The 144,179-nt window shown below is 41.8% G+C and overlaps 1 protein-coding gene across 4 annotated transcripts; it reads left to right on the top strand.

Annotated features, from left to right (window-relative positions):
• The first annotated feature begins 24,665 nt into the window (after positions 1-24,665).
• CYRIA (CYFIP related Rac1 interactor A) lies at positions 24,666-141,321 on the top strand. 4 transcript variants are annotated; one of them, XM_089671091.1, is made up of 12 exons: positions 24,666-24,800; positions 76,082-76,147; positions 109,384-109,463; positions 121,718-121,839; positions 124,064-124,169; positions 126,416-126,552; positions 126,627-126,704; positions 127,021-127,137; positions 127,217-127,296; positions 130,023-130,149; positions 130,747-130,817; positions 133,531-141,321. In XM_089671091.1, the coding sequence occupies exons 3-12, from the start codon at positions 109,391-109,393 to the stop codon at positions 133,592-133,594; spliced, it is 975 nt and encodes a 324-aa protein (XP_089527217.1). In that variant the 5' UTR covers positions 24,666-24,800; positions 76,082-76,147; positions 109,384-109,390; the 3' UTR covers positions 133,595-141,321. The 4 variants fall into 4 exon arrangements, with proteins under 4 accessions (XP_089527217.1, XP_089527219.1, XP_089527220.1 ...); XM_089671093.1 differs by lacking the exon at positions 109,384-109,463 and adding an exon at positions 109,112-109,191; XM_089671094.1 differs by lacking the exons at positions 24,666-24,800; positions 109,384-109,463 and adding exons at positions 73,926-74,118; positions 109,112-109,191.
• The last annotated feature ends 2,858 nt before the right edge of the window (positions 141,322-144,179 follow it).

Below are 144,179 nucleotides of genomic sequence, written 5' to 3'. Positions count from 1 at the left end.
CTAGTCATAAAATTCAGACCACAGTATGCAGCCTGCAGAATCCTACCATAACACACCGCAATAAGATCTCTGTGCTTGGTTCCTGGCTCTGTACGCCTGATGCAGCCATTATGAGGTGTTCTAATTATGTTTTTGTTTTTTTTCTATTTATTTTATTATAGAAATACAAAACAAGGTGCTGGAGCATGCCAGTATGAGAAGTTGAACTCAAACCTCCCACACAGACAAAAGTTAAAGCTGACCATGCACGTATGGTAACAACAACAATCTCAATATTGAGCTCACATATTCATTTAGCACTCTTGAAATCAACTTTCTTGACCTCACATTGATGAACATTAATGGTAGAATTCGGACAAAATCATATTTTAAAGACACAGACCGGAACAGCTATATCCCGGTGGACAGCTGCCACCATCCAACGTGGCTAGCTAACATATCAAAAGGTCAATTCATGAGAATTAGAAGGAACTGCACAGACATGGACACTCACCATACCCAAGCCAAGGTTTTGAAACAAAGATTCATGGAATAGGGCTATAATGAAGCCGCACTGACTAACTCTATGGAGGCAGTAGCAAGCATGAATAGAGAGAACATACTCAAACCCAACACTAAACAGGGACAGAATATGTTCTGTCCATTTATTACAACCTTTTCTATTCAACATAGAGCCATCAGCAACATCATAAGAAAAAATTGGAATGTTTTATAAGCTGACCCAGTCTTGGCACGGATTATACCGGACAGACCAGAGGTTATCTTTAGAAAAGCAAATACCTTGAGGAATCAGTTAGCCCCGAATGTGGCAGATCCACCTGTGTCCACATAATTTTTTACCTACTTAAAAGGTTTTTTTCCATGTAACAGGTGTGTTATCTGCTGTTGTAATAACATTAGAAAAAACAAAATTAACTCATTTGTATCACACACTACGGGTAAAACCTATAACATAAAAAACTTTATATCTTGCAACAGCCGGTTTGTGGTATACATGCTAGAGTGCCCCTGTCAGATGCAATATGTGGGTCGTACCACAAGGAGACTCCGAGATCACCTACGGGAGCACATATACAATATTAAAAAGGGTTTTAAGGAGCATTCTCTTCCCAGACATTATAGGCAACATCATAATAGAGACCCTACCTCTCTGAAATTCGTGGAAATCGATATTATTACATCCCACTGGCGAGGCACCTACAAAAAGAGAGCTGTCTCACAGGCTGAAACAAAATGGATTTTCGAAATAGACAGTCTTCACCCTAAAGGTCTTAACATAGATATCGACCTTAACTGTTTTATTGATAACAGTTGATGTTTTTATTGCCTTTTAGTCTCCTTTTTAGCCTTTTTTACATGTAATTTCATTTTAATGCATTTTATTTCATTGTTCAATTTTACTCTTTTATCTTTTTTAAACTCACCATTTTTATCATGTCCTCCTCCCCACCTTTTTACCTTTTTATGCATTACCTTTTATATTTTACACGTTTTTTACATTATGTGATTTTATTTTCCTTTCAACCTGGTGAATTTAATAACTGTATTAACATTTTTTAGCCTCTATTTTAGTGGAATTTAGCATTCCTTTTGTGATTACTTTAGGGCTTTTTTAGTGCATTCTATTCAATATTTGATGCTATTCTATTCAATAATTATTTTTCACTTGGACTTTTATTACCTTAAAAATGATTTATACTTTCAAGGATGTTTTATGTTATATGATCTTAATGACCTAGTTTAACGATGTGTATTAATTTAATTATGACCTTACTGGTGTCTCATTTTGCTGCACACCATTCACATGCGTTAGAATGGTTAATGTTTTTACAGACCTATGATTTTACAGGTCCTTTGCCATAGACCGTGGTTTCCATTTTCATTTTATATATATACAAGTTCACCCATGCATGAATACATTACTAATATGCATGATTATATTACCCATTTTTTCCCCATCGGGAATAATGACATACTGGCATTGAATATATATATACTTTGGAGGATACTCAGGCTTTTACCCTCTAAGTAATGTCCAGCTATTGCCCAGCAATCATGCCTGATAATGGTTTTACTCCTTTCCCACATCTATGTGGGTTTTTTCCAGTTTCCACGATTGTCACATTACACAGGACTTCAGCCTGTGTTTACTAGAGACGGACTATGACAAAATGGCACCCGCGCGGCCTTTTCCGAGCTTCAGCAAAATGGCATGGACGTAATGTGTATGCGCCGGCCATTACCTGCCGATATCCACGTAGCACGCATGCGAGTAGTGCGGCAAGATGGCCGACACGCACTGCGCATGCCCGGGCGTCCGATACACATGTTTTCATTACCCAATTACTCAGTCTATATATACACATGACGCACGGCACTGGCGTGATAGCCAGCCTTTCTGAGGAAATGCTTTAGCAGGAAACGTGTTAATGGGGCCATTACGCCGTGACGTCTTGCTGCTGGTACCTATCATAGGTCCGGCGGCCATCTTTTTTAACTTAAATGGTCAGTATACCATTTTTTTGTACACTTTTACTGTTTACTCTTTTAACCTTTACCATGTGGAATAATAAATTGAATTTTTTTAAAAATACTACACTATGGGCCATTTTTTGGTTGGCTCCCTGGTGAACTAACGTTCACTTCCAGAGCCCAGCATTTGATGATACAGGAGCTGAATTTTCTTGTGGCACCAACCCAGAGGAGGGAGCTGTTAGCTGACAAGCGTCCGCCCATCCATTAAGGAGGCCTCTGCCTGGATTCCCATCCGCACAGACCTAGGGAGACGTCTCTGTAGCTGCCTACCATCCAGAGGGAGGAGAGTCCGTTAAGACGGCCAAGCTCATCCATCCCATCCTGAGAGGGGGACCTCTAGTCATACTGATTACATGCGTACTTAAAGATATGCATATGGTGAGTGCGTATTTTTACTATTTACCGACACACCACTGGAATGTGAAGTCACCATCAACTCCTGTATCAAGCATCTTATCCTTATCACGAAATGTCACCAATTTTATACATAATTTTATTATTATATTACTTTTAGCGCTGCACTTTTATACACTTGGATTTTAGGAGGTTTTATTTGGTTACCTTTTATGTGCAATAGCTGCTATATAATAAAGCGCTCACTGACTTTATATTTATTGCATGACCATGCACGTATATTGTAGGTTCTAATAGATTACTCCATCCGTGCTGCACATCGTGATTGGGCGAATCGCTCACTGCGGTTATTGCATTTTGATAGCCCGCCCAGTCAGCTGTCAAAATACCCAAGCAGTGTCTGCATCTGATTAGGAGCATGCGTTGTTAGGCTGACAAATTTCTGCCGGGGAGGAAGGTCAACAGTGCCACCCACTGAGAACATTTCGGCCAGTTCCTGATGAACCATGTATGAGCAGATTGCCACCCACTGAGCAACTTTCGGCCAGTTCCTGATGAACCATGTATGACCAGTTTGCCACCCAATGAGCTAATTTCAGCCAGTTCCTGATGAACCATGTATGACCAGTTTACCACCCAATGAGCTAATTTTGGCCAGTTCCTGATGAACCATGTATGACCAGTTTGCCACCCAATAAGCTAATTTCTGACAGTTCCTGATGAACCATGTATGACCAGTTTGCCACCAAAGAGATAATTTCGGACAGTTCCTGATGAACCATGTATGACCAGTTTGCCACCCAATGAGCTAATTTCCGACAGTTCCTGATGAACAATGTATGACCAGTTTGCTACCCACTGAGCTCATTTCAGCCAGTTCTTGATGAACCATGTATGACCAGTTTGCCACCAATGAGCTCATTTCGGACAGTTCCTGATGAACCATGTATGACCAGTTGCCACCCACTGAGCAAATTTCGTCCATTTCCTGATGAACCATGTATGACCAGTTTGCCACCCAATGAGCTAATTTCGGACAGTTCCTGATGAACCATGTATGACCAGTTTGCTACCCACTGAGCATATTTCGGCCAGTTCCTGATGAACCATGTATGACCAGTTTGAGGAATAAAGCTGGGAGATCTCATTGATGGAATATCCAAAACATATAAGGAGCTGACTATAGATGGAGTCCACCAGACTCCACCTATAACTAATACACCACCTTTGTGTGGACTGCTGTTTTAAGAACACCTTGTATTATTTAATTTTCTGACAGTTATTACCTTGACTCGTATTCACCTTTAATATTTAATTATTGTATCTGCTTAGGAAATATTTACTGTGGGTCAGACTGTAACCTGTACAGTAGCTGTTGTGAATAACAGAAGTTTGTACTTGCACAGTGGATTATTGTTCTGCTTCAAGTACATTTACATGCTTGGCTTTTATCCATCACTTCTCTGCCGGAAAAGTCCTTCCTGACAGCTGTTCACCATTTTTCTATTCAGGGAAAACAACAATTATGTGTCTCATAAACTTTCCTAAATATTTGAGAACAGACTTTAATCATATGATGAATACATATCATAGTGAAAGTATCACATTAAAAGCAAAGGTATGATTATTCTTGATAAATGTTAGGCTTTCCTCTACCATGATGATGCACAGTGTGAATGATGCACACAAGTAATAAAGAGAATTCAGATAAGACATTACAGTGAAGAGCATATACAGTGGAATAGCCAAGATATGCACAAAAATTACAAGATGCCATAGGAGACATACACTGCAGTGGGGAGAGAAAGAACAATTAAAGTGTTACTAAACCCCAGACCCTGCATTCACTATATCTGGTTTCCCACAGTACACAGAACATGGAAATGCAATTATTTTAGTAAACTGCTAAATACCTTTTCTCATCCGCAGTTAGAGCAGTCTTGTGACTTCAGCAGGGCACTGGTTAAAGCTTGTAAGAGGAGTTTTCTTTTTGCTCTGGGAGAATGCAAAACCTCTGACCCTCTGTCTGGACAGTGCTGATTGGCCCTGTGCTGATCACATGCACCCCCCCCCCCCCAAAAAAAAAAAAAACCTCTCTAGCAATACACACCAAACTGAGCATGTGCATGGGGCTAAGGGTTCAATCTGCCTTATCAGGTGGACATTTAAACAAGAGGAGGGGCAGAGAAAAGAGGATCAAACAGCCTTTTTACACAATGCAGAGGATTAACCCCTTAGGTTCCACAGTGAGTATAACAAGCATGCTTTACTGCATAGACAGTCTGATTTTACTGTTGTGAGTTTAGTAACACTTTAAGGAAATTAGTAAGCTGTACGCCTAAGCGATCGGAAGTGGAAGTGTTCCTCTCTCCTTCCCTCCTCATAGTCTTCTGGGACACGTGACAGGTCCCAGAAGACTACAGGACCATTCACAGGACGCAGCGCTACGCGCGCATGCACAGTGGGCACCCGGTTGTAAAGCCGTAAGCTGCCACAGCCGGGTGCCCACACTTAGGATGCCAGGGAGCGAGGACGGCTGGTGAAACCGGCCACGGTGAATACACCACTGGATCGTGGGACAGGTGAGTGGCTGTTTTTTAAATGTCAGCAGCTACAGTTTTTGTAGCTGCGGTCTTTTATTTTTTTAGGTTTGACTGGAGCTCCGCTTTAAACTGTAAGCTCCATGAGAGCAGGGACTAATGAGTATGTACAGCACTGCGTAAATTATTACTGCTATATAAATGCCTAAATAAATAAATACATTTTGGGGTGCCGTGGAGTGCTACAGTTTATTGGTAGGAAAGGGTATTACTAGGTTATGTCTGAAGCTTGGTGAGCTTTTGGAGTCGAAGGATGTATATAGTAATGTATATAAGTATAATATAATATAAACCCCCCTCCCCAACCAATTTCTTTCTGAATAACCTTCTAAAAAACAGAAATCTCAATAATACTATATATAATGTAATACTAACCTGCATATATCCAACAACCCGCACATCTTTGCCATGAGACATTTTCACTGATCTGTTTATATGCTGTTGTAAAATGACTTGCATTTGTCAGCATTGTAGTTCATTTATCACAGGTCAGATGATCTGCAGAACAGACCCACATCCAGTTCTGTCCTATTGTTTTATATCATCAGCAGATTCAAGCAGCACATTTCAAAAGTGATGTTCTTTTCCAGGTCATTGGAAATATGTCATTAAAAAAATCAATGTGCATTAAACTGGGCTGACTCACCTGATTTGGCTGGGCCAAAGATGTGCAGAAGGCACACTTTTGCTTGCATTGAAGAAACAGAATGCAAAAAAAATAAAACGAAAAAAACTTAATGGGAGTTCTAACCTTTTCACAACATATCCAAAACTAAAAAAAGTGAGTATGTTGGTATGCAGTTCACATATTGTATGCAGTAGTAGTATATCTAAATCTAAAACTTTTTTTTAGTTTTGGATACGTTGTGAAAAGGTTAGAACTTCCGTTTTTTGTATTCTGTTTCTTTTCGGGGAGATTTTCTTCACATTCTGCTTCAAAACACTACAAGAAGCAAGAGGAGTCAGCAATGGAAAGGTAAATCCTACGTTGGAGAGCTGCCACTGGAACAAGTTGTCCTCATAGTGAGCAGCTTGCTATGGGGACACAAGAAGAAGACATCCCTTCTGTTTTTGTCCCAGTGCTAACCCCAAATTTTTGATATTCTCTCACTTTCATTCACAATAACAGTAGTCACCAGAACAAATTTAGAGGGCGAGTTACCCCAGTGGTAAGCCAGACAAGAATTGCCAGCAATTAAAACTTGGGATTGGGGTACCCCGCAATCTATACCAGGCCCTGCTTTTAGATGTTCCTGCTTAAGGCCGTGTTCACACTGGCATTAGAAACAGGCATGTTTTTGCCGCTGCCGAAATACCTAACAAAGCAGCCTACAATAGATAATATGGACAGTGGACAGAGCTGTTCACATTTGAAAAATATCGTGTTTGTGTTGCTGTGTGGCAAAAACGAACCTACATGTGGAGTCTCAGAGGAGTTGAAGCTTGTCGTCTCCTTCCATTGAAGTCTTTGGTAATGTGCCGTTAACACGCCCACAGCATTTACAGTGTGTCTAAGGTGCTTTTGACAATCGTTTATCAAATATCAGTGAGGTGGGAAAAAAGTACTTCCCCTTAAAGTAGAACTAAAGGCAAACATTTTTTTTATTGCTTTGGATAGTATAAGGGTGGGTTTAACCCCTGTCATTTTATTTTTGTTACCTGAATTACATTCCCTTCACTTCCTGTCCCATAACCAAAACAGGACGTGAGAAAAAATCCCTCTAAACTGAAGGAATCCTTGTGAACAAAAGCAAAACAGGGCGCACTCTCTTCGTGCATTAACGTAGTAAACCAAGAATGTACTATAAAGCATAAAAATACAGTATATACTCACAAACCAAAGGGGGATAAAAACAGGCAAGAAGAGTCCATAATAACAGTCCAAAATGACGATAAACCCTTAGTAAGGTAAGCTAATGCATTTCGGGAGACAAACTCCCTTTATGGAGCTAACAGCTCGTCTCCTGAAACACATTAGCTTACAATACTAAGGGTCTATGGTCACTTTGGACTGTTATTATGGACTCTTCTTGTCTGTTTTTATCCCCTTTTGGTTTATGAGTATGCATTTTTATGCTTTATAATACATTCTTGGTTTACTACGTTAATGCACGAAGAGAATGCGCCCTGTTTTGCTTTTGTTCACCAGTATCAAGATTTCCCGATCTTTAAGGGCTGCTCCTCTACGAATTTCAGTTTCAGTTATCTTAATCTGCATGAAGATTTGAGTGCTGGTTTCGTTTGTTCATGAGGGAATCCTTGGTTGTCACCAGAACTAGTGTCCCCATTGGAAAATTTTTCCTTTTATTCCTGTTCCAGTGACAACCAAACAGTGATAACAGTAAACAGAACAAATAAAGAGGGTGAATCTCTCTAACGGGCACAGACAGCAATAAAAACCTGACAGGTGTTCTAATCCCTCTCCACTCTACACAACAATAAAAAAACCTTTTGCCTTTAGTTATGCTTTAGCCGTGGTTCACACTGTGTGGACAGGTAGGGGATGTGGGAATCACAACTGTTCCCGAAACCACCCGCAGCCAAATCGCGCTGCTCTTGTGAGATCCACGGGACTATCATTCATTCAGAATGGCACCCCCACATATCTCAGTCCACAGTGTGTTTGCGGGTGTGGGAAAAAAGACCATGCGATTTCCCTGCGGCTGCATTTTTTAAAAGGTGCATGCACCTTATTTGTGCAGAAAAGCAGCCCATTCATGGCCCCCACAAGTGTGAACCAGGGCTTAATTAAAAACAAATCAATTGGAAGGCTTCTGAGGTGCTTTGGCTGAGTTGTGCTCACATGTTGTGTCGTTAGGTCGTGCACATTGTCACGTAGATACAATGGTGTGAGGTGGACACACAGAGATCAGTGGTGTGGGGTGGACACACAGAGATCAGTGGTGTGGGGTGGACACACAGAGATCAGTGGTGTGGGGTGAACACACAGAGATCAGTGGTGTGGGGTAGACACACAGAGATCAGTGGTGTGAGGTGGACACACAGAGATCAGTGGTGTGGGGTGGACACACAGAGATCAGTGGTGTGGGGTGGACACACAGAGATCAATGGTGTGAGGTGGACACACAGAGATCAGTGGTGTGGGGTGGACACACAGAGATCAGTGGTGTGGGGTGGACACACAGAGATCAGTGGTGTGGGGTGGACACACAGAGATCAATGGTGTGAGGTGGACACATAGAGATCAGTGGTGTGGGGTGGACACACAGAGATCAATGGTATGCTCCTCAGTCCTGTTGTGGATCCATAATGATACTGCTTGGACGACCCAAAGGTCAGCGAACCTCAGCATTCCAGCTGTGAGGCAACTACAAATCCCATCATCCCTCTGGGGTCATGGCTCTTAGTCCTGCAATGCCTCCTGGGACTTGTGGTTCTATAACAGCTGGTTGATAAAGCTCCTCCCCTGTGTGGGGGGATGGGCAGTTTCCTTCCACTGATAGATGACTCGTGGTGGATGTTCCTGTCACCCAGGGTGGACAGCTGAGCTTATAGCCTCAACCCCCTTATGTGACATCTGCTGAAAAATAATATTGATAATAATAATACCGGACATAAGAACCCTGCCATGTCCTCTGTCATCACCGGCAGTGTGGAGGACTACAAGTCCCAGCATTGGTGGTTCTGTGCTGTCTCTTTGGCTATGACAGGAGGAGAGGACTGGACTCTGGGACAGAGGTCCCCCTCCCCCCACTGATGTACAACAGCCAGTGTCACTGGGATCATCAGATCCAAGAAGGGGAGAGGACAATGGAGGATATCCAAGCACCTGACACCCTGCCTTCCTACCCCCGGCACATCTCACTGCAGGGTTTGCCACACAAAGGCTGCCCCTGTGCTGTGGATCTCCTACAGTGGCAGGATCCTTGGTGACACTATCCAGGGTCTCACCCTCCATCATCTTGCTGGGACCTGGGTAGCACGGGTCAGGGACATATGGTGGGTACAGCGGGGAATGGCAGAGTGAGGCTGGCACAGCACACTAGAGGGCGCTCCGGCAACATCCCACTACTGTACAGGGGTAGAGACTACACACAGACAGGTAAAAGACAAGGTGGTTGTAGTGGGGCAGGATCATAGGGGACACATGGCCAGTGCACCGTGCAAAGATTTTTGCCTACACAGTTGGCAGTGTATTTACCCCACCCTGGTGCCCTAAGCCAGCTGCCTTATGGTAGTTCCAGCCCTGGTTGAATCCACCAGTGTGCACATTAAAACTGAGTGTGATATGGACATCCAAGGAGGCGGCTGGTGGTGCAACTTCATTCTAGCCTAGGCGAGAACAAAGTAAGTACTGCACTACAGCACAGAATGGTCAGAAGTGTTGTTTTATTGGGTGAAGGTCCACTTTAAGAGACAAAGTATGGGGAAATATGCATGTATTGCAGAGATTGTTACATATTTAGATTGAAAGAAGTCCATCTAGTCCAACCAATAAATGTACTGAATTGTTTTTTTGTTTTGTTTGTTTTTTTTGCCCTGACACCATCCTCGGTACCATAAACTACCAGCCCAGTCCTAGGATCTAATGGGAAATAAATCAACTTTGGACTGTGTATAGATAACAGGTACCCAATGCATTAATGTGATAGTAAAGCTAAAAACTTTTTTATGCATTCCTTGCATTAAGGTAAAAAACAATTTCAGTGTTTCTGTCCCCTACCCCCACCCCTTCCCTGTGTGAAGGGGAAGAGAGGGGAGAATAGATCAGCACTTTGCATGGCTGTATCTCTTCTCCCCTCTTTCCTTTTTATACAGCACTTGAGCCGCAGCAGGAATCATAGATTGCTGCTATCAATCAAAAGCAGTGAGTAGAGGAAGTGGGAGCTGGTGATACATCCCGCTGTTTAAATCTATGGAATGTGACTCCATAGACACACAGCTCGGGAGCACACGGACACTGTGGGGTTTATTTACTAAAGCTGGAGAGTCCAAAATCAGACTCCCTTCTGCATAGAAACCAATCAGCTTCCAGGTTTCATTGCCAAAGCTTCATTGAACAAGCTGAGGTTAGAAGCTGATTGGTTTCTATGCAGAAGGGAGTCTGATTTTGGACTCTCCAGCTTTAGTAAATAAACCCCTGTGTGCCTGAATAGTGAGCAGATTGCTATGGGAACACAAGAAGCAGAGGAGGAGCCAGGAGCGCTGCTAGAGGACCCAAGAAGAGGAGGATGAGGCCACTCTTGCGCTCAGATTTTAAACAACAAAAATAAATAAATAAAAGCAGCTTGCACATATAAATGCAATATTATGATGTAAATGAAGAAAATGCAGTGCTAATTATATAATAATCTTATGTCATTTTAAATAAAGTCCATATAAGTTCCCAAATGAATGGAAGCAGGTGCATAAAGGGAAAAGTTTGATCCAAAAACCGTTACCATGCACCCGAAACAGATTGGCCTCTTACCAGACAATTTGGTCACATACTGTAAAGTCTGTCAACATGCTCAGTATGATATAACATCAATACAGCAATCGATCCTCAATAAAGATCCCCTCCAGAATGAAAAGTAACTTCCCCACCTTCAATGATCTCCAAATGGCAGAACCTCCCATCTGATGGTCAGGGAATAAATAAAGAGAAATGCAACTCATACTGTAGTATTTAAAATCTAATTTGGTAAATTTATTTAGGTTCCATGTACATCAGAATATAAGATAACCAGCATGGTGAAACAAGATGTTTCTAACCGACAAGATGGCCGCCATCCCTCCAGAGCGTGATGACGTCACACAGCAAGGCAATACCTCAGAGCAGGTGAGTATAACATTTTTGTTATTTTAATGAGAATTTTTTTTGTACTTTAGTAACACTGTAAGGTCTCATGTACCCCGGGTAAACACCACTTTTGCAGACGTTTTGTGTTTATTTTTTCAGCCTGTAAACACACTTGTATGTTCCTTACACATATAGGCGTTTACAGGCGTTTTAGAAGCAGAGTGATTACATGCTAAAAAAAAACCATCACCAGTACATTCAGGAGAGGAGCGTTTGGGTAGAAAAAAATGTGCAAAAGCGCAAAAATGCACATTAGTCCTAGACATGTTTAGGCATGTTCACATGTTTGCATGTTAGCGCATTATAATGGCCAGAATAAATGAACATTCTGGCTAATGGAATACATTAATGACAAATGCGCAAATATGCAAAAAGGCGTGTGGCTTGTTCCAGCTTTTTTTAAGCAGTTTTTTTCCTGCCAAGAGAAAAGGTGTTTAGAGGAGCTAAGGGGCCTCAATGTGTATGAGGCCTTAGTATTCTTCAGACTGATAGTCCAAGATAGTCTGGTACTTTCCTAGCCCTGTCTTTCAATGTCACCCAGTCTCCATTATATCACTTTCCTTTGCTGAAATCACTCAGGATGTCCTTATAATGACCCCCGTCATCAAGACATGCTGTTTGTTTCATTGGCCGGGATGGATGGATAGCATCCGATCTTTCAAATCTGCAATCTTTCTAATTCCCTCCAGCACATACAATGCGCATTGATCTCCGAGTTGTCACAATGAATATATGCAACACTAACCATGTGCTTGAGGCAATAAACTATGTAAAGTTTCCCGTTGTTACTGTCATGTGAACTTTTCAGATTTCTGAACTGCTTGCAAATGAATTGGGAAATATGACAGGTGATGCATTTTTAAACATATTTAGAAAATATTTTGGAATAAAAATAAGGAATTCCAGTTTTATAATCAAGTAAAATATAGTTTTCGATGAGAAGCTGTCAAATCCCACATGGAAGAAAAATATATTTCAAATATACTTTAAAAATATTCTTCCCAAATATATTGCCATATATTTGAAATGCTACAATTTTGGCCATATTCAATATATTTCAAAATATATTTCAATAAAAAAAAAAAAATATATATATATATATATATATATATATATATATATATACTGCATGTTGAAATGCGTTGTTATTACAAAATATCTGAAAAATATTTTTGAAAATACATTTCAAATTTACTGTGTGTCTTTAAAAGTACAAATCTACCTTTTTGGAATACATTTACAAATATATGTAAAAATATATGTTAAAATGACTTTTTTATGTTAAAAAAAATCTGAAGAATATATTTTAAAAAATATGTTTTTAAAAATATATATTTTTTAAATATATTCTTCAGATTTTATGTAACATATAGAAAAGTCATTTTAACATATATTTCTACATATATTTGTAAATGCATTCCAAAAATGTAGATTTGTATTTTTAAAGACATACAATATATTTGAAATGTATTTAAAAAAATATTTTTCAGATATTTTGTAATAACAACGCATTTCAACATGCAGTATATATATATATATATATATATATATATATATATATATATATATAAAAATAAATATATTGAATATGGCCAAAATTGTAGCATTTCAGATATATGGCAATATATTTGGGAAGAATATTTTTAAAATATATTTCAAATATATTTTTCTTCCATATGGGATGAATTGAACAAAAGGGTCTGTATGTTAGAATAATTTGTTTTTAACATGTTTAAAGTAAAGCAGTCTGCCTGATCAGGCCATTGTGATGCTCAGCTAGGAATAGCATGACCTGTGCACAGGGCCATGGATAAGGGGGTACCACTGGTCCTCCTGTACGGGACCCAGATCAGCAGATCAGAATCGGATGTGGGCAGGGAGGGTGATCGGCACAGCATAGGGGAGGGGGGCCATCACTGGAACTGATCCCCTGTATGGCTCTCTACAGCACCTCCTGGTGCACCATACATTTCCCACGTTGCCCAACCCCATCCCCTCCTCTCCTCTCCTTCCACACACTATAGGATCCTTAGGATGAAGAATGGGGGAAGGGTCCATAAATATGTGATATTTACCAGCCCCTTCCTTTTTATGAATAAACACAATGAGTGATTGGTACCGATCACTCACTGTGTTCATTCATAACTGAAGCCTAGCAAATTGTGTTTATTTGGGGGCCCTGTCACGTTTGCTGTATAGGGCCCCGTGGTTTCTGACAGCAACCCTGCCTGTGCATGTATCTTTTGTGGCAAGTAAAGCTGTTGCTTTGTCTGTGGAGTAATAGCAGCCTTACAATCTCTCGTAAATATAGCATTGGCAATAAATTCTATTTATTTCTAGCCAGGCTGGTAATACTGTATATTGGCAAGTTAACAACTGCAGTGATGTAGACGTTACTAGGCCCAAGAGAAATAATATCAATATTCCTGGAATGGGATTAAGGATAGTGGGTGCTGCAGCAACAGCACGTTGAAGAACGGAGACATCACAGATCAATGTACTTATAAGTCTGCACACCATGGATCTTCAAATAATGTCCAAAGGTTTTATTCAGTCACAGCAAAATAGTGCAACAATTCCAGGCTGCTTCAGGCCCCTTCGTCAGGTATCTGATCAAATGGCTCACGAAGGGGTCCTGCGTGGCTCCGAAATGTTGCAGTCTTTTTCTGTGTGGTGATCACTTTTAAATGAAACCTTTGGACATTATTTGAAGATACATGGTGTGCTGGTAAATATATACACTGAGTAGGCACATTCCACTAGGTGCCCTACTTGGTACCCCTACCTAGTGGCCAAGATCAGAAATGTCTGCACTTTATTGATATGCAGAATTTCCTGCATAGCCAATGGGGAAACAAGCTTTTCAGGAGCTCCTACATATCAGTAAAGTGCTAAAATACAGAGCAAAAATTAGCGTGGCACAGAGCAGAGGGAAGCTCTTTCAGGTTCTTCCTTGGCTCTGTCATGTCATATGACAGAGCTGAGAACTGGGAGGACTTCCTCCCACTAGGACCTGGGGATGCATCTCCATCTGATTAGGTGTGCTGGGAAATTTTTTTAAGAAGAAACTGGGATTAAAGTGTATCTACAACAAAAAAATTCTAGATAGAGTGGGAAAGGATTAGAACCCCTGTCAGGATTTACCTCTCTCTGAGCATCTGCTCTTACCCTGTCCAGAAAGCCCAGGTGCTGCGTACAGCCACCCATAGACATAACTACTATGTGATCCAGTTGCCGTGTGTTTAAAAAGTAGTGCATGCACTATTGTTGGTGCGGTGCAGTGCGATTTCAGCCTATTCAAAATAAATGGGGCTGAAGTCGCACTGCACAGAACTGCATGTAAATTGCACGTGAACGCACAGATTTTCTGTGTGATTCACATGTAGTTCCTAGTGCAATTGGGCCCTGAGTTCTATTTCTCGTAGAATGCAGGACACTTGGAACTTTGCAAATGCTGGGTAGGGGGTAATTCTTCCTCCCACGGACACTGATGGCAATGGTAATTCTTTCTCTTCTAACTCCAATGCTGGGAGATAGGGAAATTCTTCTATATAACAGGAAGTGGCTGAACAATGACCTTCATGGTAGGATCACCATTCTGTTAATAAAAGCTGCAGATTTAGGAATATAATTTACAAATAAATTAAATCTACTTTAGGCTTATGATAAAGCAATAAAAGAGAAGAGAGGGGCGCCAGACTAAGTGCAGCATAATTAATGGTTAGTTTATTGCAAGGTAAAACAATGGCAACTCAGTAGAAGTGAAATTATAACGAGCATTTCACCCTGGACGTCATCCTGGAGCAATCCCGGGAGCTGGTGGAGGATAAGTGGGAGTATGTGTGTTCAGAGTTGTCAGCTGGGACGGATCTCCTTAGTGCCTGGAGCAGCTGGCCGCTGAAGAGGAACCAGCCTGGAATGCAAATGGCACCGGGGCGGACGTGACGTCAGACGTAGAAGCGTGGTGACGTAAATGGGTGGTAACGCGTTTCAAAGTGGAGCTTCTTCCTCAGACAAAGTGGAGCTTCTTCCTCAGACCAGGCACTAAGGAGATCCGTCCCAACTGACAGCTCTGGGGCTAGGTTCACATATGTGCGGGTGGTGCCATTGCAGATCCACACAAAAATGCAATACCCGCACAGAAGAATACGGACCCACGGGCAGGTGCCATTAATTCTAATGGCACACCACCCGCACTGGAAATCACAACTGCTCTGGGAACCAAGGTTCCCATGCAGGCTGCGGTTTCCAAAGAAGTTCAGGGACTTCTTCCCTGTGTGTCACGGGGCATGAGAGTCCATTCAAATGAATGGGCTCTCGTGCCCACGCAAAACGCGGCCCGCACAGCCGCATATATGTGAACCAGGGCTGAACGCACATACTCCCGCTTGTCCTCCACCAGGATTGCCCCAGGACGATGTCCAGGGTGACATGCTCGATATACTTTAACTTCTACTGAGTTGCCATTGTTTTACCTTGCAATAAACTAACCATTAATTATGCTGCACTTAGTCTGGCGCCCCTCTCTTCTCTTTCTTAGCATACAGAGTCCAGCTTTACTCTGAGGTTGCTGCCACTGATGCTGCTGTCCGTTGTCCACTGCTTATTGGGAACTTTTACAGCCCATTCCCAACACTCTTTCCCCCTCCTCCTCCACTCACAAGTTGGACTTTATTTATGCACTCTGGATTTTTTCAGTAAATCCACCTACCCATCCAGCGCTAAATACTTACCTATGTTATGATAAAGCAAGAGTTATTCCCAGTTTTGGGCACTGCTCGCACTTATGGGGTCACTGGCAGAGCAGGCAGTGGAGGGGTTTTTGGCCTTCTTGGCTGCAGGTGGAAACCCTTTTACTAAATACAACAGAAACATGACTATAGTAACACATCTCCAGGAGAAGAATAGTTCTAGTTACTTTTGGGAACATCAGACCAAGTCATCCATGGCACATATTGTCTGCAGCACAGAGATCTCAGCAGGTGTCTAACATTCTTCAGGGCTCACAGCGGGTGGGTAGAGTCAGTTCTGCATACTGTAACTAAGCTTGAAAAAAAAAAATAATTCTTCAGAAAGGAAACGCACGCATTCTCAGGTTTGATCTAATTTAAAAAAATTGAGCAATAAATATTTCAGTCCAGCAGAAATGCTTTATCTAATGTAAACATAACAAAGGCTATGACTCCTTTTTATTAAGTGCGTGATCCATGTCATTGAAAATATTTTATACGCTAATGATTCAGAACAAAGTACCTAGTAAGTGTGTGTAGTATTGTGGTAGGAACAGGAATTCTATTTAAGGAAAAGAGATGTGCAAATATTTCTATGCAAACAAACATATTCACTAAAACATCCATTGTAAATTATTGCTAAAATACAGTAGCTGCCTACAATGTAGCTTTATTTTTATCTGCCCAAAATACCCTGCAAAACAGGTTCTAAGCTAAAGTTGGCCATAGACGCAACACAATTCAGACGGTTCAGGAACCAGACAAATTTCAATCAGTGTGTGGTTGTCCCTGCGCAACAGAAGTCAATCATTAGATCAACTTTCTGTCCAACAGAAAAGTTAGAAAACTTCTAGTTACATAGTCCAGTTGAAAAAAGACACAAGTCCATCCAGTTCAACCAATAAATAACAATTATATAAAATGGGTATCACTACAGAAATTCAAAATCCCAGTAAATCAGAGCTAGCCGGCACACAAACCAATTTCTGGTCAATTGCTATGAACCTATAGTGCAATGCTCCACATTTATAAATCAGAAAAGACTGATATATAAATTAGTGTTACTAAAAGACAGTGAATAACGCATAAACTGCGAATAATTGTACTCAAATTATAAATGCTTAAACATTAATTACACATAATTAAATAATTGTGCTCATGTAAAACAAGGAGTCTATACAATGTAAATAAAGCTGTGTATATTTTATACTGTGTTGTTATTTTTCTCTTTAACCCCTTGCCCTCCAGAGAATTTACCTCACTTCCTGACCAGGCCAATTTTTGCAAAACGGCGCTGCGTTACTTTAGCTGACAATTGAAATTTATGTCCTTTTTTTCCCCACAAATAAAGCTTTCTTTCGGTGGTATGTGATCACCTGTGTGTTTTTTATTTTTTGCACTATAAATAAAAAAAGACTGACAATTTTGAAAAAAAATATTTTTGCTATAAAAACATATCCAGTAAAACATTTAAAAAATCAAATTTCGTCATAAATTTAGGCCAAAATGTAATGAAAAAGAGAAGAAAAGTTTTGTGTCTTCTATCAGTGTTCAGCATACCATTGCTTAAAGCTTGTAGGACAAGGAAATTTAGTAAACCCAATGTGGGGTCACTTATATTTTAAAAGAATATAATAGGCTCATCTGTACATGGGAAAGCTGAGAAGCCCATCCAGATGCCATGTAGCGCTGATCGTGCCTCTGAAACGTGATGAGGGAGCCAACCAATCACTCCCTTGGTGAGAAGGGAGCACACATGCCTGCGTATAGTATTGTGCATGCTCCGAAACGCGTCAAATCGCATTGTGGATCTTAGTGACGTCACCATGGCTACACCGCGCTCCACGGTGTGCTCCATCTACACCAAGAGAGTGATTGGCCAGCTCTCTCCTCCTGTTCCAGAGTACGATCAGCTCTGGACGGTGTCTGGATGGACTCTTCGGCTTTCCCATATACAGATGAGCCTGTTATATTATTTTAACATGTGAGTTTAATAAATTTCCCTTGGATACCACACTTAGAGGCGCTTTTCTTCTCCTTTTCATGTACGCATTACATCCAGGGCACTTCCTAAGCAGCTAGGCGCTTCTGAGTGAAGACTTGTTCTGAAAAGATCTTGCAGCATTTTGGCCAATTTTGCTTTTAAACCTGGGTTCACAAATATGTGGTGCGGTATATCTCATGTGATTCGCACAGGAACCGCACCGCATTTCTGTGCAAATCACATGCGATTTGTGTGCGGTGTGATTGGAACCATACATTTTGCATGGCTCTAATCGCACCATACCTGCACCAAAAACGCGCAGGACCCTTTTTTTGGTCTGCACTAGAATCGCATTACATAGGTATTTACACCCATGCAATCTGATTCTGCGCATAGCACAGCGTTTTGCGTACCGCTTTCGGGGTGTTGTTCACTTAACATACACAACCGCAGTGGTTCGCATAAATGGGGTGCGATTCTCATACGGTGCGGAATTCGTATTGAAAACGCTGTGAATTCCACACCGCTTCAGTGTGAACCAGGGCTGAACCGCTTAGATAAAGCAATAACACTTTTGGTCCTGACAAAGCATAGATTTTCTTACAACCCCCACAATTTAGTTATGAAGGTTTGTTTAGCATCAAGGTGAAGGTTAAGGTTACACTTTGATTATATGCTTCACACTAGTTCATGTATTAATGCATGCTGCTTTAAAGTGTTACCAAACCCCGGACCCTGCATTCACTATATCTGCTCTCCCGCAGTACACACAACATGGAAGTGCAATTATTTAGTAAATATAATCCGCTAAATACCTTTTCTCATCAGTAGTTAGAGCAGTCTTGTGACTTCTATCAGTGTTCAGCATTCCACTGGTTAAAGCTTGTAAGAGAAGTTTTCTTTCTGCTCTATGAAGATGAAAAACCCCTGACCTCTGTCTGGACAGTGCTGATTGGCCCTGTGCTGATCACATGCAGTCTCCCAAGAAAAAAAAAAACCTCTCTTGCAATACACACTAAACTGAGCATGTGCAAAATGGCTACGGTTAAGTTTGTCTTATCAGGAGATAAGGCATAGACATTTGAACAAGAGGAGGAGCAGAGAAGTAAGGATCAAATGTCAGTTCTACACAATGCAGGGGATTAACCCCTTAGGTTCCACAGTGAGTGTAACAAGCATGCTTTACTGTATATACAGGATGATTTTACTGTTGTGGGTTTAGTAAGACTTTAAGGTAATCTATTAATTTTGAATAGGCTGGCAGAGCACCTCTACACATAAAAGACCACACCTGAGGCATCTTTGAAAGGGTAGTGCATCACAATAGTTTCATAAAGGAACCCATGGTTACTGGCAGGGTCACACGATATTTAGCACCCATAATGTGATTGTAAACTTTTACATTTTGTTATTAAAATAAAGAAGTTATACTGACCTGCTCTGTGCAATGGTATTGCACAGAGTGCCCCCTTACCTCCTCTTCTGGGGTCCTCTATGGGAGCAGTTTGCTGTGATACATCCATAGACACACACTGCGTTGGTTGCCGCCCCCGTCACACTTCCTCCTCACAGGATTTGACTGACAGCAGCAGTAGCCAATTGCTCCTACTGCTCTCAACAAAGCCTGTGAGAGTACAGAGAGAGGAAAGAGAAGACCAGCAGATGGGGACAATGCTGGATTGATGTAGGAGTCACTTAAGTGTTGACAAAGGAAGGTGAACGTTCAGACAGTGGAAGGTTTTTTGCCTTAATTCATAGATTGCATTAAGGTAAATAGAACTTTAGAATTTAGAACCATTTTAAGCAAAAATAAAAATAAATTAGAGTGCACATGTTCAACAACCTACAGTATATGAGTAATCCAACACATACAACAAATGTTAGTTTTTGGGTAACATATACTTTAAATAAATTAAATGTAAGACCCCCCCCCATCCAAAACCTAGTACTAAGGCTTGCTGTTCCCAAGTGCCTATAAATGTTATGCCAATGCTATTCTACTACACCTTCCCTGCCCGCTTGGCTTCTCCTGGTTGGTGCAGTGGTGGCCTGCTTCCAGATAAGGAATTCATCCTCCAAGCCTCACCACAAATATCTTCCAACACACATCCATAGCCATGTGCAGACCATTTGAAAACTCAGGCACTGCCCAAGGGCCCGGGGTCAGTAGGGGTCCCATGAGATGCCCCTGGTACCTTTTTCATAGGCTTTTTTGAGTTTGGGCAAGGACACAGGGGCCCCATGATCCCCTATTGCCCGAGGGCCACATGAATTGTCAGTCCGCCCCTGATCCAATGTAATAATAATATAATTCAATGTAAACACAACATACTGGATCTGATAAGCTTGCTTGCTTGTTGTTGCTTAGGTTAAAAAATTTTTATGAAAATGATCACCAAGGTAGATTGCATAGAAAGCATAAATCAGGTTAAAAAGCAATTGTTTGGTTAATACAAATATGGACATAACAGATAATTTGATATTTAGTAGCATAATGATGCACCATTGGATTGACTTTTGCTAGTGGTCATGATTAGTTAATGACTGTAATGTGAACTTGCATTGTAACTTCATTAATCATCTGTGGACATAAATATTCAGTAGGTATACAATTATAATCTAAGTCTAAATATAATTATTACAAAAATAAGAAACATTAGGTCTCCACACATAGATATCTACTTAACATGTTGGCTACACAATAGCTAATCAAGTCGGCAATGAAATGATCGCAGCAGCTATAATTTTCTAGATAATATGCGAATGGATTGCTTCCTTGTCCCTGTAAAGAGACCAAATGATGTGACTGCAAAAAAATCACGGCTCATAGTATGTTAGAATTTTTCGACAGAAATAGCTTTGACACTTGTCAGTAAATTCATGGATGGTCTATAAATAACATTTTCTGCAAAATTTCCAAGAAAAAAAAATCTCATATAGAAAAATATATTTCTTAAATTAGATGCAAACCCTAACTGGATGACATTTAGTATGCTAATGCGCCGTGCATCATAAATAATTGCTATTCAAAAAAAAATACTTGTTTCAGCCTTTGTTGTAACTCAATGCTGCTGATGTTCTGCAGCCTTTTCTTGCCAACGTGTGCTGCAGTGACCGCTGCATGGCAATTCTCAGGACAACGTTCTTTATTTCAGGTACTTATATAGCGCTGTCAATTTACACAGCGCTTTACATATATATATTGTACAGTCATATCAGTCCCTAACCCTTAAGGTGTGTACAATCTAAGGACCCTAACTCAGGGGCATCCCTAGGGTTGGTGTCACCCGGTGCGGTAACACATGGTGACACCCCCTCCAACAATCCCTGCAGAATTGATCAGATCTGCGGATTGAGCATAATGGATCAGACTCCGATCCATTATGCTCAATCCACAGATCCGATCCATCCTGCGGGGATCAACAGCTTTCTTTACAACCTACCTTTTCGTGGAGCAAGTCCGGTGTCACCCTGTATAGGTTGCATGCCGACGATCCCTGCAGGATGATTCGGATCTGCGGACTGAGCATAATGGATCAGAGTCCGATCCATTATGCTCCCCAATCTACAGATCCCATCCATCCTGCAGGGATCGTCGGCATGCAACCTATATATGGGGTGACACCAGACCCGCTCCACGAAAAGGTAAGTTGTAAAGAAAGCCGATGATCCCCGCAGGATGGATTGGATCCATCCTGCGGGGATCGTTGGCTTGCTTTACAGCTTACATTTTCGTGGAGCGGGTCTGGTGTCACCCCGTGAGGTTGGTGTCACTCAATGCGGGCAGTACCCCCTGCACCTGCCTCGGGACGCCCCTGCCATAACTTACGTTCATACATACACATACTAGGGACAATTTAGACAGGATCCAATTAACCTACCAGGGTGTCTTTGGAGTGTGGGAGGAAAGCCACGGAGGCACAGGGTGAACATGCAAACTCCAGGCAGGAGGTGCCGTGGTTGGGATTTGAACCAACGACCCTAGTACTGCCAGATGGACGTGCTAACCATTTGTGCTGTTCTTGATAGTGGTAACAGTGGACCATGCCTGTGTTATAAATGGTGGAATGGTCACTTGTCTCCATCAGAAACCCATGTGACTGGGTGACAATGCAGCAGCACAATTGAATACCTCCCACTCTTCTGAGCTGTTAAGGAGGACACTATTCAGAACATAGTATATAGGCAAAGCACACACTCCTGCCAGGCCCCTGGTCACATGGACCAAGAAGAATGAATAAGGCTTAAGCAGGGTATACATGGAGAGGTTTTTTTTGTGATTCAGAAGCATTTAAATCCTGTATATTAATATTAATAATTTATTACCGGGGACCATTAGGGTCTCTTCTGTTAAAAAAACCCTGTCTGTCAGCAGTTTTTAGATTTTCAAGTTACTGTAAATACCACTTTAAAAAAAATGTGTGAAAATTGTGTGAAACTTTGAAAACATTTAGTGCCCATTTAGAACTATGCATGTGTGTGGGTGTTTTTTTTTTATTTTTGTAGCTTTTACACATAACCTGCATATTGGCCAGTTCAGCGGGAACCTTCCAACTTTCAGACCATGCATACAGTTGTTCTTCCAACATTTGCTAAGGACCGGCTTTTGTCAAAGGGACATGCTGGAAAACCAGTAGCCAATCAGCGCTTGCAACCAATGAACGCCCCCCCGTCAGAACACAAAGGCACAGCAGGAGAGAATACGGTACTAACATTGCATAGTTAGTACAGTGAACTCTCAGGTTTTTTTTTTTTGTTCGGTCTGCTGGGTTAAACAAAAAAAAAAAACCCTCATTGTGTGTACCAGGATTTAGGTGGGTGCATTGTCATGGGCCAATGTGTTTGAGCCAATTTCTGTCTGCTGCAACTTTGCTCTGTTATCAGCATGAGTCACATCTTAGAAGTATTCCTAATATCAAGTTTTCCTGACACCAAGAGGTAGAAAGGTGACAGGGGAGGGATCTCCAGCACACATCATGTGATTGGCAGCCTCATCTTTGTTTCTCTGTGCTGTGTGAAGGGGGGATGTGTCTCTTCCCTCCAATCAGCAGCTCTGCAGAGTGTAACTTGAGCTCTCCTCCCCCAGTTTCCTGGAAGCTCAGAAAAGCTATATAAATTCTGGACTTTGAACAGATGTAGAGAAGTGAAGTCTGCAGATAAACAACCTATGTAGGAGAATTTGTTTTATCTCTGTGTATCACCTAAGGCTTATCACTTCGCTAGATATATGTGACAGCTACAGTGTGGTTGTCCAGTTCTAGGAGGGCTGTCACAGAGTGGGGAGAGGAGAGCTAGTAACTGGCAATTCACACAAAGGACATTTACACTGATAATCAGGGCACTGATCCTCAGTACCCTAATTATCAGTGCCACCCCATCAGTGCTGGCTAACAGTGCCCATCAGTTCTGCCTAGCAGTGCCTTCTCATAAGTTCCGCTTATCAGTGCTGCATATCAGTGCCCATCAATGCTGCCTCATAGTTCCCATCAGTGTAGCCTCATCAGTGCCCATCAATGCTGACTCATCAGTGCAGCCTCATCAGTGCCCATCAATGCTTCTTCATCAGTGTAGCCTCATCAGTGCCCATCAATACTGCCTCATCAGTGCCCATCAATGCTTCCTCATCAGCGCTCATCAATGCTGCATCATCAGTGCCCATCAGTGCAGCCTCATCAGCGCACATCAGCGAAGGAGAAAAATTACTTATTTGCAATATTTTATAAAAGAAACTAAGAAAAACTTTTTTTTTTCAAAATGTTCAGTCTTTTTTTGTTTAGTAAAAATAAAAAAAAACAGTGGTGATTAAATACCACCCATATAAAGCTCTATCTGTCTCAAAATGATAAAAATGTAATTTGGGTACAGTGTTGTATGACCCCACAATTATCATTCAAAGTGCGACAGCACTGAAAGCTGAAAATTGGCCTGGGCAGGAAGAGGGTGAAAGTGCCCGGTACTGAAGTGGTTAGAATGCAGGTTGGCTGCAGGACTACAGGTACCAAGATCCTCAGCTCTGTTACAGGAAGACCAGTGTCCCTCCTCTACAGGCAGGAAGTGATGTCTGGGTCTGGGGCGTTAGGAGGACACGAGTTAGTGTATGGTGCAGATTGATTTCATGTTGCAGTAGGGGGCACCTGGCTACATTGATAATCCGGTACTGCCGCCCCATTGTTGTCCATTGGCACACGCGTCTGCACAGACACTGCAGCTGTGTCCCCATATGACATCTGTGTGGATGTGATTGCGGGCCCCACATGAGGCTGAGTTCCCTCACACACATGGATGTCACATGTGCCAATAGACAACATTGTCACATCAGTTCATTTTTTTCATGTCTTTACTTTTATTGGGTATGGCAGAATAGGCAGGGAGGGAGTGGTGAGACCAGCACAGGTCCACTTTACGACATTGCCTAGTGAGCATGAGGCATTGCAGCACACCCACATGATAAATGTGCTGTTTACCTTCCCGCCATGACACCACTAGGTGTGTGTGTTATCTGACATCACTGCTGCTCCAACAGTCTCCAAAACAAGGCAGGGTGCCATTGGATTGACAGCACAGCTGCTTCCTGCAGCATCACATCCCCCTAGCAACCTGTGACGCAGCCTCCCCATAGCACAGCCCACCGCTCGCCACACCTCCGCCACTGCGCCTGCGCTCAGACTCGCACCACCTCCACACAGGACGGAGGAGGGGAGGACTCCGCGCCTGCGCAGCATTTGGCTAAGAGCAGCGGCAGAAGCAGCGAGCAGAGCGGTACCCGGAGACGGAGCAGCGCTGAGCCCCGAGCTGTAAGTACCGCTGTGCGTTGCGTGAGAGGCGGGTGGATCCCTCCGCATGGTGTGTCCCTCCGCCTGCCCGAGAAGCATGGAGCTGCACATCATGAATGCAGCAACTGCTCCACCCACGGTGGATGAGCAGAACTGGCATGGCATGGCACCGCTGTCCGTGTGTGTGGTCTGCTGGAGGGAGGTGACCCCCAGAGATGCTCATACAGGGTGCCTATGGACATTGGGGGGTGATGAGGGGGCCAATCCGTCATTGTGTGCTGGATGAGGGGCTTATCTATGTATTCAGCGCTGGTAAGCGCGCCTCGCCCATTCACACGTAAGCGCCGTGCGGTTTGGTGTCATTCATTGTTAATGGTCAATAATGCTCATGGTACAAAATCGTGTAACGAAATTTACCAAATCGCTCGTTGCAAAGCGTTCTGGGGAAACGCAATATGAAAAAAAGGCACACGTAATTTTTTGCGCTCCTATTGAAATGAAGGGGCTGAGTGGCAAAACTGCAGAGACAGAACAATGGGGCCTTAGGTGGTTTTTGAACATTGGTGACTACCCGAGGGTGGGGACATTGGAAGGTCACCCCGCGTTGTCGCTAATAGGCTGGACGCACACAGGAGCGCCACATTCTGATGCGTTTTCTGTACGGACTAACATCAGGCGCTGCAAGGACACCACTGTTTACTATGTTCCCTGTTCACACGGCGATGCTGGTGAAATGCGCAAATGCAGACATGATGGTTTTATCTGCAGCCCACTGCATGGCACCGCGTGTTACTGAACCGCACCGTTCCGCTGTGCAGAGACATGGAGGAAGTGTCACTTGGGGAACGACAGATCATTTCAAGGGGGTTCACACTACAATTTTGGTGTTCTGGATGATTTTTACCGTGTGCACTTTTGATGTGCTCCAGTGCGGTTTTTTTCTTTTCTTTTTTTTTTTTTTTATAATCTCCTTAGCATTTTTTCAGCTTTTTCTCACACCACATTCAAAAAACAGCCCTTGCTATCTGCAGCAGGTGTCAGTGCAACGCAAGCAACACCCAAAATGCCGGCCACAAATGCAGTGCATACCTTACAATCTGGTTGCAGTGCTTTTTTTTTTTCTATCATGTAGTGCATGTACTACGTTTTGGTTTGCTGCAGTGCGATTTCAGCCCTTTCAAATAAATGGGCTGAAAACACATTTCAGTCAAATCGCACCGTAACACAAGCACGTTCCTGTGCAGTCCTTGGTGTGAACTGACCCTCCAGATGCGTTCCAATCAGAAAAAATGCAGCAGGTTGTACTTTGGTTGACTGCACTAGAACGCACTGCACTGTTTTAAAAAGTGATTCTGAAGGTTTTGTTTTTTCTTGTTAATGAAAAAAACACAAACATGTCTATACTTACCTGCTGTGTGCAGTGGTTTTATACAGAGTAGCCTGGATCCTCCTCTTCTCGGGTCCCACGCAGGCTCTTCTGGCCCCTCCCTCCTGTCGGATGCCCCGACAGCAAGCAGCTTGCTATGGGGGCACCCGACGCTTTGTATGTCCATTCACACACGGCGCCGAGACTTGGCCCCCACCCCTTCTCTTTTGATTGACAGCAGTGGGAGCCAATGGATCCCACTTCTGTCTCAGCCAGTGAGAAAGGGAGACCTGGGATAGCCGAGACTCCAGAGCAGATCCCTGGATCAAGATGGGGCTTAGGTGAATGCATGATGGTAAAAAGCCTTGAGCCTTTAAAACCGCTTTAAGGGCTCGTTCACACTTGACTTTATTTTTATCCCTTGCCAAATGCCCCTATAGTGTTTTACAGGCGTTTGTGAAGTGTTTTTAATGCTCCCCAAATGCTCCATGCGCGCTTTTGAGGTGTTTGATAGGTGTTGGCCAAGCGTTAAATCTGCACCACAAACACCTATAATGAAGTTAAATGGCATTAACGCTCCACAAATGCCTGTCAGGTGTTTGCAGAGCGGCACCATAGACTTGAATGAGAGGCTTCAACTCCTCCTGACTCAACAGGAGGCATCAGTTTTGCTGCAACGCTGATGCTTCAGTGTGAACAGCAGTGTGTGCTGCCATGTGCAGAGTTTTCATAGGCATTTGAGAAGTGTTAAAAGCGCTTCCCAAATGCCTGTCTGACAAAGATAGTGTGAACTGAGCCTTAAGGATAAGTTGACATGGGCAGAAAGAACCTTTGCAGGGAAGGAGAGGTGGGGGCATTTTATTTTTGCCTCAAAGTTGCTGTAAAGAAATGAAGATTAGCATTTTAAGCCCAACTCTACCCAATGTATTTTCATATTAGAATAGGTGATCTTAAGATCTCAGTCATTTTTTATTTGCTTTGTCTTCTTGGTCTGGTGACACCCATTCCCCTACTTTCTAGTTTGGTTGTCAAAGGAAGTGAGGGAAAATGGTAATAAAAATCTGACATCTAACTTTGCCATCTGCTTTCCAAAACAGATGTTTTGACTGGATTTAACATTTAAATTTTGGTTTAAGGCTCTCTGCTCTTGAAACTGTTCTACTTCTGAACTACTGTTGTTCCTGTTTGAGTGGTAAAATGATGATTTGGTAAATCTGTCCTTTTTATTTTTAACTGTGATGTTTAGCCAGAAAAAAAAGAAATCTTCTTTGCAGCTTTAATGACCAGACTTACCCTGTAATGAAATGTGTCCCGCATTGTGGATCCTGTAGCAATCTTCTGTGCAGGGATGCCCTGTCCTCTTCCTGCTGCTGTACTTCCAGAATTGCATAGTTTAAAGTAGAACTATAGGCAAAACTTTTTTTTTTTTCATTTTGGATATGGAAAGGGAGGGTTATAACTCCTGTCATGTTTTTTTTTTACGACATCTATGTCCCATTGCGGAGATTTCCCTTCACTTCCTGTAGTTTAGCCAAACAGGAAGTGGGAGGAAATTTCTGCAAATTAACCCTTTCACTGCCAGATCTGTATGGACCTGACAGCGGGGGGGGGGGGGTTTATAAACAATCTGGTGGCTGGGATAGTGTATAAAACTGACAAGCAGACTCCTGTTCGGTGGAAGCAGTCAGGCAGCTCCGCTGCTGCTGATTCCACAGCCCCCGGTGATGGTACCCTCCTGTGGTTTAGATTGCAATACATCAAATGGATCGCAGAGGAGACATGCATGTCTCAATAAAGAGAAGCTGTCACCAAAAAAATCATCACTCGTTTAAAAAATAAAAGTTACACCCAAGCACATAACCCCCCCCCCCCCCCAAAACAAATATTTTGAGGGCCCCCCCCCCCACATATATATGCACGTACATACGAACGTAAACACACATCAGGGCGCCTATGCATGAAAACAATGACTGTGATACACATGTTGCATGTAGCTGCGCACGCTGGAGTGAGAGCAATAATTCTCGCACCAGACCTCCTCCATAATGCTAAACTGATAACCTATAGGGGCTTTTGAATCATTGTCTATAGAAAATGTAGGGTACTGAAGTTTGACGCAGAGGTGCAAACAAAGTTTTGGTATGTTGGGTATCTATTTACTCAGCACAACCTCGTCTTTTATATTCTACCACAAATTTCGGTAATTTATTGCATTTGTTTGCCCTTAAAAGTACAGTAGCAGGAAGAGGACAGGGCATCCCTGCACAGAAGATTGCTACAGGATCCAGCTGCCTACACAGTGTGGAACATACTTCATTACAGGTATGTTGGGTCGCTGAAGCTGTAGAGAATGTGTGTGCAAATGTTTTTGTTTTAGCTTTAGGCTTTACGTGTTTGGTTTAACTTCTAACATTTATATTTTTAATCTTTGAAACACATATGATTGTATCCCACTGTTGATGGTTGTGAATCAAATTCAGCCATTCTTAACCAGGATCTCTAGGGTTCCTCCAGAGGTTAAGGGTCCCTTGAGCTGTGTCTAAATGAACTCCTGTTTGTTGGTACCTGCATAGTTCCTCCAGTTCTTCCAACGCCACTTGGATGAGCCAGCAGCATGACACCATTGATCTTTTTTAGCCATCTGTAAGGATTCTGGCCACCATGGTAAGGGGGGATTTTTTTCCACTGACAATCAATGTAGGGGGCATTTTCCCAGTGACCCTTGTTGAAGTTATTTTAGCTGGGGTTACCTGAAAATTGTTTTAAGGGTTCCCCTAGGGTAAAAAGTTTGAAAACAGCAGATCAAGTGGCTGGGCTTATCCTTACTCCGATTAATCTAGTAAAACAACTGAATATGACATGGGGCATCTACGGAAATGTTGAAATCGTATAGGAAGAGCTTTGAAGAGAATTAAAGTAATTTGGGGTATTTATTTCATGGACTATCGTGACAACATTGCATATAACTAAACATCCTTTTCATCTTTTGAAGATCGTAATTTGCAGCAACATGTGAGTCACCTTGTGCTTGGATTTTGTAATTTGTATTCTGTATTTTATAGTGCCATACAGTAATAGTGACAATAATAAAATACTGCGAGTGAAGGAGAGCCCTTATCCAGAATTGCTTGGGAGATACTCAAGTCGTGTCATAGAGGGATTTCTAGGCCAGACCTTGTGGACTATGGATCATGTTCTCCAGATCCCGTCTCAGAATCGCTAATCATTTTTCTTCATTTAAACAGTTTCTCATGAGCACAGCTGTTAAAGGGGATGGATGTTAGAAAAACATGTTGGTAATCTTCGAGGACTGGATATGAGCAATACTGACACAGTAGATAGTTTTCTATAGGTTGCATCAAACATCTACTGAAGGTTACAATCCAGATCCTGGCTGCTGAGGAGGTTTAAAATCTTATTGTGCAGGCTGTAAGGACTCATGCAGGCATTTTACAAGCTGGAAGGATTAAATGCATCAAGGGGGTGAATAAGGTTCAGGAGGGCAGTATTTTCAACATGAAATAAAAAACATGGAGACATGGCCTTCAACTGGAGGATGGTTCAAAACTAATCTCAGAAAGTGCTATTTTACTGAAAGAGTAGTTGATGCTTGGAATGAACTTCCAGCAGAGGCAGTGAGCCAGTCAGCAGTTAATAGCTTCAAACATGTTTGAGACAAGCATAGATCTATACGCAGACAAAAAAGAACAAAAAACAAAACAAAAAAAAACCACACACTCGCACACAAAAAAAATGGGCAGACTAGATGGACCACTTGGTCTTTTTTCTACCATCACTTTTCTATACCATTGGCCACAGTTGTGTGCTTTAAAGGGAGCAGTGCTGATGTGTCATAAATGACTCATTGCACTGTATACTTTTTCAACTTTATTGAAATGTCACAAAGTGACATTTTCATTTGTCTATTTACTGCGGTGGGTTGTGATGCAGTGTACTTTGTTGCAACAAGCTGAGATGAAAAATGAACAGCATGGCCTACTTTTTTTTTTTTCAGCACACAATACTGCAAGTACAATAAGGCAAGTCCATCATTTGGGACTGAGTTGGACAAGGCTGTCCTATGCTTATGGTATGAAGGGGCCCTAACTGTTTTGTGAATATTGGCTAGTTGGCATGTGGTACCTGGAGGCAGAGGGTGTTGTTGGAAGGCCTTGCAGGTAAAAAAAAAAAAAAAGTGCATTTATTATTTTTTTGTTTCTGGAGCCTCTAAAGCATTGCACCAGTGACCAGCGGATCTCTGGTGCCATGCAGGTGTCCTGCAGATATACTGACAGGAAGAATCAATGAAGTACCACGGCACTCCACAGCGCCGTGGTAATTCATTGAGAACTACAAACTGACAGCTGCAAAGGCTGTTGGGACGTGTTGTTCATTCATTCAACACTGTGAATGGATGTTGCAGCCGGGCGGGCAGAGCCCTACTCGGCTGCTTTATTTTTTTAAAATTTTGCTAGCGGGGAGAAGATACCCCACTAGCTGTCACAATGGGGAGCGGGGGCTAGTGCGTTTGTAACATGTTACACCCTGAATATAGGTGTAACGTTACGAAAGGTAAACTTATCCTTTTAAAACAAAGGGAAGAGAATGCTTAATGGTGTATGTTTACTACATATTTGTTTAGTTGTTTCTGACATTTGGCGATTCTATGGGCCAGTTCTCTGTGTCTGAAACAATGAATACCCTTTTCCATAGAATTTACTTAGCAAAATATTTTAGAAGGTAGGTTGCCAAGTCTGTCCTCATCCCTTGCTCATTGCTCAGGCTTGGGGCTGTGTCAGTGGGATTTATTGACTTAAGGTGGGAATACACGGTGAAAGAATCGACTGATTGGTCATCCGACGGCTGAGAGGCGTTCGTTCATTGGTCAAAATTGTAGCCCACATTAACCAATCTAAAAAAATTGTTCAGGCAATACATAGTGTTGACATCTTCCTTACAAGTGGAAGTGACGCAGTGTGCGTGTGACCTTGTAGCCACGCTCTTCCGGCCAGATTGAGTGATATACACAACAATTACCAGCAATGAGTATAATATAGTTTATTACATTATCTATATACATAAATAGTGATACATAAAATATAATATGCAGAGTTCTGGTTTCATTATCTCATTAGGCCAATCTACTTTTAACATTTGGATTTTTGTTCGTGTTTATGAAGATTCCTTGGACATAAACATCCGGGTCATCTTCTGTTTCCGCTCATGCGTGATAGCACTTGATGGATTTTTTTTTTGTGCGACCGTCATACCACCGTATAGAAAATCGGCCGTTCGTATGCGAAATGACAACATTTTTCACTGTTGTTCAACGGGATTTTTTTGTTCACAATATCATTATCAGTTAAAACATCCTGCTCACCAACGAAGAGAAAATTGTTCAATCAGTGGTTCCGCAAAATTTTTCAAACTATTTTCTTATCGTGTTTATGGGGCATAAGACTGGAGAGTGCAAAATTAGGCTCACGTCTGTATAGAAGCCAATCAGCTTCTAACCTCAGCTTTTTCATTAAGGCTTTGGCAGTAAAACCTGGAAGCTGATTGGTTTCTACGCAGAAGTGAGCCTGGTTTTGCACTCTTCAGCTTTAGTAAATAAACTCCACTGTGTACTTGCTTGAATTCTCTGTTTGGTGTTTGTCTGTATTCACACTTTTTTTGCGGTAATGCACACACAATTGCTCGCTTTCTTGCAGTGCACAAAACCATGTTTTTGTTTTTTACAGATACCTGGCAGTGCTGTTAATTCTTAATGCCCCCCACAGCTTGTTAATGCACGTGTCTGTGCATGCCAAAGCGCATGTTATCGCAGGCACCTGTTTTTGAAAGTTTCTCACACATGGGGCATCACATTTAAATTATTGGGCTGTCTTAAATGAGACGCACGGGAACATGTGAAGAATTGCGCACAGTTGCATCTCTGATTTGCAAATAGTGCCTTACTGTCCTGTACCACATGGTTTTAATTGATTGTATCCTCATTAATATTCAATAACACCAATTGGATCTGATGAATTTGACTAAACTTTCTGACCCGAATTGTATTTGTATCCCCCCCCCCCCCTTCCCCATTCCTTACATTGCCATATAAGATCATCCTCATTCCATTATCTGTGGATCAGTGGTGGTGACTCTGAGCCTCTGCATGCGCTGTCCACCTTCATCTTCGCTCCCCTGTATACATGGTATATGCCAGAAGCGTGTGCATTTGTTCTCTTGCTACACGTGTGATATCTGTTGTTTCACTCATCTCTCCTCTGTGCTTTCCATCTGTCACTTCACTGGTGTGCTGCTTGAATGGCTCTTTGTATTGTGTTCATTCTTCCCCCAAGGCCTGTGCTTTGGATTTTTACATCCCATTAAAGTAGAAGGCTTCGGGACAACTACCAGTAGCTAGTTTTCCTTGCCCGAGCTTCTCCTCTCATCTGCTTGCCTGGGTTTGTTTTGGATTTCTTAATTCTCTGGGGAAGAACTGCAGGCTACACCATAATGATTTCTAGCTCCCTCCCGAAGCGGCAAACCCTGTAAAGCTCTGTGTGCTGGCTAGAAACGCTGTCTACAACTGGGACTGGGGTTCATTTAAAAGTGGCAGCACACAGGCATTCTTCAGTAATCCAAGTGATCCTGGCACTGTATTACTGTGGTTGGACTGAGTACAGTTTGCAGTTGATATCAGGACGCAGAAGGATTGTGAGAAGGATATCTGATTGAAATTTGTGGCTGATTTCCTGTTCTCCATTGTGTTTTTCAATGACAAAGGAGAATGCACAGCCTTAGAAGTCTGTGTATGTACATCTGACATGTAGTGTAGATGGGAAGGTGGGTCGGTTGCTACAGAATAACTGTAATCCAACACTTGGAAAGCTTAAAATGACTTAAGGATGGGTTCACACTGATGCGGTGCGGAATTTGTAGCGTTTTCTGTGCGAATTCTGCATCAGAATCACACCCTGTTCATGCAAACCGCTGCGGGTGAGCGTTAAGTTAACACCCTGAAATTGGTCCGCAAAACGCGTGCGATGTGCAGAATCGGATCGCATAGGTGTGAATACCCATGCGATCCGATTTTAGTGTGGACCCAAAAAAGGTTCCTGCACCTTTTTGGTGCTGTGCGATTTGAGCCATACATTTGCTAGAGTTTATATGGCAGAGTGAATGTCAGATTGCGAAATAGGAGCGTTGAGAGATAGGAGTGCTACGGGGTCAATTGGAGGTAGTGCAATATCGCCTAGGAAGGAGATGGCCTGTGATTGGTCAATGGGTTCAGGGCCATACAGTTTGGCATAGAAATTTTCCAATATGGAAATAATTTCCTCAGGGGAGTGTTTTAACGTGTCCTGCAAGTTTTTGAGGGAGGTGAAGTGTATGGGAACGAATGGTTTGCGGCACAGGCGAGCTATTAATTTACCAGGATTGTTGCCAAACTTATGGTACTGTAGGTCAAGATGGGACTGGTACACTGATTCTTGGGCTGCTGCCCATGTTTTGAAATGGTGTTTCGCCTCTAGCCAGGCTTTCCTGTGTTCATGTGTGTTGGATTCCGCAAATTTGTTTGTCAGTCGAAGTCGATTGCTAGCTTCTGTGTATTTAAGAGTGAGCTTTTTCTTGTAGGCAGATGTAAAAGCGATGATTTTACCGCGTAAGACCGCCTTGCCCATTTCCCAGAATAAATTTGGATTGGATAGATGAGCTGCGTTGGTAAGTTGGAAGTCCGCCCATGTGTCTTGGAGTAACAGCTCCTGATTATGGGCTAAAAAGGAGGGAAAGCGCCACGTTTTGTGGTGTTGTGTGTTATTAAGGTAATTGAGGGAAATGGAGATGGGAGAGTGGTCCGAGATAGCAATATGAGCCATACATAATGTATGGCTCCGATCGCACCGCACACAAATTGCATGTGATTTGCACAGGAATGCGGTGCGGTTCCTGTGTGAATCACATGCGACGTACCGAACCGCATTAGTGTGAACCTAGCATTAATATTGAAAAAGGAGCTATGAAGTGCAGGCACCTAGAGGTTCTGTACATATCTGCAGCAGCTTTCATTTGTCATTCCTGTAGCTGAATGCTGCCTGTTTTGGATAGGCAAAGCCTCTTGACTTGACTGCTCCTTCCTGCCTTGCCCACAGTCCTGTTGGTCAAAATGTAAGTGAAAAGGCCATAAAATTCAAACAAGGCTGGACCTGTTTATAGAGGACCTCCATGATCAAACTTGTGGGTGAAGCATGCCGGTGGATGTCCCAGGAGGAATAAGGTTACCCTCATTTGAATTTTTTTCAAAGCACAGCCGGCTTCTTCTATTGGGTCTGTGCAGTTGTAGGACATAGAGCTTGCACCTGCTGACGTTTAGCGACTGATCCTCCATGAGGGTGAATTATCTGATTTAGGGCTTGGGAGCCGTGTGCCCTATTCTTTGGTCAAAGAGACAGCCCATCGTTGTGATGATGCAATAGGAATGTGAGAGGGAGGAACACTCAAACTCTACCCATAAGTGCTTATAACTGGTATTGGGCCGCAGCTGAAGTAAGCAACGCCTGCCGCTAGTATGTGTGGGCACCTTCAGGAGCAGAGCTGCGGATAAATCAAAACTACAGGAACTAAGACACTCTGAACTTCCTTGAAGGCATGAGCTCTCAGCATATAGTCCTTGGTGCAGCATTCATGTAGGCCAGTGACGACTGAGGTCGATGAAGGTATCACAAAGGTGATTTCTATGAATGACAAATATGAATGATGATGCTAAGACAGAGGGATCATTTGGGCTGTTCCATATGTGTCGCCTGGTATAGGACACATCTGATTTAAAAGATAAGTTCACCTTTTGGGAAAAAAAAATAAATGTACATATTTTTGCAGGAAAACATGTATTATTATTATTATACACTATTTATATAGCGCCAACCGTTTGCTCAGCACTTTACAATATAACCGGAGATAATACAGCAACAATACAGTTCAATACAAGAGGGTTAGGAGGGCCCTGCTCCTTTGAGCTTACAATCGAAGAGGGAGGGGCTAGTGGTACACAAGGTAATAACTGTGGGGGATGGACTGGTAGGATGAATAGAAGATTCCATTATTAGCTGAGGGCAGGATATGCTTCCCTGAAGAGATAGGTTTTCAGAGATCGCCTAAAAGTGAGCAGAGTAGGCGATAGCCTGATAAATTGGGGTAGAGAGTTCCAGAGGATGGGGGAAGCTCTGGAGAAGGAGACGAGCATGAGAGGAGGAGACAAGGGAGCTAGAGAGTAGGAGGCCTTGAGAGGAGCGGAGAGTACGGTTTGGGTGATATTTGGAGAAAAGACTGGTGATGTAATTTGGGGCAGAGTTATAAATGGCTTTATATGTTATTGTTAGTGTTTTGAATTTTATTTGTTGGGCAATGGGAAGCCAGTGGAGGGATTGGCAGAGAGGGGTGGCAGATACAGAACGGTTAGTAAGGTAGATAAGTCTGGCAGCAGCATTCATGATAGACTGAAGAGGGGATAGCCTGCGATGAGGTAGGCCAATGAGGAGGGAGTTACAATAGTCAAGGCGAGATATAACAAGGGAGTGAATAGGCTGCTTAGTGGTTTCCGAGGTTAAGAACGGCCGTATCTTGGAGATGTTGCGGAGGTGAAGTCTACAAGATTTGGACAGTGATTGGATTTGGGGGTGAAAGGACAGATGGGAGTCTAGGATTACACCTAGTACCCTGGCATGAGGGGAGGGACTGATGATTGTGTTATTGATCTTGATCGAGAAGTCAGGGGAGGGGGAATGGGCTGGGGGGAATACTAAGAGTTCCGTTTTGGAAAGATTGAGTTTGAGGAAGTGGAGTGACATCCATGCCGATATGTCGCTTAGAAGGTTAGTAATATGAGAGGAGACTAAAGGGGTGAGGTGAGGGGTAGAAAGATAGATTTGTGTGTCATTAGTATAGAGTGTAATGTGCATTTATTATTTTTTCCCTAATGAGCCTGGAAAGCATGATCATGGGTGCAATGCCATGCTCCTGTAGACAAGCCTGCAGCGTTCACTCTGTACTTTCATACAGGCTGACCGTTTACAAGCTGCAGGTCTTGTGAATGAACTATGAGGTCGTTCAACAGAGCCCCTGCAATCCATTCAGAAATACAAGCTGTCAGCCATAAAGGCTGACGGTAATTGTAGTTTGTGCATTCGTGTGGGTGGAGCCCCTCATGGCTGCCTCCCCCCCCCATATAGTGACAGCGGTCACCGGGATCAGAGATATACATGTACCATGTTCCAAAAGGTGAGCTTATTCTTTCAACATGAATTCTACACTGGTGCAGTTGCTCATTGACAACATGGTATCACCTAATAATTTCCAACTGGGTCAAATGACTTTGAATATTCTGTCCATAGGTTGATACAATTATTCGTATCCTTTACCCTGCCATGCTTGCATCACTTGGTTGCTTTTTAATAATGCACATCTTGACTCTCTTTGCTGTTATTAAAGGGGAATTTAACTGTATCTGAGCACCACAACATGAAGATTCTGTTCAATTCATTTTTAATATTTGATGGAAATTCACCCATCCATCCATGTCTCCATGCTTTATTTTGTTGAGAAATCACTTTGAACACCCCTCCAGCATTTCTAGCCAAAGCCTTTTTGAGTAAGGACAGATGATTAATGTAGCATTTACCTCTTGGAATCCATCTGCTCTTAGCTCAGGCATGCTGGTAGGATGTTGTGCTTAGCTGAGAAATTCCCTCCTCACCCTCCAAGATAAAAGGAAAAAAATGCCCATGAGGACTCCTGGGGTATATGACATCATTTTGGCCTAGGCCAGTAATTGGGAAGTGATTGAAGAAATGTTAGAAAAAAGTTTAAAACAAGTAAATATAATATATATTTACTATTGCTAGCAGCTTAAAGTGTTACTAAACCCACAACAGTAAAATCAGTCTGTATATGCAGTAAAGCATGCTTGTTATACTCACTGTGGAACCTAAAGGGTTAGTCCTCTGTATTATGTAAAAAAAGATCCTGTCTTCTCTGATCCTCCCCTTCTTTTACTGTCCCCAATCCATCTGCTATAGTTAGAGCTGCAGTGCCAAGTCTGCACATGCTCTGTTTGGTGTGTATTGCTAGAGAATTTTTTTGGGGGAGGGTGCATGTAATCGGCACAGGGCCAATCTGTGTTGTCCAAACAGAGGGTCAGGGGTCATGCAGCCTCATAGGAGAGTCAGGGGGGAATGAAAAATCTTCCTAGAAGATTAACCAGTGTTTGGCTGGGCCCTGATAGAATTCACAAGACTGTTATATACTGCTGATGAGAGAGGTATTTAGCAGTTTATATTTACTAAAATTATTGCATTTCTATGTTGTGTACTGTGGGAGACCAGATATAGTGAATGCAGGGTCCTGGGTTTAGGAACACTTTAAAGCAGCACATCTCGGGGCATGCATTCATACATGCATCAAAATTTAACCTTAACTTTCACCTCACTTTAAAGTGTTCCTAAACCCAGGACCCTGCATTCACTATATCTGCTCTCCCACAGTACACACAACATGGAAATGCAATTATTTTAGTAAATATAAACTGCTAAATACCTTTTCTCATCAGCAGTCAGAGCAGTCTAGTGACTTCTATCAGTGTTCAGCAGAGTTCTGGTTAAAGCTTGTAGGAGGAGTTTTCTTTCTGCTCTAGGAAGATGCAAAACTCCTGACCTCTGTCTGGACAGTGCTGATTGGCCCTGTGCTGATCACATGCACTCCCAAGAAAAAAAAAAACTCTTGCGATAGACACTAAACTGAGCATGTGTAGAATGGCTACAGTTCAGTCTGTCTTATCAGGAGGTAAGATGTGGACATTTGAACAAGAGGAGGAACAGAGAAGTCGGGATCAAACGGCCTTTTTACACAATGCAGAGGATTAACCCCTTAGGTTCCACAGTGAGTATAACCAGCATTCTTTACTGCATATACAGACTGATTTTATTGTTGTGGGTTTAGTAACACTTTAATGATTAAAAAATAGTTAAAATAGAACTATAGGCAAAACTTTCTTTTATTTTAGCATAAGGAAGGTTTACAATCCCTGGCAGTTTTTCTTGCCATCTGTGTCTCACTGGGAAGATTTGCCCTCACATCCTGCCCCATGGCGAAAACAGGAAGTGAGAGGAAATTCCTGCAAATTAAGGGGGCTTGTTTCCAAAACTAGCGTCTCTATTGGAAGGTTTCCTCTCTATTACTATTCTGGGGACAGAACTTTTGGTGATGACACTTTCACACTGATTCATGCTTTTGCAGCACTTGCGGTGCATTTTTTTAAAGGACATGTGACTCAAAAACTGCACCAAAAATGCTTCTCAGGTACGTTTGAGGCCTTTTTGCTGTTTCCCATTGATTTCAATGGGAAGTGGAGTTTTTGGTGCGTTTTTGTAACCGAACAAACATGCTTCAAAAATGCTCCAAGTAGGATTTCATAGACCACAGTGGAAGCCCAACACCCCAGTGTGAAAACATACATAGAATTTAAAGGAAAGCATTTTTCTTGAGCTTTTCAGGCTTTTTTCTTTTTTTTTTTAAAGCAAAGGCGCTTCAAAAACTCCTCAGTGTGAAAGCAACTTGAACAGGACAAAGAGGGTGAATCTCCGTAATGGGGGCAGAGGTAACAATAAACACCTGACAGGTGTTTTAATCCATATCCACCCTGTCCAAAACTACTAAAATTTTGCCTTTGCTAGCAAAGCAAAAAAAAAAATCACTTTTACAGGTAAGCCTTTCATTATGTGCTAGTGTGTTATGCCATTACCTTGCAGGGGACCCTAAATTTTTTTTTTTTTTTTTTTTTTTTTTTTTGAGAACCTACTGCTGCTTTAAGAGCAGGTATCTGTATTTTTATATATGGGCTACCAAGGGGATGTGTATTAATAGGGGTTAATGGCCATTTTTGTTCTGTGGTGTTTTATGAAAGCTAAAGCAAACGGATAAATACATTTGAGAGTACCGCCTTGTTTTCTCTCCACGCCCAACCTAATTGGATAGTTAAGGAGCAGCAGCAGACTGATAAGATAATCCCTCTGGTCACTCTGATCTGTCCTCCTATCAGCATTTTCTTGTAAGCACATTTCCATGCAGCTGTCCCGTTGGCTGCCAGTTCTGCCCTTCCCTCTACCATTCTGAGTGTTGCTGTAGGAAGGATTACAAGAAACTAATACCAAGGCAAATTCAAGTTCAGACAGCAGGCTAAATGTAAAAAAAAAAATGAACTGATTCCCTTATATATACATTCGAGGTGGATGGAAGAATCCTCCCTGCTGCACTATTGTATTCTGATAGTGAGGAGACTCCCCCTGCTCTCAGAATGCACAGATCAGCGGCAGTCATTGGCTGCAGCTGCTGATTTGAATTTTTTTTTTTTTTTTTTTTTTAAACATGATTGTTGAACAGAAGTCGATGAGTAGAATATTATTATTATTATTATACAGTATTATACAGTATTTATATAGCGCCAAAGGTTATGCAGTTGCAAGGGGGACAGAACATGAGACAAGACAGTAACAATACAATACACGAGGGGTTCGAGGGCCCTGCTCTTTCGAGTTTACAATCTAGGATCAACTTTAGTGGCCACACATGGATTGACATTCCCTGCTGAACCAGCCAAATTTTGATCCATGCATGGCCAGCTTTGCACTAGTTGCAGATTAAACATGAGTGCAAATCTGCATTACTTTTATATCTTTTTATGTGTCTGGAGTATAGCTGTAAAGGCCGGAACATTCACAAATTCCTTTTTGCCATGAATGAAGTTATTACTGTTTGTGGTATGATGTGTGACTCTGACAAGCAGTTTTCATGCATGCACTCCTAGAATAACAAGTAAACTGACATGGTACCAGATTTGGCTCCTAAACAGAGACTGGCGCTGGATCTACTAATATGATCTGGTAATAGTAAAATGTAATGCCTCCTGGCATATGTGACATTGATTGCCCAGGAAACATTACTTTCCATGCAATGACATGTAAACAGACATGGCGCCAGATCTCTGTCTGCACATGTGCGAGATCTAACACTGTGCCATTGGGGAGCCAATTGCAGGAACTAAGAAGAGCCATCTGGCTCTTCCAGAAACGGGGAAAGCAGAAAGTATCACTGGTGGTAGGGTGACATTTGTCTTTAGTATTTTGTTCATCTTCAATGAATGCCCAGAAGAGCCCAAGGCATTGGAAAAAGTCCCGTCCATAACCTGTCCTATTGCTGAGTAGACTCGATGTTCTACTTTGTGGTCCTCAGTTGGCTTTAGTCAAGATGTCGTTCAGTGCGGTGAACATTCTGTGTTCTTTCATTGCAGTGTTGAGATTTTAGTGTGCAGTGTATGAATTGTTGGCCTGTCACATATTTGCAAGTCTGGATAATGCTTTCTCTACTGACAGCAGATGGTGGGAGGCTGGTAGAACTCCCTGTCCATTCATTCGTTTGCATTTCTGCATCTCTATGGCGTCTTTTGTGTCAAGGGTTATATGGGGGGCATCCCCTTTTTATTTGTGGATTAGTCAGTCTATGCCTGGATCCTCTGCTCATAATTTTATTAATAAACTGAATCTTCTCGTGCTCCTGCTTTGTTTCCATAGAAGGCTCAATAGCTTCATTGTGGTATATGACAAGGTGCTGACAACGTCTCAGAAAAAGCTTTATTTCCAAACCTGATTTCAGTGTGTTAATATCTCCTTGGGGTTCATCTATAGAATATCTTTGTCAGGAACCATTTTGAAATGGGCTCATTCTGTATGCAAAGTTGTGACAGATTGGAATACCATGGCTAATAACAGCTGTATCTGTACACTTCTTTTTTTTTTTTTTTTTTTTTTAAAGGGAATGTCATGCAGAACAGATTGTCAGCCCATCTTTAGTACAGCCATTTTGTATTGCTCAACAGCAAGCAATCGGGTTCAGACCGGTAAAGCCCATTGTACTAATTTTTATTGATAAAATACAAGGCTTCCTGTGAATGGCTGAAAGGTGCTCAGTCCAACTCCATTTTATTCCAGAAGCAGGTTGAACGTCAATGCAGTGATGCCGAAACACATAGCTGTATACTGAATGTAGCTGATGCTGCATATAGTTTACACAGCGCCTGCAGAAACTAGTAAGGGAAATAGTCTATCACAGTGGATAAATGGGTTGCACTTCCGCCTGGCAGTACTGGGGTCATTGGTTCAAATCCCAACCACGGCACCACCTGCCTGGAGTTTGCATGCTCTCCTTATGCCTCTGTGGGTTTCCTCCGGGTACTCCGGTTTCCTCCCACAATCCAAAGACATGCTGGTAGGTTAATAAGCTCCTGTCTAAATTGGCCCTATTATATGTATGTATGAATGTAAGTTAGGAACCTTAGATTGTATGCCCCCTGGAGGGTTAGGGACTGATGTGAATGTACAATATTCATATGTAAAGCGCTGCGTAAATTGACAGCGCTATATAAGTACCTATAAGTCCTCATGCACACTGGATGTTTTTACAGCGGCTGTTTTTGGCGTTTGGCTTTTTTTCTACAGCCAGTAAACTCCCCAGCATGTTATCCTATGTGTGCATGGACACATAGAAGGTAAACGCAGTAAAATAGCATCTCCTAGATTGTAAGCTCGAAAGAGCAGGGCCCTCGAACCCCTCGTGTATTGTTTTGTTACTGTATTGTCTCATGTACTGTCCCCCACTATAATGCGCAGCGCTGAGCAAACCTTTTGGCGCTAAATACTGTATAATAATTTTTGAGCAAAAGAAAAACGCTAAAAACCGTGGCTAAACGCTAATGCAAAAAACACTGAAAAACTCACGTTTTTTAATTTGACTTTACACAGCTAACATTACCAGCGTTATTAAAATGCCTGGTGTGTATGGAGCCTAATTAATAAATTTGGGCCAGCTTGGCCCAAAAGTATTTCAAGTGAGAAAACATGGAGTGAGGCTTCAGGCTCTGTATGTTTTGGTGGAAAAATGGGTAACTGGGTAAAGATCTTCTTCCCAGAGACTTTCAACATCTCTAGGAAAGATCAAATCCTGCCTGTTCCATCTAAATGTAAATGATCTCTTAGGGTGTGGAGTATTTTTCTGAAAATTGCCTGGCCACCGTGCCAGGAGACTCCGCTCATGGAATAATGTGTGATTTTGTGTGACATCCAGTGACACTGCTGGTGACATTTCATACTGGGATTATGTGCTGCAATGATCTGTAATGTTGTGATATCTGTATTAACCCCTTTCAACTCAAAGTTGGGCTTTCTAGTCCCATTTGAATAAAATATGTGTTCTTTGTTTCAGAAAACACTTGTCATGTAAATGTGTTCCATTTGTTTTCTTCTCTACATTGAAATCCTTGTACATCTGTCAGTATAGGAAAACATTATGTCAGCTGTCTGGATGCAGGGATCGGCTCCTCTACTGAATAATCAATTAGCTCTGGACTTCTAGTATTTTGTGTTCAGACAGTCAAAATCTCAACAGATCTGCTGTGAATGAAGGATCCCAGGTACTTCCTCATACTGCATAGGTCTCACGGTAAATGTCTCGCTGCATTCATCTGGAAATTATTATTATTATACAGTATTTATAAAGCGCCAATGGTTCGCTCAGCGCTGTACATTACAAAGGGGGAAATTCAACGCGTGTGTCTTTTGTCGTGCTGAGCATATTGGTTTAGGTAAATGGATATTTTATTTTTGTAGAATGGGCTACACAGGTGGTTTCCAGCCTGCGCCTTCTGTAAGGCTATGGAAACAATTTAGTAGCTGGAATTGGTGATGGAAAGTGTGCTTTACCAGAACACTTCTCCTCGCTGGCATTTTCTTGTCTTTTGTAAAATCACAAACCACTTTTTGACCACAGCACATGCAGTTTGACTACTGGAATGTGTATGTAATGTACTGCAGTTTGGATTTTGCTTTTTTTTTTAAATGCTGAAAATAAATGCTGTCTACAGGAGCCTGGAAAGCCTTGCACCAGTGATCAGTAGATCGCTGATGCCATGCAGGTCTCCTGCAGACCTGTCAGAATATCTGCTTGCCATACGGAATGTACAAGCAAGCAGATATTCTGATAGGAAGGTTTAGTGAACTACCACAGCGCTCCACAGCGGCATGGTAGTTCATTGAAAGCTACAAGCCCACAGGCGCTTAGGCTGCCAGGACATGTAGGCATTCATTCACAGAACTCTGAATGAGTGATGTGACCGTGTGGGCGGAGCCCCGCACTGTCATGCTGCTTTCAAATCAGTTCAGAGAAAAATCTCCTGGTCCTATCTGTCGGGGGAGGGGGACGCGATGGGTGCGGCTGCAGCTTTGGGAACATGTTACATGTCGCACTCTAAAAACAGGTGTAACATGTAACATATTTCCGAATGTGAATGTATCCTTTAAAATGTTACTAAACCCACAACAGTAAAATCAATCTGTATATGCAATAAAGCATGCTTGTTATCCTCACCTTGGAACATAAGGGGTTAAGCCTCTGCATTGTGTAAAAGTGCTTTTTGATCCTGACTTCTCTGATCCTCCCATTCTTCCAGTGTCCCCCTTTTATCTCCTGATAAGACACATTGGAGGTGCTCTGCACATGCTGAGTTTGGTGTGTGTTGCTAGAGAGGATTTTTTTCTTCTTGGGAGAGTGCATGTGATCAGCACAGGGCCAATCAGTACAGTCCAGACAGAGGTCAGGGGTTCTGCATCCTCCTAGAGCAGAAAACTCCTACATGCTTTCACCACTGCTCTGCTAAACACTGATAGAAGTCGAAAAAGTGCTCTAGCTGCTGCTGAGAAAAGGTATTTAGCAGTTTATATCTTTAAATACCACTTCCTTAAATACAACAAGTGACAAGTTCAAAAAATCAACTAAGACAAAATCTTAAATCCCCATAGCACAAATAACACCTTCACCCTTGAAGATGTGAAACAATAATATAAAAATGTGCCAACATTTATACAATCCACCCCATAAAACAAATACATATATTTCGTCATCGACTTAACCTTATGATGGACCCCTTATGATTAAGTCGATGACGAAACGTGTCAAGGGTTGTGACGTCAAGACGCATACAGGAACCGGAAGTCGACCGGCGGCCATTTTGGAAAAGGGAAAAAGACTGTGTGTTGGTCCCTGGATGTTTCCTGGATGGTAGCTTGGCGTTATGATGGTATTGAAAAGCGGTTTTAAATTATTAACAATGTGAGCAGCTACAATAAAGTGTCTTTGTGGATATTACTTTGGCAGTATTACACTATTTGTCCCTCATATGCTTTTACTTATATGGTGTCTATGATATAGAGACATGGAGTATCCTGCCCATATAGTGCCTTGAATGCAGTGAAATCTGGGGAAGCACTACAGGAGGGTCCCATCCATATGACATTATAAAATACTGAAAGCAGGTTTATTGAGGAGTGTTGGTAAGGGTATGCATTCCTTACTATAATAGAAGTGGCACGGTGTGGATTTGTTTTGGAGCACTGTAAAGTGATTCACAGTACACAGTGTTTTGCACGATTTTTGAATTTGCTTGTTCACTTGATTCACCTTCTACACTAATTACCAAAAGGAAAAATTATATTCCTATTTGGATAATCACTAGAGTGTTGTCACGAATATTTTGTTGTACTAAAAAGATAATACACTGTGATATTTTCTTTTTTTGAGGTTTTATCATTGTGAGAAAGGATTGGAAGGACTTTCATTTTCATTTTTATATTTTTTTCATAATTTTTGGATTTATATTTATTTCTTTTTGGACTTTTTTTTTATATATTTTGAACACTTATAGCAAATATATGTATTTGTTTTATGGGGTGGATTGTATACATTTTGGCACATTTTTATATTATTATTTAGCAGTTTATATTTACTAAAATAATTGTATTTCCGTCCAGTGTGTACTGTGGGAGACCATATGGAGAGAATGCAGGGTCCTGGGTTTAGTAACACTTTAAGCACTTCTCCCTCTGCAAAACAACCCACAAAGAATTGCTTTTCAGAGGGCAATTGGGAGGCAGTTTACCACCTCACTGCATGTTCTAACCCTGAAAAGCCTGCAACCACATACAGTAAGGGTCATGTTTGGCGGCGGTGTTACCCGCCAAGTGCAACATAAAGGAGTAATTTTGTCCTACTTTAAAAAACAAAAAAACAAAACCCTATTTTTAATTAATTTTTTAATATTTATAGCAAACTCCCCCAGCCAGCCATGCTCCATGCTTTATTTTGCAGAGAAATCACTTTGAACCCCCCCCCCCCCCCTCCAACATTTCTGACTGTGGCCATCTTGAGTAAGGGCAGACGATTCATGTAGCATTGACTTTCTGGAATCCATCTCCCCTTAGTTCAGGCATACAGGCAGGAGGGTGCACTCAGCTGAGAAAACCCCTCCTCCCTCCAGTAGACTCCTGGGATGTATGACATTATTTGCCTTGGCAAGTAACCAGGAAATAACTAAATAAACATAAAATAGTTTAAAACAAGTAAATATGATATACTTTCCTATCTATTTACTAATGCTAACAGCATATAAGGAATAACAGTCATTGTTGATGGAGAGTGAAGATCCACTTTAAAAAGCATTTTCCAGTAGTGGAAGTCCTTTTTGATTGGTTGTCCTATTTAAGACATCCTGCTTTTTGATTCATTTTCACCGTCCCCTTATTAGTATTGATGTGAGCTATGTTGGCTTAAATTGGCGGATTCCCAGTGAACAGGTGAAGCTCTGGAGCCTGTGGCATTCATTTGTGTTGGTAAACTGATAGTTACTACATTTTGATGAGTCAGAGACTCGGCTTTAAAATGTAATGAGCTTGGAGTAGTGTAGTTGGCATAAATACATGTGATGAAGAATTGTCCTTTATTAGCCGAGCACGGTATGTCAGTGCTGCAAAACCCCAGAAGTGTCTGCTGGCTCATGACTCCTGTTTTATTGTTTCTGTTTACCGTGGCTGTGTCGTCTCTAGAAACTGTTATCCAGCATGGACATGAAGCACACTTTGTGTTCTGTATTTTTAAATAGTATTTTAAAAGTGTTAATGTGAAACTTTAGGTGTGTGTATGCAAATATGGTGTGTATGTATGTATGTGTGTGTGTGTGTGTGTGTGTATATTATATCATTTTAATACAGTTATGTGTTCATTTTTTGTTTTTTAACTTAAGGTGGAAGAAAAACCTAAGGCTACATTCACACTTGCTCACTGTAGGAACACGTGCAGAATTGCATGCAGTTTACAATAACGTGCATCAGTGCTATTAATTTGCATCTTGCTAATGTTTTTTGGTGCAGCAAAATTTTTAAAAAGTGTTAGGCATTTCTTTTGCGCATTTTTCGTGCGTAGAGCAGCCGACTGAACGTAACCTATTCCTGATATGTGCCTGCTGTACCATGTACTTGTATGAAAAAGTATCCTCTACTCTTTTTATTGCTTCCTGTGTGTGAAATCCCCGGTGTTCCTGCCAGTCTCCTTTCTTTCCGATTAAAAACTGACCACACTAAGCATGAGATCACACTGTGGTCAATTATTTAGCTGCGCTGGGAATGATCCAATAATCAGACTTGTGCCCCCCTGCACAACTGTGTGTTGCTGTTTCTCTTCCCCCAGCTCTCTATACTTGGCTGCATAAGGAGCTTCTAAAGCAGAGAAAAAAAGGTACTTATAATGTGTGTTTTTTATTTTTTTTTATATATCTATACACAAATGTTTTAATTTCTGTTTTAAGCTGTATGGGTTGTTTTATAAGGTGAGGGATTACATATACACAGGCTGCCCTACAGGCTCCTTTTGCAAAGGTGTGAATGAACTGCAAGTCTTAATGCAGGCCATAGACGGTTCGTTTATTGGCCGAATAACGAAAAATCGGCCGTTCTGTTGCCACCAATGATTACGAAAATCGTCCGTTTTTTTGTAAATTTTCCAGCATGACCGATAAAAGAAATGCGGAGGAACCGCGAAAATCGGCCGCTGACATTGCCCCACTGACGGTGCGAATATTGGGCAATTATTCTTTTGGACGAAAATTCGGCCGATAAACGAACCGTCTATGGCCTGCATAACTCTTATTAAAAATGTCTCCCCCCCCCCCCCCCCCCCCCCCTCCACACACCACCACCATCTATTCTCACTATGCTGTTTAAGAAAAAAAAAATGTGCGCACTTACCTAATTAACCCAGATCATAGCGGACTGAAAATAGGTAAGTATACAGATCTTTTTAAGGAGGTGGGAAGGAACATTTTTAGCAGGGTATACAGGGACTGAAAATCAGCAGGAAGCGGGTGAATTCAAGTCCGTGTGTACTGCTGACTGTTCATTCAAACACTCATGCTGGAAAACCAGCATTCAATCAAGGCAGTCAGCCAGTGGCTGCAAGCGCTGATCATTGTATTCTGGCTTTGTCAGAATACAATAGTGCAGTGGGAGAGATCCCTGCCTGAACATAGTTTGTGTTGATGCAGGGATATGTGAGATTGTCTTTTCCTCTTTTTTTCTCTTTTTTTTTTTTTTTTAACAAAACGCTGGTTGAATGGCAAAAAAAAAAACCTCAGCATAGATACATAGCTTTACCCTAGGTTCACACCTAAGCATTTTCTGCATCATTTTGCAGAAACGCAGTACAGTCAATTTAACATTATTTCCTATGGGACATGTTCAAGATTGAATATTTAAAGTCAATACATCTTCACCTTATTGACTAACATACTCCTAGTTCTGCGCTAAAACCCCACCCGACTCCTACTCCACCATTTTTAGTAAAAAGAAACGTCCTCATAAGCCCTTTTTGACATCACATGATCCTAATGGGGACCAGTAATTCAGTACTGCCTCTTAAAAACTGAATATGTTGTGTTTGATATTTTCTATAAAAACCAGTGTCTTCCTACTTTTTGGTCCATTCCGGAGTCTCTTCCTATTTGGGTCACTTCTGATTGATGCTTTCATAGCATACCTAGAATACATCAGAGGTAGAGATGATGTGCACATCGCGTTCAGACAACTGCTCTAGTACATTCTATCTTAGGGGTATACACTCCCCCCCCCCCCCCCCCAAGTATATAATGCACATCCTGCTAACGCATGCTGGGAGATTAAGTTCAGTAACTTTAGAAGAGATGTCATATGTGGCTGATGACTGGACCTCCTCTTTTCTTCCTTTCAGAATTGCAGGACTCACATTTCACACTGCCCATCAAGGACTTCTTTCCTTTGTTTTTCTAGTCATGGCTTTTACAGTGGTATTGGTTCACAGTCAGGTGAGACCTTCTAGAGTCATCCATTATGACTTCCCTGCTTTGATCTGTCACTGTGCAGGTGTGTATGTGACATACCTGTGTGAATTGCGGCTGACCCCTGCGCTCTTCACAGATCATGCTGTCTGTAATGTTTTTGCATTTTCCACTCAGTCTGCTTTGATAAACGGCAGAATGAGCCTGAAATGATTCTGCCTATCAGTTCTACTTTGCTGTTGTATTTTGGGTTATTGCATTACTTACCTTGGGGCCCATTCATATCATGTGCACTGAGCTGCTCTGGCCAGTCCCAATGAGTGGACAATTTGCCTTGAGTCCTGTTCAGTTCACGCCACTGCGTGTGCAATGAACAGAAGTAGGATACGCTGTACTTTTTTCAGTGCAGGTTGTTGCGAAGCAATACTCCCAGATCACACCCCACTTCGGTGAATAAAGGTTAATAAAACCCAATTTCAATAAAGTTAAAAAAAAGAAAAGTTAAACGGTGTGATGCATCATTGGCATTGCTCCCTTCAGTGCCCACCATCAGCCTTTTGGTTTTTGATGTGACTTGTACATTCTTACTAGCTTACTCTCCCTTATTTTGTAATTTATTTTATTTATTTCAGGTACTTATATAGCATCGTCAATTTACGCAGCGCTTTTACATATATATTGTACATTTACATCAGTCCCTAACCCTCAAGGAGCGTACAATCTAAGGTCCCTAACTTACATTCATACATACACATATTAGGGCCAATTTAAAAAAGAACCAATTAACCTACCGGTATGTCTTTGGTGAGTGGGAGGAAACCGGAGTACCCGGAGGAAACCCACGCAGGCACAGGGAGAACATGCAAATTCCAGGCAGGTGGTGCCGTGGTCAGGATTTGAACCAGCGACCCTAGTACTGCCAGGCAGAAGTGCTAACCATTTAGCCACTGTGCTGCCCTGTTGTATTAAATGCTGAGATTTTTTTGGTTAGCTACTGACACTACTACCAAAACTTTACAAGTTGTTTAAAGTGAAATTAAACCGATCCATTTGTAAGTGCTTTCAGCAGCTGATTTAAAGCGGAATTCCACTCAAAAGTGGAAGCTCTGCTTATTTGCCGCCTCCTCCCTTCATTGCCATATTTGGCACCTTTTGGGGGGGTGGGGAGCAGGTACCTGGTTTTGACCGGTACCCGCTCCCTCTTCCGGCTCAGTTTGCCGCGCCAAAGTGAGTTGGAAGTTCAGCCCCCTCTTTGCTCCCGCAGTCTCTTGGGAACTTTCACAGGTCCCAGGAGACTGTCAGACTAATCAGGATGTGCAGCGCAACTCGCACATGCGCAGTGGGCACCAGGCTGTGAAGCCGCAGTCGAGATGTCGGCACCTTGGAGGACAGAAGGAGAGGAAGGGACTGTGCGGGTGAGTACAGCGCTGGACCCCGAGGCAGGTAAGTGTGTGTTTATTAAAAGTCAGCAGCTACAGTGTTTGACTTTTAATGAAATGCGGGAGCTGGAACTCCACTTTAATCACTTACCCTAGGTTCACACCTATGTGTTTTCCGCTGCGTTTTACAGAAACTCACTGCAGTCCATTAACATAATTTCCTATGGGACAGGTTTACATCTCTGCGTTTTCACCCGGTGTGGTTTTTGGAAAGAGTCAGTGACTTTTTAAAAGCAAAAATGCATTTTTGTTTCTATAGACTTCAATGGAAACACTACAGAAAAGCACGTTGTGCGTTTTTGTTGCTTTTTTAAATCTGCTTTACTGCTTTAACAACTGTAGAGATAAATCAACGCTCCTGGCCCCTCTCTCTTGCCAAGTGCTCCCAGAGCAAGCAGCTTGCTATGGGGGCACCCAAGCAGTTTTGCTTCCGAGCCGCCTCTCTGCATGTCCATTCACACACAGTACTTCGGCTCGGCTCCGTCCCCTCTCTCTCCTCAGCTGTAATTGACAGCAGCGGGAGCCATTGGCTCCCGTTGGTGTCTCAGCCAATGAGGAGAGAGAGTCCCCAGAGACCTAAGGCTCTCATGCACATCATTGGATCTTGATGGGGCTCAGGTAAGTATTGGGGAGGGGGATGGGGGGTTTGCTGCTTACAAAGGTTTCTTTCATGCATAAAATGCATGAAGGTAAAAGATGTTGAGCCTTTACAACCACTTTAATCAAAGGTTTCAACCACCTCCTGATACCCATTTACCATCTTGGATTCTTTGCAAAAGTAAGCATTTCAGCCGTTCTGCTTCTTTAAATCCTGGGTGGTGATTAAAATTGTATGTGTGTGTGTGTGGCCTTTATGGAATACTCAAAAAGCAATTTTAGGTAAATTTGTCCCTTTTTAACATTTGTATTGTAGTGGACATCTATTTGAGTAGGTCATGACCCATTACTGCAAATATTAGTCAAACTAATATTTCCCTGAATGCGACCAGACGATTTTCCTTTACAAAAATCTTCCTGTTCTTCCTAATCCCAAACCAATTATGTGCATTAGGGCTGGAGGTTTTACTGACCACTCGGATACAGCTGGTCATCTAATCTTCAGACAATGGCCTTTGTTTGACTAGTCCAGAAAACTGCAGTGGCCATATGGTCTGTCCTAGACATGCCTGATTTGGAGTTGTATATTTCGGGCCTTTTTTATAAAAATTGGAGGCAAAACAGTAGACTTGTTGCTTATGGTAACCATTGATATTTCTTGGTTTATTTGCCCAGGTAAAATAAAAGATCTGATCTGATTGGTCACTGTAGCTTATAACATCCTTTTTGTTTAGATTAAAAAAAGAAAAAAAAAAGTACTTTTAATATATGGACAATTTCACTTTTCACCAAGGGGGACTTAAAGAGGGACTTCAGTAGTTTGTTAAAAAATAATAATAAAAGTCAGTAGCTGCTAACCTTTAATAAACAAAACTAGTCCAGGAGTCCAGTACTGACTTCCTGGCTCAATGTAAATGTAGATGGTTATGAAGACCGCTATGACGAATCAAATGTAGAAGTTTGCAAATATGTATTTGTATGTTTCCTATTGCGTATTTTGTCTCTTCAGTGACCTGAATGTCAGTAGTATTTTAACACCTTTTAAATAAAAACACTCTTGCTCATATAGACCTGTGAGAAATCACCAGCTAGGCACACACCTCATCTAATACTGCTGGATGTGGTTGAGCATTTTGACCACGCACAAACAGCCTTGGTACCCTGGTGAATTTTCTTCTAAATGTATGACGAACACATGTGTGAAGGGACTTGTTAAAGCCTCGGTCGCAGAATGCTACTATAGTAAATATTTAAAGGCTTGTAGAATTTTCATATTTCATTAAGTGGTTCATTTATGTTGTGAAGCCTATTAATTAGTTTATCCACCCAGTTTGCAGCAGCAGGTCCATGTGGGAGTAGATCCTATTCAGAGCTATAATGCATTTTTATATGCTGTGTATTCATTCCATGGGCAGAACAAGCCAAAATGAGTTCATTAGGAGTTTATAGGGCAGATTGCAGTAGGATACTGAGCAGGAACAAGTATGCCAGTTGGGAGTGATGACTTTACTGTCTGTATGATTGTTTCAGGTTAGCTCATTTTATTGTTAAAGTGGAGCTCCAGCCAAAAGTTTTTATTGTGGTTTGAGGTACACCTTTAGTAGGTACACCTGCTCAATTGCTTGGTAACACAAATTGCTAGTCAGCCAATCAGATGGCAGCAACTAGGCATCTAGACGTGGTGAAGATGACTTGCTGAAGTTCAAACCGAACATCAGAATGGGAAAGGGGATTTAAGTGACTTTGAACGTGGCATGGTTGTTGGTGCCAGACGGGCTGGTCTGAGTATTTCAAGAACTGCTACTCTACTGGGATTTTCATGCCTAACCATCTCTAGAGTTTACAGAGAATGGTTCGAAAAAGAGAAGATATCCAGTGAGCGACAGCTGTGTGGAGGAAAATGCCTTGTTGATGTCAGAGGAGAATAGGCAGACCGGTTGCTGCAACATTCAGATGGTAGGGTCAGAATTTGGCATAAACCACATGAAAGCATGGATCCATCCTGCCTTGTATCAGCGGTTCAGGCTACTGGTGGTGTAATGGTGTGGGGGATATTTTCTTGGCACTAGCAAGGTGTACTTAATAAAGTGGCCGGTGAGTGTATGTTCAAAGCGCTGTGTAAATTGTTGTTGATGCTATATATGTACCTGTAAAAAATAAATAAAGGTTGGTGTGCCATAATTTGCAATCCGAACTGGCGCCAGCATAAGGTGGCTCAGGCAACCACCTGAGAGCGCCAGTATGGCAGTGTAAAATCCCAAGGGGGGGGGGGGGGATTGGGTCATGTCTGGACAGCGAGCCAATGGCTGCATAGTTTGGAGCTCTTCTCTTCCTAACCTGACTCAATGGCTAAGCAGCAGCTATGACGGTACCTCCATGGTCCATTGCCTCCACCCACTTATCACAGCCTTTCACCACACAGCTGACTGGCATGTCAAGCATCACAAGCAAGGGTAGAAGCTGCAGGAACTGATGGATATTCCGGTGGTCCATACAGCACCCAAAATGGCGCCAGTTCAACCCCAGCTGCAGCCCAGCACCAGCCGTCCTCTCTGACAGCCCTGAACAGCAGCTCCAACATCCTGGAGAGAACATTGGCTGGAGTAAGTCCTCTTCACTCCATCACAAGAAGCCCAGCTAAATCTCATTTCAGGAAAGCGGAGGTTCCCACAGAATCTGCATGCTGCCCCATAACTATTGATGCAGAGCAGCTTACAGATATGGTTCACCCTAAGTCACTGGTGAAACCACTGCGATTTGTGTGCAATTTCAGTTTGATTTCTGAAGACTTTATTGCTAAATTTTGAAGACTTTTTCTTTCAATTTTTAGTGCGATTTCTATTATATTCTATGTATGCGAAATCGCAACCAAATTGCAGAAAAAGTTATGCAAGAACTATTTTCGAAATCACGCTGCAGCAAATTGCAAATGTTAAGACACTGACATTCACATTCATTAGTAGCGTTTTCACATGCAATTTCAATTCCCAAATTGCATCGGTATGACCGTGCACTATGCCTAGGTACACACTGTGCAATGCAGCACACCGCATGTGATTTGTACAGGAATCGCACCACTCTCCTAGATTGTAAGCTCCAAGGGCCCTCCTATCCCTCTTGTATTGAACTGTATTGTTGCTGTTTTGTCTCCTTTTATATTGTGAAGCGCTGAGCAAACTGTTGGCGCTATATAAATCCTGTATAATAATAATAATAATTCCTGTGCAAATCACATGCGATGTCTGTGAAGTGTAATTTTCGCAGTCCTTTTTTTTTTTTTTTTTTCCTGCACCTCAATCACTTCGCATGGGTGTTCACACCAATGCAATCCAATTGTGGAAATCACACTGCGTTTTGCAAGCTGTTTCGGGGTGTTAACACCCGCAGCAGATCGCATGGACATATTGAATTTTAATGCGGTGTGGGAAGTGCACAGGATTCGCTGTGTTTTCCCATATCACATTAGTGTGAACCATGGCTAAAGGCTAGGTTTACACTATGGCAGGTGGTTGTGGGTACAGTAATCCTAGCCAATACGCTTGTTCTTTACAGATGTGCGGAGCTGCCATTCATTCATTAAAGGCACCCCACACATCTAAAAATGCAGTGTGCTTGTGGGTCTGGGAACCTCTGGGAAATTGCATGGTGCAAAAGTACCATGTGATTTTCTGGCCACTGTGGTTTAAAAATGGTGCAGGAACCTTTTTCCTTTGTGAAATGCAGGCACGACAGCCCATTCAAATGAACTGGTTGTTGTACCTGAGCAAACATGGAATAGTGTGAACCTAGCCTTGCCTAACTCTGAATCCCCAGTCACTGGGGATTCAGATTTTTAAAACGCCTGTCTTCTATTCCACTAGTTAAGCTTGAGGGGTCACAGGGGTCACAATGGCTACCCCACCTATGCTCCAGGGGGCTCGTGTGGCCTCCCTGTCACATTTAGGTTTTGCAAGGGCTTTTTCCAGCCAGAATGTGGTGGAACTCTGTTCTGGCAATGACCCTGTTCACTACCAGGCTTCTGTGTGACAGCGTGCTTCCCTGCCAGGGCACAGTGTGTTCATGGGCTGCGGGGTGGGCATCCCATGCTGAGAAGTAGCCTAGTGCTCAGATTACAATGGCCACCGCTGGATGATATTCCTGCCGCTGCTGTTTCTGGCCACTGGGGAAGAGGCAGGAAAGATGGTGCGGCTGCTGAAAGGTGAGCAGGTGAGGATAGTGGAGGAAGGGTTGTGCATGCAGAGAGGAGGGTAGTGCGGATGCAGGAGTCAGAGCGAAAGAAGCTGGCTGCAGAGCTTAGCTGTTGGGGGAGGAAGGGTTAGGAGGGTGTTGCAGAGATAGTCTGCAAGAGAGAAGTGAGCTTTGGATGGGGGTGCAGAGGCATACTCTCTGCATAACACACTCCTGAACAGTGCATTCTGTGCTCAATGCACTCCTAAACCCCGCAGTCTATACATTGTGCACTCTTGAACACTGCACTCCTGAACCCTGGGGGTGGCAGGGGGATGATGTGTGTATGGGGGGGGCGGGAGCAAAATGCACCTTTTGCCTGTGTAGACAAAAATCCATGCCCTCTTTGCAATATGCTGTGCATTCTTACACCGTGTAGAAAAGGCTCTCGGGTCCCACTTTATGCATGCTGGGGAAGTTTTGGTATTATAAAGATTAAAGTCTGTCTGACCCCACTGAGGAGAGTTCACTTTTTCTTATTTTTTTCAAAAAAGGTAAACTTACCCTTTAATAACCATTCAGGTCACTGTTCAGTTTCCATTTGCCCTATAAACGCTCACTAATCTTTTGCTTGAAAAATGCATCCCTTTAAATCCTGTGGAACTCTGCACACCGGTCAGTTGCACTTCAGTTGCATTGTGTAAAAGTCCTGCTTGCTGCATTTTTGGTGTAAGTTTATGCATGTTAACAGCTCCAAAAGTGCTCCTCCCTATTAAAATGAATGGAAACGCATCAGAATGCACCCACAGTTGTTTTTTTGGTGCGTTTTTTTTTTTCTTGGTCACATTGTCCATGTTTTATAGGTGCATGCTGGGTAATAGGCACCCCAAAAAAAAAACTCAAAACATTTACAAAATTCATATGTATATGCAGTGTGAAAGCAGCCTTATACATCCACAGCATATACCATTGTGCATTGTAGAGATGCATCCTATTTCAGATTTAAAGTGTTATTAAACCCAAGACCTTGCATTCACTATATTTGGTTTCCCACAGGACACAGAACATGGAAGTGACATTATTTTAGTAAATAGAAACTGCTAATTCCATTTTCTCATCAGCAGTTAGAGCATTCTCGTGACTTCTATCAGTGTTCAGACAAGCACTAGCTAAAGCTTGTAGGAGGAGTTTATTTTCTGCTCTAGAAGGATGGAAATCCCCTGACCTCTGTCTGGACAGTGCTGATTGGCCCTGTGCTGATCACATGCATTCTCCCAAGAAAAGAAAAAACCTCTCTAGCAATATACACCAAACTGAGCATGTGCATGCCTATGGTTCCGTCTGAAGATAAGTGGTGGTTGCTTGAAAAAGGGGAGGAACAGAGGAGAAAGGATCAAACAGCCTTTTTACACAATGCAGAGGATTAACCCCTTAGGTTCCACAGTGAGTATAACAAGCATGCTTTACTGCATATACAGACTGAGAATGGGTATAATTACTTGATGGTTGCAACATGGCAATCCATTCTAATGCTTGCAGATTCTTATTGCACGCAAATACACCTTATTCACAGCAGCAGCCTGACTTTGGTTGCAGAAATTGAGCTGTGTATTGTAAGCCATAGGCAATGTACCCGGCCATTGTAGAAATCAGGCGACTGTGGCAGATAACTTCTGAAATTACACTCTGCCCCCCCCCCCCCCCCCTTTTTTTTTTTTTTTTTTTTTTTTTTTTTTTCTTTTTTTTGTTATTACTTTTCCTTCTAAGCTTCTCACTCTGACAATAAAAAGGATATATGATAATTTCCTGTGTCTGCAAATCTCATGTATATCTGATTACAAAAACAATAGAAAGATTCTAGGTTGAATGCCAAGAAGCATCTCATTTATCATCTGCCTGGCTGCTCTATGCTGGGCTCAAGTGTCTAGTTAGATAAGTCACCCTGGACCCAAGCACTGGACTATTGGAGTTATTTAAAGAGGACCTTGTGTTGCGATCACTGAATGTTTTAGAAAAACTACTATATGTACACTGTTCCTTTTAATGTTAACATGGGGGGCTGGGAGGTAGTTTTAAGTGAGTGCAAAGGGAGTGAGCCTTGTCACCCTGGGACAGCAAATGTGTTTCTGGTAGGATCACCAGGTAACATTAAAGGGACAAAAGAAGCTGGATAAGCAGAAACGAATGCAGCTACCACATCTATGGACTGGTGAGTTGCAATTGATTACATGGATTCCTTTTTTTGTTTGTGTTTTTATATGCTTTAAAGAGATACAGCATGGCCAACTTGCCTTTGCAGGGGAATGTGACAGTGTACCTGGAAATGGCATGTCACATATACTTGCCATACAAACCATCCCTTGCTATTTTTCTCCTTTACGCTGTATTCAAAGCATCGTGTTCGTAACCAGGAGCTTGGTAGCATCACTCAGCCAGTCATGGGACAATGCTCAAACCTAGCGATTGCCTGCTAGATCCCATTGCTACAATTCCATATCTAGAATTTGTGAGTATTGTGTATGGTAAGGGGAGTATAAAGGGTGGGAGGATGACAAGGTGATCACTTCAGTGCTGCTGTTTTAAAATGGCATTTTGATGGCCACGGTGTTCTGGAGTGCCTTTTTAAATCATCGCTATGTTTTGTATTGTGTTACTGTGCAGTTCATAGGCAAAATAAGCAGAGCCAATCAGAGTGACTCTGTGCTTTGTGATCGCTGTGATTGGCCATCATAGCGAGCACAATGCAAAGAGCCACTCTGAACATTTACTGATTAGAGAGCCCTCCCCTTCCTCTTACAATAGAGAAAAGGCAAGGAAGATCAAGGGGCATGTCGGACCTCTGCAGAGAGAACACTGCTGTGGCTGCTTTTCAAAGAAAAGAAAGCGTTATGATTTTGCACACCAGTTGATATGATGCCCCGGGAATATATTTATCTAGTTTAGTTTAAAATGAAAGTTCAGTTGAGTTTTCATCAACTTTCTTTTTTAAAGGAAGCATGTGCTATAAAATTGTCTTGCTAAATCTCTGGCTTCAATATTTTCTGCTGCTACTCCTGTAAAACTGGTTGGTGAAGGTGGAACAGCTAATATTCATGTTGCCTTTAGAAAGGAATTGAATGGCTACCTGTATGTCTGTGCGACTGAAATGCAGCACCCGGGGCTCTTGTGCAACACAGTTATATTGTGGAATTTCTCAGGTCTCTCCTTTCTATTATTCTCTGCAGTGTCACTAATATTCAGTATCTGCGTGGCAGGGTTCAGACTAGTCTTATGTAAGTCTGCTTCCACATGTTTGCTGTTATCTAGTAATTAGCTGCTACACGTTTTTCCAGCAGCTTACAATATTAATTTGTGGTGAGTTATGGCATTTTGCTTTTAAGTACATTCCAGCATAGTATTTACAATGCCAAGTGGTAGGAAGCTGTGCAGCATAATACTCTCCAAGTAGGACTAGCTGCCAAGATGGCTGTATTTAACGAAAAACTCTATGGTAAAAAGTCACCTGTAAATTCACAGAAACATTTTCACATTAACTGTAGAAAACGGTTTAAATAATGTTATAACTAATTTAGTAATTAACGGATTGGTCATCACAGTGATTGCAAGGTACAGAACCGCTTAGATCGGCTCTGTACATTGTTTCTGTGACCTGAGCTGTAGAAATAAACGTCCACCACCCTGTTGTTCCTAAACATACGGTGGCAGTTAAGTGGTTGCTGAAAAGCTGAAATACAGAAAAATACTTGTTCATCTGGATAGAAATTCAGTGGTTTTCTAACTTCCTACAGCAAGTTGAAAACACTGCCTATGCTGCACTAAAATTCCAAACAGTGTTATCAGCCCTGCCTCTTTCTCTCCTGATGAACTACAGAACCTTCCTCCTTGTTTTGAGAAGATGGGGTGATGTTCTGTCTAGGAGAACTTGGGCAGCTGAAAAGGATCAGCAGGTATTTTTTGCACTTTGTACACTTTTTTAAGTTCTTGTTAAGAGAGGTTTCAATTAGCTGTCCAGTTCTTATTGCTGTGGCATTGCTGGAGAGATTCACTGTATCTGTCCTGGCGACCAATGTCGGAAGGAGATAAAGTGATTTAAAATTCCAATGTTTACAGCTGTGACCTGAACAAAAAGTGTAAATTTTCTAATTGGGGCATATGTCCAGTGACAACTGTGCAAGTGGGAAATTTCCCTTGCTTTTGTTGATTTCTCCAGGTCAGGGTGTGAATGCAAATATTTCCGCTGGGACAAAGACCAACTTTAATTAGGACAGGGCTAAAAAAATTGACTTTACAATTTTTTAGGCTTATTAGAAGAGGAGTGTTGGCTGGAATAACAAAAAGTTGTTCAGGAGAGGACCTGCCGAGCAAAAAACAAATGCTGAACATGCCTAAACACTAGATTCATCTAGCATTTGGGCGTTAGGGCCCCTTTCACACGAAAGGTTTGATCAGGTCTGCCGGTCAGCTTTTCAGATAGACATGATTGGACTCTCCATTCACGCCTATGGACTGATGAGTATAAACGTACTTTTTACACCCGCCTACCTTTGACCCAATTGGGTCTGCTAAAAAAAAAAAAAAGGAACAGAAGGAGGTCCATCCCCTTCTGTCTAGGCGTAACGAAACAGAAGGCAGTTGGAAGTAAATGGACAGTGGAGTCTGTTTATACGCTCTGGTCCATGGAGCAGAGTGGGCTCGTGTCCACACTCCATAAACTGAGCAGACATAAACCGTTGATCAGTGGATGGATCCCCTGCTGAGTTAATGAAGTCCACTTCATGTTAAAGGGTCCTAATGCATTGCTTTGGCCAGAATAATCTGGCCAATGGAATCAATTAACACTCATATGCCTGATGCGCCTAAACCCGTGTGCAATACATGGCTCTGGGTGCGTTTTTTCAGCAGTTTGCTCCTGTCAAGGAGTTCAGAGAAGCATTTCGTGTGCATGAGCCCTTAAAAAGTAAAAACAAATGTTTTTTCCACTTTCTTTTGTTTTGTAATAGCACAGTGCTGTCCGTTTTCATATTCCTGCTTCCATGCAGTTTTCATCTGCAGCCCCTAGGCCAGGCTGATGTCACGATCCTTCGGTGAGATCCTGCAATGAAAATCTCAAATGCCTCAGTGTAGGAGCTTCTTTTCTGCATTCCCAGGATCCCACTGAAAGGATTCTGATGTCGCCCTCTGTGCTGAAGCCATTGGAAGGTGCATATATTTTCTAACTTTTTTATTTCTTTATATATTTTTTCGACTTAGAACTATCATGTGGCATAGTGGAATGGGAATGGATGATTTGATGCAATGTGGTGCAAGGTCTGCTTTAAAGGAAAATGTGTGGCATTTTATAGAGGTTTAATCTGATTTAATGCTATGCAGATACAGAGGAGGTGTTTTGTTCTTCTACTCCGCTAAGCACATTTTTTGCAGTTAAACTGACCGGAGTGTCACTTCTAAAAAGTGCTGTCCCAATATCTTCACAGCTAATGTATTTGGTGAAGTATAAATAGAGGCTGGGGTCATTCCTTATCGTTGTTAAAAGTGATAAGATCTGGTACAGGGGAAACAATCTTCAACCATGATGCCAGTGGAGCCAGTCTCATTCATTTGTGAGCAGTGTATGATGTGCGCACAGTGTTTCAGGATGCAAAGCTCTGGGCCGGATGTTGGAGTGGAACAGTAAAGCATGATCCCTGCACAGAAACAAGATGAAATTGATAATTGGTTGTTGGCCTTTTCATCGGGTGCTATAGCATATCATTTTACAACAATATACCACTCTTGCATAAGAGTGGAGTTTTCATATTTGTTATTACAGTGTATATGACACGTGCTGCCCTTCATTCATGGGATGCAGAAAGTGAGAGCCAAGGAATTTCACGTACAGTTATGCAGCTGGGATTTTCCTGTGGAAGTGGATTTCCTGTGTTTATATGTTTTGGGTACATCTGTGTGTTTGTGCCCTTGTAGAAACATCACCACTTCAGCACTCTTAGCAGTCTATTTGCCCCTTATATACAGCAGGTAAAATACGTATTGAATACGTCTTTTTTCTAACTAAATATATTTCTAAAGGTGCTATTGACATGAAATTCTCACCACATGTTGGTAACAACCCATGTAATCCATACCTACAAAGAAACCAAAACAAATAAGTTCAGAAATTAAGGTATGTGTAAAAAAAAAAAATGGAATGACATCGGGAAAAAGTATTGAAAATCTTGATGGTTCTTTGGCCTCTTCTATGAACTCTAATCTTTACTTCTTTCCATAGATTTTCTGTTGGATTCAAGTCTGGTGAATGGCTGGGCCATTCTAGCAGCTTTAATTTCTTTGTTTAGAACCAATTGAGAGTTTCCTTGGCTTTGTGTTTGTGATCATTATCTTGCTGAAATGTCCACCCTCGTTTCATCTTCATCACCCTTGTGATGGCTACAGATTTTTATCAAGAATGTCTTGGTACATTTTTCCATTTATCCTTCTTTGAATCATATGAAATTTGCTAGTACCGTATGCTGAAAATTAGCCTCACACCATGATATTCCCACCTCCAAACTTCACTGTTGGGATGGTGTTTTGGGGTGATGTGCAGTGCCATTTGACCTCCAAACATGGTGTGTATTATGGCATCCAAAGAATTCAATTTTGGGCTCATCTGACCAGACTATATTCTCCTAGTATTACACAGGCTTGTTTGAATGTTGTGCAGCAAACTTTAAATGAGCTTTGGCATGCTTTTTTTTTTCAGCAACGGAGTCTTGCGGGGTGAACGTGCATACAGGCCATGGCGTTCGAGTGCATTGCTTATTCCTTTCTTTGAAACCATTGTACCTGCTAATTCTAGGTCTTTCTGAAGCGGTCCACAAGTGGTCCTTGGCTCTTGGACAACTCGGATAACTCTTTTCACTCAAAAAATAAAAAAATCTTGTGAGGAACACCTGGTCGTGGCTGGTTTATAGTGAAATGTTTTCTCCACTTCCGGATTATGGCCCCAACAGTGCTCTCTGGAACATTCAGAAGTTTAGAAATCCTTATGTAACCAATGCCATCACTATGTTTTGCAACAGTAAGGTTGTGAAGGTCTTGAGAGAGCTCTTTCCTTTCACCCATCATGAGATGTTTCTTGTGTGACACCTTGGTAATAAGACACCTTTTTATAGGCCATCAGTTAAGACTTAAACAGCTGATATTTGCACCGACAAGGGGCAGGATTGCTTTCTAATTGATAGATTTCAGCTGGTGTCTTGGCATTCCGTGCCTTTTTGCACCTCCTCTTCATGTATTCAGCATTTTTTCCCTTTGTCATTACATTTTATTACACATAACTTAATTTCTGAATGTATTTGTCTTCTTTTTTTTGTATGTATGGATTGCATGGGTTGTTACCGAGGTGGTGAAAATATCTTGCCAATAGCACCTTCAGAAATATATTTACTGAAAAAATTGGTGACGTGTTCAATACTCTTATCCGCTGTATATTGTGATAACATATCTGTATTTCTGTGTGTGTCTCCCCCTTTCTCGCCCCCCCCCCGGCTCTCAAACTTCCATACCTCCTGCATTGGGCATACTTGGGGGTACAAAATGTAAAATTTTTTTCAGGGTAATGTTTAGGCACAATATGACTTCTTGATCATCCCTGTAACATAGCAATTTTTAACTTTTTAAATTTGCCTGCTTTAAGAATAGGCCTTCTAGATGTTCCGCAAATGTTTTTGTCTACTTTCTTCAGTGTTACACGTCTTTGTTACACCCTAATGTACAACGTCTTAATTTAAAATATTAATCTATTTTTATATATATATATATATATATATATATATATATATATATATATTAACCTGTTTAATGTTCAAAGTTCTGTAGAAGTTTTATAATTATGTGTTGGTTAGTAATTCCAAAGTGCAGCCCTCATAAGAACTAATGTGGCTCCTGAACTACACTGCTTAATTCAGGACTTCTCTATTTTTGAGTCTGATATACCTGGCCCAAGGATGCATTCACACTTTAATGTTTTGTGATCCGTTGCAAAGGTGAGTGGTGGAGGAGGGCCGTAGGGTTGAGTGGTGGAGGAGGGCCGCAGGGTTGAGTGGTGGAGGAGGGCCGCAGGGTTGAGTGGTGGAGGAGGGCCGCAGGGTTGAGTGGTGGAGGAGGGCCGCAGGGTTGAGTGGTGGAGGAGGGCCGCAGGGTTGAGTGGTGGAGGAGGGCCGCAGGGTTGAGTGGTGGAGGAGGGCCGCAGGGTTGAGTGGTGGAGGAGGGCCGCAGGGGTGAGTGGTGGAGGAGGGCCGCAGGGGTGAGTGGTGGAGGAGGGCCGCAGGGTTGAGTGGTGGAGGAGGGCCGCAGGGTTGAGTGGTGGAGGAGGGCCGCAGGGTTGAGTGGTGGAGGAGGGCCGCAGGGTTGAGTGGTGGAGGAGGGCCGCAGGGTTGAGTGGTGGAGGAGGGCCGCAGGGTTGAGTGGTGGAGGAGGGCCGCAGGGTTGAGTGGTGGAGGAGGGCCGCAGGGTTGAGTGGTGGAGGAGGGCCGCAGGGTTGAGTGGTGGAGGAGGGCCGCAGGGTTGAGTGGTGGAGGAGGGCCGCAGGGGTGAGTGGTGGACGAGGGCTGCAGAGTTAAGAGAGGAAAGCAATGGTAGCCTAATATTCCTCTTGGAACAGGTTTACTTTAATAAATTATTGTTGCTAACACTTTAAGATGGGGAGCATGGCTTTCTTTTTATTGGATTGTTTTATAGACCATTTGTAGAAAGTCCTGTTTTACAATGATTGCATTTGATCAGGAATCATACAAAATTCACTTTGTGGATACCCTCTCGCCTGACATGTGACTGAAAAATTAAAAAGAGCTGGGTGGAAAATTGTCAGCTGAACAACATATGTATCTAGGCAGATGTGGCTGGTGTTCGGATGTTTTGACAGCCACAGCGGGAGATTCCTCCATCCATGTTTTAGAGCATGGATGGAGAAATCTGTTACATTTTTCTGTGTGTATAGCCAGCCTTACTCAACTCAGGCCTGGCTCCGTAGTCTTGTAGGCGCAAGCGCAGGCAGGGTCGCTGTGCGGTAGCAGTACTACCAATCAGGAAGTTGTAGTCACAAACTACACTGAAACTAGTTCACCTTAATTATTATTATTATACACGATTTATATAACGCTAACAGTTTACACAGCGCTTTACAATATAAACTCACACTTACAGACCTGTCTAAAAGCTGTAAAAAAGAACGTTCGTTACCTTTTCGTGGAGAAGGCTAGTCAGAAAAAAAAAAAGCCGGCAATTGCATTTAAAAGTAGGCACTGACATACACTTCATATTGTGAAAAAGATTAAGAAACTGAGGCATTATTTTCAATGGATTTTCATTCATAAACCAAAAATTACATTAACCGAGGCTTTTGTATACTGAGGTGTGTGTGTGTGTGTGTGTATATGTATATATATATATATATATAATCTCACACACACAGGTGTACCTCGGTTAACGTAATTTACATACTCTAATATACACTCTACATTGCCAAAAGTATTGGGAAAAATTGTTAGTCACCTAGAGCTAGGACTGGGACATCGGGGTGTGGTGCTATAAATTGGGCAAACCTTTTCACTGGTTCTGAGGGTAAGGGTGGAGGGATGTACACTATATTGCCAAACGTATTGGGAAACCCGCTTTTACACACACATGAATTTTAATGCCATCCCAGTCTTAGTCTGTAGGGTTCAATATTGAGTTGGCCCCGCTCTTTACAGCTATGACAGCGTCAGCTCTTCTGGGAAGGCTGTCCACAAGGTTTAGGAGTGTGTCTATGGGATTGTTTGATCATTCTTCCAGAAGCGCATTTGTGAGGTCAGGCACTCCTGTCAGACAAGAAGGCCTGGCTCGCAGTCTCCGCCCCACATTATCCCAAAAGTGTTCTATCGGATTGGGGTGCAGGCCAGTCAAGTTCCTCCACCCTAAACTCGTTCTTCCATGTCTTTATGGACCTTGCTTTGTGCACTGGTGCGCAGTCATGTAGGAACAGGAAGGGGACATCCCCAAACTGTTCCCAAAAAGTTGGGAGCATGAAATTTTCCAAAATGTCTTGGTATGCTGATGCCTTAAGAGTTCCCTTCACTGGAAGGGGCCAAGCCCAACCCCTGAAAAACAACCCCACACCATAATCCCCCCTCCACCAAATTTTGCACTTGGGCACAATGCAGTCAGGCAGTTCTCTTGGCAACCACCAAACCTAGACTCATCCATCGGATTGACAGGCAGAGAAGCGTAATTTGTCACTCCAAAGAACACGTCTCCATTGCTCTAGAGTCCAGTGGCAGCGTGCTTTACGCCACTGCATCCGACGCTTTGCATTGCACTTACTGATGTAAGGCTTGAATGCAGCTGCTTGGCCATGCAAACCCATTCTATGAAGTACTCTACACACTGTTGTGCTAATCTGAAGGCCACAAGAATTTTGGAGGTCTTTAGCTTATTGACTCTGCAGCTAGTTGGCGACTTCTGCACACTTGGGCGCAAGTGACCCCACTCTGTCATTTTACGTGGCCTACCACTTTGTGGCTGAGTTGCTGCTGTTCCCAGTTACTTCCGCTTTGTTATAATACCTCTAACAGTTGACCATGGAATATTTATTAGCAAGGAAATTTCACAGATGGACTTATTACACAGGTGGCAATCTATCACGGTACCACACTTGAATTCACTGAGCTCCTGAGAGCGACCCATTCTTTCACAAATGTTTGTAGAAGCAGTCTGCATGCCTAGGTGCTTGATTGTATACTCCTATAGCCATGCAGGCGGTTAGAACACCTCAATCCAATGATTTGGAGTTGTGAGTTATTCTTTTTTAGAGTATAGACCTATGCTTATCCCAAGCATGTTTGAGTCCACTTACTATAATGCATATCACTTACCAGCCAGCAAGTCACAAATATTCTGAAATATTATCAGTGTGAGTACGTTTTGTCTTGTAAGCTCTTTCTGCTGAATAGCTTGCATGCCTATATTGTTTATTTGTTTAGGCTGGTGCCTTAAACCGTAACTAAATTCTGCAATACATTCCTTTGCTTCAATTGCAAACGCCTTCAATGCAAACTCCCTCGCTAATGCTGGCATCTGCTCCATGGCTTCTTTCGGGTGCCGGTCATAGGCCATCTTGATTGGCTGCTGCGGGATGTAGTAGTCATTCCCATGCATGCTGAGTCGGTTGGGCACTGTGCATACGTAGCTCCGTGTACATCCTACAGAAGATTGTGAGCAGACAGCTATGTGTATTCTATTGCAGAAGAGACCATGTGTGTCTCTTCTTCAATAAAGAGTCTGTCTGCTCAGTTCTTCGACTTTAGTTTTGCTTTAAGCTGGCCGTATACTGCTGTTATCTGCCAGAATACATTGGCTATACATGGCCACCAGTATCAGAATACACTGATCAGCAGCTGCTGATTGAGTACAATTTCCAACATGTCCCTTTGATGGAAGTCAATTGGGGACAGTCACACACTAGCAAAACTCCGGTCCTTGCTGAACCGGCTGAATTTCGATTATTGTATGGCCATTTTCAGTTCTAACGTAGTTCTTATGTATATACAGTGAAGGAAATAAGTATTTGATCACCTGCTGATTTTGATTGTTTGCCCACTCACAAAGAAATTAGTCTAAAAATCGAATGGTAGGTGTATTGAAACACAGACAGAATAGCAACAAAAATTCTAAAGAAATACATGTGTAACAAATTCACTGATTTGCATGTTCATGAGGGAAATAAGTATTTGATCCCCTATCATTCAGCAGGATTTCTGGCTACCAGGCGTCTTTCATACAGGTAACAAGCTGAGATTAGAAGCAGTCTCTTAAAGGGAGTGCTGCTAATCTCATTTTGTTACCTGTATAAAAGACACCTGTCCACTGGAGCAATCAAACAAACAGATTCCAAACTCTCCACCATGGCAAAGACCAAAGAGCTGTCCAAGGATGTCAGGGACAAGATTGTAGACCTACACAAGGCTGGACTGGGCTACAAAACTATTGCCAAGCAGCTTGGTGAGAAGGTGACAACAGTTGGTGCAATCATTCGCAAATGGAAGAAACCCAAAACAACTGTCAGTCTCCCTAGGTCTGGTGCACCATGCAAGATCTCACCTCGTGGAGTTTCAATGATCATGAATACAGTGAGGAATCATCCCAGAACTACACGTGAGGATCTTGTCAATGATCTCCAGGCAGCTGGGACCACAGTCACCAAGAAAACAATTGATAACACACTACACCGACAAGGATTGAAATCCTGTAATGCCCACAAGGTCCCTCTGCTCAAGAAAGCACATGTCCAGGCCCGTCTGAAGTTTGCCACTGAACATCTGAATGATGCAGAGGAGGACTGGTTGAAGCTGTTGTGGTCAAATGAGACCAAAATCAAGCTCTTTGGCATCAACTCAACTCGCCGTGTTTGGAGGAGGAGGAATGCTGCCTATGACCCCAAGAACACCATTCCAACTTTCAAACGTGGTGGAAACATTCTGCTTTAGGGGTGTTTTACTGCTAAGGGGACAGGACAACTGCACCTCATCAAAAGGACGATGGACGCGGCAATGTATTGTGAAATTGTGGGTGAGAACCTTCTTCCCTCAGCCAGGGCATTGAAAATGGGTCGTGGATGGGTGTTCCAGCATCACAATGACCCAAAACACACGACCAAGGCAACAAAGGAGTGGCTGATGAAGAAGCACATGAAGGTCCTGGAGTGGCCTAGCCGGTCTCCAGAACTTAATCCGATTGAAAATCTGTGGACAGAGCTGAAAGTTCGAGTTGCTAAACGTCAGCCACCAAACCTTAATGACTTGGAGAGGATCTGCCAAGAGGAGTGGGCCAAAATCCCTCCTGAGATGTGTGCAAACCTGGTGGCCAACTACAGGAAACGTCTGACCTCTGTGATTGCCAACAAGGGATTTGCCACCAAGTACTAAGTCATGTTTTGTGATGGGGATCAAATACTTATTTCCCTCATGAACATGCAAATCAGTGCATAATTTGTTAGGCATGCGTTTCTCTTGAATTGTTTGTTGCTATTCTGTCTGTGTTACAATACACCTACCATTTAATTTTTAGACTGATCATTTCTTTGTGAGTGGGCAAACATTCAAAATCAGCAGGGGATCATATACTTATTTCCTTCACTTTACATGTTGGCATATAGCTACGTACATGTTACTATCCCATGCTGCTCCTTGTGGGGTTTTCTTTGACCTGCAAATTTTGTCTTGTTACTGCTTTGTGAAACTGACATATGTGATGCAGCTGAAGATCCGTTTGTAGAGTGTCCTATTCAGACTGTACTGATGTATTGAAGTGTATTACTGCCTATTATTTTACATTACATGAAGTCATCCCTTTTACTTTGAATGGGCTGGCAACCAACCACAATGCATATATTTATGGACCTGCACCATTTTTTACAACACAACATTCAAAGGCTACTGTGCGTTTCACCCAAAATCATGTAAGTTCTGTGCTGTTTAGATGCATTGGAGTGCCATTCAGTGAATGGCAAAACCACACAGTGCACTTAGCTTCATGCATTGTGATAATGTGGTTAAATGTGTGTTTTACCGCAACACAATAGCCTGAATGGGCCCTTGGTGCAAGCCGACAATCTGTAGTTAGGCACTGTAAGAAAGCAGGCACATCCAGTCCTTTGTTTAGGTCACCATTCTCCTGGCAGGTGCATCTACCCCTTGTATTAGGTCACTGTTCTAGCAGGTACTTTTAGGCCATGGCTTTAGGCACTATTCTTTTAGTTAGCGCTTTTTAGTCTTTGGTTACCATTCTCCTGTAAAACACTTTCAGAGAGCAGGCATGTCCAGGCTTTAGTTTAGGTCACCATTCTCCTAAAACGGGGTGGGAAATTAATTTTCACTAGGGGCCACATGACAAATTAGGATTGCTGTGGAGGGCTGACCTTAATTTGGCTCAATATTAACTTTTGACTTGAGAAGGTCACCAATTACATAAACCTATAGAAAACAAAAACCTGTAGCTAGGAGTTATAGGTACAAAATAGGTAATGAAATAGGTATCTTCTATTAGACAGTTGGTCATGGGGTGATTAAAACAGGTGGCTGAGCTGTAGCTTTACCCCTTCCTTGCTGGGAACCTGAACTGTAAAATTTATGTGGCTGTTCATATGATTTGCGGCTGTGGCATTTTTAACTTGGGGTGCAAAGTTTAACAAGAAAGTTAAGGAAGGAAGCTGACAGGCTCAGAGAAGCATGCTGTCAGTGGAGGCATCCAGGGCTGGTTTGAGACCACCAAAGAACTTTGTGGCCCGGAGGTTGCAGTTTGCACAGGTCTATCCTAGAGACACTTTCAGTCCTTAGTTTAGGTTCTTATCCTCTTAGCAGTCATTTTCAGTTCTTGGTTTACGTAGCCATTCTCCTAGAAGTCACTTCAGTCCCTGGTTTAGGTCGCCATGCTCCTAGCAGACAATTCTAGTCCCTGGTTTAGGTCACCATGCTCCTAGCAGACAATTCTAGTCCCTGGTTTAGGTCACCATGCTCCTAGCAGACAATTCTAGTCCCTGGTTTAGGTCACCATGCTCCTAGCAGACAATTCTAGTCCCTGGTTTAGGTCACCATGCTCCTAGCAGACAATTCTAGTCCCTGGTTTAGGTCACCATGCTCCTAGCAGACAATTCTAGTCCCTGGTTTAGGTCACCATGCTCCTAGCAGACAATTCTAGTCCCTGCTTTAAGTAACCATGATCCTAGCAGGCACTTCTAGTCTGTTGATTAGGTCATCATGATCCTAGCAGGCAATTCTAGTGTGATTAGGTCATCATGATCCTAGCAGGCACTTCTAGTATGTTGATTAGGTCACTATGATCCTGTCCATATAGTAAGCATTATTCACAGGATTCTTTTCTTCGTGGGCCCCAGCCTCTTGCATGCCCAAGTAATGATATGCCGAATAATGACAGTAGTCTGCCCCTGACATTCATTGTCAGTACATAGGCTCAGGTGGTTCAGATTTTCCTGGATTGTGTTTCCTGGTCGCTGCTGACTCACATTTTTGACTGCAGCTTGTGTCTGAATACCGAAATGGTAATTGTACATCCTCAATTGTTTCTATGGTAATTATAGAAGGCAAAATGAACATTTCACAATTTTCCACACAAGTGTTTGGATAATGTATAATCATTTCATGATTCACTAGTCCTTGGATTTGTTGTCACTTTGAGTGAATGTTCTCTTCGTAGCGCTTATTTTCCTGATAAAGATGAAATTTACATTCCACAGCAAATGGCTGAAATGTCGATCTTCCTTCTTTTCAGGTGTAATTCCTCCTCTGAATGTACTTTCAGTGGTAACTATTGTATAAAAAATAGCTTTTGCTAATTATTTTTATTTTGGAATTTTTTTAGCAGCCTAGCCAATATTTCTTTCACCTTTTTTTGCAATTAAAAGCAGATAAAACCATCAAGCTCCTCTGCAGCTTGTTCTTTCCACAACATTCTTTTCAAAGACGGCAAGGTGTTCTGTGACTTGAGGTGTGGATGAATGTTACAATCTCCACTCCTCCAATCACAAATCGTCAACCTGAAGGGATTGTCAGGGACCAGCCTACATGGATACATCTGTAGTGATGGATTAGTGCTCCCAAGAACCCAGACAGCAGAATTAGGAGAGTATGTGTTGCTTCACAAGGTAATGAGAAAAAAACATACAGGATGGGTTAGAGGGGGTGAGAGCGGGGTTTAATATTTGCTCAGAGATGGGCTTTAAAGATTGTGCTTGTGTTTGTCAGTGCAAGGAGGTGGGGAGAAGTGTGGGCAGACAGCGACTAGAAGAAATACACAAAGCACACCAAGACTACACATGCCTCTCATTTTTACACAATATGCTTCTACCAGAGTTCACCTTTTACATCAATTAAAACAACATTTACAAAAAAATAAGTTGTATGCTATATTATGTGTATGGACTGCTTTTGCTTAAAATGATTCTAAAGCTTGAAACATGTTATACATACATGCTCTGTGCACATGGATGTGCACAGAGCAGCCCCCATCCTCTTCTTTTTTTGGTCCCCTGCTGGCGCTCCTTGCTCCTCCCTCTGCTGAGTGCTCCCACAATAGTAAGCTTCTGTCCATTCACACACAGAGTGTGGTTCAAACCCCCCCCCCCCCCACTCTCTCTCCATTGGCTCACTGGCTATGATTGACAGCAGCAGGAGCCAGTGCTGTGTGAGCCAATGAGGAGAGAGGGATCCGGCTCTCATGCACATTACTGGATCGAGATGGGGCCAAGGTAAGTAGGGGGCAGCTGCACCCAGGTGCTTTTTTCAATCCCTCTGCCAATCCCTCCACTGGCTTCCAATTGCCCAGCGGATAAAATTCAAAACACTACGGGCTCGTTCACACTTGACTGTAAAAGTCGTTCACACTTGAGGGTAAAACACCTTCTGCGTTTAGAACCACTATAAGCTGCACTAGCTTAGAGTGCACGCATTCAGACTTGGTGTTCCTAAACCCAGGACCCTGCATTCTCTATATCTGGTCTCCCACAGTACACAGAACATGGAAATGCAGTTATTGTAGTAAACTGCTAAATACCTTTTCTCATCAGCAATTAGAGCAGTCTTGTGACTTCTATCAGGGTCCAGCAGAGCCCTGGTTAAAGCCTGTATGAAGAGTTTTAATTCTCCCCTATGAGGCTGCAGGACCTCTGACACTCTGTTCGGACAGCGCTGATTAGCCCTGTACTGATCACATGCACTCTCCCAAGAAAAAAAAATAAAAACTCTCCAATCATACACACCAAACTGAGCATATGCAGCTTGCCCCTGAGGCTCTGTACTATCAGCAGATACATTGGAGACTATGGAAGAAGGGGAGGATCAGAAAACACAAGATCAAACATCCTTTTTCCACAATGCAGAGGATTAACCCCTTCGGTTCCACAGTGAGTATAACAAGCATGCTTTACTGCAGATACAGACTGATTTTACTGTTGTGGGTTTAGTAACACTTGAATCGATACCACAATACAGCAAGGGTAGGCAACCCTGGCAATCTAGCTCTTGTGCAACTGTAGGTTCCATGAGACATTGCAAGACTCTGACAGCTACAGTTATGACTCCCAGAATGGCTTAGTGGTTGGCTCTCCTCTCTTGCAGCACTAGGGTCCTGCCCAGACACTTTCTGCATGCAATGTACATATTTTTCCCTGTGCTTGCTTGGGTTTCCTCCTGGTACTCTGGTTTCAGTAAAAAACATTTGTCTCTAGTATGTGTGCTGGTATGTATGTGCATGTGAGATATGGACCTTAGATTATAAGCTCCTTGAGAGCAGGAACTGATGTGAATGTACAATATATATATATATATATATATATATATATATATATATGCAAAGCGCTGAATAACTTGTCAATGCTTTATAAATACCTGGAATAAAAACCAATTTTTGTTGAAACGCAAAATGTGTGTGCAGCCTAAGGCATCATTCACATGGGCTTACCATGTGTGAGATGTACAACCATGCAACCACATGCAGGCAGCCTGTTTTAAATGAATGACAGGTAGGTGACCGCATGGACCTCCAAGCGCATTCCCAACTGTACATCCTTGTAGGTTCAATGCACAAATCAGTACTTGGTTAGCATTTGATCTGTCCATTAGTCCCATGCGTATGTACGGTTGTAGATGCCCTAAGGCTGGCTATACAATTTAACTTGAGATTTACCAAAACCAAATGATAGGCCTCACTGGCCTACCTCATCGCAGGCTATCCCCACTCCAGTCTATCATGAATGCTGCTGCCAGACTCATCCACCTTACTAACCGTTCTGTATCCGCCACCCCTCTCTGCCAATCCCTCCACTGGCTTCCAATTGCCCAACGGGTAAAATTCAAAACACTAAGGGCTCGTTCAGACTTGACTGTTTTACCAACTCTTGCCAAACGCCCCTATAGCGTTTGGCAAGCGTAGGTCCGGCATTTGCAGAGCGTTTTTTGACGCTTGGCAAACGCTCCGCAAACGCCGCATGCGCGGTTCAGCGGTGGTTGCTAGGTGTTTGCCGAGCGTTAAAAACGCCCTACAAACGCCTATAATGAAGTTTGAATGGTGTTACCGCTCCGCAACCGCACCATAGACTAGAATGGGAGGCTTCAACACCTCCTGACTCGACCAGAGGCATCCGTTTTGCCACGACACTAACGCTCCCGTTAGAACAGCACCATGTGCTGCAATGTGCAGAATTGTCCGAGGCGTTTGGGAAGCGGTAAAAACGCTTCCCAAATGCCTTTCTGCCGTCTGCACACAACGCTAGTGTGAACGTAGCCTAACACTGACGTACAAAGCCAGTCATAACACTGCTCCTACTTACATTACCGATCTTATCTCTAAATACCACCCAAACCGTACTCTTTGCTCCTCGCAAGACCTCCTACTCTCTAGCTCCCTTGTCTCCTCCTCCCATGCTCGTCTCCAGGATTTCTCACGGGCTTCACCCATCCTCTGGAACTCCCTACCTCAAGCTATCAGGCTATCGCCTACCCTGCTCACCTTCAGGCGCACTCTGAAAACCCATCTCTTCAGGGAAGCCTACCCTGCCCCCGGCTAACTACTGGAATCCCCTGCTCCCCCAACCACTCCATCTCCCACAGCTAATTACCTCTTGTACCACTATCCCTCCCTCCTAGATTGTAAGCTCCGAGGAGCAGGGCCTTCTAATCCCTCTTGTATTGAACTGTATTGTTACTGTACTGTATTGTCTCCCTCCAAAATGTAAAGCGCTGAGCAAACTGTCGGCGCTATACAAGTCCTGTATTATGATAATAATATGAGGTCAAACCTAAACACTTTCAGTTTGTTTGCAGTCAGGCAGGCCCCTGCACTACATAAATCTAAAGGAAACTGATTAAGAAAATTGCATAATATATGGCCAGCTTTAGATGTCCTTGCAAACCCCCTCTGTCATTATTATGAACATGCATGGAGCGCCTGTGCATCCCGCACAGGTGTACAGATTGGTATACACGTGTGAATGAGGCCTTACGCTGCATTGTGCATTGCTTTGTTCTCATTTGTGCCGTGTTCATATGTCCTTCTTGTAAAAGACATTGGATCATATGGTGAAAGACAAATGACCAATATATGCTGCCTCCAAAATCATGCATGCCGATGGTTGTTCATGAGCTTGCCTAATGATGTGTTTTTGCTGTGCGCTTGTTTGTGCGGCCCCCTCCTCCTGCTGCGTGATGCTTTTGTAGTGCTGATAATGCTGCTCGGATTGTCATTTGATAAAGGATGTTCCAGTGGCATGTGAGAGATTTCATGACCATATATGGGAATTGCCACAGGCAGACACTTTCTATTCGGACCATTTGATTGTCACCAGGGTTACCTACTGATTTTCCGTACAGGGAATTTTTTTTCATCCCTTGTGAAGAACATTTCCTGATGTCCGCTGCGGGAACAGATAGCCGTACTTTGCACATTTTGCTGCATTTTTTAGTTCTTCTTTTCTGCTTACCTACAAGGACCTGCATTAACATCTACTGATAGAAGGTATAGGCATCAACTCACTTTGCTGCATGACTTCATTTATTCATGTTTATTTTATTTAACAATACAATTCTTATCAAACCATTCATTTCAAGTATATAAACATGGCATAGCTGTGGGCTTATTTGCATGCACTAGTTATTAAGGCCTCATTCATATGTGGTGTACTACAACATACACCCATGCAAGAGCTGTGTCTACCCACATGGGGATGTACAGGTGTTTCGTGCATACTCGGGCAGGCAATACCATTGATATCAACGGGGATGCAGGGGCTGCTCGGGCACAGCCGCTACGCCCAATTTGTCATGTGTGAAGGTGCAGACATTGTGTGTTTGTGGGCTGTGCACCTGCAGCTGCACAGATGTTCAATTGCAATTTCAGGTGCAGCTCCGGTGCGAATTGGTACTGGAATCTCCTGAAGTCCATAGTTGCAGTTTCCATTCAAGTCTATGAAACAACAAATAGCACCGTACTAAACTCGCACATATGCATACATGTGAATGGCCTTCATAGAAACTCATGTTCTTTCACTTGTCATGCAATTCCATGTGTTCTGGAACACACGAACATGTGTTCCAGAATTCGCATTTGTGTGAACCAGGGCTTAGGGAAATTTAACATTTTGAGAATTTGAGGGCAAATCTTTCAACTTGTTCCAGTGATAACTGTCTTTAACCACTTCAAGTCTGGATACTTTTACCCCCTTCCTGTCCAGGCCAATTTTCAGCTTTCAGTGCTATCACACTTTGAATGACAATTGCGCAGTCATGCAACACTGTACCCATATGACTTTTTTAGCATTTTTAGGAGACAGATAAAGCTTTATTTTAGTAGTATTTATTCACCACTGGGATTTTTATTTTTTTTTTCTATGTAAATGAAAAAGTCCAAAAAGTGTTTTTTTTTTTTATAAATTTGGCAAATAGTATTTCATCATAAATCTTGGCCAAAATTTATTTATCGTTTTAGTAAAAAAAAAACCCCAAATTTAGTTTAATCAAAATTTGTAAACTTTTTTTTTTTTTTTTTTACTTTTTTTTTTATTATTTGTGTGTGGTGTTTTTTTTTTTTTTTTTTTTACATACTGTCACCCTAGCAGTATAATGTCACCATGGTGACACTGTACTACTTGTGGGGGTCATGATTTTTTTTTTTTTTACACTGATTGCTTTTACACCCATAAAGGCTATAAAAGCAATAATTTCTCCTTCTCTCTAGCTGCATTCTTGCAGCCATTGAGAACTACTGTATGAGCTGTGATTGGTCACAGCTTGTCACATGGTACAAGGCTGTTGTGAATAGCCTTGTACCATGTGACCTGTGATCATTCACAGATTTCACACATAGTAAGCAATGATGTCAGAAGTAACATCTTGCTTACTACTCTGCATGTGATCACTGATAAGCCAATCAGTGATCACATGATCGGGACCTCGCTACAGAAATCCCGTCCGATCGGTGTTCCACTGTGTCCGGAGAACACAGCGGGCACCAGATTGCGGTGCTGCACGCTCCCAGGGAGAGCACACAAGCAGGGTGCGGGGAGGCCATTTATAAACAGTCACCTGACCCTGCACTGCCACCGTCTGACCGTTTATATACAATGGCCAAACGGGAGGTGGTAAAAAGGGCATTTCCCTCTTTGGGAAATTTTCCTCCCTCTTCCTGTTGTCTACTGGACTGAAAATGAAGGGAAGTCTTCCAAATGGCAGAGATAGTAGAGAAAAAGGTTAACAGGTTTTAGCAATCCCCTACTCTATCTAAAAATGAAGAAAAGTCACTTTTCCTATAAACTGTTTTCCCTTTAAAATCAGAAAACAAATTAATGGCGGAACATAATTCAGGGGCATGTAAAGGAGTCTGTCACTTTCATTGCTGAAAGTAGAAAACTGCTGTTAAATATTTGAGTTATATGCAGCATTGCAATAAATACATTCAACAAGTTGCATTGTTCTCTTGACAGGTCGACAGAACTCATGTTAAGAGAGTAGCTTGTTGGAGACGTTCATCCAGAGAGTTGGTGGAAAAGGTAAAATTTCTGGATTTCAAAAATAGTTTCATTTTATAGCTTGATTGAGTGAACTAAATGTGAAAATTCTGATTCTTTTTAATGTATTTGATGATGAGCTTTTCTTTTCCTCCAATCAGCAAACAGCTTGTATCTCAACTGCATAATTTTTCGCCTCCTCCAGTACAACCGAAGCATAATTATCATGTTACTTGTAGAAGAGGTGCTCAGTCAATTTGCATTGGGGTATCTGTATTAACCTGAATTCCTAATATTGAATGTTAAAACAATGCAGTCTTACTTTTTACAGGTTATTTTTTTTATTTCTTTTTTTTTTTTTTTTTTCATTCTTCACTTGTACTTCCATCCTCTCTTAGCAGACGTGGCAAGCTGTAGGGTTGTCCTCTTTCCTATCTGAGCTTAGTTTTGACTGTCATATAAGTGATGTCAGGATCACAGAAATGAAAACCAAAACTTAAATTAAGCGATATTAAACTCATTAAAAATATTTTTATAAAATGATCTAGGCCCTCTGCAGATTTATGCCATAGTTGTGGCAGATTTACATTTCAAAGGAAAACCTCCAGCTCTGCACTGTCAATGCTCTGGCGCTTCCATCATCTTTCAGTCTTCCTTCCGGGTTTTCTCTGTTCGACTTGAATGGTCAAGCCACGATGACATCACTCCCGCGCATACACAGGGGAGTCGAATCACCACAGCACAAAGCCGTACGCTGTGCATGTGCTTCTGACAGGCAGGAGGAAGCATTTATGGCAGGAGAGACCATCAGGGTATCTTATGTCATAAAAAAACACTCTATCTGTCAGTGTTTCTTTTATATATTTAAAGCGGCACTAAATCACCAATATAACATAAAAAAAAACATTAATTCCCAGCATGGCAGCAATGCTAACTGTTCACATTGCTTGTACTCTCAACCAAACTTAAATGACTGGTGTCATAACTGATCATCTGAAGCACCATGGCAGTTGCAGAACAAACAGAAGCTAAGATGGCAGCTTCCTTTGGTGAAAAGGATAGGAGGGTTTAGTTCTGCTTTAATACCACTTTAAGCTCCAGCATTTCAGACAGTGTGTCCATTAGAAGCCCTGAGCTCAGGCAGGAAATAGGCCAGCTATACTAGAGACCTGACACTGAGCTGACATGGAGAGAGTACAACTGAATAGGGGCAAATGCCCATCTCTCTGAAGTTCATCTGCACCATTGAAATGGCTTAAGCAATAAATGTGCTTTCACCAGAAGTACATTTAAGCTTGCCATACATGCCACAGTTTTTCCCCCTCAAATTATCAGCTGTTTAGCATGGAAGTTGGAATCTCCACTGCTTTCTATTGTATTCAGTTGGGAAAGTGGAGTGATGGCTCTGGACACACAGGTTTATTTTGCTGGTATTGTTATCTTAAGATATTGATGTGGGTGTAAATGATCTGGTTCCTGGGCAGACAGCTTCTACACGCCAGAGGATCTCCACAGTCTCCATGGCTTGTAGTGTGATGTTTGGTAGCCAAACAAGTTGCTGATTAGGCCATTACTTTTAATTCACACTAAAAAAATACCATTGTAGGTCCAGTTCACTTCTGATTTGTCCACTTTGTTGCCAGTCGAACCCTGATGAAGGATGCACGTAGACCCACAAAACGTGTTTGATACTTTTTGAATTGTACACTTGACCTTTTTAGGAATAAAGTTGTATCGGGACCTTTTAGCAGTGGTATGGCACTTCAATTTCAACTCTTTCTTTTGTATTCAGGCAGCTGTGAAACCCACAACCACCTGAATACAGTGGAGCTTCAGAAGAGTGACTGCATCTATTTGCATATAGTCACGGTTCGGTCAGTGATTTTCTTCACCAACTCGTTGAATTTTTTAATCAAATTTTTTTTTGAGCTGGGGGATGTTTGCAGGACTACTTACGGTTTGAAATTCAAGCTGTCTATGGCCAACTTTTTCAGTTGATATGGGATGTTTAGGGATGCGTTCTGTGACTTCAGTAACCAGTTTAACTTTATTGGTACTTGGAGCTCTAAAATCAACCACTGTAGAATGAGGGGAAGCTGTTATTTTGGGGCAGCAAAGTTTGTGAGGTCCCCCTTTGCTGTTCTATTTCAGTTTGTCCATCCTTAAGTTTAAAGAAGGAGGTTGGAAGCTCAGCATAGGTGCTTTTCAGAGAAGACTTTGCATTTTCTGAATGAATGCAAAGCTTTCTCTGATTGAACGAGGTAGGGCAATGATGCTGTTTGGTCCACCTCATTCAATCGGAGATTGCTCTTCATGTATTCAGAAAATTCTTCTTTAAATCCTATGAAATGTTAAAGCTGAACTCCAGGCATATATACAAATTAGTTTTGAACCCAGTTCATATGTTTTATATAGTACTAGCATATATGCCTGAATCTGACCTGCCTCCCTAATCTCCGCACAGAACCACTTTGAGAGAAAGAGGGCACCATTTGTAGTGGAACAAGAAGTATATGTAAAAGAGAGGCAAGTACAAGGATGACTTCAGTATGCTGCTGCTCCTTCCTGATGTTGGAAAGCCTAGAGCTTCTGTGGATTTTTTTTTATTTTTTTTTTTAATTGCTGTTGGTGTTTTCATTTGGGAAGATTTCAGTTTAATTTCTGTATCTGTGATGGTGGTAACTAAGATATAAACTGAAAGGAAATCTTTTCTATAGGTACTCTCCACTCGCTTCTAGGTCCTGGTCTGAGCATCTGTCCTGCTGCTTTGTGAACACAGGTTGCTCTCTTACTTGGCTCAGACAGCATTCAGAGATCGCTTTCCATTTTCTCAATTTACACAAATTGTTCTGTGATTGGACATGGTGAAGAGGTTGTAAAAAGAGTTGAAACTGAAGAACCACACCACTGCTAAGAGGTCCAGATACAACTTTATTCCATTAAAGGTCAGGGGTATAATTCAAAAACTTGCCAATGCATTTTGGGGTTTTAGAAGCTCCCTTTATCAGGGCTTGACTGGCAATAAATTGAACAAACCAGAAGTGAACTGGGCCTACAATTGTAATTTCTCCAGTGTGAATCAAAAGCACAGGCCTATTCCGTAGCTTGTTTGGCAGTTTGGTGTAGAAGCCACCTGCCCAGGAACCAGATCATGTACACCAGCATCAATACCTTAAGCAAACAATACCAGTTAAAGAAAACTATGGGTCCAGCGCTATCTTTCCACTTTCCTCAACCATGGTGAAGAGGTTGGGCAATAACATCAGGCTCTCCATGTCCTCCATTCAGAATGTTTTTCATTTATTGAGAATATGCATAGCAGTCTCTGAATGGTGCCCATGCTGAGCAGGCAGACCTCCTATGTTGACTATGCAGGGCAGCCGCTCGGCACGGGACTTGGAAACTAGGGGGTCACTGGAGTTGGGGTGTTTATTACAGTGCTTCGAGGTTATAGAGCAGCCTTTCTCAACCAGGGTGTCTTGAGGTTTCTTCAGGGATGCCTTGGCAACATGTCTAAAAATTGCCCAAAACTTGTATACAAGCCTACCTTTTAGTTACACAAAGCCACAGGTTTTCATTGTGCACCTTATCCTTCTAGCTGCTGGCATTGTGACAACCAATGACATCATTTGATGAGGATGTCAGCTGCCTGCACAGCATCCTAGTTTGCCCCTCTCCTGCCCCTCTACATTAGTGCTGGGGTCACATTAGCTCAGTGATGGAGAAAAACTGAGGGAGAAGAGAAACCCTGGAATACTAGTCAATACTAATGTGCAAAAGTGTACTTGCTTTGGAAGAATAAATCACCTCCAATGTTGAGTGTCCTCTGTGTGTGGGTGTTGCAGCGTTATATAAAAATATTGGAATAGTTTATCTCATTTTAGAATGGGGCGCCCTTTTAAAATTATGGACAGTCTAGAGGCACCCCATTTTAGAATGCCTTGGGACTGTCAATAATTTTTAAAGGGTGCTTTGACTTAAAAAAGGTTGAGAAACACTGTTCTAGAGGGACCCCCATGTATGGTATGGTATATGCATAGTTGTATTGGTCCAAGCTGGACCAATGGCACTATGTAATAATATCCATACCTTGAATTCTTCTTTTAAAGGATAAGTTCACCTTTGTGAACATGTTACATCTGTGTTTGGGGTGGAATATGTTCCCATAGCCACCGTCGCTGCACACCACTTCTGTGAATTAATGAACTGCAAGTCCCGACAGCCTTAGCAGCTGTGGCCTTGTAGTTTTCAATGAACTACCATGGTTCTGTGGAGCGCCATGGTAGTTCATTGAAGCTTCCTTTCAGTATATCTGCTTGTTTGTACATCTCGTGGGCAGCACAGTGGCTAAATGGTTAGCACTTCCGCCTGGGTCGTTGGTTCAAATCCCAGCCACGGCACCTGCTGCCTGGAGTTTTTGTTCTCCCTGTGCCTGCGTGGGTTTCCTCCGGGTACTCCAGTTTCCTCCCACACTCCAAAGACATGCTGGTAGGTTAATTGGATCCTGTCTAAATTGTCCCTAGTATGTGTATGTATGAATGTGAGTTAGGGACCTTAGATTGTACACACCTTGAGGGTTAGGGACTGATGTGAATGTACAATATATATGTAAAAGCGCTGCCTAAATTGATGGCGCTATATAAGTATCTGTAGTAATAATAAATAAAATCTCGTATGGCAAGCAGATATTCAGACAGGTCTGCAGGAGACCTGCATGGCATCAGTAATCTACTGATCGCTGGTGCAATGCTTTCCAGGCTCCTCTAGACAAAAATAATAAATGCACATTTTTTTTTTTTTTTTTTTTTAACCTGCAAACAAATGTGTATTTATTATTTTTGTCTAAAAGGTGAACTTATCTTTTTTAAAGCTGAAGTTTAATCTGCTTTTGCCTTTTTTCCACACTTCTCAACACACTAATGACATTCTAAAATAAAATCTTTCTGGTTCCATTACCCACCTTTTTTATTTTTTAACCCATATAATGTTATTACTGGGTCTCTGTGCAATGCAGGCAGATTTTGACAGGTTTCTGTACATCACTTCATGGAAGCATCACAGCACCATGCCTCAGTGCTTCTCTCAAGAGTCCTCAGCCCTGATGCTGGCAGTAAGCTGGCTGTTGGGAGGAGGTATCCAAACATCAAAATGCCTTTACAGTTGGAGGTCAGTCTGGTGGAGTGGGCGTTCCTAGGCAGAATATATTTGGATGCAGGCCACCCTATGTAACACCCACATGTAATCCTGAGTCTCCATGATTCAAAGTCCTGAAATCAACTAATGAAAGAAGTGGGCCAGGGACAACAGTGCTGGATGGAAAGAGTTAGATGATGATGGGTGTCCTCCAGCCACACAACTAGGAGGGCGCTGTCTGATTTGCTTTATCTTCTAATGCAGTGGACTCCAAACTGTGGCCCGGGGGCCAGATGTGGCCCTTGGCTTGCCTTTGTTTAGCCCTTGCTGCACTACTTCACTGACTGACACCATCGATGGGGCACTATTCCTTCATTCAAACCAATGATGGGGCATTGTTTATGCCCACTGATGCCGGGGCATTTTCCACTCCCAATGGTCACAGTCTGGCCTCCCTAAAGTCTGAAGGACAGTAAACTGGCCCTTTGCTATCAACGTTTGGAGACCCCTGTTCTAATGCATACTGAGAGAAGCTCAGTTTGCAGTGACAGCAGTTTCCATACAGGAGAGGGAAGGCTGGAGCTCAGGTGTAAATACTAGGTTCCGAGGTGTTCGTCAACCAGAGAAACAGAACATTTGCTGCTAATGTGTACATATGTGTTTGAGGTGTTGCACAGCTGTCATGCTATAGTTACGCTACTAAAAGTTCATTTTGTGCCATCACCTTCCATTGCCTGTATAGCGTGCTATGCCCCTTGTTCAGTGTGCCGTCTTTTTTGGCCTCTTGTCATTCCGTTGTGCATCCCTTCAAACCCACGCTGCAGTTTATTGCTGAGAAGACAAGCACTGTTTGTTCAGTCCCTACATGGATTTTAATCCTGTTTGAGAGACGCCATTATCATGCTGAGAGGGTTGGTTTATGTTCTCATTCTGCTGACTTCACATTGTGGGCGAGCATGCACCCCTTCCCCCCCTTTCCCAATTTAATGCCAAGGTCTCTTCCTATGACTGTTTATAACAGATGTGTTAGTTGCAGTGCCTTGGCAGGTTTATGTTCTGTTTGCAGCACCAAAACACAATGTGTATCTGAACCCAAGAACATAATTTTCATATATTGCAGCTTACCGTCCTTAGATGTGCTACCTGCATTAGTTTTATTTAGTCAAGAGTCCTATTCCTTCATTTTTACCTGGTGATCCTGCCAGTATCACACTTTCTGTCCTATGGTGACAACTCCCACTTACTCTGCCATATCTATGGATGTGTAGTGTTGTTTTTCTAGGGTTGGCAAGTGTGTTAGGGCTTCAGAACACACCTTATCTTTATAACATTGGGGGGTGTTTTGTAGTCCTCAGAGAAAACATTTTGAGGAATCATGCACGGATTTTATTTTGCCCTGACATACACTTTAAAGAAACTTCATCAAGCCTGTATCGTGGCTACATGTAATGTAATGGCTACATAATTATTCCTTTTACTGACAGGTACATGTGCAGAAATTTGATTTCTTTTTTTTAATGATACTTTATGTGGACAGAGTCAGAGAAAACATATTGATATTAACCAGGAATAGAAAACTCCCTGTGATAAAATAGGAGTAATCTATGTCCTTGTATGAAGTATGCTGTTAATGCAGACCTTCAACTATTGAACTAAGCCCTAATTGTAAATGATCATCTTTGGCAAATAACAAATCTATGCCGGACGAGGGTGCTTGTCCTTACACACTATCTGGCCAATTGATGAATCTAAAATAAAACCTTTATTCAGATCTATATAAAATGTATGCTGAGCTGCAATTAATGCCTATTGGAGTGGCATGTACTGCGCACAACAGTATGACTGGATACCAAAGCAGACCTTCACACAGAAACACTTTAAAATGATGTAATCCTCCCCACTCCTCAAGCTGATCATGCATTGATCAGTTTTTTTTTTTTTTTTGACCCACCAGTGGGCTGATTGAGAAAAACTGAAAGGATTCCCCATCCACACAGTTGAGGTAAATGGTGGAATCTACCCTGCTGCACTAGTCTATTCTGATGATGTGGACTCCTCCGCTGTCGGAATACACCAAGTGGGCAATTGGTAAAAATTTAGCAAAAAGATACCCACACACACACACACACACACTTCCTTCTTAGAATAAAGGCGGGCATAGATGGATCAAAATTCAGCTGGTTTAGCAAGGACTGGTCGAATTCCGATCCATCTATGGCCAGGTTTAAAGTGATATTAAAGGCAAAAAAAGTCATACTTACCTACTTTACGAAGTGGTTTTGTACAGAGCAGCCCTAGCCTTCTCTCGGCCCCCCCCCGCAGGCACATCTGGCCCCTCCCGCCTGCCAAGTGCCCCCAGAGCAAACTGCTTCCATTCACAGCCACGGCTCGGCCCCATCCCCTCTTTCCTCATTGGCTCACTGGCTGTGATTGACAGCAGTGGAAGGCAGTGGCTCCTGCTTCTGTTTCAGCCAATAAGGAGGAAGGGTCCTCAGAAAGCCGAGACTCTTGAGGAGGGGGGGGGGTGGGGGATTATTTTTTTTTTTCTTCAGCCCCCCTGCTCCAGCCTCCATTTACCCCTAGTTGATAACAATGTGCAATCTGCTCCTGGAATATCCATGTCCCATATCCCAGTAGGCATATGGTTCTACTCCATGCTGGAAGAAGGACCTGGTGCTGTCTATAGGGGGCCGGCTACAAGAAATGGAAAGACAGCCAACCCCAGATGATGTAATGAAGGAAGATGGCAGTGTGGGACCAAGTGTGAAGTAGTAGAGCAGCAGATCACACCAGAACAATGTTGGATTTGTTGGACATCTGAGAATATTTATTTAGGGCCCATCCACACTAAAGGAATTCATAATGCCTTTTCACACGAGCAGTCCAATCAGGTCCCCCTGTCTGTTTTTCAGGCAGACCCAATCGGACCCTCCATTTCCTCTAGGAAGCAGCGGATGTTAATGTCCATTTACATCCACCTACCTCCAGTCTGATTCGGCAAAAACAAAAGGAAGGGAATCCGTTCCCCTCCATATGGGCAGATCAAATCGAAGGGCAGGTTAATTTGGTAATTCTGCCCATAGAGCAGAATGGACTATGCAGAGCGGACACGGACCTGTCATCCACCCACTCATCTCAGCAGGGAATCTGTGGACCTGCTAATAAAAAAAATCTGGTCCATTTGAAAGGGGCCTTAGTGTATATTAATGCACATTATGGTGCTTTTTAACATGCATTGCATTAAGGCAACCCACCACAGTGGCCAGAAAAATTTGCATGACCCATTTGTTTTTTACATCGCACATAATGCACAGTATATGCGTTGTAGTGCATTCTGCTCTATTGTACATAGAGCAGATGCTTTGCCACGCATGGTGGTGATGTGTTTTGTGTTTTTAGCACGCGTAGCTGCAATGCATAAGTGTGAACGGGCCCTGGGGATAACCCTGGGAAAAAATGTTAAATGGGGGAGAAGTCCCTCTTTAAGACAACTCCAACAAACTGTCCAAAATTAAAAACATTTTTCGCCTTTAGTTACACTTTAAGCAGATTGAGGGAGGGTAATAACCCGTCAGTTGTGTGTGTGTTTTTCCCATCTGTATTCCATTGGGGAGATTTCCCTTCACTTCCTGTCCCATACCCAAAACAGGAAGTGAGAGGGAATCCTGGTATGTCATGAGGATTACCACAACTAGTGGCCCAATGGAAAATTTCCCCTCTTAGTGTTTTTAATGTCAACCCAAAATATGAGATTTGCTTTTACTTTCAATGATAATGGTAAACAGGACAAATAAGGTGAATCTCACTAATTGGGACACAGACAGCCATAATAACTGACAGTTCTAATCCATCTCCACTCTTTCCAAAATTTAAAAAAAAAAAAAATGTGTCTTTAGTTACATGTTAATGCATACGTGGAATATGAATACAGGAACTGAGCTGAGAAAATCTTTGTAATTCTGTTCAGCTATTCCTGTAGTTCACACACCTCTGCCAGACAGCTCAGCCATGTGATTGACACCACTAATGTGTACCCGAAAATCTGTCTGCTCTGCTCCTCAAGATGGAATATGGCAAATGTCAGCTCTCCGTTCCATGCAGTTGGGTGAATATTTGCTCATTGTTTTGGCTAGAACTCTTCAAACTCTTGTTAGAATCCATTAACCAGCACAGTAATTGGTAAGGGACGGCTCCCAAGACTGCTTCTAATGTAAATTACGTTCCGTCTGAACATCGGGAGGCTGTGGATTACTCCCTTGTGAAAAGGCCAACACTGTGCGTGACTTGTACATCAGTTTACTTGTTACTTGATGATCTTGGACATGTATTAATGGGAGGGAAGGAGGGTGAGATGCCAGCGATGTTCCAATACTTCCTCTGGCATTGAAGATGTAGTCTTAGACAGTGTCTAATTTGTCTGTGAAAACCGGGGGATGATGTACTAAAGGGCGGTAGCAGATGACTTGTTCATTGTCACGTTTCTAGGACATCATGTTAGGGATTTTAGGCCTGGGAATAAATGTTTTTTTTTTTTTTTTCCGTCCTGGGCTGTGCCATAGGCACGTCACCTATATGAATGTGGACCTGAGCTCAAAAAGTGAAGCTTTGCTGTGTTATAGAGAACATCTAGAAATGTAAATTGTGCCTCAGAAAAATGTTCCTTTTTTATTGAATTCCTGAAAAATAGCAGTTCACGGCCTGGTATGTTAGCGTGCCTAGGCACTTCTGTGCTTAAAGTGTTACTAAACCCCGGACCCTGCATTCACTACATCTGGTCTCCCACAGTACACACAACATGGAAGGGACATTATTTTAGTAAATATAAACTGCTAAATACTTTCATCAGCAGTTAGAACAGTCTTGTGACTTCAGCTGAGCACTGATTAAAGCTTTCAGGAGGAGTTTTCTTCTGCTCTAGGAGGATGCAGAACCCCTGACCTCTGTCTGGACAATGCTGTTTGGCCATGTGCTGATCACATGCACTCTCCCAAGAAAAAAAAAAACCTCTAGCAATACAAACTAAACTGAGCATGTGCATGTGGCTACGGATTCAGTCTGTTATCAGGTGGACATTTGCACAAGAGGAGGAGCACAGAAAACAGGACCAAACAGCTTTTTTACACAATGCAGAGGATTAACCCCTTAGGTTCCATAGTGAGTATAACAAGCATGCTTTACTGCAGATACAGACTGATTTTACTGTTGTGGGTTTAGTAACACTTTAAGCCCTACTAGCTGTATATCTGCAATGTGAAATCTGTGGCACTGCTGCCGCTGTTTGCTAGTCTCAGGAGACAAACAATAGTCCTACTACCGCTAGGGACCCCACTACCAATCTCCTGCAGCCACTTCCCCAAGTCTCTGCCCTGAGAACAAATAGTCCATGAATAAACAGACTGTCAAAGTAGCGCTGCTATTCATGGGGATTTAGTATTCTATTAGGAAAATGCAACCGTGGTAAACCGAGCATGGCAGGTCAGCAATGGGGAAAAGATCTGCAGCAGGAAAACCACAGGCAATACTGATGACTAGTCCTTTACCCTTTTTTTTTTTTTTTTTTTCCTGATACATCCTTTAAAGTTCAGTTTTTCTTGAAGCAACCTTCATACTCATCATCTGGAACCAGTGCAGGATTTACCTTCTCAGATGATACATTCTGCTCAACTGGGTATCTACATCGGGGTGAGGGTTCCTACACACATTGCATTGTGATAGCAACACCCCATCGTACATGGTCTTTGTTTGGATCCTTGCACCTGCTCCTGCATCAACTTTTGACATGCAGCTGTGTCTGTGCAGTCAGTGCATCTGCATCCTCTTCTATAGGCTGCAAGGCAGATGTAGACCTAGAAAACAATGACTCAGCATGCAGGATCGGTGTACGCGCCCCTCTGGATGAGCCCAAAGCTGAATTTCTTTTAAAGTGACCCTGTCATGAGGGAAGCATGATGGCTGCAATTCCTTGTCTGCTTCTGAAAATGCTAGGTGCCTGGCTGTGTCTGAATTGCAGGCCCAGAACAAGCATCAACCTGGCAGCCAGGAAACTAGCATTGCCAAAGAATAGTTCATTAATGGCAGCCTCTGTGATCCTCTTCTGGTAGTGGGATTAATTCTTTAAAAAATATTGCATGCGATATTTAGATCATGTGACTGTCAATTCATTATTGTTTATGTGGTGTATATAATGCAAAAAATAACAAATGTGCAGTAAACACTGCATAAAATGATTCATTACGAAATAAAGGTCAACTCATTAAAAAATACATTCATTATCTTGTGGTCTAACCACTCGCTGTTTAGCAAACATTAAAGCAGAACTACACTACATCTAAGCAACACAAGGCAAAAATGTGATTTCATTTATTTTTTACAATCAAAGCAAACTCCTCCATCCATCCATGTCTCTATGGTTTATTTGCTGAGAAATCATTTTGAACCCCCCCTAGCATTTCTGTCTGTGGCTATCTGTAAGGGCAGATGATTCATGTAGCTTTCTGAAATTCATTTGCCCTTAGCTCAGGCATACAAGCAGGAGGGTGTGCTTAGCTGAAAAAACCGCTCCTCCCCCCAGAATATTCCTAGGATGAATGACATAATTTGGCTAGGCAAGAAACCAGGAAGTAACTGAAGAAATTAAAAAAAACAAATTGTTTAAAACAAGTAAATATGATATACTTTCCTGTCTATTTACTAGTGCTAGTAGTATAAGGATTAAAAATAATTCAATGTTGATTGAAAGAGAGAGAGAGAAGTTCCACTGTAACCTCATTGCGCTGGCTGCACGCAAATGTGCTGCCTCCCGGCGTCTGGGCCTTGACGCCGAGCGGCCGCACATTTGCGTGCAATTAAGAAAAACGTGCTGAGAGCGCACGCCCTCGCGCTCCCAGCACACATGTCCGGTACTCACCAAAAGGTCCCGATCTCCTCTTTCGATCAGGACCTTTCCCGATCATGTGATGGCGGTCACATGACCCTAAAACACTGCCTCCCGGCTTCTGAAACTCTTAAAGGGCCGGGAGGCGCTGGCACCAAAGGGTTAAGCAGTTGTATTCCTACCCCTTCTAAATGTGACTATTCCAGCTCAGGTTTTTTTTTTTTTTTGTGCGCTGTGTTCCAATTTCCTGTTAGAGGGTGGCTAAGTCTGTTCTCCATGGTCCTATTGTATGTATGAATGTAGCCACCCTGTCTTACTCACCCCCGAGATGGACTATGGGATTTGCGTTGTACATAGAACAGCGCACATGACCGCAACTAACATGCACTGCTCATTCCAAACAAATGGAAGTGAGTCAGACAGACATTGTACTAATAACCTCTATTTTCAAAGCCGTATCAGCACTTTTCTGTTTCAGCCATTTTGAGGGGTGACTAGATATTCATGTGCAGTCTAATAAGCTCTAGTATTCACCCCAGTGCACTTAGTAATCAGTTCTCCGTTTAAAAAAAAAACCCCCCGCTGGTCTGACCTGAAACACCACCAATCTTTCTTTGTGAGGATGCTTGTGCTGAGAGGTGTGGCTGTTAGTCAGCTCTGCCAGCACAGAGCACTGGAGGGGGCAGCAAGCAGCATTCACACTGAGAAATATTTTTAAGGTATAAAAATGTCTGATCCTTCAGTCAGGCTTTACTTTCAAATTCCCAGTGTTCCATGTAAGAGGTGCCGAGGCTTTAGATCACATGATCCGCCTTTGTATTAGCAGCACTTGTACATGTGCGAGAGCTACTACATCTTGTGAAATCCGCTGCTGTTGTGACTTGCGTTATTCTTTGAGACATAGATGTCTTGTTTCTCTGGTGACTGATAAATAGCAGGCAATGGAAGACTTGCATACATGATTTAGTTCCTCAGTTGCTCCCTATTGACTGTTTTTTGCAGCATGATGTAACCAGCTTTTGGCAGTTAGAGAGACTTGGTTTTGTGTGATATAACAAAACCTGAACTCTGCAAACTGTGCCACTAAGAGACAGGGCAGATGCCAAAGGCCTAGTCATTGGTATTACCTGTAGGCTCCCTGCAGTTGAATTTTTCCCAAGGACTGACTTACCATTTCTTATGCACTTTTATTCAATGGGGGGTGGCCTTCTTGGCTGAGGAATATGGGGGTTCAGAAGCGCTGAGGGGTTGCAGAAACCAGCTGATGAAGCCTGCTTTGTTTAACCCAGGAACATTTCTTTTAGATCTTCAACCATTTAAGCTTTTTGAGTCCAGTACTTCTCTGGAGCCCTGATGAAGGGTGGCCCTCCAGCCCCTGAAAACGTGTTGATTTGCCTTGATATTTATGTTTAAATAAACACTCCTGGCTATTAGTGTGACAGTCTCTTTTAAACCCCTTACATTAATATACTTCCAGGGTACTTTTCATTTGCAGTGGGCAGATATGGGCTGCTGTAGAATGGCTTTGCAATGTCATTGGACAGCCTTGTGTTCTTCTGGGCTAGACCTGACCTGATATGAGGCTGCTTGTTGCCTGAGATGACATCCTTGCTGGCAAGTTTTACAACACAAAAGGAGGTTCCTTTTTACTGCAAGTCTGCTTACAAATCACAGGTGTAGTGTAGCTTTTTAATTAGGTAGCCATAGAGAGAGAGAAAAAAAAAAAACTATACTGTAGTATCCTGGCCTTTCATGAACATCCAGGTAAAACCAAACTCTTCTAACAAAATAAATAAACGGTCTCCTGCAGGTTAGTGCCATAATGTGCTAGTATGCATTGCATTCTAGCATATTATGACAGACTTGACTTGACCTTCAAGCAGAGCCCTCAGTCACTTTTCCCGTCACTTTTCCCGTCGCTTCCATCATCACCTGGTCTTCCTTCCGGGTGTGCACTCTCCGGCTGTTTGAAGTTCTGGGCTGCAATGACGGTATTCCCTTGCATGCTCATGGGAGTGACCACCACAGCATGGCTCTCTATATTCATGGCACACGCAGTGTGGCTGGAGCCAATGTCGATATCTACTAAATGGTGCAAGTTCTAACCATTTCCAAGGCACCTACAGATCAGACTTTTGATATGCTTACTTGTTGGGCCAAGGTGAACATTTGACTTTACTACGGCTTCAAGCTCAGTTATCACCTGGTGCTGGAGAGGGTGGTTTATTTTAGGCCAGGGGGCTAGGCAGGAAGGACAAGTGTGCTTTTCTATTAAGGGATTCTTGAAGTCCATACCCTTTCAGTGCAGTAGGACAATTTATACAGTTGTGTTCAAATGTTTGCATACCCTTGGAGAATTGGTAATGTACAGTATGTGCCATTTTTAAAGAAAACACGAGTGAGCAGGCAAAACACATTTCTTTTATTTCTGATGGGATTCATATTCAACTGTTGGTTATAACAGATTGGCACAATCGTAAAACAAAAAATGACAACAAGTAAACTAATGAAATGACCCCTGTTCAAAAGTGTGCATACCCTTAGTTCTTAATACTGTGTATTGCCCCCTTTAGCATCAATGACATTGTGCAGTCTCTTGTCATAGTTGTATGAGGCCCCAGAATTCTTGCCGGTGGTATAGCTGGCCATTCGGCTTGGCAAAATGCCTCCAGGTTATGCAAAGTCTTTGGTCGTCTTGCATGAATCGCACATTTGAGATCTCCTCAGACTGGCTTGACAATATTAAGGTCAGGAGACTGTGATGGCCACTGCAGAACCTTCGCTTCTTTCTGCTGTAACCACTGGAAGGTCAACGTGGCCTTGTACTTGTGGTCATTGTCATGCTGGAAAGTCAAAGAGCACCTCGTGCGCAGCTTTCATGCAGAAGAATGCAAATTGTCTTCCAGTATTTTCTGATAACATGCTTCATTCATCTTGCTATCAATTTTCACAAGATTCCCCGTGCCTTTAGAGCTCACCCCCCCCGAAAACATCAGTGAGCCACCACCATGCTTCTGAATGGGGATGGTATTCATGTCGCTATAGGCATTGTGGCCCCTCTCCAAATATAGCCCTTATGGTTGTGACCATGATGCTTTATATTGGTCTCGTGCCTCCAGATTACAGTGTGCTAGAAGCTGTGAGGCTTGTCAAGGTGTTGTCAGGCATATTGTAACAGTGCTTTTTTTTTTTTGTGACATTGGCACAGTAAAGGCTTCTTTTTGGCAATTCAACCATGCAGTTCATTTTTGTTCAAGTATCTTCGTACTGTGCTGCTTTTAAACAACCACACCAACTTTTTGCAGAGCAGCCTGTATTTCTCCTGAGGCTACCTGTTTTTTCTTGGTATCCTGAACAGTTCTGGCAGTTGTGGCTTCAGTTTTTCTTCGTCTACCTGTACTTGGCTTAGTATCGAGATTCCTGAATTTTCCACTTCTTAATACATGTTTGAAAAGTACCGACTGGCATGTTTAAGGCTTTGGATATCTTTTTATATCCTTTTCCATCTTTATAAAGTTCCATTTACCTTGTTACACAGGTCTTTTAACAGTTCTTTTCTGATCAGGCTCAGTATCTAGCCTGCTCAGTGCATCCATGTGAGAACTAACAAACTCATTGACTACTGTATTTATACACACACTAATTGCAATTTCTAAAATATTACTGCTGCGCTAAAAAATGCATGTCATACATTCCATAAAAGCATGTGACTTAAACGCATATGTGAGTAAAGTGCTGAAAGTGCAATATTAATATAACTAGTTCAAGATGACATAAAATGCAATAAAAGAAGTTCATCAGAGCATTCGTGAATTTAGAACGTCTCTTGTGCAAAGATATCAGCTGAAGAAATGCATATTGTCACGTGAAGTTATATGTGAATAGTAACTGTGCAAAAACTTGTAAAAGGAAATCCACCCTTGGTACGGATGTACACTCACCAGACCATAAATTATAATGTGCATTGATTATAATACATTGCACATCTGGGGGTGCAGCGGTATGCTGACAGCTACGGGGTCATCCGTTAGGGTGGGTGGCTGGTGGTCCTGGGGGGAATTAGCTCAGCCACAGGAGCTCAGCCACAGGAGCCAGAAAGATGCTTATAGTGTAGTATTTTATTTATGGTAATAATGGCAAGTAAAATAAAAACCTACCAATGGGTGTATCCCTGAGGACGTGTTATTACATGAAACGCGTTGGATGGAGCCCTGTTGCTGACCTCTAGCTGCCGCTACTGATGAACAGCGACCATTTTGGTACTTTTATTCATTTTACTATTCCACGTGGATACGTTTTTATGTTACTTGCTATTATTACCATAAATAAAATACTACACTATAAGCACCTTTCTGGCTCCTGCGTCTGAGCTAATTCCCCCCCAGGAGCACCGATGGATGACCCCGTAGCTGTCAGCATACCGCTGCACCCCCAGATGTGCGATGTATTCTAATCAATGCACATTATAATTTATGGTCTGGTGAGTGTACATCCGTACCAAGGGTGGATTTCCTTTTACAAGTTTTTGCACAGTTACTATTCACGGATAACTTCACGTGCCAATCATAGGAATTTCTTCAGCTGATATCTTTGCAGAAGAGACGTTTTAAATTCACGAATGCTCTGATGAACTTTTATTTCATTTTATGTCATCTTGAACTAGTTATATTAATATTGCACTTTCAGCACTTTACTCACATATGCGTTTAAGTCACATGCGTTTATGGAATATATGATATGCATTTTTTAGCGCTGCACTAATTTAGAGATTGCGATTCTGGGACTGTTACCTATACCCTGAGTGCTAGCTGCTTTTAATTCATTTGGATATATATAATTTTAATATATACTGCATTTAGTGCTCGCGCTATGATCTTTTGTACTAATTGCAATTTAAAAAGCCACATATGTGGGAAATGAACCTTTTGTTTCCATTTTAACCTGTGTGTCTGTGCCAAGGCCAAACATTCCAGGGTATGTAAACATTTGATCAGGGCCAATCAGGTGATTTCTGTTATGATTATTATTTAAAAAAAAGCCAAACAACTAAATGACAAAAAATGGCTTCGTATGATCACTATCCTTAATTAAAAGAGGGTTTTTTTGGCATGATCAGACATATTTTCAATAACAAAAGCAAACTTTCACGGTTTGTGCCGGGGATGCAGACGTTTGAGCACAACTGTTTGTCTAAGTAGTGTATTGTCAATGCTGTATCTGGGAAATGAGTCTGGAATTTGTTACCCAGTAACCTGTTCTTTTTGTTTGAACCTTCTGCATTGCAGTTGGTAGAATACAGTTGTGTTCATGTATGTCCCCATCTGATTATGTAGCCGTGGCTTTGCTGACCTCTAGCTGCCATCTAAAGTCAGCTAACTCAACTGTGGGTGTTTTACTTTTGTTTTATGGCTGTATGAAGCATGGATTTCTAGAGGAGAGATGTTTATTGCTGTACCACAGAGCATACCACCACGTAGTGTACAGATCAAAGCCTTGAATACCAGTGGAAAACACCACCTACGTGCTAAGTACTTCAGTGTTTCCCTCATCCAGTGCTATAGAGCAGTGGTCTCCAAACTGCAGCCTTTTGCTTACTTTTATCTGGCCCTTGGGGGGGGACATTATTCCCCTCACTGTCAGCAACGGTGGGACATAGTTCCTGCCACTAACAATGATGCGCTATTTTACCCACTGACACCAACAATGGGGCACTACTCACCCCACTGATACCAATGATTGGTCAGTATCTCCCCCCCCCCCCCCCGTACTAAAGATCGGGCACTATTCCTCCCACTGACACAGATGGGGCAGCACTCTTCCTCCTCCCACTGACACAGATGGGGCAGCACTATTCCTCCCATTGACACAGATGGGGCATCACTATTCCTCCTCCCACTGACACAGATGGGGCAGCACTATTCCTCCTCCCACTGACACAGATGGGGCAGCACTATTCCTCCCATTGACACAGATGGGGCATCACTATTCCTCCTCCCACTGACACAGATGGGGCAGCACTATTCCTCCTCCCACTGACACAGGTGGGGCAGCACTATTCCTTCTCCCACTGACACAGGTGGGGCAGCACTATTCCTCCTCCCACTGACACAGGTGGGGCAGCACTCTTCCTCCTCCCACTGACACAGATGGGGCAGCACTATTCCTCCTCCCACTGACACAGATGGGGCAGCACTATTCCTCCTCCCACTGACACAGGTGGGGCAGCACTATTTCTCCTACTGACACAGATGGGGCAGCACTATTCCTCCCATTGACACAGATGGGGCAGCACTATTCCTCCTCCCACTGACACAGATGGGGCAGCACTATTCCTCCTCCCACTGACACAGATGGGGCAGCACTATTCCTCCTCCCACTGACACAGATGGGGCAGCACTATTCCTCCTCCCACTGACACAGATGGGGCAGCACTATTCCTCCCATTGACACAGATGGGGCAGCACTATTCCTCCTCCCACTGACACAGATGGGGCAGCACTATTCCTCCTCCCACTGACACAGATGGGGCAGCACTATTCCTCCTCCCACTGACACAGGTGGGGCATCACTATTCCTCCTCCCACTGACACAGGTGGGGCAGCTCTCTTCCTCCTCCCACTGACACAGGTGGGGCAGCTCTCTTCCTCCTCCCACTGACACAGGTGGGGCAGCTCTCTTCCTCCTCCCACTGACACAGGTGGGGCAGCTCTCTTCCTCCTCCCACTGACACAGGTGGGGCAGCTCTCTTCCTCCTCCCACTGACACAGGTGGGGCAGCTCTCTTCCTCCTCCCACTGACACAGGTGGGGCAGCACTCTTCCTCCTCCCACTGACACAGATGGGGCATCACTATTCCTCCTCCCACTGACACAGATGGGGCATCACTATTCCTCCTCCCACTGACACAGATGGGGCAGCACTATTCCTTCTCCCACTGACACAGGTGGGGCAGCACTATTCCTCCTCCCACTGACACAGGTGGGGCAGCACTATTCCTCCCTCCTACTACCAAAGAGGGGACACTATTCCTCCCTCCTACTACCAAAAAGGGGATGCAATTTACTCCCGCTGACAGCAGGATATTTTCCATTCCCACTGGCCACATTCTGGCCCCCTAAAGTTTGGGAGGGCAGTAAACTGGCCCTATGTTTAGAAAGTTTGGAGACCCCTGCTATAGAGCACCAGGTCACTCTGCCCCTTGTGTCAGTAATTTAAAATTGACTTTTGCTTGTTTGTGGCTAACCCCTATGCAGGTGTGTTGGTTGGAGCCTGATGATCTTTTTCCAAGTGGCGTGCGTTTTTTTTTTTTTTTTTAGGTCATTCAATTTGAATGGACTGCCCAATGCACTAAAACTGTGCCAAATAAGTGCTTGCAGCAAGGACCGTTGAAATACCTTTAAGAATGAATGGCACTGCAGCAGAAATACAAGAAGGATGCACATTTCTGTGTGCTGCAGGAATGCACATGACTTTACATGTGTTCTCCTGGTGCACATATGTGACCAGGGACTAATGCAGAAGAAATATCCTCACACATCCACTGAAGGCTTCTTGCTGTCTCACATACAGATTTAGCCCCGGTTCACGCTAGAATACGTGGCAGGAAACCCAGGGTGCCTTTTGGGCTCTTCAGGGGTGCTCTGGCAAAATGCCCGAACATTTCCCCAAATTATTCATTTTTTTTAATTGTTACACAAAGCCCCAGGTTTTTATTGTGCAAACTTGGTCACCGTGCAGGCTAGCTGCCTGTGTCCTAACAATCACCTCTAATGTTGGGTGTCCTACGTGTGTAAGACTATTAGTTTAGGTTTTTTTGTTTTTTTTTTACATTTGGGGTGCTTTGAGCTTGTGTAGAATATTAAAGGGTGCCTTGACTGAAAAAAGAATGAGAAATGCTAGTTGGATTTTCCAGATTCAGAAAAGAGAACCACATTCTGCATATGGGGAGGTTTGTTAAATCTGGATATTGTTAATTACAAGGAACTCCGTTAATAACAAGAGCCCGGTTGATTCTAATTGTTGCCGATAATTGCTTGTCTGCGTTCTAAATGGGCTTAAGTGATATTAAAGGCAATGAAAAAAAAATAAACATGTTATACTTACCTGCTCTGTGTAATGGTTTTGCACAGAGCAGCCCCAATCCTCCTCTTCTCGGGTCTCCTGCTGGCTCTCCTGGCCCCTCCCTCTTGTCAAGTGCCCCCACAGTAAGCAGCTTTCTATGGGGGGAACTGGGCAGGCTCGCTGTCCATTTACATACAGACCTGCAGCATAGCCTCTCCCCCCCCCCCCCCTTCCTCATTGGCTCACAGGCTGTGATTGACAGCAATGAGAACCAATGGCTTCTGCTGCTGTCAGCCAAGAAGGTGGGAGAGTCCCCGATGAGCCGAGGCTCTCGTGCACATTGCTGAATCACAATGGGGCTCAGGTAAATATTAAGGGGGCTGCTGCTCACAAATTTTTTTTTTTTTTTTTTTTTATGCATAGAATGCATGAAGGTCAAAAAGCCTTTAGTCTTTCCAGCAGTGTGTCTTATGGAGTGAAAAATACGGTAATTACAGGCCAGCACACTACAAAGACAGCATTTGAGACTTTTTTCAATACAGTTGTAAAATGTAGATAATGGATTTTCTCGTCATCGTGCTCCATTTTTTAGGTTTTCTGTAATGAGTCAGTTTGAACGTGAAGCTACGTGTCCAATGGCAGTGCCTGTGTGTCTGATTTTATCAGAATGGACTTAACTGGTTATTAGAGGCACTGTGACTGGTTCTCTTTACTCTGAACAGCCTTGCATTGCTTAGATCCCATCCACGAGCATTTGGAGCCACCTGGTGGTTGTTTAAAGGCATAGCAGTCACTAATAAATCCTTGTTTATTTTGCTTATTTTAAAGGCCAAGTTAGGTTTCTTTTTATTTTTTTTAAACCCTCTTGCTGGTAAGGAGGGGTTGGGGGGGTAGTAAGAAGGTCTGCCACATAAGAAAAATGTTTGAGTAAAGCATGTATGTGTAAAGCATAAAAAGGATTCTTACCTGCTGAATTCTGCTCTGTTGCTGACAAATTATTTCCTGAAGTCAGCTGACAGGATTACAGTAGTGATGTGGGGGAAACCAGTTAGATCAGCGGGAGACCCAGGAGTCAATACTCCTGGAAGTGCCATTTTAACAGCAGAAAAATCTCTAAGCTACAGGATGGTGATCAGCAGAGAGGTAAGTATTCCCTTCTTTCCAGATGCATGCTTTCCTCAATCTTATTTTTTATGTCTTTTTAAAGCGGAACTTCATTCTCTGAATTAACATTTTATTTATTATTTATTACAGATACTTATATAGCGCTGTCAATTTTACGCAGCGCTTTACACATATATATTGTATATTCACTCCCTAACCCTCAAGGGGTGTACAATCTAAGGTCCTTAACTCATATTCATACATACACATACTAGGGCCAATTTTAGACAGGATCCAATTAACCTACCAGCATGTCTTTGGAGTGTGGCAGGAAACCAGAGTACCCGGAGGAAACCCGCACAGGGAGAACATGAAAACTCCAGACAGGTGGTGCCGTGACTGGGATTTGAACCAACGACCCTACTACTGCCAGGCGGAAGTGCTAACCATTTAACCACTGTGCTATGCTACGTGGACTATTTCTAATCCTTATGCTGCTAACATTAGTATATAGGGAATGTTTTAACTTCATTTATTTTTTGCATTCCTTCATTTACTGTCTGGTTTCCATTTCTAGACAAATGATGTCATACATCCCAGGAGTCTTCATGAGGGGAGAGAGGGTTCTCGGCTCAGCCAATGCCTGAGCTAAGGACAGGTGGATTCAAGGAAGTAAATGATAAATGAATCATCTGCCTTTACTCAAGATAGCCACTGCCAGAAATGCCAGGAGGTGTTTTTTAAAAATTATGTCTCAGCAAAATAAAGCATGGAGACCTAGATGGGTGGAGGAGTTTTGAATATTAAAAATGAATTATTTTTGGTTTGCGGTGCTCAGATGCAGTGCAGTTCCACTTTAAGCACTACTCACCTGCCCCATGCTCCAACACTGTCCTCTCCATCCTCATTCTCTGCTGGGTGTGTCTCCTCGTGGGGTAAATAACATCCAACTCCATTTAACCTACATCCCATGAGCCCAGGCTGTACACACTGGGCTTTACAGTAGGATTCTGCATAGAGCAGGGCTCACAGTGTGACCCATACAGCAATTATTTAAAGAGCCAGAACCTCTGTCTGAATGCTGTGTCCACATTGAGGGTACATTTCTTCTTGTTTCCTAATGACCATTCCCAAGATGTGAAACGTTTTTGCTCAATATCAACTGGCATCTGACTGTCATTTTTAATATTCCTTTTAGCCTTTAAATTGGACTGGCTTCAGTATAGCGTAAGGAAGGGTTTAAACCCCTGTCAGGTTTTATTGCTGTCTGTTTTAGGAAAATTGGTCCTCTTTGATTGTCCTGGTAACCAATGTCACCAAGGGTAAGGGCAAATCCAAAATTTTGTGTTGGCACAGTAATCTGAAAAGAAGGAAAATCTTCCAATGAGAAGCGTTCTATCACTTTAGAGATATTTCCTATTCTGTTCACAGAGTCAGGAAGTGAAATCTTTCAAAAGATACATGAATAGGGGAAAAAAAGATAGGGGTGTTAAAGTGTTACCAAACCCACCACAGAAAAATCAGTCTGTATATGCAATAAAGAATGCTTCTTATACTCACTCTGGAACCTAAATGGTTAATCCTCTGCATTGTGTAAAAACACTGTGTATCCTGACTTCTCTGATCCTTTCCTTCTTTCAGTGCCCCCTCTTATCTCCTGATAAGACATATCGTGTGGAGACACTCTGCACATGCTTAGTTTACTGTGTATTGCTAGAGAGGTGTTTTTTTTTTTTTTTTTTTCTTAGGAGTGTGCATGTGATCAGCACAGGGCAAATCAGCACTGCCCAGACAGAGGTCAGGGGTTCTGCATCCTCCTAGAGCAGAAAGAAAAATCCTAGTACAAGTTTTAACAAGTGCTCAGCTGGATAATGATAGCAGTTCAAGACTGCTCTAACTACTGCTGAGAAATTGTATTTAGCAGTTTATATTTACTAAAATAAATGCATTTCCATGTTGTGTGTACTGTGGGAGACCAGATATAGTGAATCCAGGGTCCTGGGTTTAGTAACACTTTAAGCATTTCATACTCTATTCAAAATTGAAAAAGTTTTGACTTTGCCATTACTTTTATTCTCTCCTGCACATATATCTTAAAACAATAAGTACCTCCTAAAGAAAATGATAGCAAGTATTGGTTTGAGTCACAAGCTGGCAGGCACCTGCTGTAGTGTACAAGAAGTGATGGACTCTTTTGTCCTTGTGTTTTTCTGACATTTTCTCTAATAAACAGCAGGGGGCAGCAAATGATAAACAATTTGCTTCCTTGTCTTTTCTGTTCATCCTCTGCTCATGGGAAGTGTATTACTGGAGCAAATGTCTACAGAGCAGTCTGTGAGTTGTAAGCACCTCCAGCTCAGGAAATCTATATAGTAGTGATGCAGAGCTGTCATAACATCTGTACAATGTTTGCTCGTATGTATATCTACTCTCAGCTTTGCTGGAAACTCTTGGCCGATACCACTCACTTTGCTTTATGGAGAGAGGTAGTTTTCTGTTCCAGCAATTTGTTTTTTTTTTTTCAATAAAGAGATGGTACAAACATGCATCTTGTAGTCTTATATCTTGGGGACAATACTATACAAAATAGAGGTACATCTAGAGCAGGGGTGTCAAACTGGCAGCCCTCCAGCTGTTGCAAAACTACAAGTCCCATCATGCCTCTGCCTTTGGGAGTCATGCTTGTAACTGTCAGTCTTGCAATGTCTCATGGGACTTTTAGTTTGGCAACAGGTGGAGGGCCACCAGTTTGACACCCGTGTTCTACAGCATGGCGCAGCTCTGTGATGTTAGCAGACAGTGGACTTTAGTGATTCTGGGTCGTAGGAGTAAGTGTACTCTTTTAAGGATTACAAAACGTTATTAATTGCTGATATTTTATATTTCACTGGAGTTCAGATTTAAAAAAGATTAAATCAATCGAGTCAGTTTGTGCTAATAACAATTTTTCCCCAGCTTGTATTTCATGATAGAAACATCTGTTGCTTGGCTGAGAGCCTGGCCTACAGAGACTGTTGTAGGACATCCTTTAAATCCATTCTACAATAAACCAAGACAAAAGGCTGCTAACAGGAGCAACAATTACAGCCCAACTGAAATTTCCATTTAAATCCACTAAATCCATTTCAGGTGCTTCAAAAAGTGTGCAAAGTGTAACCCAGATTTCTTTAGAAGGCAGCCACAGCTTGAGAAGATAAGCCTACTCCCTGCTAGAATACTGTAGAGAGAGCCCCTTGTTCTTTGTGTGGAGGCTGTGGTCCCTCTGGTTTAGCAGCTGGCATGTCAGATCGCTGCAATCAGAGCTCACCAATCAGAAGGGAGCATTAACTTGCTGATTCAGCAGGGAGTTTGTCAGAGGCTGCGGTTTCCACACAGAGTGGAGGGGGCTACAGCATGCTGGTTGGTGACGCCCCTTTCATCTCAGGCTATGACTGCTTTCATTAAAAAAAAAAAATCTTCAAGTGGTTGTAAACCTCAGCTATGAAATATGAACAAAGCATATCCCTTTATAGTGTGTACTTGTCTCAAGTGGGAGCACTAAGTGTTATTTCTGTCTGCTGCTTCATTCCTGCTATCTGAATGAATCACGTCTGACAAGTTTTCTTGAGAACAAGAAAAACATGGTGCCAAGGGAGGGACCTGCTGCAGATAAACAGGTGCAACTTGTGTAGAAGGATTTGTTTAATCTCTGTGCATCACCTGAGGTCAATCACTACACTGGGTATATGTAAGAGTTTACAACCATTTTAAGGTTTTGTTCACATCTGAGCGGCCATTATTTCTTAATGGCACCTTAAACACCGGTATCAGTTGTGTGATTTGTCACGTCTCCAAACCTGCTTGGCTCACGTCCCAAAATTAGTATTTGAGGCTCTTTGCTGCATTTGTCATGCAACAGGCATGTCAAGTCAGTGGGCTGTCATGCCAAAAAATACAAAACATGATGCTCATGCATGATTGTAGCCTTAGATTTTGGACAGTTTTTATTTTGATGGACCTGGAATGTATTTAGCTGATTTCAACTGAAGGTTGGGCTTTAAATTCTGTGTGCATGTGCCTGGATGACAGTATGGGCCATTGTTAGGCTTTTGTTGGCTCCGGGACTGATTCTCTCCCTATACAAGTCTATGTAGCTGAAGCAAGTCAAATGCAGATAAGAAGCCGGTAAACTACACCTGCATTGAAACAGAATAATCTGAGAAGCATCTTAAAGCACAACTTCACTCTCTCAATCAACATTGACTATTTTTAGTCCTTATGCGGCTAGCAGTTTTCACATTCCTTCAGTTACTTCTTGGTTTCTGGCCTAGATAAAAGATGTCATACATCCCAGGAGGAGCCAGGAGAGGAGCAGGGATTTTCTCAGTTAAGCACACCCTCCTGTCTGCATGCCTGAGCTAAGGACAGATGGATTCCAGGAAGTAATTGCTACATAAATCATTTGCCCTTACTCAAGATGGCCAAATCCAGAAATGCTAGGGGGTAGTTTTTCAAAGTGATTTCCTAGCAAAATAAAGCATGGAGACATGAATGGGGGAGTTTGATTTTTTTAAAATTAAAAATTAACTAAACAGCTTTTTTTTTTTTGTTTGTTTTCTTTTTGGTGTTCAGATGCAGTGATGTTCTGCTTTAACCAATTGCCTTCCAGAGGATTTCACCCCCCCCCCCCTTCCTGACCAGTCCATTTTTTGCAATGTGGCGCAGCATTACTTTAACTGACAATTGCGTAGTCATGTAGTGCTGTAAATAAATATAATTTATGTCCTTTTTCCCTACAAATAGAGCTTTTTTTTGGTGGTATTTGATCGCCTGTGCGGTTTTTATTTTGCACTATAAACAAAGACCGACAATTTTGAAAAAAAAAAGTATTTTTTACTTTTTGCTATAAAACATATCCAGTAAAAAAATTAGAAAAATCAAATGTCTTCATAAATTTAGGCCAAAATGTATTCTGCCTACATATCTTTGCTAAAACAGAATCCCAATACATGTGAATTAATTGGTTTATGTGAACGTTATAGCGTCTACAAATGGTGGTATACTGGAATTCTATTTTAATTTTTTTTATATACTAGTATTGGCGGCGATCAGCGACTTATAGCGGGACTGTGGCGGGCATTCTGACACTGGAGGGGGACTGACTAACTGCCACTGACATCCCAATGACTCTAATACAGTGATCAGTGCTAATTAAAAGCACCAACACTGGGCGGGAAGGGGTTAACATCTGGGGAAATCAAAGGGTTAACTGTGTGCTGTTGTGTTTTTATATCATGTGCTGTGTGTGTTTTACTAGGGAAACATGCTGCTGTGTATTTCTCTGCTGTGCAGAGAAATACACAGCAGCATGTACTTGCTGGCAGGAGAGAGACCTGTGCTTTGTTTACACACAGGTCTTTCTCCTGTCAGATTTACTCAGTGATTGCCAGGTGCTGGTGGGAAATCTCTGGCCGGGACCCGGTGATTGACATGCTTAGCCACCAATGGCGGCGCAGGTAGGGCGGCGCGTGCGTGCACCCCCCTACCCAGAGATGCAAATCAAATGTGCATATATGTGTGTGTGTGTGTGTGTGTATATATGTATGTGTGTGTGTGTGTGTGTATATGTGTATATATATATATATATATATATATATATATATATATATATATATATATGATTTTGCGCAGCCCTTGGGCTTTGTAGTAGTAGTTCTACCATAGGGCGGCAGAGGGGTGGTTAAAGAACACTGCATTTGCCCATTGATGCAGGCCCCAAATCAAAAGTTTTTTGAGTGACAAATAATAAATTTAACAAAGCCTGCTGCTTCAGTGTTTTTAGATCTTTTTGTCAGATGTTACTATGGTATAATGAAAGTGTAATTACAAGCATTTCATAAGTGTCCAAAGCTTTTATTGACCAGTGCATGAAGTTTATGCAAAGAGTCAATATTTGTAGTGTTGACCCTTCTTTTTCAAGACCTCTGCAATTCGCCCTGGCATGCTGTCACTCAACGTCTGGGCCACATCCTGACTGATGGCAGCCCATTCTTGCATGGAGTTGTCAGAATTTGTGGGGGGTGGTTTGTTCACCCGCCTCTTAAGGATATTGACCACAAGTTCTCAATGGAATTAAGGTCTGGGGAGTTTCCTGGCCATGGACTCAAAATTTCGATGTTTTATTCCCCAAGCCACTTAGTTATCACTTTTGCCTTATGGCAAGATGCTCCATCATGCTGGAAAAGGCATTGTTCATCACCAAACTGTTCTTGGATGGTTGGGAGACGTTGCTCTCGCAGGAAGTTTTTGTACCATTTTTTTTTTTTTTATTTCATGGCTGTGTTCTGAGCCCACTCCCTTGGCTGAGAAGCAACCCCAGACATGAATGGTCTCAGGATGCTTTACTGTTGGCATGACACAGGACTAATGGTAGCACTAACCTTTTCTTGTCCAGAAAAGGTTGTTTCTGGATGCCCCAATCAATCAGAAAAGAGATTCATCAGAGAAAATGACTTTACCTCAATCCTCAGCAGTCAAATCCCTGTAGAATATCAGTCTGTCCCTGGCTTCTTTGCTGGCCTTCCTGACACCAGGCCATCCTCCAAAGGTCTTTGCCTCACTATGCTGCCTGCTGCCATTCCTGAGTAAGCTTTGCACTGGTGGTGCCCCGATCCCACAGCTGAATCAACTTTAGGAGACAGTCCTGGCAATTGCTGGACTTTCTTGGGCGCCCTGAAGCCTTCTTCATAACAGTTGAACCTCTCTCCTTGAAGTTCTTGATGATCTGATAAATGGTTAATTTAGGTGCTATCTTAGGTGTCCGTTTGTGAACCAGAGGTAATAGATCGCTGCTCAGTTCTCCGGCATTCTCGGAGAACAAAGTTCTCCTGTGAATGCAGTTTATGAAGCAGTTCTCCGAACGAAAGGAGAACGGTCTCCAAACGCTGGATAACGGTCTACAAACTCTGAAAAACGGCTCATTTTACTATAATCTCTCCAGATTACAGTAAAAGATCAGTTTACTAAGCAGAGGTAAATTATCTCTGCTTAGTTTTCGGTCCCTCTGATTCTCCAGCTCTGGGCTGGAGAATCTGGACGGAGAAAACAGATCTCCAGAGAAGGGCTGACAGGATCTCCTGAGTGTTATAAACTGTGAATGACCAGAGAATAGCTGAGATCCGTTGAATCGCAGCTATTCTCTGTGTCATAAAAGGACACCTTAGCAGCAATATCCTTGCCTGTGAATCCCTTTTTGTGCAAAGCAATGACTGCCATTGTTTCCTTGCAGGTAAATTAATATTTGCGTAATTCTCGAAACCTTTGGCCAGGGCTGTAGATACTATTAGTGCAGATTAGAGACCTCCTTTTAATACACAGTCTGCCGTAGACTTTTCTGTATGTGTAGTACCATTATTAAGTGGCCTCTTTGAATTCCAGCAGGAGACTAGAGGATTTGAGTTTGCCCTGCGTAAGGTCACACTGTGTTCAGGTCTCCCAGGTTGTTTAGGAAACCTTTTTTCATATGATCTGACACCGGTCCCCAATCCCTACTAGAAAAAGCCTATTGAGTTCATGGTTTATCTGCTTAGCACAAGAAGCCACAGTCTCCGGGTCTTGTCTGCAGGCTAATGTGTGCACATTTATTGCATTTACTATCGCCAAACAAACGCTTGCATTTAATTTACATCACTTGCTTAATCACATAGCCTGCCAGCCCCAGGAGGGCCTGCATTCTCCCCCAGAAAGTAAACAAATTCCTTTCACCGGCTTTCCCATTCAGATAATGTTACATATTGTAGACCTGTATTAACAGAAAATAAAAACAAGTTTTCTTTAAGCCAGACAAATGCATCAGTCTTGATTTCAGAGCTGTATGGGCTAAATATGTTCAGGCTTCTAAGTAAGACGGCAGGATCTAATAACATAAACTAGACATCAGGTACACATTCTGCTTTTTCCTTTCCACTTGGCAGAGTTTATTAGAAAAGCGCTGCGAGCATCCTTATCAATTTTTTAAGTCCATGTTCCTGTCTTGCTGAGTGTTAGACTTACAAAGCCAGGATTGTTGGAAGAACAGTGCAATCCTTTGTAATATATTAGTAAGTACTTTCCTTTTTAGTATGTGGCATGGTGTATTATTAAAGTACACCTGTAATTGTAGCAAACAAATGATCGGAAAGGGAAGGTAGATGCTGTATATGATTTTTCTATTGAGTAAGTTGTAATGTATTTTAAGAATGTATATGAAAACAAAGAAGTATGGGATAAGGAGGAGGGGGAAAAAAATAAAACACACACACACACACACAGACACACAGACACACAGACACACAGACACACACACACCTCCATGCTGTAGTATTTGTGAGATGCTGCAGCTGTCCCACGTCTGCTCTCACCCTGAGAGCAGAGTGCTCACAAGGCCGCTGATCGCTCAGTTTTCTGTCTGCTCAGAGCAAAGATCCGGGACTGTCAGTCACTGCTCTCCACTCTGCTTCTACAGCATTCACTGGAGTGCAAAACTTAGGAGGCGTAAGCGTCTCTCCGTGACACTGCACGCTGAGAGGCAGAGCCAGCTGTCACCAGGCAGTGGGATGAATGCCAGCAATATTGTCAGGATGCTTCCTGACCTGGTAGCAGCTGTTCTTCATCCACTGATAGTGGGCAATAGCTCATTAGAAGCAGACTCATGGTCACAGGAGGACAAAAGTAATTGTGCTCCTGTGACCCACAAGAGAAGTATGGCCAAAACAGTTTGGCACCAAACAGTGTGGTTTAAAGTTTTCGTAGCCTCCCTGGCGGTATTCCCAAATGTAGCTCGGGGTAAAGTTTCAGTACCACAGGCGGTAACCCTGAGCTACACTCGGACTTACCATGCGGCGCTGCTCCGGGATCTGTTCTTCTCTTACCTTGTCCTGCGCTCCCGCGATGTCATGCAGTGTCCTCTGTAATGTCCTCCGGCTGATGCCGGCATCTGTCTTCTGGGTTCCGTCCCCTGCGACGTCGGAACGTACGGGGACGGAACGGCGGGAAATTTGAAAATGACAAAAAGTGACATTCACTAAAATCACATAGTAAAACATTACTATATTAAACCATTTCACATACATTTTGTCCCGAGTGCTTTGTCCTGTGCCCTGCCTGCATTTTTACTGTTCTTTCTGCCTGGAAACTGAAAAATGTCCATGGCATCCAAAAAGCGTCCCTTTTAGGTCAAAAGCGGTTTTAGACCAGCTAGAGAACAGCGATAGTAAATTAGAACTACTTGCAGAATTGAGTGATAATGATTCGTGGGGAAATTCGTCATCAGACACTGAAAACGATTTTGCGACTTTGCTCAGTGATGTGCGAACTTGGCGCTCTATTTCAGATTTCAGTGTTTTTGGTTTGATTATATTACTGAATTAAATGTATTATTATTATATTATTATTTTTTATGATTATTACATTATAATTTTATGATTTCGGGTTTCAAATTTTTTCATACCCGGGATGTTTACTAGACTCTTGTTCGGACAGATTTCAGTGAGTTATTCCTAAAAATTACAGGCCTACAATTAAAAAAAATACGTATTTCCATGCAAAAAAAATGTACCGCTTTGAGCACAGAAATATGGACATAATCAGACCGCTAGGGAGGTTAAGGAAATATTTCTTTCTGAATTTGTTGCAGAAATTCTTACCTGAAGATCCTGTCAGTAACGGCAGATGGCCAAAAATCCCACAATTTTGAAGTAAGGTTTTCAGCAAGCTCTTATAAATGTGATGGTCAGGTGTTCACAAACATTTGGTCCCTAAAATCCAAGCTATTTGAAAATGTCTTGAAATGTTGTCTCCATAATGTACACTACATAACTGAGTGGTGGTCTGTGGGTCATAGGGGCTTAAACTACGCCACGGTATGAAGGGACCCCAAGACTGCAGTCAAATGATTTTGTTTTCGTGGTTTGCCGCTTCACATCACACGGCACCACAATGCATGGTAACCTACTTCCATGCAACGAGCTAGCAAGAACGCAAGTCCAATTTTTGGTCCTTTGTGGTTAATTGGGGTCATGTCAGATGGACAATTGTGTAGTAGCAGTTAATCACTGCTACATACCAATAATGTAAGCAATTTATTCTCAAAAGTCACTGGTATAAGTTAAACTAATACTGAGAGCGTGTGTTGTGATGTTTTGAGGAAGCTATGAACAACACTCTGCCCTTCCCTTTCTCTAGCCATGATCTGCCTGCATTGCATTGAAAAGAAGAGACCTAGCAATGACCTTATTGGATCTAAAATAAGAAATGTAATAAAAGCATGTTTTATGCACAAATTACATTAGCATGTTAATGAGAGGGGGAACAAAGGAAGCCAAAATATAAGCTACACCCAGTCCCTGTTCCACCTACCTCTTATTAACTGCCGTTGCCCGTTCAGCCAGCGCAGCAGTCTGGAAATGTGAAATTCCCCCCCTTCTATCTGTTGGATGGTTGGGGTAGACAAGAGCAATTCCAGTTGCTCAAAGTAGTCACATCCCAGTGCTGACAAATTGTGAAATTTTGGCATTGATATTGAAAATATGACTGATCATGCCAAAAAATGCTCTTTTATTGAAGGATGATGATCATATGAAGCCATTTATTATCAAATAGTTGTTTGACTCCTTTTTAAATCATAATAACAGAAATCACCCAAATGGCCATGATCAAAAGTTTACATACCCTGGAATGTTTGGCCTTGGTACAGACACACAAGGTGACACACACAGGTTAAAATGACAATTAGAGGTTAATGTCCCACATCTGTGGCTTTTTAAATTGCAATTAGTGTCAGTGTATAAATAGTCAATGAGTTAGCTCTTACGTGGAAGCACTGACTAGGCTAGATACTGAGACATCGGCATCAGAAAAGAACTGTCAAAAGTCCTGTGTAACAAGGTAATGGAACTTTATAAAGAGGGAAAAGGACATGAAAACATGTCCAAAGCCTTGAATATGCCAACAGTACTGTTAAATCACCTATTAAGAAGTGGAAAATTCAGGGACCTCTTGATACCAAGCCAAGGTCAGGTAGACCAAGAAAGATTGCAGCCACAACTGCCAGAAGAATTTTTCGGGATACAAAGGGAAACCCATAGGTAACCACAAGAAAAATACAGGCTGCTCTGGAAAAAGACAGTATGGTTGTTTTGAAGGAGCACAATACGATGACACTTCAACAAAAATGAGCTGCATGGTTGAGGTGCAGAAAGAAGCCATTACTGCATCAGTGACACAAAAAGGCCTGGTTAGGCATGTCAAGGTGTTGTCAGGCATATTGTAACTGGGCTTTTTTGTGGCATTGGTGCAGTAAAAGCTTCTTTCTGGCACCTCGACCAAACAGCGGTCCACTGATCTCTTCTCTGATGTGGAAGAAAAGCAGAAGGGCCCCCAGGAAAGGCTGAGTCTTACATACCATGTCAACTGTCTACATGTTGTATTCCTACAAAAGACCTTCTTTGTTTTTCCCCTCATGTGTTTATCATTAATATCCCAGATTTGTGACAGGTCTACTTATAACGCTGGAAGGAGGAGCAACATGTCCCTTTGTGTGTTTGTAGTCTGATCTCCCTGCTATTCAGGTCTTTTTTACAACAGGAGAGCTATTTGAGCCTCCACACAGCTGTCACTGTTGCCTGGGACACAACTGCTTGCCGCAATGCTAAATCTTAACTATTCTTTATGTAATATGAGCAAAGTGTTTGAACATTGACTTGAAACGTACTGTATATAAGCATAATGGTGTGCATGCTTTTTAACAAAGGTTTAACATCCAGTGTTGATACTCTTTGATGCATTGATAATATAACTGTTTTGTATTGCATCCACCAGGTTTGCTGGGATGGGTAATCTTCTTAAGGTTCTTACCAGGGAAATTGAAAATTATCCCCATTTTTTCCTGGATTTTGAAAGTAAGTTCTATGATGGAATCACAGGTCAATGGCTAAAACCTTTCCTTTTTTTAATCCTGATCTTCGATGAGTTGGAGGAATGCTGGGACTTGACATCTTTGCACAGAGAGAGCCTTCTGTTTGCATGTTGCTTTATATCTCACCCACTTAGCACCTCTTTTCCTTTCTCTCCTTCTTGTTTCTGTTTTTCAGGAGCCAAATGGGAAACCTTTTAAAAGTTCTTACATGCACAGAGCTTGATCAGGGACCAAACTTTTTCCTTGACTTTGAAAGTGAGCACAACTCTTGCCTGGCTGTGATGTCTGCACTAACACCACATTGCCTGGCTGTGATGTCTGCACTAACCCCATATCGCATGTCATCTGCATTTTATTGCCAGATTTGCCAACAAACTGAAAGCTCTTTTAATAATTGGTGTAGGGTTGTATGCCACTAATAGCCATACACTTGTGAAAGACCCCTTCGTTTTTTTTTTTGTTTTTTTTTTTAAGATCGAGAGCTATGATTGCTTCATTGTGGGTCAGAACACACATGACATTGATGCCACCAACTCCCAGTTGTCTTGGAGCAGGGAGGTTGCAGACAATTTAGTGTGTCTGGTTTGGGAAAGAGGCTGATTGCAATTTCAGCTGCTCTTCTGGTTTCAGAAACTAAGAACTAATATTGTTATATTTAGGCCTCATTTACATGGACACACTTAAGCAAATGCCCGTGCAAGGGCCGTGTTTGCTCACACGGGCACACACAGGTGTTCAGTGCACCCTCGAGCAGGCATTCTCACTCATGTCAATTGCTGCTGCTCCCAATCTGACTTCCATGTGGGTGTTGGTCCCTGAACATGAACAGTGTGCATTCGGAGACCCACACAGATGGCAAATTGGGGGCAGTGGCTGTGTCCTAATTGACAAGAATGGGAGTGCCTGAAGGAGGATGCACAGAACAGTTCTCACATGGGCGTGTGCTTAAGTATGCCCATGTGATTGAGGCCTTAGAGAACTAGACAGGACAGGTGTTAAAAAAGTTTTTCTGTTTTATACTGAAGGTATTTTAGTTTTAGGTGTTTCTAAAGCCACAACTTTCTTTTTCAGTTTTATTTAGTGTAGAGAAAAGTTAAAATATCTGTTGGGCTTTTTTTATTGTTTTGTTTTTGCCGTTTGTGTCGCATTGGAGAGATTTCCTTTGATTTCCTGTCCCGGAAACAGAGAATACTCTCCACAGTGAGGCAACTCCCCTTTTTTTTTTTTTTTTTTTTTTTTTTTTCCACTGCAACACATTTCCAGACTGAAAATTTTTCCCTCTATTCTTGTCTCTGTGACAAACCAAAATTTTGGATTTTACTTAATTTTCAGATCAGGTGACAATGGTTATCAGGGCATAAAAAGGTGTACCTCCCCACAAGTGACAAACATCAATTAAAAAAAAAAAAAAGTTATTGGAGGCTCTAATTTTTCTCTCCTCTGTCCCCCAAAAAAATATCTGCACCACTCTTGAGATGTGGGTAGGGCCTTGCCATCCTCATGTACACATACAATGCATAACTATTGGCTCTGCATTGTACTTGATAATGTCAGCATGCAACTCCCAGCTGAAGGCTTTTGTGTACCAGTCCAATAGATGGAGTGAGGAATCCTACATGTAATGACTATTTAACCTTTGCAATGAGAGGGAGGCAGTAACAAGCCAGGGTAATTTTTTTTTTTTTTTAATCCCCTACTGTCTTCTTTTATTCTATGTTCCCCATGACCCCCAATATTGACTTGCCATCTGCATGTGGCTTGATATAAATGGGTATCTCACAGGGCCTCCTATTCTTACCATAGAGGTGCTTTATAGCTTTTTTGTGCTGATAGAATCTCATAGCAGTCTCTGAAAACTGAAGAACAGAGTCCAAGTTGTGGCAAATCTGATTCTACTAATGCATGAGCTGTGCATGTTTTTGGTCTGTAAACCATGTCTCTTGTCAACATTAAGAATACAGTTTAGACTGATATAACACTAGGGTTTGTAATGGTGCACAATTGTGAAACAAATACTATAACTGAAGAGCGTTGGTCAACTACTGGTCTAAGCTACTTTGTTCCTAGGCAGTAAACACATTTTACACTAGAAGTCTTCTTTTATGGATTGCTTTACCTAAACCAGTATAAGGAGTCTTGGACAAAAAGTTATAGTGAAAGGTAAGAGGAATTAATGCAGGATTAAAGGGATTCTCCACTTTAGTTACATAACAGATCTTTTGCTTGACACCTTGTGGTGTAAAGTTATAAAACAATCAGTGTGACATTCACCAAACATTTACTGGTGGTGAGTCAATCACTTTAATTTAAAACACCAGGAAGATAAACCCATGGTGAATATCAGATTCAATACTTTACAAATACAGGCTTGGATGTAAATAGATACACTTCTGCTGAGTGCGCTGTGTAGCCCCCAGATCCAGTTGTGCTCAGTATGCCATCAGCAACCTAGGCTTTGAGTCATGTCTCTCCCACTTTGCACAATGCAGTGCAAATGTCTTTTTACAAGGGCCATGTCACACCAGCAACTTTGTAGTGGAGCTTCAAATTGCTGAAATTGATGTGAAGTAGACCTCTTAATGACTACAGTTAAGGATGCCAAGTCAATATGTATACATAGCAATTTAATTTGGGGGCGGGACATTCCAGATCTGGAGCAGAAGTTGCTATTTGCACAATGCACACACCTCAAATGCTGGGGGAAAAAAAAAGTGCATTTTGCCTGACTTACAAATGAAAGGATAACTAAACCCCAAAATTGCAATATGCTGCAGTTAGTCATTAGATGTGATAACTTCATTATTTTCATTTTCTTTGAAGGTGAGCATATTTTCAGCAAATATAGAAAATACCTGCTGATCCTACCAGAAATGCAGTGTTTGTCACTTCCTGTGAGCTGCATGAAACTCATCCTTCTTAGCTATCTTCTGTAATCTACCAATTGCCCTGTCCCCATGTAATGGAGATGAAGAGATACGGATATGCTTGTGGTCCATACCAGCGTAAGGTGACAACCATAGATTTCATAGAGGAGTGACATAGCCACCCAAGGGTTAGGTAGTATGTTGCCTGCAGGATTACTAGGTGAAAATAAAGCAAAAGAAGCTTGGGGAAAAAAGTAAACAAATGCAACCACTACTCTAAAAATTAGTAAACTCTGTTACATTTTTGGTTTAGATACAGCGAGTAAAATAATATTTGAACACGTCACCATATTTCTAAAGGTACTATTGACATGAAGTTTTCATCACATGTGGTTAACAATCCATGCAATCCATACATACAAAAAAACCAAAACAAACAAGTTCAGAAATTGTTGTGTAATAAGATAAAATGACACCGGGAAAAAAGTATTGAACACAGGAACAAAGGGAGGTGCAAAAAGGCATGGAACGCCAAGAAACAAGCTAAAATCTATCAGTAATTAGAAAGCAATCCTGCCCTTTTTCAGTGCAAATTAATATAAGTTGGTACAGTCTCAACTGATGGCCTATAAAAAGTGTCTCACTACCAAGGTGTCACACAAGAAACCTCTCATGATGGGTAAAAGCAAAGAGCTCTCTCAAGACCTTTCCAACCTTATTGTTGCAAAACATACCGATGGCATTGGTTATAGAAGTATTTCTAAACTTCTGAATGTTCCAATGAGCACTGTTGGGGCCATAGTCTGGAAATGGAAAGAACATAATTTCACCATAAACCGTCCACGACCAGGTGCTCCGCTCTAGATTTCTGACAGAGGAGTGAAAAGAATTATGAGAAGAGTTGTCCAACAGCCAAGGACTACTTGTGGAGAACTTAAGAAAGACCTGGAATTAGCAGGTACAATTTTTTCAAAGAAAACAATAAGTAATGCACTCGAACGCCATGGCCTGTATGCACACTCACCACGCAAGATTCCATTGCTGAAGAAAAAGCATGTTTAAACTCGTTTAAAGTTTGTTGTTCAACATTTGGACAAGCCTGTGAAATACTGGGAGAATATAGTCTGGTCAGATGAGACCAAAATTGAACTCTTTGGATGCCATAATACACAACATGGTACATCCTGGTACATGGCAGCAGATTTTTATCTAGAATGACTTGGTACATTTTTCCATCCATCTTTTCTTCAATTACATGAAGTTTGTCAGTATCGTAAGATGAAAATCAGCCTCACACAATGATGGTCCCACCTCCAAACTTCACTGTTGGGATGGTGTTTTTGGGGTGATGTGCAGTTCGAATTGACCTCCACATCACCCCAAAAACACCATCCCAACAGTGAAGTTTGGAGGTGGGAACATCATGGTGTGAGGCTTATTTTCATCTTATGATACTGACAAACTTCATGTAATTGAAGAAAGGATGGATGGAAAAATGTACCAAGTCATTCTAGATAAAAAATCTGCCATGTACCAGAATGATGAAGATGAAATGAGGGTGGACATTTCAGCAGGACAATGATCCCAAACACAAAGCCAAGAAGACTATCAATTGGCTTCAAAGAAAATAAAGCTGCTAGAATGGCCCAGCCAATCACCTGACTTTAGTTCTTTCTATAGATTTTTTTTTTATTGGATTCAAAGATCAGAATTCATAGAAGAGGCTCATGGAACCTTCAAGATTTGAAGACTATGTGGAAGAATGGGCCAAAATCACACCTGAGCAATGCATGTGACTAGTTTCTCCGTACAGGTGGTATCTTAAAGCTGTCATTACCAACAAAGGATTTTGTACAAAGTATTAAATAAATTTCACTTAGCGTGTTCAATACTTTTTTCCCTGTGTCGTTGTATATTATTATACATAACTTCATTTATGAACTTATTTGTTTTGGTTTCATTTTATGCATGGGTTGTTACTGACGTGGTTAAAATTTCATGTCAATAGCACCTTTAGAAATATATTTGATAAAAATGATGACGTGTTCAATACTTATTTTGCCCGCCATATATTTTAATAACACCATGTTAATACAGGGCTAGTTATTTAGTTGGTAGAGATTACTGTACACAGTATAAATATAACTGTCCCGGGTACTCATACATATAACCAATTTAGCTCTGTAGGTAAGGTCTCAGTTTCTGTAAATCCATAATCATGATCAGTTTCTTTTAGAAATGACATTTTCCCCTTATTTCAATGCAGACTCCATTTACACTGAGGCCTTTTAGTCTATTCACTATATTCATCCTCTTTTGTAGTAGTACAGATATATCTTTTGCATTTCTGAATGGTATTCTTTTGCATGTGTGCATTTCCTAAGATTTCTCTATGTCCTCATTTGTACTAACGTGCTTGTCTAACGTAATGCATGCTGATTGTTGGGTTGTTACAAATGTTGAATATTTTTTGTTTTCTGTTCTGCTGAATACATTGAATCTGTTTAATAGTTAATGTTTTACTGTAGATTGTACTTGAAAAGACTTTCATACTAGCAACCCTTGTGCCCTCCTCAACAGATTGACATTGTGTAGATGCAGCTATACACGTCCCACTGGCAGGAAGCATTTGCATTCTCTGTTTGTGTGTGTGTGTGTGTGTGTGTGTGTCCATACATATTGACTAATGGATTATCAATCTGTATCTGAGCTGTGTTTATTGAGGCACACACACATATGTACATGTTATGATGGTATCCTGCACTCATTAAAGGGCATTTCTACTCCTAAAGGGTCAGTCCGCCCCTTAAATAATGTTAATTTTGGGTGTCCGTTTTTATCTTATAACCTCTCTCGGGCAATCCAGTAAAAAATATCTTCTGAACTTCACAAAATGTTATACTGGTTTACCCACTTGGGCCAGTGGAACTGCCAGATAATTCATTGGGGGGTCCTATGCTGTGCTTACTGGGAGATGATAGAAGGTATTCCAGCATATTTACCCATAACAGAAATGTAATTTTAAAGGCTGGATTTCCCAGTACACTGAAAGCAGACCCTAGGTTTAGATGCAGTGCATAATCTTACACATAGGGGCCTATTTATAAAACATTTGTTGAATGAATGTCAGACATTTGTACATGTTGCACACATTTTGGCCATAATTTCTCTACTAGAAAAATCCTTATGGTGGTCAGCTCCATCTAGTGGCCAAAATGTGGTATTTTTTGAAATATCCCAATCAGACAATATACTGCATTTTGGCCACTAGATGGAGCTGATAACAGGTCTGGAAAAATTTTTTTTTCAAGATCTGTTTTGGTTATTCCACATAATCTTTGTTTTTTTGGTGCGCTGAATCCGAAAAGGACCTCAATTTTGTCATAGGACATCACGTTTCCTGACAATTTAGGTAACTAAGGCAATACCTCAAAATAAATGGAAATAGATTTATAAAATTAAAGTTATTACAATTTTTTCATGAAAATCCTTTTTTGAACTGAAATGAGCTCACCTACATACACTAAACTCAATTCTTCTTCCCTGTGAGGCTCCTCCTGGTGCATTTAAGATTGTGAGTAGCATTTGGAATGTCTCTCTGAAGCATCCAACAGTAGTCTGCCATCATTGTAATGCTCCATTTTCCCTGGTATCTCCTTTCCGTCTCTTTAATGTCTCGGTGGAATCGTTCACCTTGTAACTCACTCACAGCTCCCACATTTTCAGGAAAGTAGTCAAGGTGGGACTGGAGGAAATGCACTTTCAAACTCATCAGGCAACCTAAAGCTTGAAATGCTTTCAGCATTCGTCCGACGATCTTTTTGTAGTGAGGATCTTTGTTATTGCCTAAAAATTTCTGTACGACTTCTTTAAATGCAATCCACCCTTCTTTTTGAGGATCCGTCATGGTATTGACAAACTCTTGATCAACTATAAGCCTTCTCATATCTGGTCCGACAAACACACCTTCCTTCAATTTTGCCTCCGACAGGCCTGGAAACTTGGTGACCAAGTATTTGAAGCATTCTCCATCTCTTGGAAGTGATTTTACGAATTGCTTCATCAATCCCAATTTTATGTGGAGAGGTGGTAGAAGAACTTTATGGGAAGGTACCAAAGTTTCTCAGAGGACATTTTTTTCACTGACTGTTAGCACCCTCGGCTGCCAAATCTTCTTGGTCCAGTGATTTTGTCGGTCTCGACTATCCCATAGACACAGAAAACAAGAGTATTTGGTATACCCAGCTTGTTGCCCAAGCAGCATGCACAAGACCTTCAAGTCCCCACACACTTGCCAACCATAGTCTTCATATTTAAGTTTATGAAGAACCAATTCCAAGTTCTCGTAGGTTTCCTTCAAGTGTACGGAATGACCTACAGGTATGGAAAAGCGTAAAAGCCACCGTTGTGGAGTAAAACTGCTTTGAGACTTCTTTTTGAAGAATCTATAAAAAAACGCCGCCAATGCTCTGAATCATACTGGATTTTAAATTGACCCATCAGACCTTTGACATCGATGCAATAAACCAACTTGTCTTCCTGGGCAAAGTAAGGAATGAACTCCTTTTCACGATGTCTGAACCATGAAGATGACACTCCTGGCAACAATAAATTCCTGCTTTTCAGCCTTGATCCGAGTAACTCAGCGGCATCTTTGAGAAGATTCAAGTCTCTTACCAAATCATTCATCTCCTCCTGAGAAAACAATTTTGGTCTTGTATCCTCTTCAAAGTCAGAACTTGATTCTTCATCTGGTTCAGGTATGACTTCACCTTCATCGGAGCTAGGTATCTCTTCCAAGGTAGCAGGGGGCTTGGATACTGGTATATCTGTGCCATGGGGGATGGGACGGATTGCTGAGTGAAGATTGGGGTATGAAATGGAATGCTTCCATTTAGAATTAAACCCTTTCACATTGCATGAACAAAAGTAACAGTCGTCACTATGGTTCTTTTGCTCTCGCCATACCATAGGAATCCCATAACGGAAAGATTTTTTTTTTACCCTTGAACCAATTTCGGAGGTTCTCAACACACCGTTTGCACACTTTATGAGGCACCCAAACTTTATCTTGATCTCCAATTTTTAGTCCAAAGTATGCAAAGTATACTTTTTTCACAAAGTCTGTAATATTCTGCTGTTGCTTCAACACTGTATATTCACCACAGATGAAACAAACTGTCTGGCGAATTAATACACTTTCGCGGAGCCATAACATAACGGTTGAAGAATGACGAGCTAACACGAGCTGCGATGAAAAAGTGTGAACAGCCTAGAACCAAGAACCTGATGATGATTCGTGCACAAGTGTGGACTGCAGGAGAGAGCAGCTCTGTGTCTGTACAAGAGACGTCACAGTGCTGGCCAGGCCCCCCTGCACTGATGGAAGCTGCTGCTATCTGCCCTGTGTCTCCCTCCCACTGGATTCTTCAGGAAAGATTAACCCCTTCTACCATTAGAAGCACAGACTCGGGGCTGAGGCTTACACATACAGCATGCTGCTGAGTATCCCAGTAGTCAGACATGTCAGAGCAGCACTTGTATTCACCCACTTTGCAGGGGGGGAGGGGCAGAGATTGTTTACCTGCAAATAACAACAAAGGGCCAGAAGAGAACTAGGGAAATGAGGAAATAGAATTTTTTTGCTAAAACTTGCTTAGCTTATGTATATATTGCTGACCATCAGATATTTTTTTTTTACGTAACTCGGACAACCCCTTTAAGGTTTTTTTGGCATTTTATATCTTAAATGCACTTATGTGAATTAATTAATAGTAATTTGGACTTTAAATTTGGTTAAAAACCCATAATATTAAAAAAAAATTAAAAACATTTGATAAATTTGAAGACCATTTAGCATTTTGTGGCACATCATGACGTCTAGGAGTTTTTTTCAATATTTTATTTGTTTCCAGCACACCAAAATACATGGAAATTAGAAGAAAATAATCAAACAGCTTTTTAGTCGCAGACCTGTGTAATCATAGGGATTACTCTATTCGAGAAATTACAGACACAATTTGTGCAGCATGTTTGAATGTGTTTGACATTCGTCTGATGTTTTATAAATAGACCCCCTAAGAGTTCTCTGGCCAAAATGCAGATGTTGATTACACTTGTTGCAGCTTTTATGTAGGAAACATACAGTATATGTATATTTACATGCACCTGGAAGTGATGAGAAGCTTTTTTTTAAATGACCCTGTAACTGTATGGTCTAAACTAAAGTCACCTTGTCAAAAGAGCTCTCTACAGCGCTGTTCTGATAGCGGTACTAAATGGTTGGTCTGAGCGCTGCTTGGTCATTCACAAGAAGCTTTGTACTTTTTATGAATGAATTCAAGGCTTCCTCTGATTGGTTAAGGTGGGCAGATGGCATCATGATCTCCACCTCAGCCAATGGAAGTATTGTACTCATTCACAAGAAGCTCTGTATTTTGTGATAGACAGATGAGTCAGCTCTACTCAATTTTTTCCCGGAACACAGCGATATATGCTATATGTGGCTAATGCTACATTCAATGCTAACATAGGGTGCTTGAGTTAGTGAAGGTAATCGTGTTTTGGATCAGCTTGGTCCAAATGAACTATTGAAAGTTAAATGAAAGCTGCAGTTAGGCTTTCAGCCCCCAAAGACCTATTCCCAGGCCTCAATTTAATAATGTACACCTTCTTTTGAGTTTTCTCCATTAGTATCCATGAACACATTTGGCCATTAGGCTTTGGGGGGGGGGGGGGTCTTAATTTTAATTGGCTTTGTCCACATTGATATGAATTATTTATACATTGTGACATAACTATATTTCCCTTTTGAAGTCCTTTAGTAGTTATAGGTAGACAAACCTAATCCAAGTAAACAACCTCCACAAACCATTAGGTACATTTTATTTGATATACAAACTTTGCCATGCTTCTTTCAAAAAAGTTAAATCTAAAATGTGCCCTAAAATCAAATCAGATGTCCCCTTTGTGGAATACAGAGTGTGGGTTACATTGAGCCTCTTGGCAGCAGTACAGAATGGAGTTAGATAGTGTTTCCTGAGAGGCGTCTTGGTTAGAATATTTCAGTTATTTGCGGACATTGCCTTTTCTAGCAGAAATAAAAGAACTGTGTTTCAGAGCATGGCCCCCAAGGCTGCTTCAAGCTCTCTTATTATATTTAACATGCATGTTATTTTTCTTTAGACTAGATCAGATTGGCAGTAGCACACACAAGCATGTTGAAAGAGACAGGCTACACATTAGTGTATGGCACTGGTCCACTGCTGGCCTATGCAGTCATTCCTCTGCAGGCTAGGCTGTAGAAGAAACACATTTGCTGTTTGGCTGCCAGGAGCATGGCTTTCCTAAAATAGTGTTTCTCCAGGGATTCCCAGCTGAGATCATTGTCTGTGTACAGTAGCTGAATGGCTTTTACTTCTGTATTCGTTAAAGGACCAGTAAACATAGGTAAAGCAGGCCATAGAAATTTCAATAGTTCATTTTTCGCATCATTCGTGTGCCAGCTGCGACACACGATTTTCGTGCCACAATTGAAAGTGCCTGATCTAACATGATCGATATTTATTAGAAAATGTATTCGAGAAAAAAAGCAAATGACGGCACAATCATATGAGCTATTTATGTTGTTTGCTAGAGAGCACTTTCGGATTTCGGCTCATCTATGGCCTACCTTAGTTTGAGTTGCTCACAAATAAAAGGCTAAAGGTCATAACTGTATCCAGAAGTTAAGATTATAAAGGTAAGGGTTTTATAAGAGAAATTAAACCGCTTATATCCTTTCCATAAATCTAAATTGTAAACCCCCTTCATTCATTCATGGCCAGAGGTCATTGAAGCCTCTGTGCCTAGGCCATCTTTAGCTGTGTAAGTTAACTTGATTCTAACTCTATATTGCCTAATTTGCCTACTTAAAGTGGAGTTCCATTCACCCTGTCAAAAAATAAGTCAGCAACTACAAAAACTGTAGCTGCTCACTTTTAAAAAACAGCCACTTGCCTGTCCCTCGGTACCGTGGTGTCTCCCACAGCCAGTTTCACCGGCCATCCTGGATTCCAGGAGGTCGGCATCTTCAGTATGGGCACCCGGCTGTGATAGCTTGCGACTTCACAGCCGGGTACCCACTGCGCATGCGCGGGTAGCGCTGCGCTTCATGAATGGTCCTGTAGTCTTCTGGGACCTGTCACATGTCCCAAAAGACTACAGGGAGGGAGGACACCTTCCGTTTCTGACCGCCTAGGCCAGGGGTAGGCAACCTGAGAGCCGCAGGACTACAAGTTCCATCATGCCTCTGCAAGTCATATCTGTAACTCAGTTTTGTAATCTTTGCAATGCCTCATGGGAAATCTAGTTCCACAACAGCTAGAGAGCTGCAGGTTGCCTACCCCTGGCCTAGGCGATCGGACCAGAAGTGGGAGCGGGTACCTGTCAAATTCGGGTAGCTGCTCCCCCCCCCACCCCCCCAAAGGTGCCACTCCTTAATGGGTAGCGGGGGAGCAGTCCTTAAAGCGGAACTTCCCCTTTTGGGTGGAGCTCCGCTTTAAATCTTAGAGGTTCCAAAAACAAGTTGTAAACCAATTTTTTTTTTCTGTATTAATTATAGGCTGAAAAATTAACAAACTTGTAAAATAAATAATGCAAATTTATAAATATATATTTATCCATAATCCCTTTTTAATACTGTAATTGTATCTGAAAATCACAGTGCAATCTGCAGATGCCACAGCAGCCTGAAGTGTCTCTGTATTAAAGGACTTTTTTTTTTTTTAAATGAAACTCCAGCCTACATGTGATCACATGGTCAGAAACAGTCCTAATTGGTTCTCGATCATTAGTAGATCTGCCGGTTAGCAGTTACACTGTGCAAAGAGGGTGATGTAGAATAGCATTCCCCAGTCCTTAGACATTTTAAACTGAGCATATTATGAAAAAAAAGTATACGTGAAACTTATTATAATGTAATACCATATGTCAGCACAGGCAGTATATTCAGAGATATAGGCAGTTGAATTAAAAAGTAAATTTCATTGACCTTTGTAAAAGTAGTCTGCCCCACCTCTCCTACTGTAGAATTGCTTTTAGGGCAAGGGTTAAGTAGACAGATTTAATGAAATCTACATGGAGATTCAGCCTCTACTTGACCTGCATTATTCAGAGGGCAATACACCAGAATGTAGGTCCCAGATAGCTGTCAATTAAAATGTTGGCCATGCACTAGTAGGTTTTCGAAGGAACATTTGTACAAAAATTCTCTGCACTACTGCTGACTTCACAAATGTTGTTTGAAAATACTTCAAAATTTCATCTGCTTTTAACAATGTATTTTATAATTAACATCACAAGTGGGTCAAACTGAAACACTGTTTTGCACGTAATAACTACATTTTAGTGGCACTTTCTCTTCCAAACTGAACAGCGTTTGCAAAAATTTCTGGTCCTGAAGCTGCAAACAAATCCCGCCTTAAGATAGCTGCCAGTAACTATTCACTAACTTCAACTATTCTGTTATTGTCACAGTTTACCATTGCTTGTAATTATTCTAAATGGCTTGCTGGTGAACATTGAATAACCTTTTTTTGGCCTTTTCATTATATTGATTTTCCATAATTTGCTGCTGTTGTGAAATTCCCATCTGTTTGATTTTAGATGCACAGCCAACGGATTGTGAGCGGGAAGTGTGGAATCAGGTCAATGCTGTCCTGCAGGACTCCGAGAGTATACTTTCCGATCTGCAAGCATACAAAGGAGCAGGACAAGAAATACGAGATGTATGTCCTCCCACCAGTTATGTGCAGTATAGTGTAACTGTAGCTAAATGACAGATGCGTGTGTAACATGAATGCTTTTAGAAAGAAAGGTGCAGTAGCCCATAGCATGCAATCAGTATTTATCTTTCCTTGGTCCCACTACAGTGAGATGAGGTTTGGTTGTGATGGGTCACTACACAGGATGAGATTATCCAACTCTCCATGATGGATTTCTAGTTTATTGTAGAATTGCTTTGAAGAATGCAGTAGGAGGATCGGGAACTCAAAGATGGATGGGCTTACTCTACTAAGGTGGGCAGGAACCAGGCTAGAATCCTATAGCAGGGAGACCTTTATAACTTGAGTTCCCAAGAGACATAAGAAGCCATTAAACATTTCTGGCACTTGATTAAATTAAAGTCTGTGTGTGCTAAAATTACATTTTGTAATGTAACGCTATCAAAAAATGACTTTCCTATTTCAGTTTACACTGCGACTTTAATATTTATATACAGTACTTACAGTATGTACACATTTTAAAAAGATATTTGTGAAATGTTTATACAGTATAGATATACAGCATGCATACCTTTTGTGTATTGATGTACATATAAGAACCCACCAGATTCTACCTGTGAATATCACATTCGTGTGGAAGACCCTTTAGAGTGCATGTTAGAGTGTTACTAAACCCTCATCAGTAAAATCAGTCTGTATGAGCAGTAATGCATGCTTGTTCTACTCACAATGGAATCTAAGGGGTTAATCCTCCACATTGTGTAAAAAGGCTTTTTGATCCTGTGTCCTCTGATCCTCGCCTTCTACTGTCCCTAATCTATTTGCTGATGATAGTACAGAGCTATAGGAGTCACTCTGCACATGCTTAGTTAGGTGTGTATGGCTAGAGAGTTTTTTTTTCCTCTTTGGGAGAATGCATTTGATCAGCCCAGGGCCAATCAGCACTGTCCAGACAGAGGGCCAGGGGTCCTGCAGCCTCATAGGACAATCAGAGGAGAATGAAAACTCCTCCTACAAGCTTTAATCCGTGCTCATCTGGACACTGATAGGGCACTATACTGCTGATGAGAAAAGGTATTTAGCAGTTTATATTTCCTAAAATAATTGCACTTCCATGTTGTGTGGAGACCAGATATAGTGAATGCAGGGTCATGGGTATAGTAACACTTTAAGGCAATTTTTTTGTCTAGATAGTGGTGATGTGTTAGAACCCATGTTAGGTTTTATAGTTGATGCTTCTGCTAGATAGATTATCCCTCTGTTTTTCCTGGTGACCATTGTCTTTGGGACTGGAAGAAAAGGAAAAGCCCAAATTTTGAGTTGTTTTTTTTTACCAGAACAGGAATAGAGGGGATATCTTTGGGGTGGTAGGCACATTTCTTTTGACAGCTGTCTGAAAAGATTTTCCTTCATTTTGGAGAGTTTTGATATAGTCCATCCATAACGGCTAGATCTATTTGTTTTCATATTCCCATTACACCCTGGCTTTCAGCATCTCGACTAGTTGAGAGGGATGTCACTCAGCCTTCTTAGCACTGTGCAGGAGTGCATTCTTGCAGAATTTCAAGAAGGCCAAGTGTTGTCACCCTTATTTAGGTGAAAGGACCGAAAGTCAGAGTATGAGATTTGTTAAAGCAGAACTTCATTGAATCGGAGCACAACAAACCGAAAACGCTATTAAATTTATTTCAAAGAAAACTCCCTCATCCTTCCATGTCTCCATGCTTTATTTTGCTGAGAAATCATGTTGAAAAACATCCCCCTAGCATTTCTGGCCATGGCCATCTTGAGCAAGGGAAAAAGATTCATGTAGCATTTACTTCCTGGAATCTATCTGCTCTTAGCTCAGGCATGCAGGCAGGAGGGTTTGCTTAGCTGAGAAACTCCCTCCTGAAGACTCCTGAGATGTATGACCTCATTTGCCTAGGCATGGAAACCAGGAAGTAACTAAGGAAATGTAAAAAAAAAAAAGTTTAAAACAAGTAAATATAATATACCTTCCTATGTATTTACTAATGCTAGCAGCCTGAGGATTAAAAATAGCATTGACTGTGAGGGTATAGTTCTGCTTTAAGGTATAATTTTGCATTTTTTAATTGGGAGGTAGAGGACTTAGAAAATAAATGGACTTTGCATTTTCAAGCAGGATCCGTTTTGATTATCTGCTTTTCATTTTTATGTATTATTTTTTTTTTTTGTCAATGAACTTTTTCATTTTATTTATTAGGCCATTCAAAATCCTAATGATATCCAGCTTCAGGAGAAGGCTTGGAATTCAGTGTGCCCCCTGGTCGTCAGGCTGAAGCGGTTTTATGAGTTTTCTCTAAGGCTTGGTAAGTTTATCCTGTAAGCAGGAGCTTGGAAAAGCTACACCCTAACTCCTGGATCTACACCCGACCCTCCCTTAGTATCATTTGTTCTGTCACTCTGGAGTCTAAACCAGCACAAGTATGTAATTTCATAAAGGCGTAGCTCACCAAAACCAATAGTTTTATAGGTGGGATCTTGTGGATTTGTGTCTTGGAGACTCCAGGGGCGAGATCTCCCTGCTATAATTTTTCACTGTTCCTGTCCATGTTGAAGTTAGGTATTCCCTTCCACCTTTGTGTTCCAGTACTTCCGGTTGTATTCTTACAAGTCCTCAAGACATTTATGTGAAATAAATTATCACCTGTTTTAACTTTCTAGCGACTACCAAATACTGAACTCTCAGTAGATTTATTTAATCTGTGTATCACTTGGGGCTAGTAATTTCAGTGGGTATATGTAAGGGTTTACAACCATTTTAAGCACCAGGTAGTAACCTCACCAAATATTAATGCTCCTTGCAGACATTGTCCTTGTTGAGATTTAAACCCAGAACCCTAGTGCTGCGAGAACAGAATTATAGCACACAATCATAAAAACAGTATTTTTTTTTTTAATACACAGAAATGTTTTTTTGATCGAATATGTACATAAATTCATTCTAAAATCAGAGATTTAACAGCATGATCTCATAAGTCACAAAGGTCATAATTATTACAGCTCCACACCTGATGGGGGATAATGTTGATTCCTCTGTTTCGCGGCGTTGATCTTCTTTTGGAGGAAAAGTAAAAAAATACTCTGAAATAGAATCATAACATTCAAGGTACAACATCTCATAGAAATATAACACATATTAAAAAGTAATATCTCCAAATCCACAGATATGTTGCTAACCAATGTGAACTCATGTCAAATAAAAGGGGCCAGACAGGGGCACCACCATACCTCCCCCACGAGGTGCAAAATAATTGGCACAGTGACAGGTATACCACCTCTGCGACTAGAAAACATCAAAATAATCATGTTCTGAAGAGAAAAAAAAAAAAGGGCTCAACTACATACTGACCTTAAAAACAAGATAACAGTATCTCAGCCAGGTGGGAATTATAAATACCCAGAAGGCTGGTATCAGGTCATGACCCTAAATATAAGGAGACCACAAGCAAGGGTTTAAAGATGTCCATTTCAACCAAGCATAGCAGCAGACAAGACCCCATAAACAAATACCTACAAACATATAGAGAATTATAGTAAGGAGGTATATATCCAGCCCAAATAAATGAGCCAAAAAAAGGCCAATAATTAAGAATAAACAAGGGAGTCTCCACTACATATAATCTCCCATATGTAATAAAGCTTAAATAGTATCGTGTTTGTAATCAAAGTATCCCATGTATGGACTCAAATATGGTTATATACCAGTAAATAAGGCAATATTTAATTGTGGTCTACCTTAGAAGAATCAAGATTTATCTTCCCTTCCTGGCAACATCCGCAATAGGGGGAAACACCGGCCCACCATTTATATGCCCAATCTTGCGCATGTGGACACTGCCGGCATCTGACATCACTGGAGCAGATCCCCCAAACTGCATGCGTGGACACTCGCACATGTACGGTCGCCACCATCGCTGCCATTTTGGAATCACGAGTAGGCTCAGAAGGAGGCAGAGCCCAGCCAAAGCAGAAGTACCTCCTCTCTCTGTGGGCAAAAAGAGAAACAAAGGGAATCTAAGCCAAATATTCAATATACATAAAAATAGCAATGGAAAATTAGCGAAGCCAGCACAGGAAAACATGTTTGCCAGTTGGTCGACATTGCATTTCATAGAAAAGGTTTGTAAGTTAGTACTTCATTAAGACCAGGGGGGATGGTGGCGTTGAGTATCTCTATCCATAGGGTTTCACGCTGTAGAATTATATGATCGCAATTGCCACCATGTGGATTTTCAAGGATTACCTCCAACACCATGAAGTTAACCACTGTACTGTCGAATCTATGGAATAAACTATATGGCATCCCACAGTAGTGAGTTTACCATTAGATGAATAATAAAGGTGATCACCTAATCATTGGTGAAGTACTCTGATAGTTTTGCCAACATAACACTTACAGAATGGTTGGTTGGGTGTTGCTCCCCAAATGTGCCATTCTTACTATATCCTAATTTATGGATATCCTGATATCAAGCAATAAAACATAGCCTTTTTACAGTCACAAAACATGTTTTTACTAACACAATTGTGACACACATTTTTCTGTTTACAGAAAAAGCTCTGCAGAGTTTATTAGAGTCTTTGACCTGCCCTCCCTACACCCCCACACAACATCTGGAGCGAGAGCAAGCGTTGGCTAAAGAGTTTGCTGAAATTCTGCACTTTACTCTCCGCTTTGATGAACTAAAGGTAAGGAACCCTCCCTTCCTTAATATCTTTTGGTGGGGAATAAGAAACACTTGTAATAAGTGTTCTTCCTTTAGATGCGGAATCCTGCAATCCAGAATGATTTCAGTTATTATAGGCGGACGATAAGTCGCAACAGAATAAATAACATGCATGTAAGTACCTGCTTCATAACATTTTCCTAATCCCCAGTACCAGGCCTGGATGTATACTTCTTGTCCCCTAGACCAACTACCTCTATGACAAAATTTGGCTGTTTTTGGCTAAAGTTTCTTGCCTGATAGGGATGGAAAATTCATTTTGAATTGCCCTTTAAAATGGAACTGTTGGTTTGCCCTGCATGGCCAAAGCACAGGTTTACATTAAGGCCTTAATCAGTGTTTCTTTCTAGACCAAGACTGTCCCTCAATTTTCTTTGCTGTTGCAGCCTCTTTAATATTTTGTGTTTTTCTGCTTGTTTGTGCTCTGCAGCTAGACATTGAAAATGAAGTTAACAATGAAATGGCAAACAGGATGTCACTATTCTATGCTGAAGCCACGCCAATGCTGAAAACACTTAGCAATGCCACTACCAGCTTTGTATCTGATGTAAGTCATCTCAGAACGCTTTTTAGCATTCGTTCTTTTTGTTTTTGGCTATTGTATTACATTTTTTTGTCTTTTGCAGAATAAAACATTACCCATTGAAAACACCACAGACTGTTTGAGTACAATGGCCAGTGTGTGTAAAGTAATGCTTGAAACACCGTAAGTCATTTCTCCTTTATCTTCTCAGCTGTATCGCTGCCAGTATCAGATTTTGTCACTTAGTCTTTTAACCTGCTGCACTTTATATGAGGTGTAATTGTTATATTTTATGTTATATTTTAGTGAAAAATAAAGATTGTTTACAGTGCTCCTTAAGGGTTGAGCAATGGAAATGTTTTTTGTGTTTGATATGAAAAGAAAAGAGATAAAAAGATCTGAAAATGTGATTCTACAAGCTGAATGGATACATAGATAACAGGATAGCAGAGGATGTTAACTATGCTTACTTAGGTTTTTCAATGAAGCAAAATTGGCAAACTTTTGTTATTTGTTTTAAGGAGACCGGGCAAGTGTCAAAGCCTCTCTTAGATTTTTATTGCCCTCTTTTTTCTCTATTAAGGAGAGTTTCCTCACTAAGGGCTCATTTGCAATCGGGGCAAGGACTGCTGCTCTTCTGATAAAGCAGTTCACGCTGGGATTGCTTTTCAAGGGTGTTTGACAGCGGTAAAGAGGCAATATGTCACCACCTGTTTTAATTCCCTAAATGTAGGCAGTTGCAGCGTGGTCCTATTTACTGGAATGGGTCTCATTTAGTGGGTGGTAGTGCCCGTCAACTGCGACACAGGCTGTACAGTAAGGTCCATATATATTTTGACACAGGCACAATTAGTTTTTTTGTTTTTTTTTTAGGTATTTACCAAAACATATTCAGGCTATATTTATATAATGGATATGGGCTGAAAGTGCACACTCTCAGGTTTAATTTGAGGGTATATACATCCAAATTGGAGGAAGGGTTTAGGAATTACAGCTCTTAAGAGTAGCCACCCCCCCTTTTTCAAGGGACCAAAAGTAATTGGACAGTTGAATATAATCAGAAATAAAATGTTCATTTTTAATATTTTGTTGAGAATCCTTTACTGGCAATCACTGCCTGAAGTCTAGAACCCATGTACATTACCAAGGACTGGGTTTCCTCCTTTCTGTTGCTTTGTCAGGCTCTAACTACAGCAGTCTTCAGTTGCTCTTTGTGAGTCTTTCTGCCTTTAGTTTTGCCTTCAGCAAGTGAAATGCTGAGAGGATCCTGCAATCATCCACCACTGTTGTCTTCCAAGAACGTCCATGCCTTTTTATGTTGCTGAGCTCAAAATTTCCTCAATGTACCAAACTGTTGATTTGCCCACTCCTAATGTTGCTGCTATCTGATTGATTTGTTTTGTTTTTCAAACCTTACAATGACCTGTTTCACTTGCATGGACAGCTCCTTTGAATGCATGATGTAGGTTCACAGCAACAGATTCCAAATGCAAACACTACACTTAGAATCAACTCCAGACCTTTTATCTTCTTAAGTGATGAAGAAATAATGGAGTAACCCACACTTGCCCATGAAACCACTTTTTAATTCAATTATCGAATTACCTTTGGTCCCTTGAAAAAGGGAGGATGACTACTCTTAAGAACTGTAATTCCTAAACCTTTCCTCCAATTTGGATGTACATACCCCCAAACTAAACCTGAGAGTGTGCACTTTCAGCCCATATTTGTTATATAACTAGCTGGAATATGTTTTGGTAAATACCTGGGGAAAAAAAATAAAATTGTGCCTGTGTCAAAATATATATGGACCTACCTGTAATTCTTGCTGCAAAGTCTCATGGCCACAGCATGTATCTACTCCTGGCCACTGCCTTTGCAGCTTAAGGAGGAGCAGTTGAGGGGCTTGGCTGCATGTTCTTACCACCCCCCAACCGCACGTTTAAACAAGCCCTTACAGTCCTCATAATCAAGAAAGAGGGGCAACTTTTACAGTTGACACCAGAACAAGAATAGAGGGAAAACCTGCAGTAATGAAAACTGTCAAGGTGGGATATTCCGTGACTTTAGAGATTTTCTCTTCTCTCTTGTTACTTCTGTTGGACATGAAGTGATAATAGATCTCCCCAATTAGAGGGCAATACAAATCTTAAAGGTTCTTAACTTTTTCTGTATTTAAAGTCTGTATGTAGCTAAATTAAAAAATAGGACAGAGGCTTGTAACGTTCTAGAATAGTCCAGTATCATTTAGTACTGCCTTTATTTCTCAGCACTAGCTACAAATCCATAGTAGAGACTGGATAGTTGGGGGTACTAAGGAGAACAAGCCCTGCTGACTGCTGCACTGTAGTCCTCCCATGTTGGCCTGCTGTATTAACACAGCCACTCTTGCACACTTCTGTGCAGCCAATGCTGGGGGAAACCTCAATGCAGTTATACTGGGCAAATAAAACTCGCAGAACAATGTTACAAGCTTCTGCCCTTTTTTAGGTTGGCTTCAACTAGAGTCTAAAACTAAAAAAAGCAGGAATCCAATTTTAATGGTAATGGCAAGGGTTCATCTGTCCTGCCTGCTATATTCTGGACATTTATGATGTTATTCAGCTGATTGAAGCCATTCTGCACTTGTTCCATATGTGGGCCTCTAGGATATTGGAGTGCAAAACTTAGCATGTAAATGTGGAGACTCATGCCAGCCAATCAGATTACTGTTTACTGTATAATGCAGTTGAATGATGACAAATGTGAATCTAATCTAGTGCAATTGGTGACCACACTTCTGATCTGGTCTTTACAGTTTGTACTTTTTTTTATTAGAAAATCATTTTCAGCTTTTAAAAGGGATAGTATCAATTAATGTATTTTATAGTGACTTATTTTTAATGCAATTCTGTCCATTCCATTAACAGGGAATACAGCAGTCGCTTCTCCAGTGAAGACACACTCATGTTTTGTATGAGGGTAATGGTTGGTGTAATAATCCTTTATGATCACGTTCATCCAGTTGGTGCTTTTTGCAAGACGTCAAAGATTGATGTAAGATTTCCTACCTATTGCTATCATGTTAGTGCAGGTTATCCTGGTATTCTCTAGTATGCTGTGAGAATATGTCCATTCATTATTGGTAATCATTAAAGAGCAACTGAACACATATAAAGAAATCCACCCTAATGAAAGGGCAGGATGTTTTTAACATGGAGTGACTGAAATAACCTAATATATTATATAAATTACAATTTAGTTTAGTTTTTTGTTTTAGCCTAATCGGCTATGAAAATATAATGAATGTTGAGACTTTTCTATAGGTGACCCTAACGTTTGTCAATAAAACATTGCACACAGCATCTCACCACCAGCCTGAACTGTTTATATAAAGCAGAATTGATCTACAAAATAAAGTTGCTGAGATCACCCATCTTCTCCAACAACTGAAACATTTGACCATATCTGCATGCATTTTATAATGAGTTGATTTGTTGTTTGGTTATTTGTGTTAATATTCTGATGTATCCATAGTATTAGCTATTGAATGTATGATTTGTTTCTAAAATATTTGTTAAAAATGTTGACACTTGATACACCAGCATGAGGATTTTAACATTTGGACATTTCCATTTTACATATTTCTGGCAGATGAAAGGATGTATAAAGGTTTTGAAGGAACAACCCCCAGATTCTGTGGAAGGACTTTTAAATGCACTCAGGTACCATTCAAATTTTACATCTGTAATATGTATCTGGCCTTAGATACCCCTTTTCTTTACACAATTTGGACTTGAAAAGCAATCTGGGGTGCGATCTTACTCTCAGAATGGCTCCCAGTCTTTTTAAAAGAAGGCCTACCTCACTTTCTCTGTTCATTCCCATTGGCAACTAACTGTGATGCGTGTCCCCACAACCCTATAAAGTAGCAAACTCTCATATTTAGTTGCTGCATGGTCCAGCCATAGGTGTCTGTGCTCATAGCCTCCTCCAGTGGGCTGTGTTGCAGGACTGAGGAAAGCAGCAAAGGAGCTGGGATCTGCTTGGCTGACTTTGGTCCAACACAGTTTTCACTCAGTAGCTAATGACAGCAATTACTTTACAAGCTTGTCATCCATCAAGCATGTGTTCACCTTCACTGGAAATGAAAAGGTTGAACAACCAGTAGTATTAACCTATTTTTTTGATGTGACTTTTTTGAAGTCAGATTGGTTTGACAATTAAGGAGCTAACATTTTCATGGTTAATTAGTTAAGAACTTTCCTAGTGTATTAAAACAATGACATGCAAACCCTTAGTTTGTTTTCTTTAAAAATCAGCCACAGTTTGAGTAGAAAAGTCTTTCCCCTGCCAGCATGTTGCAAGGAAAATCCATGTCCTCTGTCTGGAAGCAGTGAACTCTCTGCAGAGTGCTGACATGCCCCAAGATGAGGCAGACCTATAGCTCTGCAGCTAGCTAATCTCATGTACCCTGGGATTAAAGAGAACACTGCTTCCATACAAATAGCAAGAGTTCTTCTATATGGCATGCTGGCAGGGGACAGACTTTTCTACTTTTTTGACTCTGCAAACCATTTGGTGCATTTGGAATGTATTTAGATGATTTTTACAACCAGCGTGTTGGAAAGTTTTCTCTCAATCAGTGCTGTGGCTATAGCCTGCAACACTGATCAGTGTATTCTGACAGCAGGGAATTCTCCCCTCCCCTTCAGAATACAATTGCGCAGCGGGAGGAATTCCGCCAACCACACTGAGTGGGAGACTTCTGTATGGCCAGTGTTACTCTAGTCCAGTCATCTCCATATTGAGGCTTGGGAGCTGGATGTGAATCTTTGCTTATCTTTAACCGGCCCTTGGGGCTCTATTCTTCCCTCTAATGCAAGGGACTATTTCCCCCTCTGACTCCAACGATGGGGCACTATTCCTCCCATTGACACCAGCATTGGGGCACTATTCCTCCCCCTAATACCAAAGATGGGGCCTTATTTACGCTTACTGACACACATTTTCTTCTCCCACAGGCCAGAGTCTGGCTTGTTTGAAGGACAGTAACTCGTCCATTTATTTATCAAGTTTGGAGACCCCTGCTTTAGTCTGAGAGCTTCAATAATGGGACATATATAGCAAGGAATAAATGAGAGCTTCTTTAAGTGGCACTCAAACTGTAATGAATGCCTCTTATCTGCTCCCTTTTGGTCTGATAAATTTACCATTGAAAGTGTTTTGCTGTATCTGTTTGATAAGTGCATGTCAGAAATCAGAGCTGCCCTGTCTCTTGTGGAGATGGGAGCGTGGGAAGGTTTAAGTAGTTTAGCAAAAGACAACTAGACAAAGTGGACAACAACTCAGTCTACAAAAAAGCTGTGCATTGTCAGCCCAAAATGGGAAATTAGGAGCTGCGTGCATGTCTGCCGTATCTATCTATCTAGCTCTATTTCTATCTAGCTCTATTTCTATCTAGCTCTATCTATATTTTATTGCTCTGGCATTCACTTTAATGGTGCAGGGGCACAACAGAAGTCCAGTCTCGCTTAATGGCAGCTGCTTACTAGCAAGAGCTGCAGAATGCTATACAAATTGATTACTTTGATACCCAGCATTAAATTATAATGTATACCTCAATAGAATGAACAGGAGGTCCCCTTTTAAAGTAGAATTTCAGGATAAACCTAACTGGTCTTAAGAATGCTCCCTCCCCTGTCCTAACTTGTGTAAGAAAGTAGTCTATACTTCCCCGTTTTCAGCCCCGCTCTGGTCCAGTCATGCAATTCCCTGTGTCAACCAATGGCAGCTGCAGGAGAGAGGAGATAGCTCCCTGATAAGGGCTGGGAATTCCTGCTAACGGTGACATCCATAGGCTCACATGGCCCATCAGATGTTGGGGATCCCTCCTCTCCCCTGCAGCCACCGCTGACAGACACAGGGGAGCTGGATTGCATGACCAAACTGGAGCGGCTGAAAATAGGCAAGTATATAGATCTTTCTTACACAGATCCATTAGTATAAGTGTTGGAAGAGGAGAGGGAGCATTTTTAAGCCTAGTTAGGTTTAGCCTGGAATTCTATTTCAGTGTTGCTCAATTTCAATAAAAAATTGCAAAACATTAATTGTGTCTTGAGTGACCAATAACACTTAGCAGAGGTTGAGTCTTAACACGGTTGTGCCTGCTGCAGTTAAAAAGATTTTTGTCACCAATTAGTGAATCTTGCCAATAGTGTAATATTGTATGATGTCTGTCTGGTGAATACTCCATCTCATGCTCTATATCTCTTAATTATAAAGACGAGCATTTCCACATTCGGTAATAGTTCCTTAGACAATTATAGATCATTTGAAAACTGCATTTTATAATGGGAAAATGTTACCTCTAGGTATGTGTGCACATTTCTTTTTCATTCTCTGAAGACATTTCTTTTCATTTTTGTCAAATTGCAGGTTTACCACAAAGCACCTGAACGATGAATCAACTTCTAAACAGATCCGGGCGATGCTTCAGTAAAGTCCTATGCTTGAAGAGGATTCTTTTACTGACCTCAGAAGATGTATATGTTTACATAATTTAATACAGATTGATGTTAATACTTATGTGTATTTACATAGTCATTACCCCCTTGTCACTGAACCTTAGGCTTGTATTCCTGTCCCTAACCTATCCAATGCCAGTGCTGCCCTCAGCGGTTTCATGGAAATGCTCTGAGGACTTTGCAGACACCCATCGGGTAATTAATCTGACTGACTTAGCACAATTTTTGCAATTACACGCTATTATTATATTTGACTTGCAAATTGAACTTTTTTTTTTTTTTTTTTCCTTTTACCAAAGTGCTTAAACCATACTTTAAATTGGTGTGAATTGATTGATTGTATCTGCTATTGTGTTTTATTCGTCGGTTTGTCCAAAAATGCAGTTTAGGCACTGTTTTGTTTTTGTTTTTTTTATTATTTTGTTGTATGTTAGGTTTCCGGTCAGAGGCAGTAGAAGTTGTTGTTAATATGCCAAGGCTGGAGAAATGGACAAGCAAACAAAGTGGAGATATTTGTGTACTGGGGACCTTAGAGGCATGACTTAATGACATTGTGCAAGCAGATAAGGTGTTCTGTAACCCATAGCAAACAAGAACTGTTCAGTCTTCACGAGTCTAAGCGACCTGTACAGATCTGGATGTGCAGCTTAGGTCAGTGGAGCCCATTAGAGCATGTTCACATAAATGGTGACCACCCTGCAGACACAACTTGGCAACCTTAACCTTCCCTACCTTACAGGCTTCATCTCTATGAAAGAGCAGGTCTTTTATTCAGGCAACGTTTCCACACAGAATGGGTATCTTTGTCTATAAGGATGCATCCCCATTTGCTTTTTGACTAACCATGTCCTGCACTAAGATTGCAGCTTCATTCATGCATACTGATAAATGAAGCTGGTCTCCGGTGCAGCAAAGCCCGTCTAGCTGCTGAGCTTCATCTCAAACATGCAGTTCACCACTCATCTGCACAAGCTCTGTATTAAAAGATAAATGTCAAGTCCTGCAGAATTCAGGTTTTCATGCTGTAACTTTAACTGAGCCCTTCGAAAAGGATTTGTTTTTTTACCTTTTTGGTGAACAATCAGAGAAGCCTCTGATCTGTTCATTCCCAGGAGTTTAGCATCTGAAACATCTTTCTTATATTCTCTCTTGAACACCAGCAATATGGCCTTGTGTTGGTCAGAAGTGCCTTTAATTCCATAAGAACTACTTAACATATGCAGCTGAGGAGTTAAGCATTAAGGCTCAAGATAACAATACAAATAGGTTTTGGAGTAATAATGTTAAATCTAATCTCCACCTTAATGTCCCTTTTTAAATAGGTAATTTGGGCCAACCTTGCCATACATACATACAATGCTTTGTTCTGGCAGTAGGATGGGGCATTCCACAAAATTGAGCTGGGCTGAGTGCTGCTTATGAATGGCTGGGCCGGAGATCGAGACGTCATCCACTTGCTTCTGCCTCCGCCAAGTTAAACATACATATAGCAGTGTCATTTTTTAAAAGCATTTTGTATTGCTTGGAATTCCATACTGTAGTACGGCATTTAGGTAGCAAACAGTGCAGTGTGGTAGAAAATTTAGTGTGGTCCAGTGCAATGTGTACTGGACCCAAGGTTACCATAAATAACCTCTGCAGTCAGTTGTGGCATGCCAGCCCAATGCAGATTGGTTAGTAATAACGTGCCTATACATAACAAATACATGCCCATTACAGTTCTGGCATCCAGCTCTTTAAAACTGACCTCTCAATAGAAATTAAAAAATAACATAGCTGTGTATTTACTAAATAAAAGAAACTAGGAATAAATTCAAAGGATAAATCCACCTTTAAGAGCACGTTACATGATACCCCCTGTATTTAGGGTGTAATATGCTCCCATACACCAGCCTCCTCCATTCCTCCTCTAGCTTTATAACTGAAAGCCAGTACAGGGATATGGGCAGAAAGCTAGAGGAAGACTGTGCAGGAGCTTGACATTGCACCCGTGATCTGCTGATTTGTGGGTTCAATGCTCTTTAGGCTCCAGTAAAAATAAATAAATGGACATTTTTTTTTTTTTTTTAACCTACAAAAGTATCCTATAAAAGTATCGAGCGTTTGTACTTGATATCGGCCTCAGCCAGGCAATTCGAAGGCTGCCAATAGAAACCAATGAGTGTGTATATATGTATGCTGGCACTGATCATGATAATAAAAGAAGAGAGGGGATAAGTGTGCTGCTCCATTGTTTAATCAGCAAGCTAGGGCGTGTCCAGTGTAAAGAATAAGTACAATAAATCTGCCCCCACCTAAGTTAGTTGGAAGTCTTCTTTAACTCTGAAACTGTGAACTGTCAAAATTGGTTTCTATGGATTACGGCACACTGCTCTTTGCATGATTATTCAATCATCTGTTTGGTTTCCGTCATTCACTTCTCATTACCCAAAACATTGGCTTCTTTTTTATTCTTTTTAATTAGTTTTTTCGATGGCCAGTTTTTTTTCAAACTTAAGGTTGGCTGATTGTGGACCATTGCTGCTAACAGACGCTTATTTGACATATTGTATTCCGTTTCAAAGCATGAGTTAACACTCCATATACAGTATAAAGAGAGAATCACAGATCTTATATATTGATTCTATATATCTATGAAGTCCCTTTAGAATTTTATAGACTTCCTGTTTGCTACTCCATTGCAGTACCAAATAAAATGAATTGTTGTAGATGTTCCTGATTTTTATTTTGCTTAAATGACTTATGTTGCTGCTGAAAAAAAAATTACTCATGATAAATACATTTCTCGTACATATTAAAGGGTCAGTCCTCTAAATACATAGTGGTGAGTTTTCAACTATCCAATTTCATCTGCCGACTAATCATGGCAATTATCAGGGGGTCCAACTTTACCTGATGGTTTATTTGTCACTATTTTATTTTGTGAATAAAGCAACTGAAGCAGTGGGAACTCCCCTGGGAAATAGGGTGGGATATATCACTTTTGGAATACACAATATATGAGGGGCAGCGCATACATCCCTGTACGCATGTATTGCTCAGGTGTGTGTATCAGTATGCAGCTGCTTGTGTATTCACCTATGATTAATTTTGATAGGCTGTTTGTTGCACCTTTGACTCAAGAGCTCAGATTTACTCTTGAATATACACTGTGCTGTCCTCTTGATTCTGTGTACATGAGGCCTTGCATTGGGAGACCCTTAGAAGTCAATATCAGTGGATCAAAGCATATAACGCGTATATTGATATGTTGGCAATAGGTATTAAAGCGGAACTTCACCCAAAAGGGGAAGTTCTGCTTGTTTGCATGCCAGCCCTCTCCACTTTTTGTGGGGGAGGGGGAAGCGAGTACCTGGTATTGACAGGTACCTGCGCCCACTTCCGGTCCGATCGCCGCGGCAGCGTTAACCCCTCCTCCTTCCCTTGCAACCTTCTGGGACACATTACAGGTCCCAGAAGACTTCGGGACCATTCACAAAGCACAGCGCTGCTTGCACATGCGCAGTAGGAAACCAGCTGTGAACCCAGTATTTGTAGCTGCTGACTTTCTCTTTTTGAGGGGAAACTGGAGCTCCCCTTTAACAAGCCTTGGTCAACAGTTGTTAACACTATCCACTCCAAATTCTAAATGAAAAACGTGCATCAAAATGCATGTCAACAAGTAAAGATCATGCACATTGACGCACGAAATTGCAGGTTCCTGACACTGCAAATATAACGCACATGACTAAATGGGCACCAATAGTTTCCTTCATTAACAGGGAGTATGAGGGTGGTCTGCAGCTTGCATGTAGGGTGCTGTGGACCAGCTCTGCTGTATGATTGTGGGGGGACAGATTTGTTACTCTGGTCATGAGCAACTGTGCCATCTATGTGAACAGCAACACTTACTGTTACACTGTATGAGGAAACTGCTGGAGGATTTATTGTGTTGATTTCATTTGGCCTTTAACAACACTATTTGAATCATTTATTGCAGCACGATCAGTAAAAGTTGCTCCATCATGCACAGCCTGTCACTGATTTGTTGATGTTAAATTGATTTAATCAAACACCCCATTAACCTCTATGAACTTAGAGTTTAGGTTGAGTTGAGAGTTGTGTATAACCAGCTTTACCTCTGAAGCCCTGCTGCAAACATTTCTTGAAGATCCACCATTATATCACAGCTTCTGCTGGTCTGTATGTCATGATATTCCTTCCTTTGAAAACATCCCCTCTCTACTCTCAGAACATGTTTTTTGGGGGGTTAGGAAATCTATTTATTAGAATTGTGTTTTTCATAGGTGTATTAAATGTAAATCCCCAGAAATCAATCATGCAGGACAGCAGAAACCAGACAATAGGCCTTAAAGTGAGGTGAACACAATTCTTTTTTAAAAAAAAAAGTAAAAAAATCTGTATTAGAGCAGACACCACAAGATGCCTGTTATTATTGTTCTTAGAAAATCCTCATCCGTGCCTTTGATTTAGTTTCACTTGGTTAATGGGTCATAACTTCTCCTGCTTCCTGCCTTACCATCACAAGCTGCCATCCCCCTGTTCAATGACAATGCCTTTACTAGCCACTAAAGCAGTCTAATTGGACAGTGAAATGGTGGCAGTTTGCACAGCTTGGCTCTGGGAAAGTTATGGCTCAAGTACAAAAGAAAAAAAATTAGGTGGAGCCCCACATGACCATGGTTTTTTTTTTTTTTAATTGTGGCAGCTAGCGGGGGAAGAAGATCCTCTAACTCGCTATCAGAATGGGGGATCTGGGGCGGGGGGGGGCTCCCTGCTGAGATAGTAATTACATGTTACACTCTGAATACAGGTATGTAACATGTTACAACAAAGGTGAATTTATCCTTTTAAGAATTTTTTAGTTGAGCCTTTTTTGTTTACCAGGTTAGAGCAAGTTCCTTTATGGCATTTTCTACCGCCATTGTGTTTGCTATTCATTCTTTATTTTCTTGTATTTAATAACCTTTCCTCTTTTTGTTATTTACTTTTCGGTGTCCTTGCCCTGCCTCTCCATTCGCACTGCAATAGTTGCTTTAGAGACTCAGTCAGGATAGACATGTGAGGGCTGTCATTCTAGCTGTTTTTTTACAGATGCGGACTCTGTGCTGTCATACTTTTATTTTACTATTTAGTGAGTTGCTGACCCAGAACAAGCTTGCAGCCAGTGTAACACTGACACACCTGATTATGTTCCTGTTCTAGGTCAGTGATTCATTAAGGATTGAACCCTAGAGCTGAAGGGGGGATGAGTTCAGCAATGGCATCTCCTATACAGTGTTTGTTATCACCGTTTCTTTCTCTGATGAAATCACCTGTCAAACAGAAAATATTCACTAGCTGTACTCTGGCACCTGGGGAACCCTCAGACCCAGCTGCACACTTATAGGGTGTCTTAGCTGTGCTCTGGCATGCACCCCTGAAAGCCCCACTACCCCACAGCCCAGTGCAGCAACTATTATTGGCTGCTTAAGTATGTCAATTTGTTCTAGAATAGGAGGGGGTCGTACTAAATTTCCAAGGCAGCACAAAGTTGAGAATAGCTGTAAGCATGCAATTTATTTTGGCTTGGTAGGAAATCCATACTGAAGTGCCACCTCTTGGGGACCATTCTGTGAAAGGTTATTTCTTAACTATAAGTTCACTTTAAGCATGTAAGCCATTTTAAAAATAGATATGCATTAGAAATCATGCATAATTGATATATTTGAATATTTCATCGCATATGCTGTATGTATGACTTTTAGCTCCATCTGTTAAGATGCAGATGTGAATTTACCCTTCAGTATGTATATATAAACTGATTGCCCATAATATTATGACCACTGACAGGTAAAGTGAATAACATTGATTATTTTGTTACAATGACATCTGAAAGTGGGTGGGATATTTTAGGCAGCAAATGAACATGTCCCTGAAGTTCATGTGTTGAAACGAAAAAAACGGTCACGCATAAGGATTTGAGCAACTTTGACACAGGCCAAATTGCAATGACTAGACGACTAGGTCAGAGCAACTATTGAAGTGCAAGTTCTTGTGGGATGTCCAGTATGCAGTGGTCAGTACCTACCAAAAGTGATCCAAGGAAGCAGAACTAGTGACAGGGTCATGGGCGGTCAAGGCTTATTGATGCATATGGGGAGTGGAGGCTGGCCCATGTAGTCTGATCTAGTAGAAGAGCTACGGTAGCTTAGATTGCTGAAACAAATTAATGCTGGTTCCAATAGGTGTTAGAACACACAGTGTATCCATGTTTCTCCTGTATGGGGCTGCATAGCAGCAGACCAGTTAGGGTGCCCATGCTGACCCGTGTCCACAGTTAAAAGTGCCTAAATTGGGCATGTGAGCATCACAACTGGACCACGGAGCAATGGAAGAAGTTGGCCTGTTTTGATGAATCATGTTTTCTATTTTACATCATGTGCACGGATGGGTGTATTTACGTGGGGAAGAGATGGCACCAGGAAGCAGCACGGGAAGAAGGCAAGCTGGCATAGGCAGTGTGATGCTTTGGGCAATGTTCTGCTTGGAAACCTTGGGTCCTGCCATTCATGTGGATGTTACTTTGGAGTCCATGCCTCAATGGGGCAGTGCTGCTTTGGTAGCAAAAGCGGGAGTTGCTCAATTTTAGGTGAGTGGTCATAATGTTATGGCTTCTCAGTGTATTTTTTCACTGCTTTCCAGATGAGGTTCTCCTTTAATGTTGTTGGTAAGGTAAAGCAAACTGGTCATGAAAGAAACATGGAGGCTACGATTGGAAAGCTCTCCAAAAATGTGAGTTACCTGGTTGTAATACTGACCCTCTGATGTGAATACTTTGCTGAAGATCAGGACGTTTGACTTGATCACACATTCATGATCTGCATGTTTTACCACAATTGATCCAAATTAGTCACTCAGGAAGCAGAGTCCAAATAACACACCCCCTGTTTCTTTCATGACAGGTTGTCTTTAATAAAAAAAAGAAAGGATTGAGGTCAGGTGCTTTAAAAACCTTGCTTCACCCAAAGCCTGTCATTCGCTACTTCCGTATGTACTGTGGTGAAGTGGCCATATGTAAATAATAATAAAAAAATCTTTTCTATCTTTTATTAAATTATCCAGTTTGTACTGAAGTAAAATGGAATGGCAGTCTTTCATTAAAGGGTCAGTCCACCTAAAAATTATATTTCAATTTTTAATAAATACTGGAGAATGAAACCACCTAATGATTTTCTTCAGGCCTGCACAGCTGTTATGGCCATTATTGATGGTCCCAGTCTTTCCCTTTGCTGTCTGTTTTATTCTGTGAATAATACAGAACTTCTTCCTTCAAGTTCCTTCTAGCTATAAGAAAGTGGGGAGTCTCTCTGTCTACCAGGCTCCACCTATACCTGAAAAAACACTGCTATATGGGGTGGACCATGAGGTTTTTCTGTAATATGACAATTTACCAAGCCTAAAACCAATTTATAAAAGAATGTGGCTGCTTTAAATCCAATTATCAGCTATTCATACTAAACATAGGAATGATGAACTAAAACCACATTTAACTTTCAGTATTAAAAAATATATTGCAGGGTTGTTTCCAAGTGACAATACATGTAATGTATATCCTTGATATTGATGGGCAGATATTCCAATGTTCTTGCCTAGATTGCTTTTTTTTTTTTTTTGTATAAAACTGTGTGTGAATTGAAAATAAAAAATGGAGCACCATTAATTCTTTTCATTTATTTGTGGTGGATTGGAATTGATAGGTTTTTTTTTTTTTTCTTCTTTGGGAAAGGATGTAGACATTACAGATTTATTTAAATCTCAAATCCAGGTTTGGTTTTAATTGCATAGCTACATTGGTCCAGCTTGGACCAATGTACAGTAAGTGTACATATCTGAGTGAGCGCTGTGCAAGTGGAGAATCTTTGTGGTAGTTGCTATTACAGTGATTGCTGTGGTCTTCTGAATCCTGTGCCGAGCAGCTGCTCTTCTGCATAGTGATCACGGGGTTGCTCGCCTGGCACGGCCATCATTCATGGGTCCCCTTTTGGTTTTCTTCAGTGAATACAAGAGGGAGGATTTGCTAAAAGCAAATGCAATTGCACTCATTTTCCCATATCTTAGTAAATATGGTAAAGCTCAGCTGATTTCCATCATCCAATCATGTACAAGCAAAAATGCTGTTTTCTTATTTTTCTTGCACATGATTGGGTTTTCTTTGCAAAGTGAAGATTTACCACATTTACATTTAGTAAGGAAAATAAGTGCATGGTGCAGTTTTTTTGCCTTTAGTAAATCAACTCCAAGTTGTTCTCTAATTGTACAAGGTGGGGAGGCAGAGTGGTGATATTCAATCAGAGAACACCTTGTAATAACTGACAAAAAATAAGTAGCTTCAACTACTGCAGTGATTCTCTGCTTCCACAGTGGTCCCACAGGTATGGCATATATAGACAAGCTGTCTCCATGTCTCCTGTGATTAAAGCCTATCTCCAGGAATAGTTATCCAAAAAATACTTATGCACTGTCACTTTAATGCCACCCCTATTAATCCCTTGACGCCGACGTAACACAAATATGCGGCCTCACGAACCTGGGCTTTTTTCTGTGGGGCCGCATATTTGCGTACCTGTCTTTGTGCTGGGAGCGCGCCGCTCGGCGCGCTCCCAGCACCAAGACCGCGGTGTCACTGAGAGCCCCGGGTCCCGTTCTAACGATCGGGACCCGGGACTCCCGATTCCGGGTCACGTGATCGCTGTGATAGCCTCCGATTGGCTATCACAGTGATCAATCACTGTGTAGCCCGGCCCCCTTGTTTTCTCTCTCTCTATGAATGGAGAAGAGAGATACATTGTATCTCTCGAACTCCTGACATAGAGAGATAAAAAAAAAGTTTGTAAAAAAAAAAAAAAAAAGATAAATAAATATTAAAAAATAAAAGAAAAAATAAAGAAAAATACCTAGATCAAGGTTTGATCTAGTTCAGTACCAGGGTTAGTGTTTGGGTCAAGGTCAAAGGTCAGGATTTAAAAAAAAAAATTGGTGTCAGTTAGTGTCAATGTCAGTGACAGTGAGTTTTATGTAAAAAAAAAAGACAAAAACAAAATGCGCACTGTTGTTTCTGGACTGTACTACGGGTACAAACAACAAATAACATACACATATATGGTATCGCTGCGATCGTCAAGAACTGGAGAATGTATTTTGGGTTGTTCTTTGGAGGTAGGTTATGGTCGTAACAAGAAACACACAGTTAAATTAAAAAAATGATTTTTTTTACTATTTTGGCCCAGTTTTCCTTTAATAATGAAAAAAAATTAGGAGCTATTCATGACCATTTACCACCAAATGAAAGCCCAATTTGTCCTGAAAAAAACAAGGTATAATCCACCTGGATGTACAAAGTAGTTGTGACGATATGTACGGTTTTACTAACACGTCAACGTTGCAGAATTGTGCTTAGGCATTTAGATTTGTTTTACCCTTAGGCGTGAAGGGGTTAAGAAGAAGCCCCTGTTTTACAGCACCGGGATTGTGGGATCAGTTCACCTTGTGTTGTTTTGAGAGACACTTGACAGTACGCTTTATTAACATTAAGCAAAATGGCAATAATTTAAAGGCACCTGAACGGTGCCTTTAAATTATTGCACTTTATATTCCATGGTTTATATTTTAGTAACATGGTGTGATTGGAGTCAGCGCCGATAAATATAGACAGAGATAGATATAGATAGATATATACAGAGAGATATATAAAATATCTATTATTGTTATTTTTTTTACACCAGTATCGTAGCAGTGCAACACAAGGCACATTTACTTAGCTCCAGAAATACTATGACTTTAAATAGTTTGTCTGGGCCAAGCTGGCCTAAACAACTTTACTAATTGATGCAGAGGCTGTCACCACTATGTCAGCTACATACAGTATACAGCACTGTTTCGGCAGCTGTGCAAGGACTTTCTGTCCCACTCCCAAAACAAAATTGCTGCTCATCCATTCATATGAAGCCTTGTTTTTTTTACAAATAAATACAGGGCTTTCTTGGATTGCCTGGGGTGGGTGGATGACATCACAATCTCCACTTTAGCCAATCAATAGAAGCCTTGTATTCTTTCATAGAATACAAAGCTTCCCGTGAATGGCTGAGCAGCACAACTTGATTTTGTTCTGGGGATGGGAAGAACACAGCACTGTATAGTGTATGTAACTGATGCTACATAAAGTTTGTACTGCGCTGACAGCCCCTGCATCAATTGGTAAATGAAGCAGTTCATTTGAGCCAACTTGGTCCAAATAAACTAAGTCATAGTATTCATGTAGTTAAGCTTTAAGTTTGTTTGGGCAAAAGTCTTTGGAGTAGGTGGTATACCAGGCTGGATGTATCGGTGTGGATTTGTACTATCTGAATAAATTATCGTCAAGCACAGTGACATCATCACTGCATGGCCCGTTTATTCTTTGTTAAAACGTTGTCCACTGAGCAGGCACTGAATATGTACCAGATGATGGACCAGTGAATGTTTTGGTGCAAAGTTATTTGCTGATTGATTATGCAATAACTACCATACCTGGAATTCAGC

This window comes from Staurois parvus, unplaced genomic scaffold (genome assembly GCF_062004578.1).
Source record: "Staurois parvus isolate SC_StPar_1 unplaced genomic scaffold, SC_StPar_1.0 ptg000098l, whole genome shotgun sequence".
In the NCBI taxonomy this organism is placed as follows: domain Eukaryota; kingdom Metazoa; phylum Chordata; class Amphibia; order Anura; family Ranidae; genus Staurois; species Staurois parvus.
This window is presented reverse-complemented; position numbering and strand designations above follow the sequence as displayed.

Coding starts and splice junctions, on each gene's coding strand:
- CYRIA (XM_089671091.1), top strand. CDS start 109,391: ATGGGAAACCTTTTAAAAGTTCTTACATGCACAGAGCTTGATCAGGGA. Junction 109,464..121,717: donor CTTTTTCCTTGACTTTGAAA/GTGAGCACAACT, acceptor GTTTGATTTTAG/ATGCACAGCCAACGGATTGT. Junction 124,170..126,415: donor TGAGTTTTCTCTAAGGCTTG/GTAAGTTTATCC, acceptor TTCTGTTTACAG/AAAAAGCTCTGCAGAGTTTA.